This window comes from Mustela nivalis (assembly GCF_964662115.1).
Source record: "Mustela nivalis genome assembly, chromosome: 10".
NCBI classification, from domain to species: domain Eukaryota; kingdom Metazoa; phylum Chordata; class Mammalia; order Carnivora; family Mustelidae; genus Mustela; species Mustela nivalis.
In genome coordinates this window covers 7,199,845-7,316,766 of record NC_139029.1, presented here as the reverse complement: position 1 = coordinate 7,316,766, position 116,922 = coordinate 7,199,845, and the positions used below count along the sequence as shown (strand labels likewise).

The following is a 116,922-nucleotide window of genomic DNA, read 5'->3' as shown; positions in this document are numbered from 1 at the left end:
GTGAGAGAGAGAGAGAGAGAGAGAGAGAGAGAATGAACGCAGGAGAGAGAGCATGAGCAGGGGAGAATCGGGCTCTCTGGTGAGCAGGGAGCCCAATGTGGGACTCAGTCCCAGGACCCTGGGATCTGACCTGAGCAGAAGGCAAATGCTTAACCGACTGAGCCACCCAGGCACCCCCAGCTGTGTCTTTTTGACCTGTTCTTGAGTTTTTACTTTCAACTACATTTTTTTATTTTTTATTTTTACTTTCAAACACATTTTAAAAATCTTTTTTAAGATTATTTATTTGAGAGAGAGAGGAGAGAGATCACATACACAGAGGGAGAGGGGAGGGAGAAGCAGACTCTTCATTGAGCAGGGAGCCTTATGTGGGGCGCAATTCAGGACCCTGGGATTATGACCTGAGCCAAAGGCAGATGCTTAACCGACTGAGTCCCCCAGGCGCACTCCAGCTACATTTTTTTAGGTTCTTTCAAATATGCTGAGTATTTTTTTGGTGTTACCCTGTTCTTTACTCATTTTTTAAATTCTCATATTCATTTCTTTAAGCACTTTAAAACAATTTTATATTTTTTATCCAGTAATTCCAATATATGGAAAATCTGTGATGGGTCTGATCCTGCTGTTTATTGTTTCTGCTGAGTCACACTGCCAGGGGCTTATCTTTACCTGTCTTATAATTTTGGATATTGTACCTATGCAGCCCGGCGCTCCCTGGAGCAGTACCAGAAAACCTGCTCTCAAATTGCATCTGTCTAGAGAGGATTTGCTTTTCCTTCTGCCATGTGAACTTCAAGTTAATTTTCTGGCTTAGAGTTTCTCAGCACACACAGGGAGTCACCATAACCCCTAAACTCGTAGGATATTGACCTGAGAGTACAAGCTCTTGGGAGAGACTTTTTTCCTACCTGGACTCCACATCAAGACTGACAGATGCCTTTGTGTCCTTCTGCCAGTGGACAGATTCATTGAGGGGAGGCACCATTTCTCTTAATAGGTAGCCTCTGAAGGTCTGGCTCTCTGCCAAAGGTTTCAGTTCTGATGACACAGTAACAGTATTTATTATTGCTAATGCGGTATCTTTAGGCTTTTCACAGCAGGGGTACCTAACCCACCATATTTTCAAGACTAAAACTATGTTATTTTCATATGCTAGTGTTCCAGGAAAGAAAGAGAAGAAAACTTGTGGAGGAATCTAAGGGAGAAAAAATGGGGTTGGGGGGCTGCTGGGCTCCCTACTGTGAGGGAAGCACTTGCTGTCGGCATCCCTCCCTTGGCAGGTGAAGATGGCTGACCACTGCCGGGCCCCCCATTACACCTATGTGGAACAACAGCAGGGCTCGGGAGCTCTGTCCTTCTGGTCTTGTGGTTTTCCTGACCTCCCTGCCAACCCCAATGCCCTGCTTTTCCTCCAGCTTCAATTTTCTACCTTCTTTCAGGCTCACATAACAAAAATATAGCTTAAAAACTGTTATACTTGGGGCGCCTGGGTGGCTCGGTGGGTTAAGCCGCTGCCTTTGGCTCAGGTCATGATCTCAGGGTCCTGGGATCGAGTCCCGCATCGGGCTCTCTGCTCAGCAGGGAGCCTGCTTCCCTCTCTCTCTCTCTGCCTGCCTCTCCATCTACTTGTGATTTCTCTCTGTCAAATAAATAAATAAAATCTTTAAAAAAAAAAAAAAACCGTTATACTTGGAGTCTCACATCCCTTGATCTCTGGATCCTATTAAGAGATCATTTCACAGAAATGGTCAGCAGCGATTTGATGTGGGGTCTCCCGAGCAGTGGGTAGGGAAGGCTGTCCTGAGTTGAGTCAGACCTGTGCCTCGTGGTGGGCAGGTTCTAAGCACCTTAGAATCCATTGGCGTCCATGTCATTAGAGGCATCCACGCTCCCTTGAAGCCCAAGACTGGAAGTCCTGTGAGTCTCACCTCTGCAGGTAGTGAGTCTGTAAGTCCATTACGTGTGTTTGAAACAAGTTTTTATTTAATCCTAATTTGCCCAAGTTTCAGAACACAGATGAGAGTGAAAATATGTATATTCATTGCTAAATTGTCCTTATTAATGGGAGGGCGGAGGCATAGAGAGCTAGAAAAATCTTTCAGGGCGGGGGATTTAGAGTATGATTTGCTGTTGCATATGGACATGAGGCACTATCTGAAGATCATGATAAAATAAAAACTATACCCTAAAGACATCTTTAGCCAGGAAAGTAGCTGGATCATCTTTGCCCAAGCCTTTTTATTCCCAGCTGGTTTTAATGGATGGCGTCCCTTCTTACAGCTGCCCCGTATCAACCTGAACAGACTCTTCCTCACCCCATCCCTCCCCCAGTTTGCTTACTGTCTCGGTGCACAGTTTCTCAGAGAGAAACAGTTACGTAATGAATTACGATCTGATTAATTGAGTTAATTACTATAAATGAACCACCATACCCCTAATAGCTGTATTTATTTTAGAAAGTAAGTGGTAGTGGAATTAGAACTGAAGAGACAAAAGACACATTTATAATGATTAATAATTTATAATGATTAATAATGATCATTGATTAAGAATTTCATGTCATTTTGAAGTCTTCAGTCCGCAGATCCTTCAGCGATAGCTGGTGATCGTGGAGCACCCCCGGTATTCACATCTGGTGCTAGTGCTTTCCAGGTGTTTCCCCGTTTAACTTAGGGCCAGCCCTGGCGACAGGGACTTTTTTTTTCCCCCCTGAAGAGGGTGGGCGTGGAGAGGTTAAATGAAGGTCAAAGAGCCAAGAGGTAGCCTCGTGGCTCAGGACAGGCACCGTGGCCCCAAGGCCCTTGTCGTGCACTAGTCAGTGGCTCGCCTGGCTGGGGCGTAAAGCCACTGAGGGTCGTTTTTAGCCCCCACTACGGTCACCACTGAAGGTTTTTTTAGACTTACTCTCAGTAGATGGCCAGCGTGGGACCCGATTGCACAGGCGTGTTCGTTTGTTGCCGCGGACTTAGGGTGACCTTGGGAGTTCGCTGTTCTTCCTGATGCCAACTCACTGACCTCTTCTCCATTCCAGTTCCTGTTCCAGCAGCTGGGGATGCTGGTGTCCTTCGTGAAGAGCCACATCCGACCTTACATGGATGAAATAGTCACCCTCATGAGAGTGAGTAGAAATTAGTGCTTTGGCCGGTTCATCAGAACATCCAGAGGAAGGCCTGGAGAGCGAGGACATTGTGGTCGTGGGTCTTTGTAGAGCTGTTACAACAGCAGTATTAAATGTGGGGCGGGGTTCCCCGGAGGGTGGTGACGCGGCGGGTGGGGGGGACCTGCTGCAGGCCTGGCCCCTGAGTGCGAGCTATGAGGTTGGAGGAAGAATCCTGAAGTCATTGTTCTGCCAGAAACAGACCCCAGTTCTTTGCCTCACACACAACAGAGCAATTTCACTTTACTGCTTTACTGCTCCCACGAAAGCTCTCCTTCTTACAGCCCATACAACCACGGCCTTAAGAGGTTTGGGGACTGGGTTTCAGTAGCGCTGTTACATACGCTGAACTCCTGTCAGGCACCGAGGAAGGAGGTGAGGCTTTACCCCACCGCCTTTAAGAGCATAAATGCCACCTTCTGACTGCGGCAGCACCTGTCCCAGATTGTGTAACGCGCGCAAGCAGGTGCGGAGGGCTCCCCATTGGGGGCAGTGTTGTTTTATGTCTGTTGGAGGGGCAGGCCTGCCTCCTGCTGTGCTGTGTCATTTCAAGGTCTCTGTTGGGAAGCTCGCTTTGCAGAGATGGCCGTGCCCTCAAAGAATTGGAAGACAATTCTTCACTGATCCCTTCTCTCCTCTGCCAGCCCTTTGTACTTAGCTTGGAGGAGGCAGCAGGACTAAAATCAAAGCGGCGAACTTCAAAACTGGAACTTCCCTGAAACCGGGTCTCAGAACTGAAAAACTCCCATCTGTACAAATAATGAAAACCACTCGCTCCCTGACTCCTGCCACGGGGGCCTCTGTACCACGAAGCTGAGCAGAGTGCCAGCGAGCCGGCGGCCCTCCGGGGGCGGGGGCCTGGCAGGCAGCAGTGTGCTTGCGGTTGGAAGCAGAACTAATCAGAGACTTAGTCCCCAAAAAAGATTTAGGACCAAAACACAGAAGTTTGAGGCAGCGAGCTTCACACCTGCAAAATGCAGCTTTCATTTCCTCCAAGATGGATAAGGTGCCCCAGGGGCTCTGCCTTTGACTGCTGCCCCTGGGCATTTTAATGAGCCCCCCTGAGCCTGGGATGAGAACAGCCTCTGTTCACAGAGATCCCTGGGCAGGCTGCCTGGCTCCTTGGAGAGAGAGAAGCCCTTGTACGGAGCCCGCAGTAATAACGGTGGGGAGGTAGGTGTGCTTTCTCTAAAGAAGGCAGAGGACAGGCCAAGTAACACACATCAGACAGACCATGGAGGGTATAAAATCGGAGGTGTTTCTCTGGCAGAGGTTTTTATCTAGAGAAAATAGCTTTTTCTCTCTGCGAGGAGAAAGAAAATTTTACAAGCATCTTTTAGTATGGCTTTTACTTTCTAAGCTATTACGATTTTTAAGACTTTTTTTAAATAAAAATACTTGATGCTTCAGTAAAGCCTTTCTTCTGAGGAGTTCTCTTTTTCTTTTTATTGACTTTATTCTGAGTTAGTTGAGGGCTCCAAAGTATGAATATGTATGTGTTGCCGTCTTTAGTAGGGCTAATCCGGCATCATCAAGTCTCCTCTGGAGATTTCAAACAAGGCAGTAGACAGCTTTCTTTTTTACTTGATTTGAAATGCCAGCTTTTCCTGGGATCAAAAACTCAGACCTATTTGGGGTACCGAGGCAGATTCTGTGGCAGATTGGCCAAGTTTTTACTTTAGTAACTTACATGGAAGATGACTATACAGGTGGAGAAAAAGTGCTCCTTTTGTGGCTTTATCCAGGCCTGAAAATGATTTGGAGCAAACATGAGCTGCTACCTATATCTAGCAATATTTAGACTACCAAAGTCTAAGTCCAGAATGGGCAAGAAACTGTTCACATTGGGATCACCCTTTGGTAGAGAGCGGCTGGTACCCAAAGTGGAGAACCTGCTGTGGGTGGGCTCAGAGCCCCTGAGTGAAATACACCTAGTCATTCATTCACTCTGTGAACGTGTTCGGGTGGCTGGACTACGCCAGGTGCTGTGCTTGGTTCTGGAGAGACAGAGATGGCTCAAAGGGGCTCCTTGCCTTTAACAGGTTTACAGTCTAGTAGAAAGAACGTGCCAGAGAAAATGAAGTTACGATGGGTGCTAGAAAAGAAGGGGCTAGAGGGACATAGAGCGTGTAATGGAAGGAGAACAGGAAAGCCTTCATGGAAGTGAGGCTTGAGGCGGGTCTAGAAAAGCAGATGGCACTTAGCTGAGCAAGAGGTGAGGTTCCAGACAGAGCACAGCACAAGCAAAGCCCAGGAGCAAAGGAGGCTGGTACATTCCGAGAAGTGCCCTTTAATCCACTCGCTGTGCCTGTGACGGAGGATACAAAGAGGGCTGGGGAAAGAGTCTCTCTTGGGGCAGACTGTGCCCACTACAGTTTTGCTTCTTTAGGGCCCTCTCAGTTCCTTGATTCCTAGTTCAGTAGAAGAGCATGTGACTTTACTTCTGTCTGTCTTCCCTCCCTATAGGAATTCTGGGTCATGAATACCTCAATCCAGAGCACGATCATCCTTCTTATTGAGCAAATTGTGGTAGCTCTTGGGGGTGAATTTAAGCTCTACCTGCCCCAGCTGATCCCACACATGCTACGCGTCTTCATGCACGACAACAGCCCAGGCCGCATCGTCTCCATCAAGGTGAGTCCCTTAGGGGTGTCCTCTAGAGGGATTCCCAGCATCCATCAGAGTCCAGGGATGATCGGCTACGAGGCAAGCCCCTGTAGCTTGTAGCTACGAGCCACAAGACTGAATCTAACGAATGCTAATACCAGATGTGTGCAATTGACAGGATGTTTACAACCCTCTCTTGACTGGCCTTGTGTTTCCTCTCCTTTATTGGATTATTCTTGGTAAATGTTTTATCCCCGACCTGTTCTCACTGTTACCTAGCAACTGATTCCTTGTCCATTGAAATAAGCTCAGAGAAAGCAAAATAATACACAAGCAAAATAAAATAGTGGGGAGGGAGGAGTGCTCTCAAAAGAAGGTAGCTCAAGGCCACTTACTGAAGGCTTTTCAGAGTCCCCGCAGAATCTGGAGCTGCCCATGTGCTCCGTGCGCACGTGTACGCACGTGTCCTCCATCCGCTCCCGCTTGCCGCCCTCCGTGCACTCCGTGTATGTGGTACTTGCCAGTATTTGCCCGTCACCGGGCTTGTGCTCCCTTTTGCAGCTGTTGGCTGCCATCCAGCTGTTCGGCGCCAACCTGGACGACTATCTGCACTTGTTGCTTCCTCCTATCGTGAAGCTCTTTGACGCCCCGGAGGTTCCGCTGCCATCTCGGAAGTAAGCACCTGCGCCGGGGGACGAAGCAGCCATCGAGCTTTTCACATCTTGTTAAAAAAGTCCTTTTCTTAAGTTCCCAGGCCATCCTTCCATTTTGTTGTTGTTGTTGTTACCTCAGCTCTCTTCATTTTAGTCCAGAAACGCCCCAGGCTTCTGGAAATCTTAGCCGTCCCTACCCCACGGGGACCTGTGTTGGAGCCAGGTCCCCCGAGCTGCCTCCGAGGCCGTGCCTTCCCATTTGGTGCTGATTAAGATAACCCTCAGCCACCTCTGGTACTCCGGGACCACGTGTCAACAATTCCCCTGTGTCGTGGTTATCGTAGGGCAGCGTTAGAGACAGTGGACCGCCTGACGGAGTCCCTGGACTTCACGGACTACGCGTCCCGGATCATCCATCCGATTGTTCGAACGCTGGACCAGAGTCCGGAACTGCGTCCCACGGCCATGGACACGTTGTCTTCGCTGGTCTTCCAGCTGGGGAAGAAGGTGAGACAAGAAAACAGACATGCTCTTCCTCCTGGCTTGGGGAAGATGACTTTTGTCTGTGAACGTCTCTGTTTGCCAGTCTGTAGCTCTCAACGGCCTTCAAAGAACTAGGAATTACTTGCTTTTTTTGTCCTGTCCTTTATTTACCAAACACTTCTCGAGCCATCTGTGTGGCCTAAGTGCTGTTCTGGGATAACACAGTAAACAGAAGGATGTCCCGGTTCTCATGGAGCTTCCGTTCCACCCAGGCAAAGCTAGTAAACACAGTCTGTCTCAGAAGAGCTTAGAGGGAGCGGGGAGAGTTGCTGTTTGTTTTCAGGTGGACAGTGAAGCCTCTGATAAGCAGCCATCTGACCAGGTCTGAGCAGGTCTGAGCCCAGAGAGTCGGATGCCGGCAGAGGGACTAGCAAATCCAAAGGGGTGCGGAGGCAGCGCGTTCGGAGGGTCCAGGGAACAGCGTGCGGCTTCAGCGCGTTCGGAGGGTCCAGGGAACAGCGTGCGGAGGCAGCGCGTTCGGAGGGTCCAGGGAACAGCGTGCGGCTTCAGCATGTTCGGAGGGTCCAGGGAACAGCGTGCGGCTTCAGCGCGTTCGGAGGGTCCAGGGAACAGCGTGCGGAGGCAGCGCGTTCGGAGGGTCCAGGGAACAGCGTGCGGCTTCAGCATGTTCGGAGGGTCCAGGGAACAGCGTGCGGCTTCAGCGCGTTTGGAGGGTCCAGGGAACAGCGTGCGGAGGCAGCGCGTTCGGAGCGTCCAGGGAACAGCATGCAGCTTCAGCGTGTTCCGAGGGTCCAGGGAACAGCGTGCGGCTTCAGCGTGTTCGGAGGGTCCAGGGAACAGCGTGCGGCTTCAGGGGAGGGGGCTGGGCAGCGAGGAGGGCTTGCAGTTCCCATCATAGAGATAAGACAGGGCTGGGATGGGGCGTAGAGACAAGGTGCTGTAGGCTAGTTGTTCTCAGATGTCCCTGGACAGTATCTACATAGCCAGGAACCTGTTAGAAATGTAGATTCTCCGGCCTGTGCCCAGACCCGCACCAAAAACTGGAGCCCAGCAAGCTCTGGTTTCATAAACCTTCCAGGTGATTCTGATGCCCACAAAAATTTGCACATCACTCCTATGGGCCATTATAAGTACTTGGGCCTTTACTCTGGGCAAGACTAGAAGTTTTGGAGGATCTGGACCTCAGGAAGACTGTGGTCTGACCTAATGACTCACAGTGCTGTGTGGAAGAACGGACCAGGCCAAGGGTGGGAGCAGAGAGAGCACTCAGAGGCCATCGCAGTAATTCAGATGGATGGGGGTGGGGACTAGGACTGTAGCGGTTTGGGGAGGGTGGTGTGAGAGAGATAGAGAGAGACAGAAACAGGCAGGTGACTCTTCCGAGTAACAGAGAGCCACCCCAAACCCAGCAGAACTAGCTATAGCTCGCGGGGGTGATATCGCGTTGCCTCCCGCGCTGCAGAGTGACCTTCCTGATCTCTTCCCTCTCCTCCGACAGTACCAGATTTTCATTCCAATGGTGAACAAAGTCCTGGTGCGACACCGAATCAACCATCAGCGCTACGACGTCCTCATCTGCAGAATCGTGAAGGTGAACTGCGCTGGGTTTCTGTCCCAGAGTCCTCCGCTGTCTCTCCGCATGGGTCTGGGAACACATCTGGCTTTTTAGCTCTAAAATAGCGACGGGCAGGCAGCTTCTGTAGAGACAGCAGGCTCTTTCCAGATCTGTAGATGGCGTGGGCTCCGCAGCAGTGATGGGCCCCTGCTGCCTGCGTGCAGAAGAGCAGGAGCCTGGCCGCCTCCCTGTGCACTTCTGCTGAGGGACCCCAGGAATGCTTCTCGAATTTGCACATGCTACAAAATAGTCCCCTTCCTTTGATTCCCCCCGCCCTTGGCTCCCTGGCCATACAAAACCAGGCAGCGGGCTATTCGCGCCCCCCCCCGCCCCCCCGGCTCATAGCACTTGGTCCCTGGGATCCTGGCCCATAGCACTAGCTTTGCCAGCTGCGTGCTCATCCTGCCGAGTCCGTGCTGTCCCTGACCAAGAGTGACCGGCAGACATGGGTCTGCAGTGGGGAATGTAGCCCACCTGTGGTTCATTTGGTCTGTGCATGTAACCTTTTCCTTCCTGCTGATGTCCTGATGCTTTCAGAAGGTGCAACCCTCCCAAGGCTTAAGGTTGTTTTCTTACCTGGGAGAACCTAGCAGAGTTGCAGGGTTTGTCTGTGGCTCTCTGGTTGCAGGGATACACCCTTGCTGACGAAGAAGAGGACCCCTTGATTTACCAGCACCGAATGCTGAGGAGTGGCCAAGGGGATGCGCTGGCTAGCGGGCCGGTCGAAACGGGACCCATGAAGAAACTGCACGTCAGCACCATCAACCTCCAAAAGGTCCATGAGTTCCCGAGGGGGTTGGGGGGGTGCTCGGAAGGGAGAGCACAGCTCTTCTCTCTTGTTCCAAACTCTTCGCTCTTGCTGCCACCAGTTCAAAACAGCCAAAGACCAGCCCAAGCATTTTTCCGAAACTCTAGATACCATGAACTTAGGTCATTTTGTCTTTTTCCGGGTGTCCAAATGATATGTTTTTTAAAATTAAGGATCAATGTAGAACAAAATTCTAAGCTTCCTTGGAGCTCTGATAGTAGAATCCTTTGTTGCAAATACCATTCTCATTTTTTACGTGAATGGAACAAAACCAGTGAGACCCTTCCTTAGCCCTGAGACCGGCCAGCTCTGTAGAGCAGTGCGTCTCAGACTCCTGAAACTCCCAGGACTGCGAGGGACTGAGGAAAATGCGTGTTCTGAATGGGGCAGTCCGAGGTCAGGCCTACATTCCGCATTTTTACCAAAGTCCTAAGTCATGCCAGTGCTATCGGGCCAAGGACCGTACTTTGAAGAATAGACTTTTTGATCTTTGCAGATAAATACTGAGTTCTTTCTGCTGACGCAAGCCCGGGATGTAGCTGGCTTCTCACCACATATGCCTCCAGCCATCCATTTAAAAACAGGCCGTTTCAAAGCATCGCTGGTCGATCTGAGCAGGGTCATTGTAGTTATGTCACTGAGTTAAATAATTTCCCATGTTTCGCATCAGCTTCAGTGCTTCTGGTGACTATGAGCAGCGCCTGTCTGGAGTCCCACTTGGTGGCATTCTTCCTTTCTTAGTGGTTAGTCCACAGCAGCTGCACTTGCACGATGGCAGGGGACCGAGGTAGAGAACTGGGCAGGACTGCGTCCCTGATAACTTGTTCTCTTCTTTTGGCCAAGCCCGTAAAGATTTGAACACACACCTGTGTGTGAGTGCGTGTGTGTGTGCGTGTGTGTTCGCACACAGCTGGGGGGGGTGCTGGGGCCACTGACTGGGGCCACTGGGGCCACTGGGGCGCTAGGGCCACAGGTGGGGCCACTGACTGCCGAGCCAGCCTTCACCCAGACACGCAGCTATAAGGTGGCCATTGCCGAGAAGGGTTGGGTGATGTACGAGGGAAGTGGTGAAAGACCCCTGGGGCAGGGGCGATGCTGCTTTCCCTCCGTGGAGCATGTCACTGCTAGTCCAAGGCTACAGGAAAAGGAGGGGCCCCCAGGTCCTCAGGCGGTCGTTGAGGTGATCCTGCTGACACCTCACCCCTCAGGGCAGGGCCAGGCGGAGAAGCCAGATGCACATTGCCACCCAGATGTTTTCCGCCTGCCTGGGTTCAGAATGTCCTTCCAGCCAGGCAGCTGTCCACCCTCTTAGAGCCGTGTCCTGACTGTTTTAGGAAACTCCCCGGTAGGCGAGGCTGCTTCCAGGAAGGTTGGCTTTCTACGCAGGCCTTGCAAAAAGAAGCATGACCTTTGCCAAACAGGAAAAAGAGTTTTTAGTGTGTCTCACCTGAGAGCAGATCCAGTCCAGGAACCCTAAGCAGACTCTCTCACACTACTCTCAGCCAGGTTTGTGCCTTCACACACTCGTGCGTGGGCAGCCTGGGGTCGGTGCAGGGACCAGTGTGACCCACTTTCCAAGTAACAGCGCACCGCCTCCAGGGAGCCTGCCAGGATTTTCAGCAGCCTTCCCGTCTGAGGAGAAGCTATTCGGACTTACCCCCTAAGTGAATAGGCTGGCGGGAGGTCTGTTGGTGTCGCGGGCCTCACCAGAGGGGACAGTCAGCCTTGGCTGGTGGCGGAGGGCAGCTGACGGGCCTTGACGCAGTTACCACGGAACCCAGAGAAGCGAGAGTGGATGAGGTTTTAAATGAAAGAAGAGCAGGGAGGGGCCCACTTGGGGGCCTTAGCCTGTTTGATAGATCGTGCAGTTGTCCGTGAAGCTAAGGTTTCCAGAGACTTCTTTGTGACCATTTCTCAAACAGTGACAGGGACAGCACTGACAACTGCCAGCATCTGTGCAGGGCTTTCCGCGTGTCGGGCGCTGGTACAAGCTCGTTAGTGTATTGACTCACTTACCCTTCACCCTGAGAGTTAGGTGCTCTCGCTCCCGCCGGCATCTTGCAGAGAAGTCGATATTGAGGCCCTGAAAGGTTGAGTGATTTGCCCAAAGTCGCCCAGTAAATGGGGGAGCCGGGGTTTGACCAAGGGACCATGACTTCAGAGACCCGTCTCTTAACTACCACCCAAGCGCGGCTTCTGCCCCACCCAGGCTCGGCCTCACGTCACTAGAGGGAAAAGACTTTTGTGGTTCCCCCTTGTGTATGTTCAACTTTTGAAATGCCGTGCGCTACAGAGCAGCTATCCGGAGACCCTTTGTGTAGGAAGGAAGCCAGAGGCCTCTCCAGAGAACAGGACTTGCTATTCCCGTTTTGTTCAACAGAACAAAGTTCAGAAATCAAGTAACTAGTGTCGCCCTTCCTCCTGGTTCAGGGTGCTCATCGTATCATCAGAATTGTGCACGTAATTTTTCAGTTTGTCCCTTAACGTCTCTGTCTCAGTTTCTGACATAAAACTGAAATTTAATATGGTATTGCTCATTTGTAACTCATCAGAAGCCACAGCCCGTCTCCAGTTTATCCCAGGAAGGTGATGGGTTGAGTCGTTGATGGGCAGGTGGTGTAGCTCACGGGTATCTCTTCCACTCCCTGGACCACTTCCTTGGAGAACCTCTGCTCTGACTTACTCAGTTTGCCTAGCTTAGGGAGGACATGTGTCCATTCTGCTGGAAAAATCTTTGAAGAATATATTTTAAAAGTTCGGGCTAGGCCAGCTCAAAGAGATGTCGTTTTGATTATAAGAGCAATCATTTTTGCTCATCTGTTCCAGCTGGGCTCTTTAGACATTTTATCCCTTGATGCAGAAGACTGAGGCCCCGATGCAACATACAAGCGATTTTTCCAGAGTGTCCCAGCTGCCAGGTGGCGGAGCCAGGATGCCAGCTGGTGTCCCTGACTTAACAAGAATAGGCACTCACAGGAACACTAACTTTGTGCCAAGCACAGGTATAAATCCGTGACACATATTAATTATTCCTGGGAACACCCTAGGAGGTGAACTGTTATCCTCATTTTACAAGTGAGGAAACAGCCCCAAGAGAAGAGAAGTAACTTGCCCAAGGTCAGACAGCCAATGAGTTCGATAACAGCCTTTTGAACTCAGGCCACCGACCTCCAGAGTGCAGCCGGGGCCACGACGCGGTGCTGCCCGTCTCCAGAGCCAGGGTCTTCCCATCCACCTCCCTCAGCTTCCCCTGGCCGGAACTCGTGATGCCTGGAACGCTCAGTTTTGAGGAACATTGGAGGGGATAAATCAGAAAGTAAAAATTAAATCTATTCAACTCCTTTTGTCTCATTCCACCCTGGTGCCGTGTGCGCTGGGCTCTGACTCGTGTCTGAGTGTGATGTGATTCACGCTGTTGTGAACCTGACGATTCTGCCTCTCCCCATGTGACCCTTTGTTGTCGACTGAGCCAATGTCCTAGTGCAGAGCACCCGGGGCCCATCGCACACTGCAGGGGCCATTAGGCCTTGTCGAATGCGCCCTGCCTGTGACGGGCCCATCCATTGTGGGTCTGTAGAGCTTTCTGCTTTGCTGATAGAGTCCAGCCCAAATGACTTGTAAAACAGTATTTGTCAGTATCGTGCTCTATGCCAGAGGTTGCTGCTTTTGTTTTGTGGCCTCTGATTAAATATTACTCTCTTGTATTTGTGCTCTGGGGGACTTTTGTCACGAGAGGTATGGTTTTATTAAATCAAAGACAGAATCATCTTTAAATAGACGAGGGCTCTTTATAGTTGGCCCTGGAAGCTGACGGTTTTCCATTGTCGCCTGGGGGATCACAGGCCTGGGGAGCTGCCAGGAGGGTCTCCAAAGATGACTGGCTGGAGTGGCTGAGGCGGCTGAGTCTGGAGCTCCTGAAGGACTCCTCGTCGCCTTCCCTGCGCTCGTGCTGGGCCCTGGCTCAGGCCTACAACCCGATGGCCAGGTACGTCCGCTGCGTCGGGGTGGGATCAAGAGGATCGCACAGAAAAGACCATATGTAAGAATTCTTATGGGCGATGACTGTGGAAAGGCCTGGTATTTTGAATTTTGCCAATTTGTGGAGGAAAAAAAAGGGCAGATTGAACAAGCTTATATTCTAGGAAAATCATCCATCTTAACCTTGCTAGAAGACCTTTCCTTAGTAGATTTGGGTCCAAAATTTTAATTATAAAGTCATTTATAGTTCTGGAAAAAACTATGTAATGGTTTAGTATAACTGCTTTCCAATAATAATGAATTCTATTTACTGCTATATTTACAAACACCCCCAAACTTACTGGTCTTAAACAACAACGGTCATTTGTTTTACTCAGGGATCTGCAGTTTGGACGTTACCTGTGGGGACAGCTTGTCTCTGCAGCAGTGACAGTGGGGGTGTTGGTCCAGGGGCCAGGGGACCCACTTCCAGCATACGGCTCATTCTCGTGTCTGGCAGGTTGAGGCTTTCACATGGGAACTGCCGTGGCGAGGGGCTTTGGTTCTTCTCCCTGTGGGTCCTTCTGTGGGGTGCTTGGGCTTCCTCGCAGAATGCTGGCAGGTTTGCAAGAGTGAACGTGCCCAAGGGAACGAGGCAGAAGTATATGGAGTTTATAGGACGTGGCCTTGGAAGTCACACAGTTTGACTTCTGCCACACTCTGTTGTTCAGGGCAGTCACAGAAGCCCACTCAGATTCGAGGGAAGGAGCTCCGGATGCCATCTCCGGACAGGGAGATCGTAGAAGACCGTGTGCAACAGCAGATGCTGTTGTAGCCATCTTCGGGAAACAGAATTGGCCGTAAAATAATACTGTTTTAAATAACAAGTCTTAAGCCATTAAAGATTTGGTTTATAATCTTTGCATATAGAAGGTTTACAGTAAAACGTAAATAAACAAAATGGGATACAAAACTATGAAAATGTGTGACTTCACCTATTCAAAAACACATGTACGTGGAAAAAGACTAGAAAGTAATAGAATAGTGATTAAGTGGGAAGGTCTAAGGAGTAGTTATTGTCTCTGTGTTCCTTTCCCTGTTTTCCCAGTTTGTCTACAATGGATGGTTGTTATTTGTAATGAGGCATAAAGTGGTATTTTTCATGCACAAAAATAGTTCCTAAGATCCCCCTAACTCCACAGTGTGCAGATTTGTATGCTCAGCTGACGTCATGTACCTCTCCTGTTACAAGTCACTTCTGAGCACAGTGTCATCCCAGAGAGGCTTGGGGCAGACATACACCCACGTGTTTACCCCCACAGTGCCAAGGGTGCTCGTTTGGGATCCGGTGTGGCCTTGCATGTAGGTCAGAAAGTGTATTTTTTAATCTACACACGACTTCTTTTGGGCTTCCTGTTACCCTTTAGGTTTCAAATTTTGTTTTTCCCAGCAGATTCCAAAATTATATACATTGGTCTGACTTAACCTTTATATTGTGTAATAGAAAGTGCGTGTAGAGGCATCAAATGCTCAGCCCATATGTTATAAGCGTATCTTACAGTTTCCAGCTCGCTTCCCCCAGCATTCATCTAAAAAAGAGGGGATGAGATTAAAGTTCAGATATCAGGCAAATATGCCAGTCCATAAAATAGTTGTAGTAATCTTAGAAACGGCACCTCCTTTCCAGGTCTTGGTCAGTCTCCAGCAGTTGTCTTGGCTTGGAGGGCCTTTCGAGAATTTAGGGATTGGGATGCTGTCTTCTAACACTTCTGGTTTCTTAAGTTGTGGTGTCTTGTTTGAGGCCATTCAACTAAGGATTCTGGTTGTATTTTGAAAAGCAGTCACGGGGCTGCCTTTGCTTCTCCCATCTCACCTGAGAAGCATCCCAAGGATCCTTTGAAGATTATTCTGTTCTGAAGCTGTTAATGCCAGCTTCTATGTTGTAAGTCCCCTTTCTGTTCTCCCCTCCCATGAAGAAAGAAGATGGGAAAACTGCCAAGAGGCAGTGGAGACAGGCTGTTTAGCTCTGCCCTGCTTGCTCCCCCCACGCTCTCACACAGCTTCCCGTGTAGCCCAGTGTCTGTGCTTGAGCCATAAAACCAGTAGTCGCTAGCTACGCATGGTTGCATCGAGGTAACCACAATGAAATAAAACTTAAAATTCCATTCCTTGGTCACACTCAGCACAGTTCAAGTACTCAGTGGCTAATAGCTATCCTATTGGGCAGGAAAGATAGACCATTTCCAGCAAGTCCTGTTGGACATCATTGACCTGTACACGCAAAATCAGTGATGCCGGGAGTAAGATTAGTAAGTGACTTTGTGGCGCCAGGCAGAGGCACGAGAGACATTTCCAACATCTTTTTTCCACTCCTCTCTGCCTCCAGGGATCTTTTTAATGCTGCATTTGTGTCCTGCTGGTCTGAGCTGAATGAGGACCAGCAGGATGAACTCATCAGAAGCATCGAGTTGGCCCTCACCTCGCAGGACATCGCCGAAGTCACGCAGACCCTCTTAAACTTGGCTGAATTCATGGAACACAGTGACAAGGTGAGGCTTTGCCCCTTTGTCCAGGTGGAGCCCGACAGGAAGCTAGTGGGAGGGGAGAAGCCCTCCCGGCAGCCTCTCCCGTTCACGCCCAGCTTCTGTTTTCTTACGCTCTGGGTTCTGCTCTTCCCTAGGGCCCCCTGCCCTTGAGAGACGACAATGGCATTGTCCTGCTCGGGGAGAGAGCTGCCAAGTGCCGAGCCTACGCCAAAGCACTGCACTACAAAGAACTGGAGTTCCAGAAAGGGCCCACCCCCGCCATCCTCGAGTCTCTCATCAGGTAGGCTCTAACCCCTTTCTAATTGCTGCCTTCCTCTGAAATGACCTCTCTCCCCCCACGGCCTGCCACCAAAGCAGGGGAGTCACGTGGAGGCTCCTGCTCTGCGAATTCTGCCTTCGGGTCCTGGCCAGCACATTTAAATGAGATGCGGTCGCAGGTGGCTCTCCCCACTCTCGGAGCCGTGCCTGGCCTTTCTGTTGACCCTCAGCACACGGGTTTTTGTTGTTTTCCAACCTGTGCTGGCTTGTCCCGGTGACATCAGTCCTGAAGCCGTTCTGAGGCGGCAGCAGCCTAGGAGCAGTAGAGGTTAACGGGTCTGATCGCACTCTCGGTTCGGAGCAGGAAATACTGGTTGCAGTGCCTCGGGGGCCTCTGGGGTTTTATCACCCGAGTCGTCCTCCCTGGTGTTCTGCAAGTCGAACAGGAGAGCGACCTCTGAGATTCAGTGATCTTTTCCTGGCCTTGGCGACAGTCTCTCCTCTCCGAAGTTGGTTTTGCGTCTTCTGGGTATGGAAAAAATAGGTTGTTTAATCAGTTTTCTGCTGTTATGAAATTAGAAGCAGCCTCACATGTTAGCTCCAGCTCCCAGAGAACTGTTTGCTTCCCCTAATGATTATCAGAGAATATTAACTCTGGGATCTAATTATCTTCGTGTAAATGCTAACATGCTTGATTAGTTCACTATAGATAGTTGAGGGGAAAATCACCCAGCTAATAAGTACCCCTTCGAGGCTGAAACAGTCTGCTGTGTGTGGTGCTTCTTCAGTTTGAGAGACTCATCAAGTAGCCAGCTTCCGTGCCAGCTCTGCTCTTAAGTAAATGCTGAAAGTGTTCCTTTAAACACTTTAAAAAGTGACCAAAATGATAGAAATAGAATCAGGATTTTGTCCAAATAAAGTGAGCTTAGAGAGGCTGTTGATTTCTAAAATGCCACATATTAACAGTTATTAGACATGCTGTCCCTGTGGAGTAGGCTTTCATTCCTAATTAGGTACAGCAGATAGGAAAACCTGCATTTCTTCCTCCCGTCCCTGGTGTAGGTGACACCATCTTCCTTGATAATTGATGGAAAATCTGGCAGAGGAATATAATAACGTCAGTGTCCAATAACTAGTTTTGCATGTTAATTTCCTTGCTGGCCTTTTTCAGTTTGACACCGCTCTGAAAGCCCCCTCATCCCGCCCCAGGGCTTCTACCGTATTTGAGACAGTCACAAGAGAATTAATGTGTATACAGGTTTGCAATAGGAAGATACAGTGAGAGCCCTGGAAAGTGTTCAAGGCTGTTAACCATGTAAGCCAATATAACTGAAAATATATACTCAATTTCCTGCAGATTGATCTCGACTTTAAGCACAAACCAGTGGAAGCCTGTGCTCCCAGGCCATGCCAGGGCTCTGAGCCATGTGGTTTTGTCCCAGCCTAATGGAGCTCGGCTTGCAGTCCGGCCCCTTCGCTTGTCTTCCCGTCTTCCCGTCTTCCTCCATTTGCAGCTTTTCCCACTTGCTTTTGTGAAACTGCTTTTCCTAATAGCACCATGGCAATGCCCCGCCATCATTGTCACTGCAGACAGTTTTAAGAAACAGCCTTAGACAAGGCTGCTTTTAGAGAATGTGTGCTCAGCACTAGCCCAGTCCTCTGCATGGGCCTCCTGGAAACTCCTCCCCGAGGGGTGTCCATGGTGGGGGGTGGACATATGTCCCCGAGTTTTCACTTGGGTTCCATGTTGGAGGCATCACTCTTCAGTGAGAAATTAAGCTCACAGTGGCCACCAGGAAGCTCACAGCTCAGTCCTGGCCTACCTCTAATAGAATCTTCCCTACTCCTGCTTTCCCTTCACTGTCCACTCTTTTAAAGTTTATTCTAGTACATACATTTGAGTCAACTGCCTCATATTCTCTTTGAAATAATCAGGTTCACAAAAACATCTTTGCAAAGCTATTTCCTACTTTTGGTTTTTGTCTTAAAAAGCTGTGCTATGCTGACAGTTCTGTTCTCTTGCTACTGGATCAATTGTCTGACTGCCTGCCTATTGATGTTTTTGCCTGTCTGCTCCAGGACAAATTAAACCCCACATGTAATCCCCAAACCAGACTAACACTGAGACGGTATGAACTATTCACATCTCCTCAGAGCTTATATATGTCAGTAAGTGTAATCACTTCTTAAGGGAACAGAAGACTAAATGGGTATTGGATTCTCTGTAAGTATACACACGCATACACACACAGCTGGCTTTTACTTGGTTGGCCTGTAGCATTGGGATAAGCGCAGGTGGCCTGCTTACTTAGACCATTCAGGCCACTGTTAACAAATTACCATGACCCGGGGGGACTTATACAACAAACACTTCTCACAGTCCTGGGAAGCTGGGAAGTCCAAGGTCAAGGTGCCGGCATGGTTGAGCTGTGGTGAGCAGCCTCTTCCAGGTTGTCCGATGGATGACTGCTCTCTGTGTATTCAGGTGCCGGAAAGCAGAGAACAAGCTCTTTGGGCTCTCTTTAATGAGGGCTCTATCCTCGTGGCCTAATCGCCTCCCAAAGCCCCCCCACCCTCCAAATACCATCACGTGGGGATTAGGCTTCAACATAGGAGTTCTGGGGATATAAACATCCGGTCCACTGATTCCTCCCTGGCCCCCCAAAATGCATGTCCTTCTCAAATGCAAAATACATTCATTCCATCACAACCACCCTGAAGTCTTAACCCATCTGGGATCAGCTCGTGTAAATAAGTCTCATGTACATACCATCTAAATCAGGGATAGGGGTGAGGCCCTAGGTACAGTTCCTCCTGAGGCAGAATTTGTCTCCAGCTGCAAACCTCTGAAAACAAGTTACGTACTTCTAGAGTACACTGCTGGCATGGTAACAGGAGAGACATCCCCATTCCGAAAGAAATGGGGAAGAAGGAGAGGATGACAGATCTCAAGCAAGTCCAAAACCAAGCCAGGCAAACTTCATGAGATCTCCAGGCTTGGGAGTAATCCGTTTTGGCTGGATAGTCTGCCTCTGGGCACACTGGGGGAGTCTACCAGGCCTGTTAAAAGCAAGGCAGTGGTCATCTTTTTTAAAAATAAGCAGGCAGCCCTCATGATCCCTGGATCACTTCGGGATCATTCTTTTCTCCTCTTGAAGAACAGTACGTGTTCACAGCCAAGTAGCTCTGTAGTTGTGTCCTGTAAAATCCACGAAGTTTGAGAGCCTTCCTTCATTCCTTCCTGCCTCTATCCCCTTCTGTTCTGTCTCACGGTTTCCGTGCCGGAGTAGCTGATGCAGTCCACGGTTCACAGCGCACTGACCGCCTTAGCAGAGCCTCGCGTGGCCATATCCCCTGTGTTCTCTTCCAAACACACGTGCTCATTTCTTTTAGTACAGGTTGGCTGAAAATTTCCCAGCTCTTCACGTTCCGGCTCCTTGTTGCTTAATCTGCATTCACGTCGTTTCCCACCTCTCCTTTTACTCCAAGCCGCCCCTCTGCACTTTGCTGAGCAGTCTCCTCGGCGAACACCCAGTGGCACTGCTCACAAGCTCTGCCTTCCTCAGGGCACTGGGACACGAGCACCATCAGATCGTCTGCCAGTCCACAACAGGAGGTTCCGTGTCTCTTATCCGCTCACCATTCCTCATTTCTGTCTGAGAACTCATCGGAGTGGCCTTTACCAATACTTAACCCGTGCCCCTACTGCCCTTCTGTCCACGGTCACGTGGGTGCTCTCTCAAAAGACAGAAGCTCTCTCTCTAGCTCTCCTTGTCTTTCTGGGCTCTCCCCGCCTCTGCCCGTCACCTTGTGCCAGAGCCACTCCACACCGTTAGGCGTGTCCGGTGCAGCAGCGCCCCGGCTCTCAGCACCAGTTCCTGCGTCAGTCCGCTGGGGCCGCTCTTACAAAAAGCCGCAGACCGGGGGGCTTCGGCGTTCGTTTCTCGCAGTGCCAGGGGCTGGACGGTCCACGGTCAGGGTCCAGCACGTTGGGTGCTGGTGAGCACCCGCTTCCAGATTGCCACCCGCTTCCAGATTGCCACACGGCCACCCTCTCCTTGTGTCCTCACGTGATGGAAAGCAGAGCCCAGCTGTCTGTCGGGGGGGGGCCTTTCATCAGGGCCGCGGTTCCATCCGTGAGCCACTCCCCCCGCATGACCCAGTCACCTCCTGCAGGCCCTGCTTCCAAATACTGTCACATTGCGGATTGGCCTCGACAGAGGAATTTGAGGGGGATATACACATCCGGTCCATGGTACTTGCCTTTCTTTCTCTCTGTAAGAAGAAGAAAAGGTCTCATCAAAGCTGGTGCTTTCATTGCCCAGCCCCTGACGAGTAATCCCATTTTTTCTTTTAAAGATGTTATTTATTTATTTGACAGGGAGAGAGATAACAAGTAAGCAGAGAGGCAGGCAGAGAGAGAGGAGGAAACAGGCTCCCCTCGGAGCAGAGAGCCCAACGTGGGGCTCGATCCCAGAACCCCGAGATCATGACCCAAGCCGAAGGCAGAGGCTTTAACCCATTGAGCCACCCAGGCACCCAAGTAATCCCATTTTTAAAAAAAGTTCTGATTGAGACAGCAGAATGAAAATGAAGAACGGTGGCCAGTGCTTGCGAGGTCGACATTCTGCTCTCATACCGCCTTCTCTCTTACATCATAGAGGATGAAACAAAACGTTCTTTACTTCCAGGGATGACACGGAGCTCTCCTTTGTTGGTTCCTGGTAGTTCTGTCCTCCTTAAGGTCAGAGACTGTACCGACCTCGTCTCTGAACCCTCGGTGCTGACCTCAGCTGCTCCAGAAGGGTACTAGAGAAGCAGTGGTTCCGTTCCGAACGCGTGCTGTAGGTCGCATGGCTGGCACGTCCTGTTCTCTAACAACTACTCTCCCCTTCCCCTCGGCCGCACTCTCTACAGGTTTTCCCAGAGGGGTGAAGGGAGCCACAGATGCCGATGTCAAGCCTCAGTTTTTTGTAGGGCGGTTGTTTGTTTTATGCCAACATTTTTTCCCCCAACATTAACCTCGTCACGGGAAGTTCATCCTCTGTTTACTCAGTTGTGTGTATGTAAAAATGTGAGTAAGTTTCCGCAGCTATAGGTTTTGATTAGTAAAGTTTAGATGCCCCCACTTTTATTGAGGAATAATAAACACATATAATTGTATATATTTAGAGTGTACAACTTGCTGCCTCAATAGACATTATGGAATGACTGTCAAGCTCAAGATCATTAACACGTCCATCACCTCACATTGTTAACCCTCGTGTGTGTGCGATGAGAACACTTCAGACCTACTCTCAGCAGCTTTCAAATACACGACACTGTCCTCTGACGGGTCACTGTGCTGTATATTAGATCCTCAGAACCTACTCGTCTTACAGCTGGACGTCTGTGCCCTTCAACCTCTGTCTCCGCATCTCCCCATCTCTCTGCATCCGCTGGCAACCATGGTTCTGTTCTGTTTCTATGAAATCAGATGGTAGTTTGTTTTGTTTTGTTTTAATGATTTTACATGTAAGTGATACCATACAATATTTTTCTTATTATTATTTTACTTAGTGTAATGCCCTCAGATTTGTCCATGTCATCAACAACAGCAGCATTTCCTTTTTTTTTTTTTTATGGCTAAATAATGTTCCTTTTTGTTTGTGTGACATTTTCTTTATCCACTCATCTGTCAGTGGACACGTGGGTTGTTCCATGCCTTGGCTATCGTGAATAATGATGCAGTGAACATGGGAGTGCAGATAACTCTTCGAGATACTGGTATCTTTTCCTTTGGATGTATACCCAGAAGTGGAATTGCTGGATCATATGGGCGTTTTACCTCTAATTTCTTGAAGAACCACCAGACTTTTCCATAGTGGCTGTACCCATCTGCATTTCCACCACCAACGACAACAGTTCTCTGTTCTCCACATCCTCACCAACACTTGCTGTCTCTTGCCTTTTTGACAACAGCCATTTTACAAGGTGTGAGAAGATAGTCTCATTGGGTGGTTTTGATTTGCCCGTCCCTGAAGATGAGTGATGTTGATGACGTTTTCATGTGTCTAGTGGCCATTCCAAGAATGTCTTTTTTGGGAAAGTGTCTATTCAGGTCCTTTGCCCATTTTTTAATAGGACTATTTACTTTTTTGCTATTGAGTTGTATGAATCCTTTATATATTTTGAATGTTTGCTCCTTACGAGGGGTCATAGATAGCAAATCTTTTCTCCCATTCTGTAAGTCACCTTTTCTGGATACTGTTTGCTGTGCAGAAACTTTCTAGTTTGAGGCGGTCCCACTTGTTTATTGTAGGCTTTGGTGCCTGGAGTTTCAGGTGCTTTTTAGTTGTGGGGTTAGAGGAGATGAGAGCGGGAGAGAGAAAGAGAATTTAGCTACTTCTGCCAGAGGCGTTTGTGCCTTTTTTTCCTGTTTCTCTTAACCCCCTGATCTTTTCATCCCCTCTTTCTAGGCAGTATTATGCTGGCCTCCGGGCATCTAAGACTCCCCTCCTGCTTCAGGAAGTTTCTGTGTGAATGCCTGTCCTGTGGGATGCCCTGCTTCAGTGCACTTCTTTTCTGCTCACTCTTTTCCTTTGAAAATCCCCGAGTTCTTGTTTTTAAGGTTAAATAGGTTCCCAGCAATCCAGGGACTGTAAGTACAATAGGAAACACTGAGTAAGAATAATGGCTCGCCTCACACTGACTGGGTCAAGGGGAATGGGCTTTTTGTCGAGGAAAAAATGACTTCCTAACAGTCAAAATTATTTGGCATCTATTATGGCTAAAGATATGCTGCCTTTCTATGTGTTAGTTTGCTCAACTAGAGAAAAAGAGTGTGGGTTTGCGGAGTGTTTTGAAGCCGAGTGGTGGCACTGGGCTCCGTTGGGCTTAGGCGGGTAGGCTAGGTCTGACCTCTCCCAGGGGCTGCTGCTCCCCCCCTTTTCAGTCTTTGGCTTCTGCCTCCTCTCTTGGTTTCCCTGAAGATTGCAACCAAATCCAAGTCTCTTTCTCACTGCTCACCCTCTGTTTTTCCACAAAGCTTTTACATTGCTCTAAATGATAATGGCAATAATTTAAAAACCAACAGGTTTCAAAAGAATTTATTGTAGAAGAAAAAAGAAACTTCAGATGTTTATAATATACTACAGTATTTTATTTTTTCAAAGCAAAATACATATATACAGCATGAATTATTAACCATAGTGTCATCCACCTTCATTTTGCAGCCACTTTTTATAGACAAGTTAGAAGAGAAAGCTCTTTGAGCCCTTTTCTTATAAAGTAAAAAATAAAAATAGATATATCTGCATTGACTGAACATTTTAAGGCAGTTTGTACAAGTGTCCACAAGGGACTTCTCCCCACCTCTTGCTGAAACTCCCCAGCTGCGACTAGACCCGCTTCTGCCTTTCAACACCGCACCCCGATAGTGGCAGAGTAGGGAGGGCCAGAGCCCCCCCCCGACCAGGCCCAGGCCCCAGAGATCCCTCTGAACAGGTCCAGCCTGGCTCAGCCCACCACCCGCAGAAAAAAAGTTTTTGTCTTTAAAAAAATGTGTGGACTGAGGGTAATTTCATTGAATTTGAAAAATCAGAACTCTCCACCATTCTCTTTCATACCTTTCTCTAACACCCAAGACCTCTCCTTGAGGATCGAAATCACAGGGTTCTTCTCAGGTGAGGGATCTGTTTTCTGCCCTCACATAACCTAGGCCTTCAACTGAATGGGTGAAGTGATGTCATCATTGCTTTTCTTTCACAGAAGAATCAAGTGGAAAGGAAAAGTTTTTAGTGAATCTGTCAGGGATCCCAGGCAGAGAAAGCCCCCTCGGGCCAGTGCCCTGAGAAGTATGTGTGATAACCGACTGTGTTAAAATAATTCATCCCATTCGGTAACCCCCTTGTACTTAAATGTGATTGTGCCCCTCAGATCCTGACCCTCCCATCGGTGATTGTAGGCCAGTTTCCATCCCTACCTTTCTCTCCCCGCTTCCTGCCTTTCCCCGCCCTCACCCCGCCTCCATGCGTCCCCATTTTCCCAGGCCTGCCCCACCGCAGGCCTCCACTTAGGGCTGGAAGTCTTCTGGGCGGATCTTCATCTCCACCCGTCTGAGGGAGTAGCTAGACCCGTGCCAGCCGTACCAGGTGATGCCGTCCAGGTGCTTTTTGTGCTCCCCGAGGCGGTAGTACACTCCGTTGAGGTTGGAGTCCGTGCAGCAGTTGTACCAGTAGCCACCTGGCAGGAGAAGCAGACCAGGGCTGTGATGCCGAGTGCACCCTGCTTGCAAATCGCTCACAGACCAGACAGCAGGAGTTGGGAAGCTGCTTTTGGAACAGTGGCTAAGCAGTTCGAGCCAGTGTCCCCAACACAGCCAGAATGCCAGCGCTGGGGCTCTAAATCTATTCTTCTCACTTGGGAGTGCCGCCCCCCCCCATCTCACCTTTGCGGAGCTGTGCGCACTTATCTAAGCAGTTGTCATTGTCCTTGTCCTTGGTGCTGAAGGCCGTGTTGTTGTGGTAGATGAGCGCGTCGTTCCCTGAGTTGCCGCTGTAGTTTCCCAGGAAGAGGCGGTAGCTGTTGAGCTCATTGCCCAGGGCGAAGCGGCTGTACTCCGCGTAGCGCATGCTGCCCTCCCAGTCCTGTCAGGGGGCACGCAGAGCCTTCATGGGAGCTGCAGCGGGCTCTCGTTTTGTCCCCTCCTGCCATGCTGTCCTCTCTCCGCTCGCAGCCATGCACCCGGTTCCTGCTGCGGGCCTAGCACGGCTTTCCCACGTTTGCCTTGAGTTGACCCCACTAAGGTAGGAGTCGGAGAACAAGGGTCCTGGACCACGCATCTCCCTGAGTCCCCAGCTGGCCTTGATTGGCCCCTCAGTGGCCCTTCCCGCCCCAGCCTGGAAGGTGTGGGTGTGTGTGTGGCCGCATCCCCCTCGGAGGTGTGGTAGAGGGGCTCGAGAAGGGAGCAGTGCTCCGAGGCCTCTCACGGCCCTCGGAGTTTGCACGCAGGGGAGCTCGTGCCCCAGGCCGGAGCGGGGGCCCGCTACTCAGCCCCCCCGACTGTGGATCCCTCTGCTCTGACCCGAGTCTAGCCTCTTCTTAAACAATCTACAGCCTTGCTTTTGTGGAAAACAAACAAAAAGAAAAAAGAAAGAAAGAAAAAAACCTCTTTTCTCTCAACTGTACGGCAACCTGCAGGAAAACCATCATAATAAATACAGGAGCCTCTAGCGAGCCAGAGTGGGAAGGGGGCATCCCCAGAGTTGTGCATGGTTGTGTGTGGCAGCCTGCTCTGGTCCGAGGCCTTGTGCTCACCTCCATCTCCACGCGTAGCCGGGTCGGCCGTCGGGACAGCCGGTGGATGTGGTCGTTCCCCAGCCAGAAGTCCCCACGGATGTTGCCAAAGCCCTGCTTGTACTGCCGCCAGTCCCGGTAGAAGGAGACGAGGCCGCTCTTCCGTCTCTGAATGGTGGTCCAGCCACCGCCGGACGTCTCCATGTCACAGTACACCTGTGGCAGAGAGGATGCTCTGGTTGGGGACCCACGGAGGCTGGTGGAGGGGTGTGAGGGCGGCAGGCCGCACCCCCTTCCTCCCATTTCCACAGAGCCTGTGCATGTGCACACATCCGTAATCATGCTGGCTCACTACAGCCGCCGTCCAGCCGTGTTGACCAGCAGGAGCGGGATGGTGGGGAACAATTGTCACAACTGAGGATGGGGGCAAGTGCACATGTTGTTGGAGGAGAAGAAAATCCACGGATGCTCGCCATGTCCTCTCTTTTCTCCTTCCCCAAAGAATAACTGCTCTGGGTGGTGGCAAGAAAGGTCAGCTGCTTGGGTGGAAGTTATAGAATTATCTAATCTGTGTTAGAAGATTGGGTGTTTGGTTGATAATGACTTGAAGGGGCAAAACAGATGCCTAGGGGTTCCCAGGCACAAATTGAACGTGTGGCTAGCTCTCTGCTATTTGGTATGTTTGATTCTCTGCCTTGAGTTTCCCTTTGCTTTGACGGTGATGAGCCCGTGGCCCCCAGCCCTTCTAGGGGGCAGAGGACAGATGGCAACAGCTGGGCAGTGGGCTCTGCTGACCTCACCTCCAGCTCGGGGCTGCCCAGAAAGTCGTCGGGAGGCAGCTTGTACACTCCGGAGATGCGGTAGTTCTTCTGGTAGAGGGACGAGCAGTCGTAGATGGCATCTACAACAGGAGCAAATCACAGAGCTGAGCATCCAAAGCCAGAGGCCCCACGGCAGGTGGGCGTTCAGGCTGCATCTCAATTGAAAGTTTCAAAACTGAGACTTCATTTCTACCATGACATTCACATGAGTGTGCATTACAAGGCCGTGTCTGGATTTTGGAGAGGTGTGGGAATTGGAAGACCAAAAGGGGGGTGTATTTTGGCTTTAGTGGTTGGGGGGCTGAGGAGTGGGGAAGCCCTTCACCAGAAGAGCATCAGTGGAACAATCAAACAGGTGCTTTTAGGTTAACTCTGAAATCGATTATCCTGCGGAAGTTCTAGCCCGTGAATTCTGGCAACATTCCACTGAGTGAGGGCTACATAACAGATGCTCCTGTTTAATAAATTCAGCTTCTGGGACAGCCAGCCTCTCTCCCCATATAAGTCATGAGTATCTCATCGGGTTGTTTTGTGTGATAGGGATGGTTTTTCAGAAGTAATGGCTGTTCTTACCTGTGAGAATTAGCTATTTTTATCTAGATTGCCTAACTAGGACCCTAATGAAGGGAGATAGATTTCACATCTTATTCCCCCCCCCCCCTTCATCTAACACTGCTCAGTTCTCAAATGGAAATGCAAACACCCTGAGGAACACTTGCAGGCCCTCTCCTAGCGGCATTATTAAAACAAGCGAACAAGAGCATTGAGCAGGCTGGTTTTCACTCGGGTTGATTGAAATGCTTCCTTGGCTGCCCAGGGGCTACTGCTTTATGCCTGCTTGTCTCCATGTTGCAAATCTCAAAGAGCACCATGGAAGAAACCACCTTTCCTGAGAGCACTCAAAGAGAGGAACTCTTGCTATCCGGGAGAGGTTTCCCACCCTCTGTGTCTGGGGTTCTTTCCTTGGCGGTCCCCTGCACTGGGCCTTCAAGAAGAGCACAGCAATGGCAGCAGTTCCGCCAAGAACCATCCCAAGCAGAGTGTGTTGCGGCGGGGGATGGGAAGGCGCATGTCTTTGCCACCAGTGCCTTCATTTTCTATAATAATGAAAGCATCAGCGTACTGCTTTCTCGCTGGCCTACCTGCTAACACAGAATGAAGGTGACCCAGCACCTGGTAATAGAGAAGACAAATGAGGAACGGTGTCCTGGGCAAGAAGAGGAAGAGGCACAGCGGGAGAGCTGCCTTTGTTTGACCCCCAAGAAACTCCCTGCTGGGAGGGAGTAGATGCCGACTGGAAGAGCTGGGGGTGGCCCCGGCAGGTTCCCGGCTGGCCTGCTCTCCCTCGGGTGTGGTTTCATCTCACAGGCCAGATCAGGACCCACCTGTCTGGAAAATGTGCTGAAGATACCTTTCTATTCTAGTACCACACTGAGGGGCAGGAAGTACATGCTTAGTTAGAAAGCGATTTACACATGGTGGTTTTTTAATTAATAATGGGATGTCGAAGCTTAATTTCATGTTGACCCCCTCCTTTTTTTTTTCATCTGAACTGAGAGCAATCAGTGACATTCAGTCTGTTGTCTCTTAACTGGTTTATGATGTGACCAAAAGTTCTTGTATCAGCAGTAAGTGACAGAGCTGTAGGATATCTCCTTACAAGTAATAATTTCCCGATGATTCCAGGAACCTAGGTCTCTTCTCTCTGAATAGTAAATTGACCTTGGCCAGTCTGAGCCAATCTGACTAGAAACTGAAAATTATTTTAGAAAACGTTAAATGTGTCTTATTTGGGGGGCCACTGAAAATCCAGATCTCAGCATTGCATTTTCTTATTTCCTATAATGGGAAAATTGTATTTGAGATCACAGGAAGAAGTAAAAATCTCAGAAGCAAGGAATCTCAAGGAGCCTGTTCTTTCCGGAACACAAAGGAATTCTTCATCTGGCTCTAGGCAGCATCTGTACCTCATTCTGAGCCAGTGGGAAGAGTCAGGTTTGCAAAGAAGACACAGAATCCATTAATGCCCGTAGCACTAAATCTTAGGGACATGACAGAATTGTGTTTGGCAAAACTTAGCTTCTAGATCAACAGATGTTAGAGTTTTGGTGTTCATTCCTGCTTCCTTGGGACTGTCAGCTCTGGCTAAGGAAGTAGACCTGTGAGGGAGACTTGAACCATGTTTCTAAGACCTGTGATGTGACTGGGCAAACCACGTTGTGTCTCTGCTCTCTGGGATGTTAATTCCTACCATTCATAGGCTGAAACATGTTGTGAATGAAGAGATGGTGCAGACACTGGGTAAATTTATAGAAATGTACAGAACATGAGAGCCGGTGGCACATACCCAGGAAAATATACCCCAAAGAACCCTCAGTCATCGATCTGATGGCCAGGATTGTAGAAACCATGCTACAGACAGAGACGCTCAGCCATTCGAGCAAGAAGGTGATGAGCAGCATGAGAACGTGTTCTCCTTACCTGCCGAGGTCTGGGTGAGAGTCTGGGCTGCCTGCAGCTGCATGATGTCGATCTGGTTGTTCATTTCCGAGTACTTGCTCTCGGCGTCCGTGAGCCGCGACTCCATGCGCTTGGTGCTGCTCTCCAGCTCCATCACCTGCATGACCACGCTGACCCAGTCCCTCTCCTGCTTCTGGCTCAGGTCACTCAGCAGGCTGCTTAGGTTGGCCATCTGGGCCCTGAGCTCCTTGGCCTCCTCACAGCAGGCAGCTACTTTGAGCTGCGCAGGGGTCTTGCGTTTCGGGGGCTTCTGCGGCCACGCTGGGTGGCTGACAAAGGCCGTGATGAAAATGCAGAGCCAGGTCACCGCCGAGAGAGTCTTTTTCAGCATCTTTCCTGGGCCTGGGTGAGGAAGGCTCTTCCTTCTGGGTATCTGGAAATGCCCAGCTGAGGTCTGCAAAAGCTGGAGCAAATGACGAGTTGGCACTTTCTCTCTGGATGGGCTCCCCGCGTTCTTGCTTTCTCTTCCTGGGCTCTTGCGGAGCCTTTCTCAAAGCTTGAGTTTGAAAGTTCAGGTTAATTGGACTCCCTATACCTTTCCTTCCTTTCCCTGAACGCCCTACAGACTCAGCATCTTAAATAATATCTGCTGCCTGCACCTCCGCCCCCACTGTGGCCTGCGTGGGGCTTTAGCCCCTCCCAGCTCATCTGGGAGGGTCAGGTGCCTGTTGGGTGAAGTCAGCGTAAACTTAGGCCAGAGGGGAGGAGGGAGACAGGGCCGCGGCTTTCTTTCCTTGCCTTCGTAGTCTCTGGGCTGAGACAAGAGGACTATGAATTTGTGTGTTTCCAATTTCGGCTATTAGATTATGCCCCTGCCAGCCACTGGCTCAGCTCTATCAGCAAGCCGGGCAGGGTCAGAAGAATTTCCAAATTCCATTCTGAAGGTTACATAACCGTGGGGTGAGTCTAAGGTAGGCAGAGAAGTTGGGACTAAGGCTCCCTGCTCGCCCAGGGAGGCCTGTAAATGTCATCCACGCCGTTTATACAAGCATCTGGTATACGTTGGCATCCTGCTGAGCGAGCTTTTAACAAGGCTGGTTATTCCTTTCTCTGATCATCATTCAGTGTTTTACAAAACCTTTATTCCACCCAAATCTAACATTTTGTCCCATTTGAAAATCTCTAACTTAGAAGAGCTCTAGAAATAGGATAATCGTCTCAGGAAGCAGAAAAAGACTTCGTAGTTTATATCCACAGGATTTGCTCAGTCGTCTTTCTTTGCACGTACTTTCTCCATCAGCAGTGGGCCAGCATTAGCTTCTCACTCTTGGCATTTGACAAGGAGATGCCAGAGAGGACAGCAGGGACAGAAACTCAGGAGTGACGGACATGGCTCTGGGATGGTGCTGCACGCTTGCATCTGTGGGCACAACAGAGAACAGGCCCATCCTTGGCCTTTTTCAAAACTTGGAACGGACATTAAATCATAGGGAAAGGAATCCCCATCGCATAATAAATCCATATCTCTAGTGTCATTTCCCCCGTCCTGTGTAATACAGTCTGCAGATCTGAAGCTGTTCTCTCTGTGTGATCTATATCCCTGAAAGTAGGGTTACTGTCATGTCTCATGTACTGTGTTTGAAGGGCAATACTCCTTTGAAAACAAATGGGAAGAACCTGGGATTTCAGGAAACCTTAAATACTTAACATGAGCTTTTCACGGAGAATGTCTACAGAGGTCCCTCCATCCTTAGACGGTAGCGAACTCTGTCTTTGGAACACACTCTTGCTGTTTCTGTGTTAACAGAGCCACTGAGGCAGTCCTCGTACTGTTGCCATCCGGTGTGGGGCCTTCACACACGAGCCTGGCACCTGACAACCAACCAGCCCTCCCTTCCCTGCTATGATTCCCCCAGAGTCCTTTTCCAGTTGGGACTTCTGGCTCCCCGGGAAGCTAGAGTTACCAAACAGTTTGTTCCTCTCTAAATGAAAAAGTGGGAGTGGCTCGGGTAGATCAGGGTTTGTTTTCCCCCCTCCCTAGTCTCCTTGCCCACTGAGGGGTGAGGATTTGGCTGGCCCCTCTAGCGACCTGTCATCCCCTGCCCAGCATCGGCAGCCAGTCCCCACTCTGTTTGCGCAAATACCCAGCCCAGCCCAGCCCAGCTGGGCACTATGCTGTGCCCCATAGCATTCACTAACATGAACCCGGCCCCAGCTGTCAGCATCCGACGGCCCGGGGAACCCCGTGAGGATCTTCGAGCCCACGCTAAGCTCGTGCCCCAGGACCCACAAAGCCACGTGGAGCGTCACGTGTGACCCTGCCATCTCAGCACTGCACAGCAACACACAGGACAGAGTACCAGGGCCTCATGGATCCCCAGCCAGCTTTTTGTTTGTCCTTCCCAGTGGCCGTTTACCCGGCCCAAACAGGAAACTGTTATGAATAAATTTTCATATTCGGGCAGAAAGTGAATCAGTCATTTGTGGAGCAATCCGTTCTAGAGGTTCATAAGTTTGGATCAGAAGCATCTAGCTGTTAGCATGAATGCCTGCTCTCTGACATGTATTTTCTGAAAACCAGTTTCTAACATGAGGTATAAGTTGGCACAGAGGCTTTCCTTATTTGAAGATTTTCTTACATCACCTAAGCTGCCCAAATGTCAGTAAACCCTGCCCAGATTTTTAAAAATTAGCAAATTAAGAGTGTTCCCCATGCCAGATTATTAGCTCTCCAAACATCCACAACCCTGTGATGTCCTAGATTCTGAATTTCTGAAAGAAGGAAAAAGTCAACCCTTGTTTTGAGTACAGCTAAGCCAGTAGAAAAAACCAGGAAGGATGTGGCAGACTAGACCGGTTTTCCTTCTCCAAAAGGTTTTTTTACTCCCTTCTGTGCCCTTCAGCGAATAAAGTGACCATAAAAATGGGAATTAACTGAGAAAAATCTGGAAAGCAAGGGGTTGGACACCTTGCAGTTTTTCCCTTTCTCTATTTTGTTGGTGATGAAAGAGGGTTAGCTTGGTGTTCCTGGGAAAGATGTTTATGAAAACAAACTTATATTCTAAATGAGAAAAGCCAGTGAGCTTTCACTCAGCCTGGAAGTTCTCAAAGACTTCACAGTCTGGGCTGTGCTGCTTTGGGCTGGCACCAAAGACCAGAGGCATTCGAGCAGCCTGAGGGTTTCAGAGCGGGGAAGGGCCTCGAGGTGGTCTCTTCTACCCAAATGGGAGTGTCAGGTCTCATTTTCTTAAAAATGTTCTGGTTGGAGAGACTCCTCCTATTCTAATTTGTTCCTGTCCTTGCCTGCTTTTAAGCCATCACTGGCAAAATTGGTGAGGGGGAGGAACAATGAGCCTGAGAACCAGACTCTTAGTTTATTGAATGAATTCCTGTCAGAAGAACCTGGCTTGTTCGTTTAGTTGTGTACTAAATGGGGATATTTTCCTTCTCCTAAAGTCTGTCAGTGAGCCACAGCTTTCTTTACTCTATGCAGCCATTTCATACCTGACCCTGTGTCATTCGGTCTTACTTCTGTCTCAGCTAAAAGCCCACATCCATCCCAGAAGGTACATCCGTCTCCTCCCTCAGCTTCTCGAAGAGTGCATGCATTCCAGACAGGTTAGAAATCATGCTCTCCGGCCTCCTGGAGTCTGTTATTCATTGTAGCACCCAGCAAAAGAGTCTGTCTCTGCTGCCCTTGGATTCGGTAGCAAACACTGGTCTATGAGCCAGCATGGGAGTTGCAGAGCAGTGACCGTGCTGGCCCAGCCTCGACTGCCTCACGGTTTAGTTGGAGAAACAGACAGCTGAGCTCTAGGACAGTGTGACACTCGAGGACGGGGGCACAGAGGAGGAGGAGTGCCTAACCCAGATGAATTTGGGAAGGCCTCCCCGGGGGAGGGATGCCCAGGTTTCAGAGAAAAAGGAGGAGGTAGCCAGGGGTGGGAGGGGGGGGCCTCACAGCAAGGTGCAGCTTTGTGAAAGACCTTGACTTAGTAGGAAGACACAAGTAATGGAGTGTAGGCTTAAGCGGGGGTGGGGGGGTGGGCAGTTAAAGCCGGAGAGGAGGAGGGAGCCAGGCCCTAGGGACCTAAGGAGTCCGAATGAGGGGCATGATTGCTACTCTGGAGACAGAAGGAGCTCTGGAAGGAATCTAAGCAGCTTTTACCTCTTGTTGCTGTGTTTTCCCAAGTCTCACCGTGAAAGTGGCTTTTTGTGGTTGGCAAACAAGATTTTTAACTGGAAATGGGTGACTTAGAACATTAGAATTTCTTGAAATTGCAATTCATTCATATTAAACGCCCTGAAGGGATCATCTGGCCTGGGGGCTAAGAAGGCAGCATGTGAAGGACTGGAGATAGTTGGGCCTAGAATCAGGCGAATCTGGGTTCGAATCCCTTGCCATCACTTGATAGTTATATGCCCCTGGGCAAATTATTTCTCTGGGTTTACACATCTGTTCAGTGGAGATGAAAATCATAACTACTTCATCTCACAGGATTTTTGGCTAACTAAAACAATGGATTAAAATAATTAAAATGGGGCACCTGGGTGGCTCACTGGGTTAAAGCCTCTGCCTTCGGCTCAGGTCATGATCTCAGGGTCCTGGGATCGAGCCCCACATCGGGGTCTCTGCTCAGCGGGGAGCCTGCTCCCCCCGCCCCTTCCCGCCTGCCTCTCTGCCTACTTTTGATCTCTGTCTGTCAAATAAATAAATAAAATTTTTAAAAATAAATAAATAATTAAGGCATTTTTAGAAAACTAAATTTGGGGACACCTGGGTGGCTTAGCTGGTTAAATGTCTGCATTTGGCTCAGGTCATGATCCAGTGTCCTGGGATCAAGTCCCACATAGAGCTCCTTGCTCAGTGGGGAGCCTCCTTCTCCCTTTGCTTGTGCTTTCTCTTTTTCTCTCTCTCTCTCAAATAAATAAATAAAATCTTTTTTAAAAAATGAAAAGAAAACTAAATTTGGAGGAGTTAAACTACTAGAAATCAAGATTTATCACAAAGCTACCGTAAGTAATTCGGGCAGTGTGGTGTTGGCACAAGGATAGACTCACATGCAGATAAGCGGAGCCGAATCAAATGTTCAGAAACACCCACACATAAGCAGACACTTGATTTTTGACAAGGGGGCACCACAGAACGGGGAAGAAAGGACAGTCATTTCAGTACGTTCTTCCAGGTCAGCTAGGTAGACTTACCTACCTCACACCCACACACAAAACTTCCAAGTTCAGAGAAGGTTTGAGTTCTACATGTGAAAGGTAAAAACTAAAGCTTCTAGTTTTTTTAAAAACTAAAGATGTAACAAAAGATCTTATCTTTAGCATCTGGGGATAAGCAAAGATTTCTTAAGCAAGATACAAAGTACACCAACCATCCAAGAAAACATCATCTAATGCAATAAAAGGAGTCCTCCTTGTTCATTAGAAGACACTGTGAAGAGAGTAAAAAGGCAGGAAGAGACATATCTCTATGTACACTGTCTGCAGAGGATATGTAGAGCTGTGACCCAACGATTTTTTTTTTTAAAGATTTTATTTATTTCTTTGACAGAGATCACAAGTAGGCAGAGAGAGAGGAGGAAGCAGGCTCCCTGCCGAGCAGAGAGTCTGATGCGGGGCTTGATCTCAGGACCCTGAGATCATGACCTGAGCTGAAGGCAGAGGCTTAACCCACTGAGCCACCCAGGTGCCCCAACCCAACAATTTTTTAAAAGGTAACCTACTTAAAGATCGGCAAGAGATGCCAATGGCACTTATTGCACAGAAGAGGATCTCCACAAGGCCAGTGAACGCATGAAAGGCTGTCCAAGCTCAATTCAAATTAAAACCATCTGCCACCACTAAACACCCAACTAAAGTGGCTACAGTGGAAACCACTGATAGTACTAAGTGCTGACAAATATGTGGAGCGGTGGGGATTTTTGTATATTTCCCGTGACATTTTCACATACTTTCACAGAAATGTGAATTGGGAAAACCCCTTTGGAGAGCGAGGTGTCACTGTCCTCAAAAGCTGAACCCACCCCGTAACCCAGCACTTCTACTCTAGGTATAGTCCCAGCAGAAATGCAAACACACTTGCACCAAAGACACATACAGGAACGTTTGTAGGAAAGCCGCGCTCGTACTGGCCAAGAGCTGCCAAGCAGCTAAATGCACATCCGCGGCCAGATGGGTAAGGTGTGGTATATTCATAGAGCGGAGTTGTCTTCGGCGGTCAAAGGGCAAACTCCCGTAGCACGCGACAGCATAGATGTATCTCGCAACCTCATGTTGAGTGTTTAGGTGATGTTCCAAAGCTGTGTGTCAGAAGTCAGACAGTTGTCGCCTCCAGAGAAGAGGAAGGGTGCCATGGTCGGGAGAAGGCTCCGTGCTTCTGGGCTGCTGGCTGTGTGTTGTGTTGTGTTTCTGGGTCTGGATGGCACTTACCAGGGTACTTTTACTTGGTGATGATTTCTCAAACTGTACCCTGTGTATACTTTGTATATAATTGTGGTTAAACTTCAGCTAGGAGGCTGACTCAAAAATAGGACACATGAAACAAGAGTGGCGGACGCATAGTCAGTGTCCAGCGATAGAAAGTATTAGTACTTAGGGGGGCCTGGGTGGCAGAGGCGGTTACATATCTGGCTCTTGGTTTCAGTTCAGGTTGTGCTCTCAGGGTTGGGAGATCGAGCCCCACATCTGGCTCCATGCTGAGCGTGGAATCGGAGATACCCTCTCCCTCTGCCCCTCCCGCTCCTCCTCTCTCTTTCTAAAATAATCTTTTTTTTCAAGGTATTATTATTTAGGAATACGGTCATCATCTCACCAGAAAAGCCCTCCCTGCCCTCCTGAATCTAAACCAAGCCCCCAGCATTAGTCTCCATCGGAGCACTGTGTTTTCTTCATGGTACTTCCCTGCACAGCGCTTACCTTGGGGTTTGTTTTTTTGTTTGCGTATCTGTTTAACTGACCTGTAAGGCCTGCGAAAGCGAAGACCGTATCTGTCGTGTTTACCACAGCAGCTCTAGCAGCCAGCTCTTAGCACAAGGCCTGAGCCCAAGGAGATCCTTCCCTGGAACTTGTCAAGTGAAAGAATGAATTCCCAGCAGAAGGTTGTCTTCGCCTACATAAACACCTGTCATGGAGACTTAGAGTCTCTCTCCATGGCCACTGGCAGTACTTTGTCATGGTGAGGCCTTCATCGTTGGCTACCACATTCTGTCCTGCTCTGAGTCCATTTTTCTTCTGTCGGTCTCAGTCACAGAACCAAAGGAAGTGGGACCTGGAAGCTCTGACCGCATTCCATCCCACCTTGTATCTTAATCAATACCCAGAGGCAGTGTCCTTACTGAATACTCACTTTGTCTCCCTGGAAACCATTGATTTGTGTCTTACTCCTCTTTCTTTACATTTGAAGATGACCAGCAGGAGGACCACAGAGCTTTTGGGGCAGGTTTTGTTTTGCGGTGCCTTGTGGCGGAACTGGCGTGTCTGGTTATTTCAACTGTGTTGGCCTGTTAGTGAGCCATCATCGTAGCCTGGGGCGGGGGGGGGAGGGTGGCGCAGGGTGGGCAGCAGGGTGGGCCACGTGCAGCAGTTCATGTTGAAGACAGAACAAAGTAACGTGTCCCCATAAAAACAGCTGCATCTCTGGGCAGCTGTACTTCCTATAATTTATCCAGGGACCTGACACATCCTGCTGTCCCCGAAAGGGATGAAATGCCCATGACGCTGCAGTAACAGAAACTCACTCTTAGCTGGAGACAAGGCCCTGTCCAAGGTGCAGGATAAGACCACACATTTGTACCCAGCTGCCCTGGGAATGCAGAGCTTCCCTTCAGGCCAGACCTCTGCCACCCTCACGTAGGCTGCACTAACGGGAAAACGGGACTGTAATTCTTTGAGAATGTTCGAGAAGTTGAGCCAGTTGGGGCAGAGCAACCAGTTAATAGCAAATGTGCCTGGACTTTGCAGTCTGGGCAAGGGGCTTGAAGGGCGGATAAAATGCACTCCATGTCCTAATTCTAAACACATGTTCCCAAGGTATCACCACGGTGTGGCTTGGATGTATGAGTCTTGCTTTTCCCGTTGTTCCCTGGCTTCCAGAAAAGGCACACAGTCTTGTTCTTTTCCTCTACCTCTGCTGGAAGCAAAAGCACTCTGGCCAGAGGGGTGAGGATTTGCTCAAAGCTCCTCACTTTTCGACAAAAACACATTCCAAGCCTCTGGGCTCATGTAGACTTCAGAAGTGCCGTGTGCTTCCTAGGAATCTCTCCCCCTCCGGGGCAGCCACACGTAGCAGAAGGTGCACGGACCAGGCAAGCCCCTGTGTGGCCAGAGCACAAGCACAGACCGGATCTTCTGAGCCTGTCTTTTTCTGTAATGCCCTCTTACATCAGGCCAGACCCAAGAGGTCAGATCTCTCACTAGTCACCAGTAGAGCATACATTTCTTTCTGGCCATTCTGAAGACCTCCTACAGCTTCATTGTACAACAGCTTGTCTTTATAGAGACAAGATGGGCAAGAAAACTGACCATCAACGAGGAGCAGGACCAAGGGAGGAGTCCTGGGGTTTCTCCTAAAGCTGACCAGAAGGACAGAGGGTCTTTCATTGCAGGCCAGGGCCAAAGGGGGAAGCTTGCAGTAGTTCAGTAGTAAACATCTGCCCCTCCTCTCTATCTGGCTCACCTTCCAGGATGCCTTGGAATTTAATGGGACCTCTCTGACTGTGAGTTAGAGAAGCTGCTTCTGAGTGTTATGTACCCCTGGGCCAGGGCGAGCAATTAAACCATGTCCCAGTGCTCCAAAACCTTGAAAGACCTCCCATATCACGATTCAGAGATGTCAAAGTGTGCGTCTCACAACTGACGGAATACAGTAGGTGCTGAGTTCTGCCTTTACCCGCCTCTGACACAGCCTGTCTGGCGATGGCCACCTGTGCTGGTGGTGACACCGCTGGTCTCTCCAGAACTTTTTGGTCATCTCGAGACTATGAATCTTGGCAGCTCAGTGATAGCGTGTCACGGTCATCTTTTGTCAGCCTGTCTCGACCCAGAAGTAGCTTATTTTTTCTCTCTTTCCTGATTCCAGTATGGGCCTCGGCACGTCCACAATGTGGCATCTCTCTCCTTAATGGAGCAGAAGGCCGTCTCACCTCTGCTTGCCCAGTTGCCAGGCGAGAGCTCAGCGCTGCCAGATCCCTAGATGCCAGCTCATGTCCCTTTTGTGTCCTAGCACCATCCCCATAAGAGACTGAATCAGCTCATGGACACCGGGAAGCCAGGAGACCAGGATGGTAGTCAATTACCGACTCTGCCGGGGAGTCTAGGTAGTTGAAAATGAGCCTTGGGTTCACCCGAGCACCCAGCCCGCTGCTGCTCCCCTCCGGACAGCTGCTCTCTCTGCTCCTCTCCCCGGAGCTCCTCATTGCACTCTGGATACCAAGAAGCGGAAAGGAGGAGAAAAACCTCCAGGCATCACCAGAAAAGGAGCAGTGCTCATTGTTGTAGAATAAAAAGATAATGGCCAATTTGTCAAGAAGTGTTGACAAGAAAGATAAAGTTGGAAGTAATTAACTGGCTGACATGCTGGGAGTGATGTGTCTGCCAATGGCTCCCTAAATCAGCCGGAGCCTTGGAAATGTGACAGCCATTCGTCATTTTTACAGCTCGCCTCGACGGGCCCCAGGGTTGGAAACCTGGCCGGCACAAATCGTGCGCCTTGATGCTCCGGGCCTCGAGGCCTTACAGGGACTTACACCTTGTGCTCGGACCCCCAGCCCCTACGTCCAGCCACAGGGGTGCCTAGAGGTGAGGGGTTGAATGGGGCAGCTTGCCTGGCTTCTCGCTGCCGCCTTCTGGGTCCGTTCTTAGAGGATGGGCGCTCTGCTCCCCAGAGCCGGCCTCGCAGACAGACTGCTCCTGGGCAGGTCACTCACTGTACATGGGAGAGTACTCCCGAGCTCCCGAGCAGCGCCGGGGCCGCTGATGGAGTGCGAGTGCTGCCCACCCCCAGCCCCGGCCAAGAAGGTGTACCCGAGAGACCCATCACAGGCCTGGGAGCCATGGGCAGGACGAAATCGTGGAACTGTTCAAAGTAATTATCCAGACTGGATCGAGTGGGAAACGTCTCTGTCATGCGAAAAAGCAAAATACAAAATTAAATGGATGCTCTACTCACCATTTATGTATGTAGAATATGCACAGGTAAAAATAGTATGTTTTAAAAGGTGGTTAAGTTGTAGGGACATTGAACAAAAAGACATACGTCCCCTCTCCAGTCTTGGAAAGATAGGACTTTTTTTAGGTCTTCCCTGTCCCTGATCTCTGTCCCCACACAGCTGTTGGCATTCTGTCTTTTTTATTCTTGAGAATTCCCGCTTTCTCACATACAGTTTTAGCATGTCCTTTAGGTATTGTGACAGTCGTACATGACAGTCAGCTGTGACCGAGGGAAAGGGTGAAGACCAGGCAAAACCCTTTATCCTTAAGACACTCTGCACTGAGACGTCCGGAAACCATGTCATGTCCCAGGCAGGCCCCCTCTTCTGCATCACACCTTTTTTATCTTGATGCCTGAGGTGCCCTAGAGCCCCAGGGACACCTAATGTCCCAGCTTTGAAACCTCCTGACAAGGCTGGCCTTCTCTTTGTTAATATGTAGTAAAGGAGTAAAGTGACTTTTCCTGAATTCCTGAAGCAGAAAAGGGAAGTTTGACTCCAACAGCCAGTGGTACAGTTGTCATCTCCTGACTCTGGCTTCTGGTGGGTGACTGGGGCCAACCAGCCTGCCTTCACCTTACCCCTGCCTGCGCTTAAATTGTCCCTCGGGGCCTCTGTCTGTGTCACGCTTCAGATGCTCTCATGTTGCCTTCTGTTTTCACCACGGTCCTTTTGCTTTTCACTTACCCTCTTCAGGGAGAGGCTGTCACATCCTTGAGTTCCCCAGAGTCCCACGATAACTGCCTGATAAAGCCATCGGGGCCCAGCCAGCTTCAGCTCCTCCTGGCTCTGTGCAGGAATCAAGCCGTTCTGTTTTTAATCATGCTTGGGGCATAGAGCTAAGTCTCGGGGCTCAGAGAGGGGACAGGGAATGGTCTGAAGTGGTCCCCTTCTCTAGGAGAAGCAGGATAAACTGCTCGATGCAGTGGTGAGGACCCAAAGCAGTGTCCAGCTTGGCCGCATCTTGGCTGGTCAGGAGCTCCCCGGTCAGAGCTGCCAGGGTCCCCATCCACTGCTGTGCGTGTGTGTCACCAGCCCGGCGCTAAGGGAATCCAGAGAATTCTTAACTTGACAAGGAACCAAATAAAACACAGACTGTGGTCTGCACTAGAAATAGGCAGGAGAAAGAAGGCCCAGAGCCATTTGGGAAGCAAGTGCATAACGTTTTCATAAATTCCTGATGGGAGCACTAGGAAAGCCTAAGTGGTCTCCCAGATGTGACCGCAGCTGCTCCCTATTTGACTGACTTTCCAACAGGCTCGGGCTTCGCTCTTAATAGCCTGAAGGTCACTAAGGCTAAGGGAGGAGGTCGATAATCGGATGAGCCACACAAGAAGGAATTAGTTATCAGGCCAAATTACTTTGGATTTGACATCAGTCCAGAAGCCTGTGGAGCAATGACTTTGAAACGCCTTCAGGAAACAACAGAATTCCTCAGGGCATTTGGATGCCAAGTCAGAACCCCTTAGAGTGCTGCGCTGGGGGCCAGCACTAAGACCTCGAGCAGGTGGCCCCTGACCCTTCCAGTCGGTCCCACCCTGCCCGTGACAAGCGCTGAGGAAAAGCTCGAAGGGGCGAGTCCCGGAGAAGGGAGCAGACTTCCTCCCAGCCCTTGCTGGGGCGCCCGCGGAGGCCACGAGAGAAGCTCCCTCACGCCTGAGTCGCTTTGCCGCCCTCGCACTTCCCTGCTTCTGCGGAGGAATTTTCAGACAGTGGGGAAAAAAGGCGCGTGGTGTCACGTGTGTGCCAGGGAAGGCACTCGTCCTTATTCATTAATTCAGCTCAACTCTAGGAAACATTTCCCTCCATGGCCAGGAATTTTCCCAGATTCTAGTTCTTTTTTTTTTTTTTAGATTTTATTTATTTATTTGACAGAGAGAGATCACAAGTAGGCAGAGAGAGAGAGGAGGAAGCAGGCTCCCTGCTGAGCAGAGAGCCCGATGCAGGACTCGATCCCAGGACCCTGAGATCATGACCTGAGCCGAAGGCAGCGGCTTAACTCACTGAGCCACCCAGGCGCCCCCCAGATTCTAGTTCTTAACTCAGCTTCCCTTAATAAAAATTAAATCTTGGGGTAGAGAAGGGGAGGTGGGCAATGAGTGAAAAGGCTCTGATGGCCTCCTCCCCCCGGCTGTCCCTGCCCGGTGTTTGTCTGTCTCTTCACGGTCTCTTACGCCAGGTTCGGCGGTGGGTGCTGGCATTTACTACACGGATTGGCTATTTCTGGTGGCTCTGTAGATTTTGTGACCATTAAGTTTTCCCCCTGGAAGACGGAGCGGGATGCAGAGAGACCCCCACAGCGCATGGGGACGGCCGTGGGCTTCAGCAGCCACCAGCTCACAGAGCTCGCTTTTCCTTTGGGGCCTCAGCGCTCGTCAGGGGTAGACAGGAAATCTGTCGCCCTGTCATTCCAGGCAGTTCTCAAGGGCATGTTGCCACCTAACCTCCAGCTCCGTCAGCTTGTTGGTCGTGAGATCTTTTTACTGGACTGATGTCAGCAGGGTCTGCTGCTTGGCCCCGCTCGCCCTACTTAAGCCTGCAGCAGTAATCGGGGGAGACGGAGGGGTGCGCAAGGGAGCGTTTAGAGAATGGACTATAGAAGGCTCCCAGCGGCCCCATAAAACAAGAGCTCCTCGTTAAGGGGGCTTGAGCAAAGGTGATGTCTTCCCACGAGCCAGACATACAGTCTCTCTCTTCAGTCTCATAAAACCGCATCTGAGTCTAAAAGGGGACTATTTCAGAGGACAGCCACGTGTCACCCAAACAGGCAGGAGACTGGGCACTTAGCTACTGAGTTCCCGACAGATGCTTATTTTCCCCACGCTTTGCAGCCTGGGCTCTGTCCGTGAGCCTGGCAGCCTCCAACAGGTTGCCTTGGAAAAGCCCGCTGGGGCCACCCGGCTGGTCTTTTGGTTGGGAGCCTTCAAGGCCTATCAACAGTTTCTGAGAGGAAAGGAGAAATAGGAGTTGGGAGCTCAGGGGTAGAGGGGAGCATCAGCCATAGCATCCCTGGAGGGGTGAAGGGATAAAGCCTGGCACGGCTGCTTCCTCCTGCACGGCAAGTTATACGGAGAGAATCAGCTCACTGATAGGCACCGTCTGGTGCTCGCTTTCCTGCACCGCGCGGCCGTCCACACGGGCCTGCTGATTCAAGGGTAGAAGGCGCCGGCCCTCTACGCTGACAGCACACCTTTAGTTATTACCTAAGATCCTTTTGAATGGTATGGGAGCCTGTGACCCGGGCCACGGTTGGTTCATATGTAAAATGGGAATATTAATATTAGTGTCTAGCTTACTGAGTTGAGATTACACATCTAAGCGGTAACCCCAGTGCCTGGTACACGCAGTCAGCACTCAGTAAACTCAGGTGTCTTTCTGTTGTTACTATTATATGTTGCCTCCCTCAGTGGAATGCCAGAGGTCATGGAGCAAGGAGGAAAAGTTGAGGTCCCCAACGACCAGGAGTTTGATCAGCTAACCTCTGGAACTTCGCACAAGCCGCCGTGCCCTCCAGCAGCCTTGTAGCGCGCCTGGGAGGCTCCATGGGAGGCAAGAAGAGAGAAACGTAGCTTGGGGAGAAAATCCTATAGGAAAATAAAGGGGGAACAGGGAGGAAGAAAGAACAAACGGAGGCAGCAGCTGGGGAGCTTAAAATCCCTGCTCCGAAAGTCACCTGTAGGTGTGTACCTTCTCCTTCCCTTAAGGTCCTTGATTCAGAGGCCAGGGATTTCATATGTGAAAGGGACCCTCTCTCAGGCTGACCCCGCTCCTTTTTCATGGCTATGTCTCAGTGCATTTGGACCAAGTTGTAATGTTGCTGTGATTGTCCATACTCTTGGGCAGAGCTTATCAGGAGTCTCGTAGCACACCTCCAGGTTTCCCGGTACTTGCTGAAGTTCCCTCCAAGGAACCCAGCCCTTCTCTTTCCTTCCCACTGGGCTCCGTCTGCAGCCTCCACATTTAGGTGGGAAGCCTCGTGCAGGGGACTTACTCGAACTTTCCCTTAAAGGAGTGGGAGCCATATGATGAGATTGGGTTGTTTTTGTGTGTGTGTCTATTTTTAATTTGCAAACCTCTGTTGGTCTGTCCTTAGAGGAGGGATATCAAAGCTGTAGCAATATTAAGGTAAAACTTAAATTTTTCCTCTGAGGTTCTTAATCAGTACTTGCTGATTTGGGTCCGTTTGTTGTTGGGCGCTCTCCTTTATGCATGATGAGTGGGAGAGTGGAACCGGGAGCGCCTTTTGCTTGTCTCCAGTTTTGTGTTGCTTTGTCTGGGGTGAGGCAAGCTTCGGCAGTGTTTGTAATTTGTTCTTGAAAATAGCTCTTGCTCCAGAACACAAGATTGGAAGACATTTATTGGAACTCCTGGATTTTTATGTCTGATTCTTAGAGTTAACATCTTATGCTTTTGGCAAGGAACACATTGTCCTCCTCATCGGAGCAGTTAATATTTCTGCCATGGCCATCCCAGTAATCCACACTGGCACCAAAAACAATGTATGGACTCTATAATTGTATGTATTTACGTGTGGTATGTTGTTTATGGTCGCAGAGCCGGGCCTCCGGAAGTGTAAGCCCAGGCTTTCCGGCTCTGCAGCCAAAGCTGCTCCAACCCGTACTCACCTTACCAAAGGAGAGTCACGAGGCTGCTTCAGATCATCTGGGGACGTCCCTCCCCATGCATGGTGGGCCTTGGGGAAAATTGCTGCTCTTTCGGGCCTGAGTCTCCCCAGGAGTGAAATGAGACTGCTAATACCTTTCCTGCCCACCCTCTCGGACATGCGTGAGGTCAACGGAATGATAGATCGGAAAGATTATTTAAAATGTGCTTTGTAAACATGAGGCATTAGATTATTACTTTCACAAATGTGAACTTCTCTGGTTTGACAGATTATGGGCAGTTCCTTTGTGGTTTTATTGGAATAAATGTGGTGGAACTTGAATTTTAAAAAATAATATTTATCCCAGCAATCTCTTGCCATATTACCACATTAAACTCAAATCCTGGAATTTCCCAAAACCACTTAAAAATTAATTCTCGTCAAGTAGACAGTTTGTACTTAGGGCAGTAAACCAGATCCCTTGCTCAATAGAACAGTCTAGACTCCCAAGCTGGACTGTCAGAGTTTGCTCCCCACTTAGGAGCAGATAACATCACTGTTGGCCCGTGACTTTCTCAGGCCCGTTTATCCCTCATTTCCTTCCTGAACATAAGCGTTGGCTTCGTTGCCATTTCCCCTTATACATGCTGTTGGAGCAAGGGTCTGAGCTTGTGCAGCTTCCGGGACCTCTCCGCACCCTCTCTGGTTAACCAGCTCTAGGCTCAGCCCGTCGCTGCTGCTGCCTAGTTGTCCCAATAGGTGACATTCCCCCAGTCGGCCTCAGGGGCCACGCGCTGCCCACCGATTACAGCAGAGTAGTGTGTTGTTGGTGAAAAACATCGTCCCATGGGACTCTGGGTGGGGTCCCTTTGCTGCCCACTGCAGAGGCCAGGGGTGCTCCTCGAAGATGATCTAAGGAAGAATCTGACTTTGACGGAAATGGGCTCTCGCAGGGGAGCAGTCGAGATGGTTGCACGGCCACGGTCCCTGGGGTTCGCTATCACTAACGGGTGACCCAGCCTCAGCGCCACTTCTGTGTCTCATTCCTGAAGGCAGCTGATGAGAGGAAGTGAGAGGTACAAGTTCAGAGGGACCTCATCTGGTTGTGTTCTGTTGGGGCCCCAGGGATTCTAGTTCTTAGAAACCAGACACATGCTGCCTGATTGACAGTATCCGAGAGGACACCAGTCTGTGCCGATCAGACAAAAGGGCCCGGGAGCCAACCAGCCTTCCTGTCTGCCAGACACTGCCCCTCAAAAACAAGAGTGTGGGATCAAGATGCCAGCGTCCTGCCAGTAAAGTCATTCGGGCTGGGCTTGCTGGGAGCTCAGACACAGTCAGTGCCGCCTGTGCACCTGCAAGGCGCTTTCTCCGGCGTGCTGGTGTGCCGCCCGCCCACCATGACCCCTGCGCCTCCCACCCCCCGACACGTTGAGAATAACCAGCTCTCCTTTTGTTTCCCCAGCATTAACAATAAGCTACAGCAGCCAGAGGCAGCCGCCGGGGTGCTAGAGTACGCCATGAAACACTTCGGAGAGCTGGTAAGTGCCTCGTGCCTTTTAGGAAAGCAAGAAGTAAAGCCGTGCCAAGGGAGGCACTCGGCCACAACCCTGAGAAAGTTCCTTCCTTTTGCTGTTTTGTTTTTTTTTCTCCCAATCGATGATGTCCGTTGCTGACTTTCGTGTATCGAAGGAGACCATGGCTCTGTGGACTGTATTCAAACCAAATACAGATCACGAGGACAGAATCTGACGAATAGGGAGTAGTTGATATATTTCAGACTCCTGGTGTGCCCCTGGCCCCTGGCTGCGCACTCTCGGTACTCCGTCTCCTTTGGTCCTCACGCCGGCCCTGCGACTAGAGGTCTGGCGGTTAGCCCATTCCTCGGGCAAGGGGCCTGTGGTCCCAGTGGAGTCACAGGCTTGCCTGAGCCAATAGTGAATCAGTGGCTGAGCCAGGACTTGAACCCAGGCAGTCTGGCCTCGTCCATATAACCCCGGCCTGAGTTATTTCGTGTCGTCCGTGGCCCCGAGCCTCGCCACCAGCCCACAGTTAATGCTCCGTACCCGCCTTGGAAGAAACCATAGCCAGTTCTCCATAATACAACATACTATCACTTACCCGTACTGTTGGAATTGGTCCGTTTCATTATTGCTCACACAGCTTCTCTCCTGCCGTCTTGGCCTCACCAGTATTCAAATGTTCCCGTTCCCCTCTGTGGTCCTGGGAGGTTGCTTTGGTACCTTCCTAACCACGTATGAAGCATGGACTTCCCAGAAGATGAAGAAGTTCTGGATCTGTGTATTTGATGAGGAAACCTTTTGTTAGTCGTATAGGCTGCTTACTCCGATTTGCCAGAATCCAGAGCCCAGTGTATTAGAGTGTAGAAATTCGGGGCTGCTTCACAGGTTTTTGCCTCACACAGGGGCTAGGAAATTGGACTGAAATTTTTCAGGGAGTATGTTGCCATCTCAGGGACAGATTTGTCACTAGACCAAGACGACAGCTCTCCTGACGACAGAGCAGAAGGGACATCTCACCCACCTTTGTCACTACCCTCATTCATAGAGGGAAGATTGGCTAAGGGGGCACTTAACATAGCCCCCCAGACAAAGATGCCCCCTCCTTCAATGTCCTTAGAGCTTGGGCCGCAGTCAGTGCCCAGAGAAGCAAGGATTCACGACCGTCTGGCTTTCAGGTGATCTGCCAGCAGATAGCTTCTACCCAGCGGCTCAGAGGACCAACCATTAGGGGAAGTTCCTCCGTCTCTAGATTCTAAAGGGGACCCTCCGCTCCAGGATTATTGCTAAACCTAGGGTGGATTTTCTGTTATCTTTAGGTAGCTGAAGCAAATTAAGCTTGACAACGGTTTGCCTTTTCTTGGCAGAGCCTGTGCTTTCTCAGCACAATTTATGTAACAGCAATCTCATTAGACTCTCGTGTGATTCATTGCTTAAACCTTATAGTTTCTGCAATCTATGCCCCCTGCCTGACCTGCCATAGCCGCTCCCTCTGCTTTCCACTCGTTCATGGCGAGCCTGTGCCATCCGCCAGTCACGAGCCCCTTTCTCTTGCCCGCGCAGGGTAGAAATCCCAAATGGGTAGACTGGTGTTCGTTTTCAGTCTAAGCGTTTTTCATGGGACACTGTCTTCATGGTGACTCTTCTAAAAGACAGCGACTCCACTACATTTTCTCTTTCATGTTCTTCTCAACAGGCTTGGAAGAGGCAGTTTAGGTAGTTCGACCTTACAGAGAGCCAGACATGCCCCCATTGGTGGGGGCCGTGGGGTAGTGAGCTCTACCATTCACTGACACTGGGGAGAGGGCCGCTGGGCTGTAGTGGGGATGGGCTGTGCCAAAAACAGACGAGGGGACTTGGGCACGAGTTCACAACCAAAAATAGAAGTGACCTCCTTGCAGAGGTTCAGGAAGAAAAGGTCCTTTCAGAGAGCTCAGCTCAGTAGCTGTCAGCACAAGTACCTATTCAAATATCAGTTCCATTTAGAAAGTAGCGGGCGGTAATAGGGGAAACTCACGTGGGCCCTGCATTGTATCATACAGATTCCACTGCGGAACCATCTTGCTGTTAGAGAAACCCCTGGAGAGCCACTACGCTGGCCTGGTAGAGAAATGGCCTCTTACTAAGCTGGTGATGGAGAAGCCCAGAAGACAGACGGAGGTGGGGGGTCAGTGGGCGGCAGGCAGAGAGTCCATCCCCAGACCACTTAGAGAGCCGGAGTCTGCAGCCCGTCTCCCTCACGTGGCCGGCACTGCGTTTCAGCGTGGCACACCATCTGCCCGGGGAATGGAAACCAGCCCTTGGCCCCTGACGCTGGTAAAGCTGCCAAGCGCTGAGCAGGAGGGAACATTGGATGGAAGGAGGAAAAGTTTTCCAAAGAATTTTAAGTGGTCGTGTTATATTGTGCTTTAAACCATTATTTCCTGAAAGTTTAAAAACCAGAGAATCAGGAGCTTTTAAAAAGCGGGTTATTTTCCTCCAGCAGCTATGCAGATACGCCTGGTCTTTCAGGCCCCTTCAGGAAAGCAGCTGCCATCCCGGTCCTGTGGCCACTGTCCACAGTGCAGTGGATCAAGGCCTTGGCATCCACATCAGGAGTGCTGGTCGGGGCTTCCCGCTGTCCCAGATGATGTCCCCTGTCATTGCGTCCCCACGTGCTGGAGCTGTGGGGACACGGCCTGCCATCTGCGCTCAGATGATCATCCCAGGGTTGTTCTGTCCACGTGCCAAGTCCCCAGCATTCCCAGCACCACCAGGCACACCTCCTGATAGTCGGACGTTCTTTTCAACCAAAGCCGGGACACACGGGGATAGGTGAAGCATCCAGCGCCTTAGGAAAGGCGGTTTGTGGATTGCAAAACACACCTCCTTGTTCTCCGTGCCCACAACAGTCCTCTGTCTTTTCCACTTGGCAGGAGATCCAGGCTACCTGGTACGAGAAACTGCACGAGTGGGAGGACGCGCTCGTGGCCTACGATAAGAAGATGGACACCAACAAGGACGACCCCGAGCTGATGCTGGGCCGCATGCGCTGCCTCGAGGCCCTGGGGGAGTGGTGAGCGCGGCCTCGCTGGGCCTTCGGGGTTTGCAGGGCTTCCCCCAGGAACGGTTCTCACCTAAGACACTCATTTTTGTTTTACCTGGTGTTTTCCCGATAATCCTCTACCACTTGGGTGTTTGGGGTTTTCGGGGTTTTTTTGTTTTTTTTTTTAAACTTCGACTTGTAATGCTCTAGGACAAGACAGGCTCAGGTGAGGCACTAGGGTCTGCACCTGCTCCTTCTGTCTGCCTCTTGCCCAACGACTGTGAGGACCTCAGGTTCTTACTCTCTAGCCTGTTTTCTTTTCTCTATTAGCTTTTGCTAATGGTTTTGGAAAACAAGAACAAATCTCTGCCCTCTTCAGATGCTTCGTCTTTATGGGGTGCTGACTACATGCCCAGCACTCTACGAAGCTCCAGAGATTAAAGACAGAAAATAAAGGCTTCCTCCATCGTGAGGTTCATGAGACAAGCACACTGCAGACAGTTATCAAAGCTGGAGAGTACAGTGACAGCGGTCTGAGCAGACGACTCTGAAAGGCCACCGAGGGAGCAGGATGGCCTTGCCGTTCCTCCCCGGAGGAAGGGCTAAGGCTGGGGGACAGCTGAAGGAGATGGGGAGGGGGTGCCCCAGGTAGAAGCAACAGTAATGCTTAGCTGAGAACACCTGCCGCCGTCTTGGTCTGGGGAGTTTTGGGGGGACCTTGAAGGAAAAATGGCCCCTATTCTGTTTGCTAGCATCTAGTGCAGTTTTTTAAACTAGTTGAAACAAAGTACCATAGTATGGGGGTGAAATATTTTATAGTTTTAAGTAGTTCAAATGCCACACCGTCTCCCCATGTGTAGATTATCCAGACTTTCTCTGAGACATGAGACTGAAGGTCCCCCTCTTTATCCATCCAGCCAGTAATTACTGAGCACTTATTCATGGCCCATTTCCACACCAGGCCCCAAGGACACTGAGGGAACAAGGCAGACACCGCCCCTGCCTTCCCAAAGCTCAGTGGCCAGACAGCTGAGCTGCTGTGGTGCAGAGTGAATACAGTCGTAAACAGGAAGCGCAGGGGACTGTGGGAAATAGGAAGGGGCCCTCATCCAGGTTTGGAAGGTTTTGGAAGGCTTCCAGGAGGAAGTGATCCCTAACTTGAACGGGTACAGTGAGAAGGAGCGAGCACAGTGTGTTCAGGGTTCGGAAGGGTCAGTATGGCTCGGCGGGTCAGGTGTGATGTGGGAAGGTAGAAGGTGAGGCAGGAGGGGAGCCAGGGCCCAGACGGTGTGGGGCTTATAAGCCAGGTGAGGAGCTGGGGTACTGACAGGCCATCGAAGGACTCGACTGGTCCGTGGCTGGCTGGTTTGCGTGACACACACAACCCCTCTGGGAGCAAAGTCGGAGAGTGGATTGGAGGGAGACGGGGGAGGCAGAATTGCATAGACCTGTGCCCTCCCAGTTGTATCTGCGTTCGGGATCTCCGTCCCTGAAGGTTTTTTTTTTTAGTCTACCTTTTTATATTCACTTTTTATTTTTAAAGCGTTATTTTTTAGAAAAGGTAATGTGCACATGGCACAAAATTCAGTAGTACAAAAACAGTGTCAGAACTGTGCAAGTCAAGTCTTCTCCTTGTCCCCTAGCCCCCCAGCCACTGAGACGACCGGGTCCCCATGTGGACTTCCGGCGACGGTCCGCATCTGCGCACCCGTATACGTTATGATGGTAAACTCCACTCACCGTTTGCAGCTTGCTGTCTCACTGAACACGTGTGAGCCACCTTTACATCACAGCCTACAGGTGCTGCCTCTCTGAAGGGCGATGTTATGCTCCATTGGATTAGTCAACCTCAGGCTATTTAAATAGGCAACTTTAGATTTGTTTTGAAATTTGATACCTTGGACAGTTTAAAGAATATTATTGAAAAAAATCAAAGGAAGTCTTCTAAAAAGAATGCTCTCCCACTCCACATTCTTTCTGTACCTAATTATAGATATTCTTTGGTAAACAATTGCTATTTTTATTTCTTAATATAAAGTTGTTACTGTATTCCTAAGATAGAAGATGTAATTGTACTGCATGAAAATTTAATGTCAACGATTTTAGCCTTAGGCATTGGATCACATATATACAGATAATAGTCTAAAATTACTTGAAATTGGCTTGTCTGGCTTAACCATGATGAGGGGGATTCAAGAGCTATTACTTATTTCTGTAATTAGCATTCCACACGCCTTCACCTCCACGAGGAAGCATAGCCTATCCAGTCTGCCTCATTAGTTTGTACAACCAAGGTTTCTGAGTTTGGGTTTTGTTTTTTGACATCCAGCAGGTACCTAAAACTGCACTGTAGCCACTAGCCAAGGGTAGCTATTTAAAATTAAATAAAATTAGTAATTCAAGTCACACTAGCCACATTTCGAGTACTCAGTAGCCACGTGTGGCTAGCGGTTACCACGGCGGACAGTGCAGATACAGAACATTCCCCTCACCAGTACCGTCTAAAGAGTAGTATGTGGAGAATTAACCACATTATTTCAAAAACAATTTTTTTTCCATTTTCAAATTGGTTATCGTACAACCATGTTATTAGGAGAAGGATGAAAGAACAAGGCATAACCATTCCTAAAATTCAACTCTAATCAATTCCTAAAATGTTTTTGTGTCTCCCTGCTGCCCTTGGGTTTACGGGTAAATGTCATAGTCTGACATCCGAGTCTTTCTGTGTTGTGACTCCAGCCCATACGTATCTCAGCGAACTTGACCTCACAATCCGAATTCTGGCCCAACTTCTCTTGTCCAAACCCCACAGAATTTTTGTCTGCATTTGTTCATTCACTTTCCTGAAGAGCCCACCTCCTCCTCTGCGCCTCTTTCTACCTTTAGACACTGTCCCCACCTTTCAGAGCCCATCTGTACTGTTGCTTCCTCCTTGAGACCTCTCCCAGCCCCTCCCTCACTTTAGGAGTTAGAGACAAGCACTTCCTTCCATGGGTTAAGTAGGGATAGCTTGGGTGTGTTGAAGAGACTTTTCGATGTATCTCTGTCTAATCCCCTGTGACACTCAGGGGAGTTGACTCTGAAGTCTCACGGCCTGCCTGAGGGGTCCCGAGTGCCAGTGATCCGGGTCTTCTGCCGTGGCAGGACTCGGCCCCTCTACCTCTGCTCTCCTGGATTCATTCCAGTTTCATAATTACCTGTAAAGCGTAAGCGGCTGCTGATGCTGACCAGGGGATTTACAAATGCAGCAGACTGCAAGAGATTATAAAAAGAGATAAAAGAGGCAGAATTCTTTTCCTGATGGTCCGCAGGGTCCTAACCTGGTTGGTTCGGTCAGCTCTCTTGAGTGTGCAATCTGTAAATGGCTTTCACTTCGGGTATATATTGTGAACGTGACTGAGGCCAGCGCTCAGCAGAGACGGGACCTGCAGTGATCAGGGCTTACCAAGTGAGCTGAGAACGTACCCCATTCCCCGGGAAGCTAACTACAAGAGCTAGCCGCCCACCGCCAGGCCAGCCCCGTGGTGCGCACAGCCACACCTGCTGTCACAGCGAATGTAAGTCCCCTCCCCGCACTCACTGCTCCGGAACATGGCCTCTGGGCCCCGGAGAACAGATTGCTCAGGGGCAAAACCATAGGCAGCCAACCACGGAGGTGTTCCACACAAAAGAATGCTCTCTGAGCTTTTTGCCACTGGCCTAGGTGGGGGAGTCAAAGCCTTGGAGGGTGGGCCTTCTGCCCAGCATGCCCTGGTGTGCGGTGAGAGGTGTCAGAAAACAGAGCCTGGTGTCGGCCCCACAAATAGTCTCATATTTTTTATTGATTTGATTTTGTTTTCTCCCTGCCTCTGAGTGTTAGGATTTAGTATATTCTGCGCTCCTGTTCTGCGTAAGGAGTGCTAATGGGACAGGAACCCGCCTCTTTGTGGCCTGGCGGCTCTCACCACAGCCGTGGCCTGAAGGCGGTGCCTGTGTCTCCTTTGGGGGGGGGGGATGCTGCTCTCCGTTTTGTCTTTTGAGGTCACAGTTAGTGGTGTTTCACACTGAACTCTCTCCCTGCCACTAGATGAAAAGCAAAGCTAAATCCCCAGACCCGTGGCCTAGAACTGGGTGGTCCTGACAGAAGACTAGGGGATGCTGCGTTACCTGTAGCCACCAGCTAACCACATTTGAAATCTAGGGTTGGAAGGACCATTCGGTGATTAGGTGGCTTTCTCCCCTCCATTGAGGAGGGACCCCAGCAAAAACCTGCTGCTGAGCCAGTGGTTCTCAAACTGTGGCCCCCATGCCACAGTAGCAGCATCACCTAGAAACTTGTTAGACACGTACGTTCTTAACCCCACTATAGACCTCCTGAGTCAGAAACTCGGGGTGACCCCCAGCGGTCCATTGGAAGGAGCCTCTAGGGGATTGTGACGCATGGGCAGCGTGAGAACTGCTGCGCCTGGGTGAGCCCTCACGGGGCCAGTGGTGGAAGGTTTCTGGGTGTGGATGGCTTCCAGCCCGCTCCCATCACTGAGCTGCAGTCGTGCACAGGCCGTGAAGGCTGCCCACTTCCTCTTTTTGATCTGAGCTGTGTATTGCACTAGAATGTTGTGTCCCCGACTCTCATGAGCATGCGCCGGAGAGACGGTGAAGTTAGTGACTGACTGCCCTTGCCACGATGCCGGATCACAGCCCTGAGCAGTCATCCTAGATGCGGTCTCCAGGCTGCCTCTCCGTGAGCTCCGCCTGGAGCCCTTCAGTACCAGCGGACTTCGGCATCTTTGTCACGTGCGGTGCAGCTCCCGTGCCCCACGGCTTCTGAGCTGGGCCACTTGGAACTTGTACCTTTTCTCTGGACTCCACTGCCAAGACCAAGTTAAAACATCCTATAAAAATAAAAAAGTCCTGCAGCATCTCCTTTGGAAAGCAGGAAAGATTATACCGCCCTAGCTGAGTCTCCAAGCTCACAGGAACACAGGCGCCCGTTCTCCCACTGGCCAGGGCTTGTTTCCTTGCATTGAGAAGGGGAACGTGGGAAGGCAACCGCGCCGCAGTCAGCAGGCCATCTTCCCTGAGAGGCCGTCCGCGCTCTCTGTGTATCGAAGTCTGTGGAGCACCATTCCCATCTCCGTATTTCCTTGTTCTGACCCACACTCACTGTAGTTTTGCAGAATCCAAGCGTGAGCATCCGGACCTCTGGGTGTGACCATGGCTGAGCCTTCTTCCTTCCGTGCTGGCCGATTTCATCTGAGTCTCATCTCAGACTGCAGCCATTCATATCACACTTTTTTTTTTAAGATTTTATTTATTTATTTGACAGAGATTACAAGTAGAGAGGCAGGCAGAGAGAGGAAGTGAAGCAGGCTCCCTGCTGAGCAGAGAGCCCGATGCCGGGCTCGATCCCAGGACCCTGGGATCATGACCTGAGCTGAACGCAGAGGGTTTAACCTGCTGAGCCACCCAGGTGCCCCTCGTATCACACTTTCAAGAGCGCGTTCTCCCTCCAGCGTTGAACCCAAAATGAATATGTCCAGATGTGTGTCTTCAGATTGCTTTCTCTGTAGGCCTGCTGGGAGAAAGAGGCCGCAGTTCCTTGGCATAGGACAGAAGCTATTTAATATTTATGAAGGGGGCCAGATGCTCAGGACATTTCAGATCACATAGAACTAGGCACAGTCCCTGTCTCTGGTAAAGTCCCATAGAAACAACAAATCACCAACCACTTCTCCTGTATCTTAGGACCCAGTCAAAAGTGTTTTTTTATTTAAAGGTTCCCAGTTCCAGGCGGGCCCCTGTCATCCAGTCCTTGTGTAGCGCCAGCGTAAGCCCAGGGGCTGGAGAGGAAGACGAGCAGGTTATGGCGGTGGCTTCTCTTTACCCAGCTGTATGATTCTCCTCCTTCAGGGGGCAGCTGCACCAGCAGTGCTGTGAAAAGTGGACCCTGGTTAATGATGAGACCCAAGCCAAGATGGCCCGCATGGCTGCCGCAGCTGCCTGGGGCTTAGGTGAGGCCTCCCCCTAGGGCACCCCGGTCAAGGGAGGGAGAGGGAGGCTGGGGGCTCGCATTCGAGAAAGAAGGCACTGTGGCTCCAGGTAGAGACGTCAGGTCCACAAAAGCATCCAGAAATCTGTATCCACCTGTCCCCATTCTACCTGTCCCTTCTACCTGATGACCGTGACTGACTTATTAGATGCAGGTAAAAATGACCCATCCTGGGGAATCCAAGGAAACCAGTGAGCAAGCATCAAAATTGAGATTATTTAATGAGGTTTGTTTGGTATTTGTGATATAAATTACTGGTTCATTTTTCTCTCTTTATTTAAATAAAATCTAGAACTAGAAATTTCCAAGCTAGTGTCCTGATTCCACTGTCATTAGCCTCTCTCCATATTTTCTGCTTTGCTTGAGGCCTCCTCCGTTTTTGAGTCTATGTCGTGATCCCATATGGCTGTGGGAGCGCCACCCATCATGTCTGTATCCCTAGCAGGAATTAAGAGAGAGGACAACTTTCTGTCCCCTTTTATTTCTTAACTGTTATTCTAGAACTTTCCTAAAACACAAAAGTGAAGGGAATAAGATAGCAAATCCCCATATGCCCTCACCTTCTCCAACAGTTATAAATATTTTAACAGTATTGGATTTTCCGCTCTCCTCCTTCCTACTCAACACTCCCCCACCTTACTCCGACTCCCTGAGTATTTTAAGGCAGAGACTTCCTTTTTAGCCCCCACAGACACGTGTAGGCTTCTGACACCGGGCCCCAGTTGTGAGAGGATTATTGTCCATCCCGGAGATGTTCTCAGGAGGAGGGGAAAGCGCGCACAGGCTGTCCCAAGTGAAAGCTTCACCTGTGGAGTCCAGAAGAAGGTTACGTAACCTTCTACCTCCATTCCATCCCTCCTGACTCACAGAGCTTCTATCCTTCCCGTTCATGAGCTCTGGGCTGGATCCAGAACATTTTTCAAAAACAAACTGCTTCCTGAGGAGTCATCGTTTGCCGTTCGCTTTTGCCCAGAGGCATCGAGAATGAATGAGCCGATGGTCGGGAGTGAAAGGCAGGAAAATGCCTTGTACAGTCAGCGGCCCCGCAGTTTGCGGCTAATGAGGCTGCTGTCTTTTCTGCAGATGGCCTTGGAAATGTTGGCATGTGATACATGCTTGCCCCATCAGGGGAAGTGAATATCTCTTCCCGGATGCAGCCATTTCCCCGGTCTGCCCCGACACAGAGACCACCGTGCAGGACCGAGCCCATCTTCCTCTTATGACACAGCCTCTTAAAATCCCTCCTCCCCCCTGAGGCACAGGTACTGCCGGAGTGAGACGGGCAGACTGTTTGTCTAATCCTGCCCCCTGTCTGGGTAACGGCCACTTTCAGTTGTTTAGGGAAAATGTAATTTCCAGCGTACCATTGAACTGTGAGCTGCTTTGCTAATAGGGAAGAAAGCCATTCCATCTCACCTCAGGAAACCTGAGAGTTCTCTGGGTTAATGAGGTGCTACATTAAAGCCTCTTGACTCGGAGGCTTTCTGTCACTCGGTTTCTCCCATCGTTCACAGAACTCCCTGGAGCAGCATTGGAGTCCTGTGTTTGGAAGACAGACGTGGCTTTGTTTGTTAAATTGGCTCGCGCAACCCTGTAGAGTGTAGAGAGTCTCTGTAGGGTTTTGCTACATCAGGCACGAGTTTGTCTTGTTTGAACCCCAAGCTAAATGCAAGTAACAATGACAAGGCCTGTTTGAGATGCTGCCTTAGCCCAGCAAGCTGATGATTTTCTCTGTGTGTGTGTGTGTGTGTGTGTTCACGTGCGTGTGCAGGTCAGTGGGACAGCATGGAGGAGTACACCTGCATGATCCCTCGGGACACCCACGATGGCGCGTTCTACAGAGCCGTGCTGGCACTGCATCAGGACCTCTTCTCCTTGGCACAACAGGTAAAAACTTAGGTGTGCTCAGACCGTCTGGCAAAGAAAAGAGAATTACATGCGCACTGTCAGTTCCTAGGCACGCCGTGCCTGCGAGAGGGGCTGATGTGCGTCCGCTCTGCTGTTCCACCCTGTGAGCTCACGGGAGCCTAGGCTGTAGAGCAGAGTACTCAGAAGTCTGCCAGCACAGCCGTCAGGGCCACTCTCTGCTCTGAGAGAGCGCCGGGGAGTTCGGGAAGTTAACATTTACATTGTTCTGGAGTGAGCTTCTCGGGTCAACATTGCATGCTTTGATCACTTTCCTAGCATTCTTCGTAGTAAAGAGAAACCATGTGTCTCACCCCAGGAGGGTGGAGACAGCAGCAGCCCCCACACCCCCCAGCAGCAGGGGTCAGTCACGGCTTCTTCTAGCTCTGCAGCAGTGCCACACAGGGATGAGCTTCTGGGAGAGCTGGCACTGGGTTTGAGACTCCCGTGCTGGCCTCCAGAATAAAAGAGTGACGTAGTCACATCCTGACAAGCCCTGGACTGTCTGGGATGGGGTGCTGGGGTCAGTGACCTGAGCACCTGAGGGCGGGGGACACGGTCCCCAATCTCAAACATTCAAGAAAGAAAAGCTCCACGTGCAGGGTGTTTAGTGGATAAAACAGAAGACCTATGCCACAGTCCCGCAGGCCTGAGCAGAACTGAGGCCAGGGCCGTCCACGTCGCAGGCACAGAAGCCCCCATGGCATGGCAGGTTTGGGGGTTCCTATGCCAGGAGTGGAGGCGTTCCCTCATGAGGACAAGGCACTCAGAAGCCAGTGACGACCACGTGGGGCTAGTGAGAGTGTGCCCAGTTTAGGTTCACAAATGTGCGCGAGGAAAAGACGAAAGAGAGCAGGTCCGCAGCTGTCCTCTGGAGACCAGGACCGCAGTGCTTCTGCCTCTAAGCCCGCGTGTTCCCACCCTAGTTACCCGGGATTTGGGGTGGTAAGCTTGAGGTTCCTAGACATTCTGTGTCTTCCGAGAAATCGGATTAACATTCTTATTTAGCCTTAGAGTTTGGGAAAAGTTTTGTTCCCTTCTTCGGGGAGCCTTCCTCTTACTGCCTAGAATTTAAGTAAAATGAATGACCTCCAGCTAGCTGGCAAGCCTGAAAAAAAACAGCCCGGCCCCGGCCCAAGCCCCAAGCCCACAGCTCAGTTCTGTGGTTTTCTCTTTCTCTTCTAGTGCATTGACAAAGCCAGAGACCTGCTAGATGCCGAGTTAACCGCTATGGCGGGAGAGAGCTACAGTCGGGCATATGGGGTGAGTGTCGAACGTTCTGCACGGGGTCGTTTTAGAGGCTCATTCCAGTTCTTTTTTCAGCGTGGCCGAGTGAGGACTCCCTGGCTGCTGGGAACATGCCTATGTATTCTGAGCAGATACCCTGTCACCAGAAGGAATGACTGAAATGAATCCCGGCTTTTGGATTGTTCGTGCGGTATTAAGTGGGAATGTGATTTGCTTCCATCAGGCCATGGTCTCTTGCCACATGCTCTCCGAGCTGGAGGAGGTCATCCAGTACAAGCTTGTCCCCGAGCGACGGGAGATCATCCGCCAGATCTGGTGGGAGAGACTGCAGGTAAGGCTGCTAGAAAGCCGGGGGTAGCCCGCCCGCCCTCCGCCCCCCGCCCCCACTCTCGCTCAGCACATGCTCCCTGCCTCCCCGCAGAGGCTGGGGTGGCGTTCGCCGCAAAGCACTCAGAGGCTGTGCGCCTCAGCCCTTCGCTGTGAGCCGGTGACCGGTTCTGTGGCCTCCTCTTACCCTTCTCTAGTAACACAAGAAAATGTCTGCAGTAAATGACGCTTACAGACAGCCTGTTGAGAACCGTAACCTCAGAATCAGTGGTTCTCAGCTTCAGCTGCCCGATAGGATGACCTGCCTGGATTTTTAAAATCTGGATCCACAGGCCACTTCCCAGACCAAATAAAACAGAATTTCTGGGGATAGACCCAGGTTCTATCTCTTCAGCTGCCCCATATACTTCCAGTATGTGGCCGACACAGAACCACTGTTCCAAATGCACTTGTTGGCCGCCTGCATCGGCTTCTCAAACGGGGTTGCCTAATGTTTCAGCCGACTAACCCCTGCCGTTTACAGTCCCTCCCGTCACAGACATGCACAGCCTCTCTTCAGCCGAAGTTTCCCTCACGGAGAAACTTCTCCAAGTCCTCCATCAGTGTTTTCCTTGTACATTCTGATCATTTGAGCATGAGGCGCAGTCAGTTCCAGGTCTGGGAGTCCGCAGTCTTAAGTGTTCTTGGAAAGGACAGTTCTCTCATTCCTTGAGTCGCTAGGAGGGCAAGTTCATTTGCAAAGGAGTAGAAAGCCCTCGCTGCTCCGGAAGCCGCTTGTCGCCTGTGCATCATAATCAGTGTCCTTGGTTTTACACTGTTCCTCTTGGCCCATCCACACCTACTTCCAAATTCTGTCTCCGGGCCAGTCAGGGTCTGTGGTTCCAGGCCCCTCAGTAGGCTGTGACAAGACCTTTTCACTGCAGGCTGCGTTCCTGTCTGGGAAGCTCAGGGCACATTCCACTGGCAAGGAAAGATCAGCGGGCAAAGGGCGTGTGTGAATGTAGTCGTTTGTGCTCTGAAGTAAGCACATGTGGTTCTTTCATATGTTTTATTAGCAATTATGAAATGCCCAGTGAATGTTTTGATGGAAAATTGTCAGTTGGACACCAGAAGAGAATTACACAAAGCAAGCATTTCCCACCTGACTTGTACACACACACACACACACACACACCACCTTTTTTTTTAAGTGCCCGTAATCGGTTGAAGAGTTTCCAAATCAGAGATCTGATGAGTCTTCTGCCATTCTAACAAGGGAGGCTTTATCCAAATAGAGGCCCAGAGGGGAGTGGAATAAACACGTCTTGGGGAAGGGAAACACGTGTTTAACTTCACCATCTCCAAGACACTGTCGGCATCTCAGGCCTTTGTGACTTTCCCACCTTGAGACAACAAGATGCTTTTTGGCTTACAAGGAGCCAGATTATTTCAGCATCTGGAAGAAACTAGCAGATGGTGAGAAGATCCCAAAACAGTCACTCAATGTACTTTTTCCTGTTTTCATAACTTTCCTAATCGCTGTTGTCACACTTAATGGGATGGAAAGATATGGTCCAAGACCTGAAAATAAAGCATTAAGTTTGTGGTACAAACTTGGCTCTCGTGGGTAGCTTACTGTCCCAAGTGCTCCATGAGCCACCTCTATTGGAGAATGGCCATTTTGTGGTCAAGTCACTGAAGCTGAAATCCCCTGCCAGAGTCTCCCCTGGGGCAATTTGAGGGGTCAGCCTGACTTGCCTTAGGTTCTTAGTTCAGGCTCCCACTGGATCCTGTCATATTTAAAAGCCTGCAACCATTGTTGCTAGACGGTCAGACTCACCTCCGTGAAGGATGGCTCCTTTAGTTCCATTTGTCTCTCAAAGGGACAGATTTGCCCACAGAGGGACAAGCCCTGCTCCCCGGGTGGTTTGTCTCTGAGTCTGACTTCTTAGAGCGAAGGTGGAGGAGAGGTCCACTTACCGCCAGAAGTCTTCGATAGAAAATTACTTACCCCTTCTAATAACATCGAATTCCCTCTATTTTTTAATTAAAAAGAATTTATATGTATGAGTGAATGAGGCACTTTTCCTTCTATATGCAGTTTTTGATCAGAGACCAGTGAAAATGAAGCAGAAGGAATCTCGGCTAGTCTTCGTGCAGGTTTAGGCGTTAATAACTTCAAGACTGACGATGCCACTGCTCACAGGCAGCGTCGTTTAAGAATTTACTTAAACTTCTCTTATGCTTAATTCATCTTCCAAATTTTGAATGATCCATTTTTTCTAGATATTTTTAAGTAATCTCTATAGCCAACATGGGGCTCGAACTCAACTCTGAGATCAGAAGTCCATGTCCCATCGACTGAGCCCCAGAGAAGCTGAAGCAAAAAAAAATACAAAGTTAAAAATGCATTATTGGGGCACCTGGTGACTCAGTTAAGTGTCTGCCTTTGGTGCAAGTCCTGATCACGGTGTGTCAGGGTCAAACCCCACATCAGGCTCCCTGCTCAGCCAGGAGTCTGTTCTCCCTCTGCCTCTCAGCCCACTTGTGCTCACTCTCTCACTCCCTCAAATAAATAAAAGCTGTATCAAAAAAAGAAGACTGGCTTTTTTTTTTTTAAAAATGCATTATTTATACTCCAGAAAAGAAATTTAAAAGGTTTAATTCATGTCGTCCTCATCACAGCCCTATAAAGTTGGTACTATCTTTACCTCATTTTAGCGGTTAAGTAACGTGTGCCGCGTCCCACATATGGAAGGTGGCAGGGCCAGGACTCGAGCACCAGACCTGTTACTCTCCTGACCCTTGGATTTGAGAGTTTCCTAAGAAGTGTTTTTCTTCACAGCACCTGTCTCTTGAGAAAGCTGAGGTTGTAAAAATGAATTTCTTTGTTGGTTCGAGGCAAGTCTTTCTGTTGCTTGTTGGGGGTTAAAGCTATAGCAGAGGACATGCCTGATTCTCCCTCCCGAATGTTCCAGGGCTGCCAGCGCATCGTGGAGGACTGGCAGAAGATCCTGATGGTGCGGTCACTTGTGGTCAGCCCTCATGAGGACATGAGGACCTGGCTCAAGTATGCCAGCCTGTGTGGGAAGAGCGGCAGGCTGGTGAGTGACCCCCGCACAGGGTGTGGTGGGAGGCTGGGGACGGAACGGCGCTCCTGGCCCCGTCCTGTTTATAACCCGGCCTGTCTTGTTTTTAAGGCCCTTGCTCATAAAACCTTAGTGTTGCTCCTGGGAGTGGATCCATCTCGGCAACTGGACCATCCTCTGCCAACAGTTCACCCTCAGGTGACCTACGCCTACATGAAAAACATGTGGAAGAGCGCTCGCAAGGTCTGTATCCAAACCCACGCGGCGGCAGACCGCGCGTCCCGAGCGCCCACTACCCGGCCTCTCGCCACCTCGGGGCCCAAAAGGGAGCAGCACCCAAAGCGCCATGTTGGGTTTTGCTCCTGTTAGGAAGCTGTTTGGCCCGATTTTCAGAGTGAATTGTATCCGAGGGCCTCCTGGATGCCATTGATGGAACTGCTGCGTGAGGTCACGGTTGTATTTCTTAGCAGAGTATGCAGGGAACATAGAAAGGGCACGATATCTGCCCCCTTCTCCCCCCCGCCTCCCAAGAAAAGGTGGGCTGTTCAGTACCCAAAAGGCAGCATATTTGTGAAAACACAGACTGGACATTTCACAAGACCACTTTGGTTTTTCCAACTTCTCGTCTCCTTCCCAGTCATCAGCTGAGATCCAGAAGCAGCAACACCCAGAGTGTCGGGCTGCATCCAGTAGGGAGCGTCTACTTGGAGCCGGCATAGAATTCCTCTTCCTTTGTTTACAGACAGGTCCTCCCCGACAAGGAAATAGCTGTGGCTCCCAGGGGGCGGGGGTGGAGGGGGGGAGATGTTGGTTTTATTTTTTGAAATGATCTCCCTGGATGGTGGTGATGATTAACAAAACGCTGGCCCTGGAGGCAAAATCAGCACCTGCTCTGGCTCCTTGTGCCGCTGACCAAACAGAGGGAGTGTCCTAGCCCTCCTCTCCCCACTGTGGCCCGAGGCAAGGCCTGCCAGGAGAAAGGAGCGCGGAGCCACCCGTGCAGCCGAGGCTGTAGAAGGCACGCCAAAGGAAACCCGGGACAGTGTCTCCAGATTGACTTCTTTCTGGGTGGCTGACTCTGGGACTGCAAAAGCGTCCCACAGTGGGATCGGGAACCCTGCACCCCAGCGCTGGGTTTTCAACAGGGGTTCACTTTAGTAGGAATGGCCAAACTCCGTTGCCCACGTGCATCGTTTGGGGTCTTGTTTTCTTTTTGTTGTTTTTGGGAGTTTGGTTTGGTCTGGTTGTAAGTCTCTGCAAACTTCCCGGGTCAGAGCACTTCTCATGCAAAGTCCAACCTTCCTCCAGGCAAATGAGAAAAACAGAAGGTGCTGGATCTGAGCTTGGTCTGGTTTCCTTCCTGGGTACAGAGTCCAAGTGTTTGAAAGTCCTGCTGAAGGCAGGCAGCAAGGGCCTCTTGGCTAATGTCTCAACCAGGGAGTGGCTCCTTTCAACAAATGACCACAGCCCAACCTCTCTACACATTACCGCCTCTTCTCAGAGCCCAGCCTCCGATGGGAAGCCAGGAAACGACAGGCGTTAGAAATCCAGAAACCTCTTTGAAGTCAGGTGCTTGGACTTCAAGCCCAGACCAAGGGCTGTCCCATCTTCACAGGTGCTCAGAGAACCATCTACGTAATAATCGCACTACTGAGCAAGCCCCTTTTCCTCTCTGAACTTGACTTTCCTCCACTACAGACAATTCGGTAAGCCTTGTATCCTGCCTTGAGTAAGGCAGGTAAGAGAGTTTGAGAAAAGCAGAGCCTGCAGGAAGGCGTCAGGCCCAAGGGGTATGTCCCATGTTTTCCTAGACAAGCCACTTCCCACAATCTAGAGACAGGCTAGTCTTTCCGTGAAACCTCACCAAGCTGAGGACATGGGTCTTGCTCGCCAACCGGGCGTACGACGCGCAGCTGAAACTCTGTGCCCAAGAGAAACCCTTCCTCTGATCGCCCAGTCCTTCATCTATAAGAGAGAAACAATCCATTTTTCCCTCCTCACTTCCCAGAGGTGGAGAAAAGAGCGTATTTTAGAAGAACACTTTGAATTCCTTCAAAATAAGTGGTCTCCACCCCATGCAGTAGAAGGATATCAATTCTCCGGTGCTGGATAGATTTACTTAATACTGAGCTTCAAATCCGAACTACTATGCAGCCCTCCCTGGTTTGGGCAGTTTATTTTTTGTTCAGCGCTTGGCTGAGTCTCCTGAAAGGAAAGTAAGCTGTGTGCCTGGACTGCCCGCGACGCGGAGCGTGTGGGCTCCGAGCAGCCTTGGCATCCCAGCTCCTGCTTCACTCGGTCCTCACAAGCTTGACGGGCACCCGCTCCGCACAGCGGCTTACCAGTCGCCCTTCTCGGGCTGGATCTTTCCAGTGCTGTCTCTCCCTTCTTCCTTTCCTTCTTAATCAGCTGTAAGTCTGCTCAGTGCAGTTCTCGTAGAGGAAAAAACTACAGAAACATCTATCACTTCTCAGGGGCGGGCTGCTAATGTAGTTCATTTTTCAAAGCCAGGGTGAGTAATGGAACCCCGTGAAGGCAGCTGTCTGGGTGGGGGGTTGGGGGGACAGGTGTCTTGTTAACTGTCAGAACATCTGCCTGTCGCCCTGTCCCCGTGTGCGGATTAGCTGCCTGACGAATTGTTAGTCTCATCATGCTGGCTCTGGGGTGAGCCATGTCTGTTGATGCTAATTAATTCCTTATGTTGAAACGTGTCTGAGGTTGGTTCTGGCCTCCAAGCCATGAGTTGTACTTTCCTTGAAGACGGTCGCGACTGACAGGTTTCCGTGGAAGGGGACCACTCTGACCTTATTTATTTGAAATGTTGATCCCCCCCCATTTCCTTCTGCAGCAAAGAACACATCGCCTCTTTCTCACTCTCTCGCATACCGTCCCCCTCCCACCGTCGTGGTGGACTTTCATTCCACCATTTTTTCCACTGGAGCTTTTCATGTCTGTATGCTCTGTCTCACCTGTGAAGCCCTTTAAAAATAGTGGGGACCCCACTTACCAGGATGCTGGCGTGAGTGGACCTGGGGCTTCTAGAGATGGCTGGAACCTTAGCCCCAGATCTCTGACTCTGTGTCTCTGCCCTTCCCTCTTTCAGCTCCCTGTTCCTAACCCACGTGGTTCTGCTCACTTTGTGTCAGGTCCCATAGTGTAGACAGATGGAAAGGCTTGAGGATGCTGTGAAGGTTTCGCTCCTAAGCCACCCCGTTCACCTAGACGTCTGTCTGCTCAGCCAGCGTCCTCCCCCCTGCCCCTGCTTCGCTCGGACGGACGGATGAGGGCCTTCACCCCGTGTCTGTGCTCTTATTTGGGTACTGAGGGTTCTGTCGGACCTTTAAAACTATAGTTTGGGCTCTGCTGGAGTGTCCAAGGTACTTAGAGTTCTAAACAAGTACGCAAGTTTTATAGGCCCAAAAACAATCCCCCAAGGAGCCTGGTTTCCCCCCTGTGTGTTGCTAGGAAGTAAGCAGTCGTTTCACATTTCTTCCTATAGATTGTTATTTCGGGGTAATCAGGCAAGGAGCTTATCAAAATAGCAGTACAGCTAGCCAAGGAGAGCTGCAGCTTGAGTTGGGAAAGTATGAGTCTTCTTGAAAAGCCCAACCATCTCCCAGTGCCATGCCCTGGGGCACCTGTTCTAGGGCACCCTTGCCCTGTGCTCCAGGGTGCTCCCCTGGGAGTGAGGGCCGGCTCACGGGCTCTTCAGATGATCGGGGGTTCTCTCTCGTGAGGCCAGGCCGAATGCTGAGCGGCTCCCGTGCTCTTGTCTTGTGCAGATCGACGCCTTCCAGCACATGCAGCACTTCGTGCAGACCATGCAGCAGCAGGCCCAGCACGCCATCGCCACCGAGGACCAGCAGCACAAGCAGGAGCTGCACAAGCTCATGGCCCGGTGAGGGGTCCCCGCTGGCCCGAGCCGGTCGCGCTCCCATCTCCCTCCGCCCCAGCAGCCTCTGCAGCGTGCCAGGAACGCTCAAGGCTCCCTGGGCAGCGAGCTCCCAACTCTGCTTTCGCCTTTTGCAGTAGGAACCCCGGGCAGCCATCAGATCGTGCTGAGCTAGGGCCTCTGCTGCTCTCTGCCCAGGACTGAGCTCCAGGGCATCCAGGTGCTGCTGCCTTCCTGGTGTCTGGCCTGAGAGTCAGACCCCTTGGTGGCCAATGCCAGCTCTGCTGCTGCTCTGATGTGTGACTCTGGATGGGTCACTTAACCACTCTGTGCCTCACTTTCCTCATCCTATGAAAAGGGGATGCTGAGGGCTCCTGTTGCTTGGGGTGGTAGAAGGTAGTATGAGGGTTAATAGAATAAACACGTGAGAAGGTAGTATGAGGGTTAATAGAATAAACACGTGAACCGTTCAGAGCAGTACCTGGGAGAGAGTAGCGATCAGTAAACGTGGGCTGTTATTGTTCTCATGGTAAATACGATCTGTTATAAATGATACAAATCATTATAACATATAACATGGTGCGTGACACAATATAATATGTTGAAACGTAGAAGGTAGTATGAGGGTTAATAGAATAAACACGTGAACCGTTTAGAGCAGTACCTGGGAGAGAGTAGCGATCAGTAAACGTGGGCTGTTATTGTTCTCATGGTAAATATGATCTGTTATAAATGATACAAATCATTATAACATATAACATGGTGCGTGATACAATATAATATGTTGATACGTAGTTTGTCATTTATTATAAACTGAGGAGAAGGCAGAAATGAGGGAGGGGAAGCCGGTAGCATGCAAGAGGAAGAGCTACTCAGCAGCCAACACCCCCACCAAAAACTAAAATCGGGGCAGGCAGGTCCGTATAGACCTACCCTGTAGCAGGTACTGGTCAACGCTGGCATTGAAACATGGGTCAAGGAGAAGAGCTGATACATTCAAAATGCACCCCTCAAGCCGGTTTCTTCCCTCCTGTGTGGTCGAGAGCCCTGTGTTTCCATCCCGTTGCTTCCCGGCCGCAAGTGTAGATGTGCTCCGCCGATGAAATGGGCCGTTCTCCTTACTGGGAGGCGGGGGGAGCTAGCATGTGCGCGTAGCGGCATGGGGTCGTTTCTCTGTCCCCAGGTGTTTCCTCAAGCTCGGGGAGTGGCAGCTGAACCTGCAGGGCATCAACGAGAGCACCATCCCCAAGGTGCTGCAGTACTACAGCGCAGCCACGGAGCACGACCGCAGCTGGTACAAGGTAGCCCCACCCCACCCCCCGGGGGGACCCCGCCCCTCCCAGCCTTGCTGGTTCCCATCTGGGCTGGGGATTCACCTGTTCGAACACCAGGAGCCAGTTTGTCAGAGCCCCCATACGGGCTTCACTGTACAAGAAGATAGATAGAGTCTTATTGGAGAAACACTTTATCACGCTGTTATTCTGCGTGCGGCATGGGGGAATGCTGTTGTCTTCTAGACGCTAAGCTGAATGTTTGCCCACGAGCATCTGGACGCACGGTTAATCTCTGGAACTTTATCTTCCCTTGGGTCATCTGTTCCTACCCGGCTTCTTCCTGATTTCCATCCCTGCCTGCTCCGCCTCTAAGAAATTCACTTTCTCTGTTTTTATTGGAAAGCTCTGGGTAACATCCTGTTATGGCATAGGGAACTTTTCAGGAAGATAAACAGAATTAGGAAATGTATCAAAGATGTGGTTGAGTGGGAGAGGAGGGGTTTGGGGGAGAGCACGTAGCCTTAGTTTTTAGGTCTTCCCTGAGGGACCTACCTCCCGGTAATAGCTGCTTGGTACACCAGACGCTATTGATTTCTTTCCAGCATTTCCTTAACTTGCTAATACTTTGTGCATTAACCCCTCTGAGATCAAAACATATATCTGAAGACACAGAACAGTACAGTAAAAATTGTACCCTGATTGAAGCATGCTTCATTCTGATCGGAAAAATCCCTGTTTCGTGGCGGCAGCAATAATTACTCTATCTAGGTCAGCCCCAGTTCTAGGCTGGAAAAATAGACCGGATAAACTCTGGATTAGCTAGAACCTTACCAGCTGGAAGTGTCTCCTAACCAGGTTACTTTCCTTCCCTCACATTCTAGAAAATAAACAAATCACAAGGGGAAAAAAATTGGTTCCAGGAATTTCAGGCTTTCCTTTATATGGGTCCTTTTGGGTTTATGCTGTCTTACTATAATGGTGCGGTCTTGTGTGTGTGCAGAGACTGTTTCCGTCTTGCTCACTCTGTCTCCTGGTTCCACGCCTGGCACAGAGTGGGTAAAACAGAGCTACTGAATAAATGAAAGTGTGAGGACACAGGCTGGGTCAGTGCAGAATCGTGACTCATCAAATAAAGGTCGGTTATGATCGACCTACTCTGCGTAGGTAAAAAAATGGACTCATTTATGTTAAAGAAAGATTTTAGCAAAGGATGCAAAGGAATTTCCCGATTATCCAGAAAGTATATCCCTTGCAGGATTTAGTTCTCCCATCACTGCAAACTCGCGAGGCCCCAGATCAGGGTGTGCCTCGTGCAGACACGAGGCGGTGCTGCACCACAGGTCACCGCAGCTCTAAACCACAGAGCGTGGGTGGTTCCTCCTTTACCAAAATAAGCACCAAAGACTTCTCCCAGCAAACAGTCGGTGGACATTGGTTTTCTGACAGGCCACACACGAGCCAGGTGGGAGAGCTGGGCAGATGAGCGGCATTTCCCCCATGGCGTGTTCCTCTTGATGTGCTCCCTTTCCCACTGACCTGGGACCTGGTTAAGACTTTCACCATCACGCCCCTACACGTGTGCTCTCGTAAATGATGGAATCTTTAAAACCTAGAATGAAACGGGACCTCCTTGGCCTGATACGTTAGCCCGTCCACAATCTGACCCCGCCCTTTGCTAACGTTCCGCCTACTGCTGTCCGTCACCGACTAGGCGCCGGTCGGATCTGTTTGTTTCTTATGAACTGCCCTGTGCTGGCCACCCTGCATCCTCGTCCCTGAGCTCCCCAGGCTGGGAGGTCCCTGTTGTTGTCCTCTTGTCCCTGCTTTGCCCATCGAGGGCTGCTCTTCAGCCCCTAGCCCAGAAACCTGCCTCCACGAAGCCTTCCCCGACCCTGGCCGGCCTGTTGTCTGCCTCTCATCGCTCCCTCACGTTTGCCTGTCCTCGGGTTGCTGGGCGCCCACCAGACCAGGAGGCCCCTGAGACAAGGACCTGGCTCGCTGCTCTTCGGACTCTCCTCCCCTCCCCCCCAACCCCCCGCGGCCCTCACCACGGTCCTGCCACAGTAATGAAGGAATCAGGCTGAATCTGGTAAAAGGCCCACTCCTGAGTGTTTTTGGTGAAGTTTTATTCTGCTGGCCACTGAAAAGGAAGGGCAGGCCCAGCGCCCTGCCTCAGCTTTGGCCTCACACTCCGCTAAGGCCTTGGCGCTCAGGCCTCCTCCTCCTTGGCTCTCACCCCACGCAGGCCTGGCACGCGTGGGCAGTGATGAACTTTGAAGCCGTGCTGCACTACAAGCATCAGAACCAAGCCCGTGACGAGAAGAAGAAGCTGCGGCATGCCAGCGGGGCCAACATCACCAGCACGACCACCGCCGCCACCACCGCGGCCACGGCCACCGCCACCGCCACCAGCACCGAGGGCAGCAACAGTGAGAGCGAGGCCGAGAGCACCGAGAACAGCCCCACCCCGTCTCCTCTGCAGAAGAAGGTCACTGAGGTACTGTCTCTTCCTCCCCCAGCGAGGGCTGAGCCTGGCACCGGGTGCTCCGAGGAGTGGGGGTTGGCGGCACACGGAGGGTCCCGGGTTTTGCTCTGAAGGGAGAGGAAGCTGGGTGGTGTGGCTTATTTGCCAGCCGGCAGTGTTCGAGCCCGTGTTTGTGTTGGAGGCCCTGCCTTAGCCCCCAAGCCGGAGACTGAGTTTCTAGTCATCCTTCCCACGAGAATGAGCTCATCCCCTTAAAGCCTGCACCTGGCCGTGTGGGTGGCCGCGCGGGTGGCCGTGCACATCTGCAGGTCCGCTTGAGGACAGGCCGGCGGGATCCATCCTCTGCTTTTTCCTCTCCGCCCACCGCCCCGTCCCACCTCCTCCCGTCTGGCTGTCCTTTCAGAGTGCATGGGGGCAGCTGGCAGGCCCAGAGAGCGGCGTGTTCCTTCTCAGCCCGCTCTCCCTGCCACCCCTGTTTAAGAACCCACCATTAGTCCGAGGTGATAGCGACTGTGACACAGTCGGCATTTCCTGAGTGCTTGCTGTGAGCCAGTACTCATCGAGAGGCTTCTCCTGCACTAACTAATTTAACCTCATAACCTCTTTGAGTCAGGTACTGTTCGTGTGCTGTGAGGCCCCTTTTACGGAAGAGAAACTAAACCAAGAGCGTCCATTAACATGCGTGTGTTCCAACAGGATTTGTCCAAAACCCTCCTGATGTACACCGTCCCTGCCGTCCAGGGCTTCTTCCGTTCCATCTCCTTGTCACGAGGCAACAACCTCCAGGACACACTGAGGTATCAGAGCGGGCAGGGCCCCTGATGGGCCGTGTGCACAGCAGGACACGGAATTACTCGGAACGTCCTCCTTCCCCACCCTGATGAGCATGTCCAAGAAGAAGGCTGACCGGCCTCCACCTGCCCACGCCGGGGAGGAGGCGTGGCCTGAGAAGGCTGCGCGCGCACTCCGGCAGGGAGGGAGACGCAGAGCTGTTTGTGGCCGCAGTGCTGAAAGCCCCCCAGCTTTTTTTTTTTTTTTTTTTTTAAGATTTTATTTGTTTAAAAAAAAAAGATTTTATTTGTTTGAGAGATAGAGAGAAGGCATGGGGGAGAGGCAGAGGGAGAAGCAGGCTCCCCACTGAGCAGGGAGCCCAACATGGGGTTGATGTCAGGATCCTGAGATCATGACCTGAGCCAAAGCCAGATGCTTAACTGACTGAGCGACCCAGGTGCCTCGCCTCAGCTTCGAGACGCCACTTAGAGTGGCCGAGACAAATGGCCCAGACCGGCCAGTCCAGAGGCTGTGGGTGACAGGGGCACCTGAGTCCTGCATTTACGCTGTTGCCGCTGGGCTCCAGGTGACTTTCTGTGTGTGCGAAGATAATCCATAGGTTGTCCTGGGCTCCTCCGTTAGATCTCTGAGCTTAGATGATGCTGAGCCCTCTACATTATCTGGAATAAAATAAGCATTTACTTGGGATGCCCCTCCTGGTGTTGACCCAAGTATTCCACTTGATATTAGCCAAAAGGGCAAGAAGAGATTGACCCAAGTATTAATAACCATCACCAACCACACACCCTTCCCGGGTGGTCCCCGAGACCAGACACTGTAGAACCACTGATTTGAGGCCCTGCCAATTATTCTTTTTTTTTTTTTAAAGAGTTACTTATTTTAGAGAGAGAAAGTATGAATGAGGGGAGAGAGGGAATGCTCAAGCAGACCCCCACTGAGCGCAGAGCCCGATGTGGGGCCTGATCCCAGGACCCTGAGATCATGACCTGAGCCGAAATCAAGAGTCGGGCACAACTGACTGAGCCACCCAGGCGCCCCTTTGCCCATTATTCTTTTCTCAAGAGTCTTAAAGATTACAAAAATAAAAAAACAAAAACTGGGAAACTCGATTTTCTGTGATTTTCTTATTTGTCTTTTCCAGAGTCCTCACCTTATGGTTTGACTATGGTCACTGGCCAGATGTAAATGAAGCCTTAGTGGAGGGGGTGAAAGCAATCCAGATCGACACTTGGTTACAGGTAAGGCGGGCTCAGGTCTCCCTCCTGCTCTGTCTCCTCCTGGGATCATGCGGTGATCAGTGACAGCAGTAAAGGATGGGGGATGGGTCCCAAGGTCGACACTCCATATTGTCTTTAGTTTCTCCCAGAGAACTGAAGGGAGTGAACTCTTTCAGAGTTCCACAGCATCTGCCACAGCAGGTTTCGAGAGCTGGTCACTGCCCAGAATAACAAGTAGTTGTTTCTGCCCCTCACGCGCTGTGCACCGTGTCTCTCTGAATCCAGGTCATACCGCAGCTCATCGCGAGAATCGATACGCCCAGGCCCTTGGTGGGCCGCCTCATTCACCAGCTTCTCACAGACATTGGCCGGTACCACCCCCAGGTACGTGGGCCCCCGGGCAGTTCCTCCTTGAACCGTGGACCTTTCGATCTGGATCCCGGCCTTTCCTAAAGCTGCTGTAGGGGCATAAGGCAGGAACTGGGAGCCAGGCATCCCCTCTGTCCGGCTGGCAGGCCCAGGCCCAGGGGCCTTCCTGAAGGGCCTTCTTCCCCTCATCTGAGTGATGGACTCGAATCAGTGTCAGCAGCGTCCTCTCCGTCTCTCACATCTTCCGGAAAGTCCGAGTTTGTGAGTGTTCCCTCCGTGTCTGCCGCAGGCCCTCATCTACCCCCTGACCGTGGCCTCTAAGTCCACCACGACGGCCCGCCACAACGCAGCCAACAAGATCCTGAAGAACATGTGCGAGCACAGTAACACCCTGGTCCAGCAGGCCATGATGGTGAGTCCGGCCCGCGCCGGTGCTGCCGGCAGGACGACCTGCGGTCTCTCCCTTTCAGTCAGCCTTTCAGTCAGTCAGCTCATCCTCGCTGCCTCTCGCTTGCCCCCTTTGGTCCAGGTGAGCGAGGAGCTCATCCGCGTGGCCATCCTCTGGCACGAGATGTGGCACGAAGGCCTGGAAGAGGCCTCCCGTTTGTACTTCGGGGAGAGGAACGTGAAGGGCATGTTCGAGGTGCTGGAGCCCCTGCACGCCATGATGGAGCGAGGCCCCCAGACTCTGAAGGAGACATCTTTTAATCAGGTACGGCGTGACATGACCCAAAGCCTTTACCCAGACCCCTTTCCCTCTGGCCTTCCTCCTGACGTGACTAGAACATATTCTGACGGAGGCCACGGGATATAGAAATACCAGCAATTTGATTGTCATGAACTTCTAAGAACTCAGGAGAACTGGAAACCATGAGATCCTTGCTGAGCTCATCTTGCCTCGCCTGCCTTTGCCCAGAAGCCGTCCCAGGACGGGGCCTCCCCACTGCCCTGCTGAGCCCTGTGAAGGGCCACAGCCGTCCAGCCGTCACGTGCGGCTGAGCAGTTGTGCCATCTGCTTGGGGCTTCAGCACGGGGCATAGTCCACACCTGACGGCTCACAGACGTGCCCTGCTTCCCCGTCCAGGCATATGGTCGAGACCTAATGGAGGCGCAAGAGTGGTGCAGGAAGTACATGAAATCCGGGAACGTCAAGGACCTCACCCAAGCCTGGGATCTCTATTATCACGTGTTCAGACGGATCTCTAAGCAGCTGCCCCAGGTAGGATCTTTGGGCTCTAGCGGCGTTCACCATCATCATCCCTTAGGTTTTCCTTTTTGTGAACGTTCTGACGCTAACTCTAAAGCCTCTGGTTTTACTTTTATTTGCAAATTCTAGGACAAGTCATTGCCGTTAGCAATCTATTAAAAAAATACCCAAATTACATGTAAGCCCTTCCCCGGCGGCAGCCAGCTGACCCCTGTGGCACTTGTTCACAGCTCACCTCTCTAGAGCTGCAGTATGTGTCCCCCAAACTTCTGATGTGCCGGGACCTCGAACTGGCCGTGCCCGGAACGTACGACCCCAACCAGCCGATCATTCGCATTCAGTCCATCGCGCCGTCCCTGCAGGTCATCACCTCCAAGCAGAGGCCCCGGAAGCTGACGCTCATGGGTAAGGACGCCTGCGCTCCTGCCTCCTGCGGCCCCCCCAATCCTGGCCGAACCCCTCCCCTTTTCTGAGGTCTCCGCTCCCCGTTCACACCACTCCTCTTCCCATGCGGCCTCTCTCCCTGGCTCATGGAGAGAGAAACAGAGCACAAGCAGGTTCCCCGTCACATCGCCCCCAGGACTCCTCGTCTGTTCACACTGTTGCGGTGCTCGCAGGAGGCCTGAGCGCCCTGCAGAGCAGGCGGAGGGAGCCACAGAGGTGTGCGGCGTGGGCATGGGGGGAGGCAGGTGGCTGCAGGGGACTGACAGGGCCAACAGAGGGGCATCTGGGGGCGGGTGTGGTAGGTGACCAGCAGGGCCGAAGAAAGGGCTCCTGAGCTCTCGAATGTTCTCCTTCACCATCATGGTCTCTCTCCGTGGGAAATGACTATGTAAAAGGAACAAACTGACGTGGAAATGAGTTCTCACAGTGAGCTCTGTGGCCTACCTGGGGTGGCTACGGGAGGCCCGGATGCTCTGACGGCCCCCTAAGGGTTCTCACTTTCAGTACAGCTCATGCTTTTTAATGCAGTAGTTACTCACCAGCCCAGTTCGTCGTGGTTCCCAGGAGATCATCTCTCCGTGGGCTGGCGTCTCCTGATACTCAAACCATGGGTCAGTCAGGCTCTCCACAGTATTTCATGAGAGACTTGAATGAAGGACCTGTTTCCTTCTGTGAGCAGAGTCAAGAGAGCCAACAGTGAGAAGCTATGACTCACCCCACCCTCCAGACCCGAGAGGGCAAGGAGCCCATTGAGAACACATAACCTAGAAAGAGAGGCCATCCACCACTGGAGCTGTAGCCCAGGGGGAGGAACACTGGAAACTTCTAGAACTGGAGCCTGGACCATTGTCAGGAGCAAACCCTTTGGCCTCTCCCTCTTCCCACCCTCTGATTTCCCTCCTGCCAGTGCCCCCATTGGCCAAGCCCAACTGGGAGCTGAGGTGATACAGTTCCCAGGAGTCAGGCTTCATGGGCCCAATCCAGACAGCAGGGCGGAGAGTGGTTGTGGGGGAGCACGCAGAACGACCATCCCTGCGGAATCGGTCCTGATCTCCAAAGACAGCTGTTTTTAATTTTATTTATTTTTAATTTGACCAGCATTTCATTGGGGGACGATCAAAAGCGGTGCCATTCTTTTCAGGAGTTCTAGGGTACTCTATGTTTGTGTGCAAGTGGGGCTGGGTAGGGTACACGTAGGAGCTTGGGGATACAGGGCTGGTCTGTGCTAACAGCTCCCACCATTCCCACAGGCAGCAACGGGCATGAGTTTGTTTTCCTCCTGAAGGGCCACGAAGACCTGCGGCAGGACGAACGAGTGATGCAGCTCTTCGGCCTGGTCAACACCCTTCTGGCCAACGACCCGACGTCTCTTCGCAAGAACCTCAGGTAGTCAGGACGCGGTGGTGGGGGCTGGGGGGAGTAGTGGCACGGCGGCGACATGACGGGTCATCTGGGCTTTCCTTACATCCCTCCCATGTGGTCGTGTCCCTCCACGAAAGCAGTTCTAGACATAGCATACCTGGCAGGAAGTCGTCAGTATCCAAGGCGTTGAACACAGCAAAGAGCTGTCTCTACGCTTGCATGCTTTGAAGGGAAACACCTGTAACAACCACCAGAGGGTCCAGAATGGAACAGCCCGTGGCCATTAGACTAGAGACGCTGCACGGCCTGTGTGTTTACCATGCCCGGCCGCCCCGCTCTCTTCCCCATTCCATTAAGAACGTGGATATTAAGTTGGAGGGGTGGGCGTGGGGGGCGTTCAGCCTGCTCCCCTGTGTTGTGCGGGGGTCGGAGGCTGACTCTGCTTACGTCCGATAACCAACCCTGCCTTCCGGGGGCGCCAGCATCCAGAGATACGCCGTCATCCCCTTATCCACCAACTCGGGCCTCATCGGCTGGGTCCCGCACTGCGACACGCTGCACGCCCTCATCCGGGACTACAGAGAGAAGAAGAAGATCCTCCTCAACATCGAGCATCGCATCATGTTGCGGGTACGTGGTGAGGCCTTCACGGCCTTGACGTCACTCGCCAGTCAGGAACTCTGCAGAGCTGCTCTTCTCGTCCTTCTGTGTGTGTGCGGAAAGTCCGTGTCACCGGAAAATCTGGTTGGGAGACAAAGCGAGTCCTAACGCAGATTACCTCTAAGGAACAGGACCGTAGAGCCCAGAAATCAGGTGTCCAGCCTTCTAGGTGAGACAGGATGGTATTGTTGATCAGGGGATCAGCTGATGGGGACGGGACACGGGCCACCCAGGGAGATGATGGCAGTAGAGGCGCAAGTAGTAAGAGATCCGGCACCCAAAACTGCGATGCCTCCCGCGCTCTCCTTTGCGCCAGCAGACTTAAGCTCAGGTGGGACCTGACATCTCACCCTTGAGCCCTGGCGTTCCCAAGGTCACCCGGTTCTATTGGCCACACCCTCCCCACCCCCACCCCGCACTGTTCTTATCTCCTTTGGGCTGGTGTGGTGAGATCAGAACCCAGCTCTGCCCGGGCCCAGAGCCTGATGTCCCCCTGGATTGAAGCTACCAGTCCAGGGCCGCTCGCAGAGCGCTTGTGTCCCCATGCAGATGGCTCCGGACTACGATCACCTGACACTGATGCAGAAGGTGGAGGTGTTCGAGCACGCCGTCAACAACACCGCCGGCGACGACCTGGCCAAGCTGCTGTGGCTCAAAAGCCCCAGCTCCGAGGTACGAGCCGGGCTCCTCGCACCGGCGCTGCTTTCTGGTCTGTTCACCTGCACCCGGTGGACTCGTCTTCGGGGCGACCAGCTGTGCACTGTGCACCGTCTTTTGTTACTGAGATTACCTGGGCGAGCCGTGCCGTTCAGCGGATACGGATTTAGTAATTTTGTGTTTCTCCCATTTCTTGCGATAGCATTTGAGCTGTGTTTATAAGAAGGATATTAACCCTATTTCGTATGTCAGAAATTTCCTGCTTATTTGGTTTTTTAATTTTTGTTCTGGTATGTTCCTTGGTTTGGGATTTTTGTTTTGTTTTTGATGTGTAGACACTTTTAAAAGTTGGAAGTTACCGGATTTTTATCCTTTTTTTTGAAGTTTCTACCTTCAGCTTTATATTGGAAAGGCCCTCTCTGCCTCAAGATTGTGTATCTTTTCTACATTCATTTACTTGTACTGATTATAAAACTTGTTTTTCCATTTAAATCCTCAACCCAATTCGGAATTTAAGATTAAAGATTCAGATTTTACTTTTTTGAGATGATTAGCCAACACCACAGTATTTACTAAATGATCCTTCCTTTTCCTACTGTTTGAGAAAGTCCATTTTTATTATACAAAAAGCTATTCTCTGCCATTGGATTTCTTTCTGGGGCTTCTGTTTTATTTCATTGATCTCTCTAAAACCTATTTCTCTTCAAGTACCATACTATTAATACAACTGTGGTTTTTTGTTTTGTTTTGTTTAAGATTTTATTTATTTATTTGACAGACAGAGATCACAAGTAGGCAGAGAGGCAGGCAGAGAGAGAGAGGGAGGCAGGCTCTTTGCTGAGCAGAGAGCCCGATGCGGGGCTCAATCAGGACCCTGGGATCATGACCTGAGCTGAAGGCAGAAGCTTTAACCCACTGAGTCACCCAGGCACCCCTGTTAATACAACTGTTAATGAAAAGTCTCTCCTCATTGACTATTTAAATTTTTTCTTCTTCCAGATAAATTTTGGGGTTGTTTTGTCACAGTCCCCACCAAAAAGAGCTACTGAATTTTCAGCAGAATTACATTAAATGTTTCAGATAATTTAGGGAGTTATTACATTTTTACCGTCTTAAATGGACATTTTTATTTATCCGGTTCTTCACGTTCCTACACAAAGGTTAACTTTTTTTTACTCATCTGTGTTCTGTACCTCTCTAAGGTTATTACAAGCATAGTTGACTGCCATTACAATTATGATTGAGATCTTTATTCCATTTCACGTTATTAACTGGTTACTGATGGGCCATAAGGAAACAGCTGATTGCAGTGCAATTCTGTTGAAGCTAGTTAGCTCCTAGAGCCGCGGGTCATGTGCGCTCCTGTGTTCCAGGTGTGGTTTGACCGGAGAACCAACTACACCCGCTCCTTAGCGGTCATGTCCATGGTCGGGTATATTTTGGGCCTGGGAGATAGGTGAGTAAGTTGATTTTGGTTTTGTAGTGTTTTTCTACAAGGTACCTTTCTTAAATAGTTTCCTTTTGTTTTCCAGTCAGATTTATGACCATTTGGTAAATAATTGTATTTTGTAACTTTGGATCTTCTTTGCGGTATCAACCTTAGTCCCTTTTTATTATCCATGCAGCAGAACAGCCCAGCAAACTAAAGAGAGGAAAAACCTCAGTTCTAGGGCACCACCTTCTTTACAGGCTGGCTTAATATGTTAAAAACCATACACAGGGGGGCGCCTGGGTGGCTCAGTGGGTTAAAGCCTCTGCCTTTGGCTCGGGTCATGATCCCAGGGTCCTGGGTTTGAGCCCCACATCGGGCTCTTTGCTCAGCGGTGAGCCTGCTTCCCACCCCACCCTACCCCCGCCTGCTCTCTGCCTACTCGTGATCTCTGTCAAATAAATAAATAAAATCTTAAAAAAAAAAAAAACATACACAGGGACACCTGGTTGGTTCGGTCACTAGAGCGTGTGATTCTTGATCTCTCGGGTTTGTGAGTTCAAGCCCCGCATTGGGTGTAGAACTTACTAAAAAAAAATTTTTTTTGATAGATTTTACTGATCCCGTAAACACTTATAAGTCACCACTGTGCTGAGATAAATATTTCTGTAATTGAAACCAACCAGAGTAGGTCCCTCTGATATTTCTTTTTTTTTTTTTAAGATTTTATTTATTTATTTGACAGAGAGAGATCACAAGTAGGCAGAGAGAGAGAGGAGGAAGCAGGCTCCCTGCTGAGCAGAGAGCCCGATGTGGGACTCGATCCCAGGATCCTGAGATCATGACCTGAGCCAAAGGCAGCGGCTTAACCCACTGAGCCACCCAGGCGCCCCCCGTCTGATATTTCTGAATAATAAATTTTATCCACGTGCACTGACTGAAAAAGTAGTTAAGGAATATTCAGAAATTGACTCTCTAGAAGTCTTTGAAAAACTAGTTCCTTGTGGTCTACTCTCTCCTGGAATCACATCTCATGCAAATATTTGAGAATAAAAATAATTTTCTCCCACGGAAATAATAAATTCTTGTTTTTAAAAAAGAGCCAGGAGAATTCCTAGTGACAAAAGCCAGACAACCCTTCCTAGATGGGCATGGGGGCCCAGGAGATGGGACCACGTGCTGGGTGCTGAGGGGTGAAGATAGAGCCTCGTCACTCTGAGACACCAGCGCTGCCACACAGGATCCATCTTGTGACCACAGATGTCAGGAACGCAACTGTGATGCACACTGATCTCTCCCTGTTGCAGACCTAGAACAGGGATCAGCAAGCTTTCTCTGTAAAGGGCCAGATAAGAAATAATTTAGCCAATCAGAAAAAGACAGTTATCATATGATCTCATGATATATGGAATTTGAAAAACAAGGCAGAGGATCATGAGGGAAGAGTGGAAAAAATGAAACTGGATTAAACCAGAGAGGGAGACAAACCATAAGAGACTCTTAATCTTAGGAAACAAAGCGAGGGTTGCAGGAGGAGGGCTGATGGGTGCTGTGAATTGTGTAAGACTGATGATTCACAGACCTGTACCCCTGGGAGAAACAATATATCATATGTTAATTAAAAAAATTAACGAAAGGTTAATAAGCTTTGGCTCCATCCCCAAAAAGAAATAACTTGGGCTTTGCTGGCCATACGATACCTCACAGCTACTCGTGTCTGCCTGTGACACAAAAGTGGCCTGCGACATTACATGACAAATCGGCGGGGCCATGTCCAGAAACACTGTGTTTCCAGAGGCAGGTGGGGGCTGGCTCTGGCCTGTGGGCGGGGCCTGGACTGTCCCATCCTTGTTGATTGATCGGCCAGTGCCGCTCTAGTGACCCTTGGTGCTCCCCTGTTTCTCAGACACCCGTCCAACCTGATGCTGGACCGGCTGAGTGGGAAGATCCTGCACATCGACTTCGGGGACTGCTTTGAGGTGACTGCGTGTTCCAGAACACCTGGTCAGGCTTACCTTGCCAGATGACCCCCTCTCACCCTCTGACCCAGGCAAATTTAAGTGCAAAATGCATCACCCTGGATCCCTGCCTCTCCTAGCAAAGCCGCAGAAAGTCAAACTAAGACGTGAAGTCCGTGCTGGTTGGTACTTGCCGTAGTCAGACTCTAACCCTTTTCGAGGCAAGGGCCACTGCGCACGCGCCTCTGAGTGGTGGAATCTTCGTCCCTGAATTGGCCTGCCGGGCAGGGGCCTGTTGTAATGCACACTTGTCCTTTTTCTTTGTTCCCTCTATCCCTGTGTGTGTGTGTGTATGTGTGTGTTTAGTTATCTTTTAAATCCCTGTGACAAGTCCCCTCACTAAACTAAAACTCCTTCATTTCTCTGTCCTCATTGAAATCAATGCAAAGAAAAGCTACCTGCCTTTGCCTGGCTTTATCTAAAGAACATGATCTAGCCTGGAAAAATATTAATTAATTAAATAAAATATAAAACTAAAGGAAAACAAAAACAATCTAGCCACTGAACCTGGTTTTTCTCTTCTATGTCCCCATAGGTTGCTATGACCAGGGAGAAATTCCCAGAGAAGATTCCGTTTAGACTAACGAGAATGCTGACCAATGCTATGGAGGTGAGTGGGTCTTGGGAACAAGCTGCTTTGGAATGGGGCCAACACAGGCCCAGCACTGCACATGGGCTGGCTTGTTCGGTCTTATCAGTTCCCCAGAACACCTGCCTTGGTTCTGTGGATGTTTTCTGGTTATTTTCCATCGTGTTACAAATGATCGACCTTTGAGAGTCTCACCATGCTTCACGTCAGACCCTGTGTCGTATGAATCACAGGCCTGACCTGATCCCTTGCTCTGAACACGTTCCCAGTGTGATACACCAGTAGCAACTTGTGTCTGCTTCCTCATTGTGGGTGATAGACCCTCTCAACTAGCTTCGGGTCCTGAAGCCATCGGGGCAGGGCCGGGGCCGTTGACTTCCGTGACAAGTGGCTCTGGTGCTGCAGGTCACCGGTCTGGATGGCAACTACAGGATCACGTGTCACACGGTGATGGAAGTGCTTCGGGAACACAAGGACAGTGTCATGGCCGTGCTGGAGGCCTTTGTCTATGACCCCTTGCTCAACTGGAGGCTGATGGACAGTGAGTATCAGCAAGTGCCACGGAGCGGGAGCCCGTCCCCTCGGATCTGGGAGTAGGTGACATGTTACATGTCACCAGCCTTGCCCCCTGCGGGCATGGAGCCTGAGCTGGGCTACTGGGCTGTTGCATTGTGTTTTCACAGAGCTGATCCAGTGGCTGGAAATGAATTTCAAGTATGATTTCTTATTAACTAGAACAGAAAACGCCAACCACTAATTTAAATATTAATTATAATACTTTCAGGATAAGCGCTGGTGATTTTTGTTTGTTTGGACTTCATGCAGAGTAGCAAGCTGGACTCTTGTGATCTGGGGCAGCAGCATCTCCGTCTCCCCTTTGCTGCTCCTCCTCAGAAGAGGTGACCGGCCCAGGGGTCTCACCCGCCGCCCATGTCCCGCTGTCACCTTCTGTTATCTGGTCCACAGTGTCTAAATTCAGACACAGCGACACAGAATCCTCAGTCCCACAGGATTGCACACCCATGCTAACACCCGCTGAGTCCCGAGTCATCCATCCTGGGCCCTCTCCTGGGGGCTTTAGCTTTTAGTAAAATTGCATCTTGATGGTGGTAAGAAAATATCATGTCAACCAAGTTTCTCTCAAGTCAAAGTTTGAAACCCTTTTTATCCTCTCTCTGTTTCTTTCCCTAGCAAATACCAAAGGCAACAAGCGGTCCCGAACGAGGACGGATTCCTACTCTGCTGGCCAGTCAGTAGGTGAGTCCCTCCCCCGGGAGACTGCAGCTTCTGTCCGCTTTTGTCCAGAGTGTGTCTTGAACAGGGCGAGCTTTGTGATTGCTGTGAGGAAGCATGGCAGAGGTGGTGACACGCCAGGAAGCGGGTTTTCTAGAGGCTCTGACCAGGGGCACAGTCCTGCAGTGATTCCCTCCCTGCTAAAATAGCATCAAAACAGTTAACTTCAGAAAGTTGGTCTAGAAGTATTTACTGAGCATAATTTTTTTTTCAGTTCCATGCCTCTCACGACAGAGTGGGTACCTAAGGCCCAGAAATTTTGATCAAACTATCTGAGCTTAATCTATAAAAACAATTAGGGATGCCTGAGTGGCTCAGTCAGTTAAACATCTACCTTTAGCTCAGGTCACGATCCTGGGGTCCTGGGATTGAGTCCCGCATCAGGCTCCTTGCTTAGTGGGGAGCCTGCTTCACCCTCTGCCTGCTGCTCCCCCGCTTGTGCTCTCTCTCTGACAAAGAAATAAATAAAATCTTTAAAACAAAAATTTAAAAACCACAATTAAAAGCATATCTGAATATTAACCAGTATTTAGTATGCCCTATAGTGGTTTCTGGACTGGGATAATTATTAACTGTATCACATGGTCCTAGAGCATTGTTAATAGCTCAGAAATAGGAGGACGGGGCACCTGAGTGGCTCAGTCGGTTAAGCATCTGCCTTCGGTTCAGGTCATGATCCCAGGGTCCTGGGATCAAGCCCCACATCGGGCTCCCTTCTCAGTGGAGAGCCTGCTTCTCCCTCTCCCTCTGCCTGCTGCACTGCCTACTTGTGCTCTCCATCTCTCTGTCAAATAAATAAATAAAATCTTAAAAAAAAAAAAAAAAAAAAAAAGGACAGAAGCAGAATTCACACTGCTGGCGGAGGGGCAGGGAAGCCACAGGAAACACTGTCCAAGAGTGGGTCCACAGAACAGGGTCCCAGGAAGATAATGCCCCTCCAAGAGCCAGAACACAGTTTGTGAATGGAACCTCTCAAAGGTCTTAGAGTAAAGCTGTTTAACTTTATTTCACACACTCCCCTCACCCCCCTCCCTGGCCCTCTCCTTTTTCCCTCATAACATCGAACAACACCCAACGTAGTTCACACTTTGAAAATAAAAAAGTAAATATTCTCTGCAGACATTTATGGAACATGTGCAACTAGCTGCTTAGCTGAGCCAAGTAATGTTTAAGGATAAACATTATAACAAATAATGTTAAAAGAATGTGACCTACAGAGATTACCGTGGAGAAGCATCAGAATGACATTATAGAATCAACCAAACTGTATGGCCTAGGAACTAATACGAGAACAGTCAAGTCCACTGTGTGATCCAGCAGGTGCGTTCAGAGGAGAGCCCGTGAAGCTGAGAGAAAGGAGGTACCGCTCTGAACAGCGGTCGTTTAGGGAGCTCCTGGGTCAGGGGGACTTAAGCTGGCCTTACTGGGTACGTGGATGGGAAGGAAGAGGGTGTTCTGGGCAGGCAGTTGAGGTCCTGTCTGGGAACAGGTATGGACTCTGGCATGGACATCATGACAACATTTACGAACGATGCCTGAATTCCTCATGGTGTCTGGGGTGCCTTCTGTGGGTGACCGGTCTCACCCAAAGTATATGAGACTTAACGGGTTTCATTCCCAGGGTCCACCTCAGTAGTACGCTATGGAGCGGACTCTTGTCTGCTGTCTGGGGCATGCCGAGAGGAACGGGGACAGCTGGTTCTGGTGACCCCAGATGGTGGTAGACCTGGCTAGTCTTCTGTGGCTTAAATGTTAAGTTCCAAGTGATCATTCATAAAAGTATTACCAGCCCTGGCTTCATTTTGAAGGCCCGGGGTGTACAAGGACAATGTGTAGATAACTTCATACTTCTGCTTCTAGACTCTTCTCTCCTGAAGGCCACAGCCAGTGGAGGGTGACTATAAGCCCGAGGTCTTTCTCTGCCCAGAAAGGATGTATAAATTCCTCTGAAGAATAGCACTTTGGGGGACGCCTGGGTGGCTCAGTTGGTTAAGCAGCTGCCTTCGGCTCAGGTCATGATCCCGGCATCCTGGGATCGAGTCCCACATCGGGCTCCTTGCTCCACGGGGAGCCTGCCTCTCCCTCTGCCTCTGCCTGCCACTCTGTCTGCCTGTGCTCGCTCTCGCTCTCTCTCTCTCTGACTAAATAAATTAAAAAAAAAAAAAATCTTAAAAGAATAGCACTTCGGTCATAAGTGTGGCCTCCTGGAAGGTGGTGCTCTCTATGTTATCATCAGTCGTTGTTCCAGCAAGTTCTGCCAGGGATTCCGTCGCACTCCTGTGCTCTGTGTCAGAACGTTTTATAAATGTCGTTTAAAAGGTCACACTTTGGAGATGCAAAGCCTTTTAAACACACAGTGACCATCCTTCCTATCCTTTCCCCTGAGAGGTCGCAGGGTGCACGTCCAGGGACTATGGCTTGTGAGCGAGTAGAGCTAATGCTTGCGACAGTGGCTTCTTGGTGCTGGAATTTTCTGCCAATCAATTTTTTTTCTTCCTAGAAATTTTGGACGGTGTGGAACTTGGGGAGCCCGCCCATAAGAAAACGGGGACCACAGTGCCAGAATCTATCCATTCTTTCAGTAAGTCCGATCTCTGAGGAATCACAGCCATGACTAGCTCATTAAGAACACAGCAGCCGCGCTGCACCGAGAGGGGTCGGTAAGATAAAGCAGCAAACCCACCTTTGAGCAGACAAGGGTCTGTGAATTTCTCATTCTCTTCTGAAGACATAGGCGCAGAGGAAGAGCTACTCAGCACTTACAGAAGCGCGTATTTGCGAACAGCGGGAGCATCTGTTCAATCTGTTGTGACCATCCAGTCTCACTGTTCTTTCTCCCTTTGTGTATTTCAGTCGGAGACGGTTTGGTGAAACCCGAGGCCCTAAATAAGAAAGCTATACAGATTATAAACAGGGTTCGAGACAAGCTCACTGGTGAGTGAGTACATGTGTTTACTTAAAAGGAACATAACATCTTGATTTTTCTCCCCTAGAGTGGGAAGTCAGCCCCTTCCCAGCTGCGCCTAAACTTTGACTCTGCAGCTAACTGGAGGGTCTCTGAGTCTGTCGGCTGGAGATGCTCTCTGATTCTCTAATGACCATTAAACTCATTTCAAGTGATGTTAATCTCCTTATGCCAGACAGGGCTGATAAAGTTCATTGGGGTCCTAAGTCAGCCAAATTCAGGCAGGTTTTTCTCATCATCATGGCTTGATACTGGAGCAAACCTGACCACTGTGATTCTCTGCCTTCCTGCACTCCCGGGCTATTCCCGGAGAGTGTAGAAGGAGAGAACTGCATACTTCTGAAAACGAGACACGTCCTGTAGACCAGATGGTATGACGGGAGGTGGCAGCCAAGGGGGCCGAAGACCCTGTGTGCCACCTGGGCCTCTCTATCTGTTCATCTGGAAGAAGGTCTTTCTCAGAATGTGGTGAGACGTGGGATGCCAGTCCTCAGCATTTGGGCCTGGCACAGAAGTATTGAAGTCAAATTGTATTTATTTGTTGAACACCTAGATGCGCTAGATGCTGAAGAAACTGCTGGTAAGAGCCGACAGACTGCCTGCCCCCTTGGGGCAGGGTCGGCATCGACAGGGGCAGTATTAGGTGCAAGAAAGGGCTTGGGCTGTGATGCCAGTCACAAGGGAATTTAAGTGCCGGAGTTCCAGGAAAGCTTCCCTGGGAAACGAAGGAGAACATAATTAGAGGCAGAGTGTTCCAGGTAAAGGAATCAGCACACGCAAGGGCCCTGTGGTGGGAGCGAATCTGGCAAGAAAGACGGTCTGAATGCAGAGGAGTCTGCCTGCCTCAGAGAGCGAGATGGGAGAAGCACAGAAGCAGAGTGCCCACGCTCGGAGTGGGCTGGTGGGATCGTACAGGGCCTTTTACTTCCATCCTCCGTCCTAAGGGCAATGGGAAGACCCTGAGGTCTTGAAGTGGGGGACGGGGAGGCGGGAGGGGCCCAGTGGGTTTGCACTGGGGAATCCTCCCTGCACTGGCCAGGGCGGCTGTGTGGAGGGAGGGAGCTGCTGCCACATTTGTGGCTGGACAGTTGACTAGACGAGGAAGGTGGCGTCCAGGTCTTCTGAAGGTAAAATCCAAAGGATGGCTGAGGAGGCGCGAGGGACGGCAGGCGCCGAGGACGGCTCCGAGTCACTGGCAGCCTCCTGAGCGCCTGGCAGCCAGACCCGAGGGGTTGAAGAGAGTGAGAAGGGAGCGAGGCAGAGGAGCTGAGTTCCACACTTGTGCGTGGGGAAGGGGGTGGGGGCTGGCTCCAGCAGGGGTAGCACGTGAGAGCCTTTTATTACTTCCTGGGCGAGGAGAACGAATTTACAAACGTTTGAAGACAGGCCCGGCAGGGGTGGGGGGCTGGGGGGGTGGGTAGGTGACTGTGCGAAGAGGCTGGGATCAGAGCGCAGGTGAACTTAGCCTTCAGGGGAGGAGGGACAGCTCCCAGGTCGCAGCAGCACCGGAGAGGGAGCTCCTGTGGAACAGATCCAGTGCATCGAGCACTGCCTGACACATCGGGGTCCAGAGCGATGAGCTCGGTGAATGATGAGCTTGGAAAGTAGGAGACGAGCGGTGTGCTGACAGCGAGAAGCCAGCAGGACGGCTTGGACATGTGGGGCCAAGGGAAGAGGGGAAATGGCCCTTGTGCCAAAGAGGCTTCATCAGCCGGCCGCGAGTGCCCGTTCTGGGCTGAGCTGATGGGTTTGTGGCGGAAGCGGGCTTCCTGTGGGAGGAAAGGCCCAACAATGGAGGTTCTAGGACTGAAACTGAGCCCGGTTTCTCATCTACTTGCCTGATGATGGCAGTAGATGAAGGAATCTGTACCAACCAGCCGCTGGATCTTCGCCACTGCGGGACTCGGCCGACTGCAGGCCTTTCCCCTCTTTGAACCAAGTCACTGTTAGGAGGAGGCTCGTGTGTGTGCACGTCACGTGTCAGCCTTCATCCTTGGGGACAATTAAAACTGAGCAGTGCTGTGCAGTCAGGCCAGCCGACCCGGGGGCAAGGACGGAGTGGAAAACCAGATGCAGAAGGACTGTGTGTGTTTCTCCTGTCCTAGGTCGAGACTTCTCTCATGACGAAACCCTGGATGTCCCAACACAGGTGGAACTGCTCATCAAACAGGCAACGTCCCACGAAAACCTCTGTCAGTGCTACATCGGCTGGTGAGTGCCTGTGCGCGAGGCGTGGATACACACGCAGGGCCCTGTCCCGTGCCCCAGTCCTGGCATGGCAGGAAGGACCTGGGGAGTTATCCAGAAAAGGGGATCATAGTGTCAGATCTCGTAAAATGTTTGTATCCACTGTGTGCACTCACCGTTCTATAAAGGCAGGAACTTGAGAAACTTGGGCTCCTATTTAGGAAATAGCACCAAATTAAATTAAAATTACTTTAAGAATGGTAGGTGAGTCCCTCTTTTTTGAGGGGAGGAGTGGGGTTCTTTTTGGACTTTGGCTGTCAATTCCAAGATAAAGGGAAGGACCAAGGAGAAGAAGCCAGAGCACCGACAGAGAGAGGAGAGGCAAAGACAAATTTAGGATCTGGGATTGTCACCTCAAGGACCACTCCGGGGTCTGCTTTGATTAATTGCCTGAGGCACACTTGAAGGTAGAAACTTGAGAAGGAGGGTGATGGGGAAGTGTCCTTCTGGGGCCTCAGCAGGCATCAGCCCTTGACTGGAAATGATGAGTGTGTCTGACACAATTAGTTGTGGGAGATCTCAGGAATGCCCTGGGGGTTGTCAGACCTCCATTTTCAGTATGTCCGTGTAAAGCTTTTGAAAAAGGCCAAATTATTAAAATATTCCTTTTCTCTCTGTCATCTTAGGTGTCCTTTCTGGTAACACGAGGCCTAGACATGCCCACAGCGTTTCTCTTGAGGCTTTTGTACTTGGGTATATGCTTCCACTTAACTGAAACCACGGTCAGAGAGCTTGACTTCATTAAATACTTTGAAATGTAACTGAAATGTACTACTGTATATTAAACGTTGGTTTGAACCAACTGTCTAGCTGCTGTTGAAGAACACGTTGTCAGAAACATAAGGCTTGGTTTGGTTACCAGGACAGTCAACACGGTAAAAATACACAAATCAAGCCATTGACTGGGGGAACAGAAAACCCATGACTTAGAAATACGGGTTTTGACTTAACTCACAAGAGAACTCATCATAAGCGTTGCTGATAGAAGAATGGCGCAGTGGTTCCTCTCAACAAGGATACAGCCAACTCTGCACAGTCAAGAAGCCTCAGGCCGTGGAGGACACGTGTTAGGAACCAGAAGAAACTGACTCGGCCACTTCCACCCATCCATTACCTCACTGGTCCGCAGACAGCATCATTTGTAAGATGGACCAAAATGGGTGGAAAGTGTCTGTCTGCTGCCTCACCCATGATGCTGTGACTTACACACTGCAATCCAAGACCCGAATGCTGGGAGGGCAGTTGCTTCTGATGGCTGGGTGGCCTTCGCGGAGCAGGTGCACAGAGACCACGGTGCAGCAGGGCAGGGTGCAGCAGGGCAGGCCGCAGCAGCCTTCCCCGGTGCGGTCCTGAGATGTTTTCAGTGAAGTCCGAACGCTCTGTGTTTAGAGCAAGGGCTTGGAAACAAATGCGGTCCTGTAGGTGCCGACCACAGAGAGGGAAGGTCTGGGACCTGTGGGAGTTCTGAGCAAAAGAAATATTAAACTAAATGCACAAAGTATCCAGTGTAGCCATTCTAGACACCATGTTGTATCTGAATAATTTTTGTGCCAATAAATGACATCAGAATTTTAAAAAACATGTATGGCTGTTTTTTATTCATGAGTACGAACTTCTAAAGGAAGCGGGTGTCCTTCAGCAGCCATCATTCACTAAGCAGGTGGTTCGAGGGACCACGCAAGACACAGAAGCTACCTGACGTGGTCCCCTTCCCCGTGTTCACAGACCGGACACAGCGGGGCCGCCATCGCGTGGGAGTGGGCTGGTAACTCCCCCAAGCCAAGTGGGGAGAAGAGCTACATGGAGGGTGTGAGCCTCAGCGGGAGGCAGGAATTCCACTGGCCGAGCCAGGAAATCCTCGGGGAAAGGGGACATTTGCCATGGGTGTTAAAGGACGAGCGGGACTTTATCAGATGAGGCACATGAAGACATTCAGCAGGAAGTCGGTCTGAAAGCACAATATCCTGCAGGAATGGCAAGTATGAGCTTGAACTCTATTCGATTGCAAGTCTTAGACCATTTCTGATATGTAAAACGAAGCTACACACAGTTGGACCTCAGAGTTCAGTGTAGTTGGCCGAGTGGTCAATGGAGAGCAAAGGGAAAGACAGCTGCTACAAGAGGGCCTGATGGTAGAGTGCGGGGCCAGCCTGTGACCTGCCTCGGCTCAACAGCAAGGAGTTTGAGCCTGATGCATGGACAACGGAGAACCATGTAAAGTTCTAAAACAGAAGTAGAAGCCGAGTAGTATTTTTAAAACAGATAATCAGTGTCAAACAGGTAAAGAGGCGCTGTAAGACCTAGGACAGAGGCCGACAGTAATGGGGAGGAGAGGACGCCAGATGGAGCTGACAAGTGCCAAGCAGAGACCCCTCCACAGACAGCGTGCCGATGGAGTGCTTTCAAAGATCAACATTTTCGGGGCGCCTGGGTGGCTCAGTGGGTTACAGCCTCTGCCTTCGGCTGAGGTCATGATCCCAGCGTCCTGGGATTGAGCCCCGCATCGGGCGCTCTGCTCAGTGGGGAGCCTGCTTCCTCCTCTCTCTGTCTGCTTCTCTGCCTACTTGTGATCTTTGCCAAATAAATAAATAAAATCTTAAAAAAAAAAAAAAACCAGCATTTTCAGTTCAAGTAAATTTTCTATTTCTAAATTTCTGTGGGCCACAGCTACCCAGTGAGAGATACTGAATCATAAAAGCTATTTAAAAATTTGCATTAGGAAGAGCACGCACATCGGAAGGCCAGGAACCCTGTCTCGCATGACGCTGTACCCCCCAAATCTGCCAGAGACCCAGACCACAGTGCTGCCCCATAGACATTTATTGGAGGACTCCTCTATTAAAACCAAAGATGAGTTTAAATGTCAATAGTAATACTGGGAAGTTTGAACCCTCATAGTTAGTCTCATACCTTTCTACAATCCTAAACCATGCATCAACTCTTTTGCTCTGGAAAATATGCTCACCATAACTTTTTTGGTTCTATATGAAATAACTGTCAACAACCAGTGATGTTACCATTCACGAAAAGATGAAGTGTATGGGAATGAATGGGCTCCGGAAAATGGTGGCCATCCATGAGAAAGACACACTCCTTAGGAGTCTTTGGTATTAAGATCTTTAGTCAATCCAACGGATTTCAAGTTACAGCTAGACAAAACCTGCCAACTTTGTTGAGGTGAATTACCAAAGGTAGATGAGCTAATGGAAGCTTTAAGGACAATCTCATTAACCATCAATCCAGGGTGGTTTCATGTAACCCTGTGAGAAGGGAGGGATGTGGCAAAGAATGACTTTTGGGGTCTTTGTACACATTGGTACAGTTCCTTTTTTTAATTTTATTCAAATTCAATTAACATATAGTCTCTTGTTAGTTACAGGGTAGAGTCCAGTGTTTCATCAGTTGTATATAACATGAGCAGTGCCCATTACATCTCGTGCCCTCCTTAATGCCCATCACCCAGTTACGCCATCTCCCACCCTCCACTACTCCAGCAACCCTCAGTTTGTTTCCTATGGTCTCGTGGTTTGTCTCCCTCTCTAATTTGTCTTGTTTTATTTATTCTCCCTTCCCCTATGCTCCTCTGTTTTGTTTCTTAAATTCCATGCAGATGTTGGCAAGGATGTGGAGAAAAGGGAACCCTCTTACTCTGCTGATGGGGATGCCAGATTGTACAACCACTCTGGAAAACAGTATGGAGGCTCCTCAAAAGTTAAAAAGTAGAGCTACCCTATGGCCCAGCAATTGTACTACTAGGTATTTACCCCAAAGACACAAATGTAGTGATCCAAAGGGGCACGTGCACCCCAATGTTTACAGCAGCAGTGTCTGCAATAGCCAAACTATGGAAAGAGCCATTCAATCAACAGATGAATGGACAAAGAAGATGTGGTGTATATATACAATGGAATATTACTCAGCCATCAAAAAATGATATCTTGGGGTGCCTGGGTGGCTCAGTGGGTTAAAGCCTCTGCCTTTGGCTCAGGTCATGATCCGAGGGTCCTGGGATCGAGCCCCACATCCAGCAGGGAGCCTGCTTCCCCCTCTCTCTCTGCCTGCCTCTCTCCCTACTTGTGATCTCTCTCTCTGTCAAATAAATAAAATCTTAAAAGTAAAATTTTTTTAAAAAATGAAATCTTGTCATTTACAATGAGGTGGATGGAACTAGAGGGTATTATGCTAAGGGGTATAAATCAATCAGAGAAAGATAATTATATGGTATTGTTCTATAGGTTAGGCCTTAAAATTCTTGGAGGCATGTAAAGTAGTTTGAAAGAAATAAGGCTGTGGTGTCCAATTACCTAATTTCAAATCTCAACTCCATCTCATACTCTCCGGGTGACTTTGAACAAATTACTTAATCTGTGTTTGCTTCCTCCTCTGAAAGCATGGATTATAGTTATGATCTAGCCCGAAAGGTTGTTTTGAGGTTAAGGTAATTCACGTAAAGCAAACAGCATAGCCTGATATGTGGTATCAGATCGATGCATATAGAATAAGGCTCAGAAATATTCATTGTTGTTGTTGTTGTTTTTAAAGATTTTATTTATTTATTTGACAGAGATCACAGGTAGGCAGAGAGGCAGGCAGAGAGAGAGGAAGGGAAGCAGGCTCCCAGCTGAGCAGAGAGCCCAATGCAGGGCTCCATCCCATCACGACCTGAGCCAAAGGCAGAGGCTTTAACCCACTGAGCCACCCAGGCGCCCCAGAAATATTTGTTGTTAAAATGAACTAGGCTGGGTCTTCGTTCTGCCAGTGCCGGTGGGGAGGTGCGGAGGGTGGGGAGAGTGCAAACAAGTTACCTGTTAATAGGGTATTCCTACTCCTGTTAACAGGATGATCTAACGGGAACCGCTACCATTTATTGCACACTTACTAAGCCAAATGAATTACGGGTGGGCCACTCCTGATTTTAGGAGGAAGGCCACACCCCACTAGACTTCCCAACCTTCGCCTGAGCTGCCAAAACTGCCTTCCTCAGAACAGCTCTTCCCGAATTCATTTCACCAATGTGTGAGTTCCCAATAGGTGCCTCAGCAAGAGTGTTTCCAGTGGTGTAGACGCGCAGGAACGTCTGGTTGGAGGGGTTGGAGAGAGCTCGCGAGCTTGCGGGGCGCGTAGAGCCTTCTCTAACAGTTTGCCTGCAAGGGGCTGGAAGGCGCAGCGTGATGTTTCATGTCTCTGGAGCTGACGGCGACGCCAGCATACGTGTAGGCTGGCAGGAATGAACCAGCGCCGAGGGCGAAGACAGCCTGTGTCCGAGAGAGGGATCGGTTAATCGCAGGAGCCCAGATCAAGCGCGTGAGGCGGGCACCAGAAGAGCTTGGGAGAGGCTGGCCTTAAAAATGAGATTAACTGGGTCCCCCCGGGTCCCACCCTAAATCACAAGGTTATCCAGATGATAAGATATGAGGTTAAAGAGAAAATGTAAACTTCCCCCGGCCGAGGAGCTCCGGGACGGTAACTAACCCCCACCCCACCGCCAGCTCGGCCGCAGAACGACCAACTTTGCACATGCGCGGTGGGCACACGTCGCGTCGGCCTGAGGCACTCTCGCGAGAAGAGCCGTGCAGGCCGGGAAAAATGGCGCCTCCCAGCCCCCGAGAGCCGAAGGCCCCGACTGCCACGAGCGCCGCCAACCCCGACGGGGAAATGGTGCTGCCGGGCTTCCCGGACGCGGACAGCTTCGTGAAGGTGAGTTCGCAGGGCCTCCGGAGGCACCGGGAGCAGCCCGCGTTCGGCCGGAGGCGGGCCCGGGCCCTCTCGGCGGCCGCCCAGCGGGTCGCGCGCGCCCCGCTGCGGAGCCCGGGGCGGGGGTCGAGGGGCCGCTCCCCCCGCCGGGCACGGTCTCTCACTTCCCCTCCGCGGCGGAGATCGCACGCGGACACTGAGGGCCGCCCCGCTTCCCAGGGCCTTCGTTCCCACATTTGAGTCCATGCAACTGCGTGGAGTGTGGAGAGCCGTGTCCGCGTCGTGGGAAGGGCTTCCTTGTCACCCTGATGCCCCAGCCCTCGCGACCTCGTCCCGGCCCAGGTCTGAGCCACCTAATCACCTCTCCGAAGGGCCTCGGCTGCTGTAGGCCACACCAGTCGGCGTCCTCCGCTCCCGCGGCCAAGATGATCCCCTTTTCCTCGTCTGTGGTGCAGTCCTGCATAATCCCAGACCCTGGGTTTAATGTCACCTGTTACAGCTGCCACCGAGCTGGCCTCCTCTAGGGCCGTTTATCAGTGCCTCCTCGAAGGAACACTGAGGGGACTGTGTAATGTTCTTTATATGAACAAACAAAACTAGGTTTAAACAGCTGATGCATAGCTCTTACAAAACCAGAAAACTAACATAAATTATAAGTTTGCATTGTGTCTTCCCCCAAACTCCACTCAGTTAAGTGGATCATCATTAGTCCCTGTCATTATTCATTTGTTTGGCTCTGGCCCGGGTAGTTCCCGGACCACTAGCCATGGTCCTGATTTGGTCATGGACCTGCTCACGGGCTACCATGTGTCCCCCACCATGACGCAAGTTCCCACCTCCTTTCTCTCTGGTCTCCCCCTGGAAAACACTCATTACACAGCTCTCAGTGATGTCATTTGGCCTTCACATGACCGACCATCATTTCTTTAGGACAGCCACTTGAGACTTTTTTTCTCATTACCACACAACAGTTAAAATAGAGAACTACTTGGCACTAACGGAAACAGACACAAGTCCAGCAAAGGATCTAGAGTGTTCTTCTGTTTTAGATGTTGCCCACATGAAAACACAGAAGTGAATTCTTGAAGAAGCTCATGGACCCGAATTTGAACAGTAATAATAATAGCACTAATGTGCTCACCAGGCACCACCCAGTGTGATTTTATTGGTTCATTTAATCCTCACAACTCTATGGGGTGGTCACTTTTATTATGCCTGTTTTTTGGAGAAGGAAACTAAGATCTAGATAAATAACTTAACCCAGGATCACAGTTAATAGGTAGCAGAGCCAACATTCAAACCCAGGCGGTTTTGAATATTTATCATATATGCGTTTGTTCTCTCTCTCCCCACTCACACAAGAAGGTAGGCTTCAAAACTTGGTCTGTGTTCACTGTTGTATCCTCAGAGCCTGGGGTAAAATCAGCATTAAATGAATGTTTGTTGAATATATGAAATACACCATCTAGCACAATGTATTATATATAGCAGATTTTTTTTTTAAGATTTTATTTATTTATTTGACAGACAGAGATCACAAGTAGGCAGAGAGAGAGAGGAAGGAAGCAGGCTCCCTGCTGAGCAGAGAGCCCGATGTAGGGCTCCATCCTAGGACCCCGGGACCATGACCCAAGCCAAAGGCAGAGGCTTAACCCACCAAGCCACAAGCCACCCAGGTGCCTTGTGGCTTGAGAAAAGTGAGTTGCTGAGTGAATGGGGATCCATATTTGAAACATGCTTGTTTTTTCTGGTTTTGGACAGTTTGCTCTCGGGTCAGTAGTGGCAGTCACCAAGGCATCTGGGGGCCTACCACAGTTTGGCGATGAGTATGATTTCTACCGAAGTTTTCCTGGCTTCCAGGCATTTTGTGAAACACAGGGAGACAGGTTGCTTCAGTGGTAAGTACTATATAGGATTTTCTCATGTTGAGAGAAATAAATAAAGAGAAATAGGTAGTTTTTCCTAAAATTAGTTTTTTCTTAACTATTTTTCTGTGCTATAAAGAGCTCTAGGGGCTCCTAGGTGGCTCAGTTGATTAAGCATCTGATTATTAATTCAGTTCAGGTCATGATCTCAGGGTTGTGAGATTGAACCCTTAGGCTCCACGTACTGCTTCTCTTTTTCTCTCTCTGTCTCTGTCTCTCTCAAATAAATAAGTAAATTTTTTTTTAAGATTTTATTTATTTATTTGACAGAGAGAAATTACTGAGAGGCAGGCAGAGAGAGAGAGAAGGAAGCAGGCTCCCTACTGAGCAGAGAGCCCGATGCGGGACTCAATCCCAGGACCCTGAGATCATGACCTGAGCCGAAGGCAGCGGCTTAACCCACTGAGCCACCCAGGCGCCCCTTAATAAGTAAATTTTTTTTAAAAAAAGGAAAAGCTATAAAATATAAAAATGAGAGTCTGGCTGGGTCAATAGGTAGAGCATGTGACTCTTGATCTAGGGGTTGTGTGTTTGAGCCCCATTTTGAGTGTAAATTACTTTTTTAAAAAATCTCTAAAAGAGACAATGGATTTTGTTCAGGGAAATGTTATTTGGTAAATTTTGAGTTTAACTTTTAAAAAATATATTGACTTATGCACCTATACGTAGACAGTGAATCTTTCTGAATTAAGGTGGGACTTAAAAGCCTAGATCCAAGATTCTATCACACAGTTTGCAGTGCTGTGGTTATTACCTTTTTAATAAGTGTATGAACATAGTACACAGTGATTTTGTTTAACTGTTGCATGACAGAGTTAGAGCATCTGTTTTAGATTTCATGATAAAGCTATGAAGGCAAAGTATATTGTTTACATAGTATGATACATTTTTTAGAATTTAAAGAAAGCTTTGAGGTCATTTCTTCCAACCCTTCAACTAACAGATGAGGAGAGGGAGTCTTAGTGAGATTTAGGAAATTGCCCCAAACCGCACAAATAGCAGTGTTTCTGCTATAAGGGTGCAGGTTTTACTACTGTTGGGTCCATGGTCAAAGGAGCGAGACTGATGCAAAATGAAGGTCAAGCAAAGCTTTATTTCACGCCAAGCATCGAGAATCAAACTGATCGGCCAGGGCCGTCTCTTGCAAAGAGGTGACCTCTCTCTTCTTTACAGACTAGCTTTTAAGGGCAAAGGCCATGTGGTTGGGCCTGGCCACGCACAGGTGGCCAATGAGATTGTAAAACACACAGAGAAAGCTGCACAGTCCTGCTAGGTCACACATAAGTGACCGATTGAATTACAATTTACCCTATAGTAGATACTTGAACTAACCTATCACCTTGGTCAGAATTGGCGCCCAAAGGGCGAGGCCCATACTCCTTGGTAGCTAGGAGACAGTATGCATCCCCACGGATTGGATACCTCCACCTGGCCTGACCCACCCTTGTATTTAGGCTTTGTTACCTGGGACTGGTTTCGGGACTTGTTTTTAAGTAAGTTCCCTGAAGGGGGCAGGGCAGGGTCAGAATGCTGCTCTGGCTAAATAGGCCCTTACACTAGTTTACTCAAAAAAGTATTGGGGAGGGGTTGCACCTGGATGTCTCAATCACTTAAGCCTCCGATTCTTGGTTTCAGCTCAGGTCATGATCTCTGGGTCATGAGCTCAAGCCCTGTGTCGTGCAGCAAGGAATCTGCCTCAGATTCTCTCTCTCTCCCTCCTCTTCTAACCTTCACCCTCAATTATTGTGCGCATACAGTCTCTCTCTCTTTCTCTGTGTCTCTAAAACAAATAAAATCTTTTTTAAAAAACCCATATATATATATGAATATATATATTCATATATATATATCAACACTCTGAGCCAAGCCTTTCAAGCTTTCTCCCAGATTGGGAACAAATGAATACAAGCTTACAAAGTAACCTTGGTTTTCCTGTCCTTCCTAGTATGAGTAGGGTAATGCAGTACCATGGGTGTCGAAGCAACATTAAGGACCGAAGTAAAGTGACGGAGTTGGAGGACAAGTTTGATTTACTAGTTGATACCAATGATGTCATTCTGGAAAGAGTGGTGAGTGTTACTTACTCTTTTTTTTTTTTTTTTTTTTTTTTTAATTTGACAGAGCGAGAGAGCACAGCAGGGGGAACAGCAAACTCCCCGCTGAGCAGGGAGCCCATTGCAGGGCTCAATCCCAGGACCCTGGGATCATGACCTGAGCTGAAGGCAGGTTCTTAACCGACTGAGCTACCCAGGTGCCCCATCACATTACTCTTAAGATAATTAACAAATGGGGCTTCTTGGCCAGCTCTGTTGGAAGAGCAGGCGACATTTATTCTTGGGGTTGTGAGTTTGAGCCCCACATCGGGCATAGAGATTACTTAAAAATAAAAATCTTGGGACGCCTGGGTGGCTCAGTTGGTTAAGCAGCTGCCTTTGGCTCAGGTCATGATCCCGGCGTCCTGGGATCAAGTCCCACATTGCTCTGCGGGGAGCCTGCTTCTCCCTCTGACTCTGCCTTCCACTCTGTCTTCTTATGCTCGCTCTCGCTCGCTCTCTCTCTGACAAATAAATAAATAAAATAAAATAAAATAAAAATCTTAAAAAAAAAAAAGATAGTTAACAAATGAAGAACTTTTTGTATTATTAAAATGTAAAAAGAATGTAAAAGAATGTAAAAAGAAACTCCAGCATCTGAGGAAATGAAAAGCTTAGCATTTCTTATTCCAACAACATTCCCTTTCTGACAGTTGGCTTTTTTTCCCAAAGATAACACAGTTGTCTTCAAATATATGACTTCAACCTATCACCACTCAGTGGAGGCCTATTACAAATCTGCGTTCCAGATTTGCAAATCCCTATTTGTATTGCAAAAGAAGAGGCTTCTGGGTGCAGAGCCCAACCAAAATTTAGCCCCCCCCCCTTTTTTAAACTGTTATCTACAATCTGCTAAACAGCCTGACTCGCATGATTGGAAGGAGATGTGTATCGTATAATCTAGCTGACTGTCTACTTAGATCTAATACTACAGCAGAGCATTACTTACAGAAAAACAGAGATGATCCAAAACAAAACTAACCGTCAACCATGTGACAGTCCTGCAGATGTTTCAGTCTCGGTCTCCTGTCCTTGAAGTCATCTCTCCATAGTCTAAATGCCCACAGGTCTTTCAGCAGTTTCTCGTATTTTATGATTTCAAGTCCTACCATGCTACTCTTTGTCACCTGGATTCCCAAACTGACACCGCACCCCTGCTTCGATTGAAGAGTAGATTACCATCGTTCTGTGTTTAATAGGTGCAATCTAGGGTCTTTTATATTCTTTCTGTGGGCCACATCCCACTGTTGAATCATTTTTTTAATTTTCAGTCCAAGTGAGAGCAGTAAAGGGATTTGATCGAGCGTGGGGAGTGGCCAGTTACTGCTCTGTCTTTGAGCAAATAATGCTTTAATTACTTGGGATGGCTCCCTCGTATATATATGTTCTCACACGTAATTCTCTGAATCTGTTTCTTAAGAATTTTAGGTAATTAACCTATTAATCCTTAGAGGAAGATGCTAACCTATGACATCCTCTGCCCTTAGGGTATTTTACTGGATGAAGCATCAGGTGTGAATAAGAATCAACAGCCGGTCCTCCCGGCAGGATTGCAGGTTCCCAAAACGATAGTGTCCAGCTGGAACCGGAAGGTGAGGGCTTCTCTGCCAATCAGCTAGAGCTTCAAGGATCTGCTTTATAATAGGGCCTTTGCCCATCCTGTTCTGCATTTCTCTTCTGATTTATTGGATGCAGCACTGGCCAGTGCCTAACTTGTTCTCACAACCTGATGACCTCTTGTCTCCTTTGCCCCCCACAACCTCTCGCACGCACACGCACATTCTTCCGTGAACGCGCTCAGAAGGGCATTCCCATCGACAAATGGGAATTTACTTTTCTTTTTTTTTCTTTTCTTTCTTTTTTTTCTTTTTTTGGAATTTACTTCTCTAATTCATCCAGTGGCTGTGTTTAAAAGTCTTTGTATTTGTTACCACAGGCCGGAGAGTATAGCAAAAAAACAAAATCTGAAACTTTCCGGTTGCTTCACGCAAAAAACATCGTCCGGCCTCAGCTTAAATTCCGAGAGAAGGTCGACAACTCCAACACTCCGTTTCTTCCCAAGATCTTCATCAAGCCCAATGCTCAGAAACCCCTGCCTCAGGGTAAGGCATGCGAAAGGAAAGGGGAACATGTCTGCCTCAGGAGGGGGGAAGATGTCTCCCGCCCGCCTTCTTTTCTTCAAAAGGAGCCACCGACCTGCTCCGTAACTAGGCAAGCTGTGAGTGTGTTCATCTCTTTGTGATGGCGGCGTTGTCTCTGCTTGGGTCTCCAGCACTCTCTAAAGAAAGGAGGGAGCGCCCGCAGGACCGGCCGGAAGACCTGGACGTCCCCCCTGCGCTGGCGGATTTCATCCATCAGCAGAGAACCCAGCAGGTGGAGCAGGACATGTAAGCATTTGTTGAACTTTCTACCTTCTCCCTCAGTTTCATGTTTGTTAAATAATCAGTGTAAACAAAGAATGTGAGGAATGGGTGATTGCTATCCTTATCCTAACAGCCGATCGGTAAAACCTCCTGTTTGTGTTCACAGAGGACCTGCCTGGGCAGCATCCCGGGTAACCCTCACTCATGGCAGCCCTGAGAGGGAGCGGTCGCTCTGGCCCCCCCAGTCCAGATGTAAAGAAAAAACAAGGGGTGCCGTGTTGTCCCACACAGCCAGAGCCTGAAACCCCAGGTGTCCTTAAACGGTCCTTCTTCCCTGCTATTCTGCCTTTCTTAGCAGGTGGGGACCCCGAACCATGAGGTAGGAACCCCTAGTCAATTCAGCAAAGAAAAGGCGTTTTTCACTGGCAGCATAAGCATCTGTAAAAAAAAAAAAACCTGCTTAAAATGGACAAATACAAATAGACCTTGCATGAAGGAAGCAGGTGGTAAGAACTCGGCTAGCATTGGTCTTTTTCTCACATGTAGCCACAGTCTGGCTGGACAGCATTCCTTCAGGCCTAGCTCTGCACTGCGAGGCCACAGGCCAAGTGCTAAAGAAACAGAGGTGATGAGAGGCAGTCCTGCCCTCAATGAACTCACAGACTTGGGATTTTTATGCAAGTAGATGATAGAGGGAAAAAAACAGAGAGCATTTGGCATCTGACCAACTGTGATATGGGCCCCATCCTCTCTGACCTCACAGGTCTGTTTGCCAGACCACAGGGAACTGCACGTTATACTTTTTTTTTTTTTTTTAAGATTTTTATTTATTTGACAGAGAGAGAAAGATCACAAGTAGGCAGAGTAGCAGGCGGGGTGGCGAGGGGGAAGCAGGCTCCCCGATGAGCAGAGAGCCCGATGCAGGGCTTGATCCCAGGATCATGACCTGAGCTGAAGGCAGAGGCTTAACCGACTGAGCCACCCAGACGCCCCTGTTGTACGTTTTTGTATCCTCCGCAGTGGCAGCTGTGCAGCGTTTGGAAATAAGAGCTCACATCCTTACAGAAGGGTAGATCTCTAGTGATCATGTTGTTAAGGGTGAACCAGTTGGACCTGATTTTTTTTTCTTTTTTTGGATGCCCTTGAATTATTAAAATCATGGTACTTTTTATGGCGATAAATTATTTTCACAATGGCTTCTGCTCATTTGTTTTCACACATTGGATTAAAGCAGTTGTTTTTCCTTGAACCATGGAATTCAGCAAAAGGATTTTTCTTTTTGTTTTCACTTTTTCAGGTTTGCACATCCTTATCAGTATGAGCTGGATCACTTCACTCCACCGGATTCAGTCCTGCAAAAGCCACAGCCTCAGGTTAGCACCTAGACCTCGTTCACAGACGCTCTCTGAGGAACCCAGGAAAAACCAAATCAACGCAATTCGGGCTTTTCTTAAGTGACTTTACAGTAAAAGGTTGCAATGTCAGGTCATCTCTTGAGCTCCTGATGCATTTTATGCTCTAGTGAAGGGTGATTCTGAACACTCCTCTCTTTTTCTGCCTGTGCTTCTGTGCCCCAGTTATACAGGCCTGTGGCAGAGACGCCCTGCCATTTCGTGTCCTCCCTGGATGAGCTGGTGGAACTCAATGAAAAGCTCTTGACTTGCCAAGAATTCGCGGTAGACTTAGAGGTAAGTTGTGAATGATGTGGAGTGAAATTCTACATTTTCTAGGAGTTACTCCCTACCTGAGGAGTATAAAATTAAGAGTAATAGATCTGGAGGCGCCTGGGTGATTCAGTGGGTTAAAGCCTCCGCCTTCAGCTCAGGTCATGATCCCAGGGTCCTCGGGCTTTCTGCTTGGCAAGGAGCCTGCTTCCTTCCCCCTCTCTCTCTGCCTGTCTTTCTGCCTACTTGTGAGCTCTCTCTCTGTGTCAAATAAAAAAATAAAAATCTTGAAAAAAAATTAAAATAAAAAAATAAAAAGATGAACAGATCTGGGTTTGGTTTTTTGCTGCTGTTGCTGTTGTTTGGCAAAAACCGATCAGTCGTAGAGCTGCTTTTATAGCTGCCCTCCCAAAATCAGTCAAGGAAAGCCTGGTGTGATCCGTTTTCCCTGTTCTCTCCTCTCTCCGGGAGTTAGCACCACTCGTACAGGAGCTTCTTGGGGCTGACCTGCCTAATGCAGATCTCCACCCGAACAGAAGACTTCATCGTGGACACGCTGGAGCTTCGCAGCGACATGTACATTCTCAACGAGAGCCTCACAGACCCTGCCATCGTCAAGGTCAGCCCCTCCTGTAGCTCTTGCCTGTGAGCCCAGGATTTAAGTGCTGTTCGGTTTACTGTTCCATTATGTCAACAGAGACCTGGTGAAGTTGGGAGAAATCGTTGTGATCTACATCCCGGCCCCACGCACTAAACCGCTTTTGTTTCTAAGCCCCAATTAGAGCAGCTTAAACTGTGGCTCGTTGCCACCCCGAGGGACGTTCCGTCATGTTCCTGACGACTGCAGCGAGCCTGCGCCATCAGGATCCTTTGCACTTAATGACCACCCTTGAAGCTAAGAGAGCGGCTTTCTCAGAATCACTGGCTGGAAGCCATTTCAGACTTTAAGAGTGTGCAGTTAGGAGCCTGTGAGGCCGTTGGTCCAAAGAAAAAGAAGCTTTTAAAACTGAACTCATCTTAACCTTCCTTCTGGCTTCTGATTCCAGCGTCATACTAACCTAGAGGCTAGGCTCATTCCAGAGCACAAGTGGCCTTGAACGCATGGTGGCTCACGACCGCTTGTGTTTCCAGGTCTTCCACGGTGCTGACTCAGACATTGAATGGCTCCAGAAAGACTTCGGCTTGTACGTAGTGAATATGTTTGATACCCATCAGGCGGCACGCCTCCTGAACCTGGGCCGGCACTCCCTGGACCACCTCCTGAAACTCTACTGCGGTGTGGAGTCGAACAAGCAGTACCAGCTGGCCGACTGGAGAATACGGTGTGTGCCTGACAAGCACGGGCGGGTGGCTGCTCTGAGCCTCTTGGCCACACAGACCCACATGCGGGTGGTGACCATGGTGGCACCTTGGCTTGCCTGGCGCTGGTCTGTCCTGCAGCTGTGGGCAGCAGCAGAAGCCCGACTAGAAGGTTTAGGGCAACCACGTGGAGCGCGTGTTGGGCTCCCACGCTTCACAGAGATAGTGGTTGGAAGAGGCGTGCCATGTCAGTATCTGTGTCCCTGCCAGTGTCTCGTTTGAAACTTCCTGGTAGGGAAGGGGGTGTGTGTGTGGGGGGGGTGATGATCTCCCAGAGCTTCAAGGGAATTCTGAGGGACGTAAGTGATTGCACCTTATAGCGCATGGGAACTGTGGTGTGAGAGCGTGGTGGCGGGGTCCTGCCGCACTTTCTGGAGTCTGGGCTCTGCTGGATTGCTGTCAGGCTTCCTCCCTGAGGTTGTAGCTGTTGTCTGAAGAAGGCACTCGGCTTCCCTTCAGTTCAGCATTTCCGAATTTCTAAAGAGAATCTGGTAAAGCCCAGACTGAAGATGAAAACTGACAAAGTCTGAAAGCCACTCCCTGTCATTTAGCCATTGTCCTGTGCCGAGCACTGCACGAGAGCTCCCAGGGTGCTGTGCACGGTGGTCCCCACAGCAGCCTGTGAGGTCTTTCACTTCACTAGGGAGGAAAGTGAGCTTACGTGACTGGTCCAAGGACAGGTGTGCGGAGCTAAGATTCAAACTCGGGATGGCAGGGCCCCTCTTTTCAACTGCATTGTGACCCTGCTGCCCTTTCTCCCCAGCTGTGAAGACAAAGGCTTGTCCCATTAAGATTTCAGGACTAGGGATATAATTATAGTATTGGCTGTGACAATCAGAGGCACCCAGAGTCCTCGGCCGCACAGAGCGGGCAGGTGACGTGGCCGCTTCTAGGGCCGAGCCGCAAAATCATTTCCTTCCTTCCATTCCCAGACCTCTGCCCGAGGAAATGCTCCACTACGCCCGGGACGACACCCATTACCTGCTTTACATCTATGATAAAATGCGGCTGGAGCTGTGGGAGCGGGGCAACGAGCAGCCCGTGCAGCTGCAGGTCGTGTGGCAGCGCAGCAGGGACATCTGCCTTAAGGTGCGGCCTCTGTCTCCACCCAGGCCCCGGCGCTTCGCTTTGTCCCTCGTGTGTCTGAGAAGAGCCGCACGTTCAGAGCCCAGGGCACCCTTCGGATCCCCACTGATCTTGACTATTCTGTAATATTTGGCAGAAATTCGTCAAGCCCATCTTCACGGACGAGTCCTATCTTGAACTGTACAGGAAGCAGAAGAAGCATCTCAACACCCAGCAGCTGACAGCCTTTCAGCTGCTGTTTGCCTGGAGGGATAAAACGGCTCGTAGGGAGGATGAAAGTTATGGGTAAGGGGATCAGACGTTCTTTTAATATCCGCTTTCTAGAGCAAGCAGCTTGGGTCGTGAGGAAATAATGGCTTTTTTCTCTCCACCATGGAAGATGGTTATGTTTTCCCCCAGGCTGTAGCCTTTACCGGGGCTGGCTGGCTGACTCTAAGGCCATTGCACTGTGTGTTTTGTTCCAGATACGTCCTGCCTAACCACATGATGCTGAAGATCGCTGAAGAACTGCCCAAGTGAGTTCCAAGAACTGATAACGAGGTCCTGACTTTCTCAGTAGAGACATTTTATCCCTCAGATCAGCTTCTCTGATCGTTAATACCTCAAGGCTGTTGACTCAGTAGATTGTGTTCTAAGGAAGTTCACAAGTCCAGAATCTGTGCCCTCCGGCTGCCCTGCAGGAACTAGACCTGAGCTGCAGCCGTTTCAGCGGTCTTGCCTCAGATGAGATCCAGTGCAAGTCTGAGCCCCCAGCATCCGCCGGGAGGGGAGGAAAGCGTCTCAGAGTCTCCCAGCTGTCATTGCTTCCAAACCGAGACTCCGGACGGCTCTGAGCCCTCTCTGATGTTAACTGGAGGATAAGCAAAGAACCCAGGTGCATTGTCTTCCCTTGAGCCTGGTGCAGTGCTGTGGCTCCGCAGAGCTGTGGGGCTCCTCCCAGCTCTCCCAGTTAGCCCGAGGCGAGCTGCCAGAGGCGCCAGCAGCAAGCTTGGGGCCACAGAGAACACATGTGGAGGCCGCAGGCCCAGACTGCCCCGCTGGGCAAGAGGTTCCCAGGTCGTCACCCTAGCCGTAGCGCTCTGTTCTCATTTGGAAGCCTGTGGGGGAGCTGTGTCCCTACATAATGAGTTGAGTGTGTGCTTTCTTGTCTTCAGGGAACCTCAAGGCATCATAGCTTGCTGTAACCCTGTCCCACCTCTCGTGCGGCAGCAGCTCAATGAGATACATCTTTTAATCCAGCAGGCCCGGGAGATGCCCTTGCTCAAGGTAGGAAGCTTTGCTGCTGAAGGTTCCAGCCCAGCGGACCTGTTGTGTCTGCTGGCCCCCATAGGCTCCCCCATACATGATCTGGTCTCCATTCTAGAAAATCCCAAGAAAATAATGGGGCTTGGGAAAGCCACTAGACAGGTCTTTCCTTTTTTTTTTTTTTTAATTTGACAGATATCACAAGTAGGCAGAGAGGCAGGCAGAGAGATGAAGGGAAGCAGGCTCCCTGCTGAGCAGAGAGCCCGATGCAGAGCTTGATGCTAGGACCCTAGGATCATGACCTGAGCCAAAGGCAGAGGCTCAACCCATTCAGCCACCCAGGCGCCCCCCTCCCTTTTTTTAAGATTTTATTTATTTGAGAGAAAGAGAGCTGGGGCGGGGTGGCAAAAAGAGAGGAAGAGAGAAGCAGGCTCCCCGCTCAGTGGGGAAGCAGGGAGCCCAAACCAGGGCTTGATCCCGGGACCCTGAGTTCATGACCTGAGCCAAAGGCAGACGCTTCATTAACTGAGCCACGTAGGCGTCCCGACGTGTCTGCTTTATGATTATCAAAAGCTAAAGCTCCTCATTTTTGTTTTTGTTTTTAAGATTTCATTTATTTATATTCAGGAGAGAGCACACGTGTGTGCACCATCAGGGGAGAGGGCAGAGGAAGAGGGAAAAGAATCTCAAGCAGACTTTGCACTGAGCACGGAGTCCAACATGGGGCTCGATCTCACGACCCCGAGACCATGACCTGAGCTGGAATCAAGAGTCGGATGTTTGACTGAGCCACCCCATTCAATTTTAATTTGGGAGACAGTTTTTCATTGTGTTGCCTCAGTAGTAATATTGGTAAATTGTATTTGGGATTTTCTTAGAAAGACTGTGGATCCAGGAAGACTTAAAATCAGTTCCTTTAGAATGATAAGGAAGAAACTGAGGATAAATACGTTTCAGTCTTCACGTTAAAATTTCTTTAAAAAGAATCTTGTGTTAGCTCTACAGTGGGGCCAAGTAAAGAGAGAAACCCTTCTCCTAGAGGAGAAGCCCTTTCAGGCTCTTGGAAATCTTCTGCGTTGTGCCTGGTCATGATCAAGGGTTTCATTCTTTCATTCAACAACTATGACTGAGCACAAAGTGATAATAGTGCCAGGCACTGTATGGGCTGAAGGACGAAAGAACATCGCTGGGCTCTCGTAAAACCCATCCGGTGAAGGGCCGCAGTCCGCGCTGGGGGAGGCACGTGCGGCCGCAGAGCTGGGGCGCTGTTCCTCAGGTGCTCTTTATTTTTCCTCCTCAGTCTGAAGTTGCAGCTGGCGTGCGGAAGAGCGGCCCGCTGCCTGGTCCCGAGGTAGAGTGCTGTGTCTGTCGTCTCTCTTCTGGGGGAGGGCACCAGTCGGGAGCCCGCAGCACCGCGGCAGAAAGCTTCCGCACACTTGCAAGTCCTTCATGAGGGCTATTGCTTGCTTTCTGCTGCAGAGATTGGAGAATGTTCTCTTCGGACCTCACGACTGCTCCCACGCCTCTTCAGATGGCTACCCTGTCATCCCCAGCAACGGTAATGTAGAGGTCTCTGAACGTTCTGGAAACTGCCTTCCGCACTCTCCATGAGGCTTTGACCTTACTGATTTCATCCCTTTAGGGCCTGCGCCAGCACAGAAACAGGCAAGCCTTTTCCCCGACCAAAGAGAGGAGACCCTGCCAGATACCAGATGCCTTATTGCTACTGCCGTCATCACGCTGTTTAACGTGAGTGCTAGGAAACATGGGCTGGGAGGGGGTTGGGGTGTAGACCCGTCAGGAGTTTCTGCCACGAGTGCTGTGTCGACCATACCAGAGGTAACACCCAGCAGCCGTGGGGACAGGCGTGGAGACAGATCTGCGGTCCTTCCGCTGGAGGTGGGTGGAGCTCCGTGTGGAGAAACGCCCAAGGAAGGGTTGACATCTGGACGCTTGCTAATGCCTAGCAGGGAAGATGGCGTGGGCCTCAGTGCTTCCGAAGCGGGACCTTCACCTGCAGCCACAGGGGAGGCACGGGCTGAGCGCTCTGCTCAACTGCAGGGACCACGCGTCCCTCTGCAGCACCCGCCAGCACCACCGGCACGGGCTTGGGCTGGGAAAGAGGCAGCTTAGAAAGCATTTCTCCGCACAGTGGTTGATGAGAGCAAGGTAGGAGAGCACTGGGTGGGAACTTCCCCACAGAGGGGCTGAGCCATGCTAGGCAGTGACTCTGTCCAGTCCCGGACCACATACTGCTAGACTACGCACCCAGTTGTGACAGAGCTTACCCGGTCTGTCCTGCCCAGCAGGTGTCTTGTTCCTGCCAGGGCTTCAACTACAGGCTCTTCGGGAAAGCAGGACCCGGGTGCGGTTGTTGGTCCAGAGGGGTGGGCGCTGCAGAGACCAGCGTGAAAGGAAAGCCCGCAGAGAAAACTCTGAATGGTGCACACAACAGACGTGCGAAAGGAAAAAATCATAATTTCTGCGAAGAAAGAGAAGCAGGCATACGATTCGTTTGGATAAAGATGAGTCTCCAGTATAGCAGGTGTTCACGGGGGAACTGGGCGGGTCCATAGCTTCCAGGATCACGGGCCACAGCCGGTCCTTCACACCAGAGCGCAGGCCCAGCACCGGGAAGGCGCCGTGTCGCCCACAAAATGTACTACCTCAGAGCTGACTTTCTTTTTCACGTCATCCCAGACATTTAGATTGGGTCTTGCTTCAGTAATTCGTGAGCAGAGAAGTCCAGGAGCTTTAAACGAGCAAGGTGAATGGGCAGCTGAAAAAAGGAGTGTGAACTTCAGGCCATGGGAGCCCAGAAGCGCGCACTCCGGCTGACAGAGGCAGTGGTGTCCCCGTGCTGTGTGTGGCGGGACGGTCCCCAGGAGGAAGCAGAAGGATAGCACACATTCTGAATCCACTTGTACAACATGCAGTCGCATCATTGCCCTGATGCCCCCACAACAGTTTATAATTCTTAATTTGTGAATGTTTCCTTATAACCTCAACTTCTAGAGCCCGACAGACCTGGGTGGGAGTCCTCATTCTGCCCTGTTTGCTGTTAGGCTCTGGAAGACTTAAGCATTCTGTGCCTCAGTTTCCTCATCTATAAGATGGTGAGAATAACACTACCTACCTTATAAGTTGTAAAGACACAGTTCAGTTCACTGGTTCCATAAATTGTGTTTAAAAGCCCTCCTGGGTACCGTCACAGGGTGTGACAGTGCTTCGTACATGTGAGAGACCTAAAGAGTTAGCTGGTATTCTACTGGTTTTTGTTTTTTGTTTTAAGATTTTGTGTATGTGTCAGGGAGAGAGAGAGCAGGAGCAGGGGGAGCCGCAGGCACAGGGAGAAGCAGGCTCCCCGCCGAGCAAAGAGCTGGAAGCGAGACTCGATCCAAGGACCCCGGGATCATGACCAGAGCTGAAGGCAGACACCTAACCGACTGAGCCACCCGGGCGCCCCTTCTTACTGCTGTTAGGATCATTCCGTTGCTCACAATGCCGCAGAACGATGATGGGATAAGCTGCTCACTTTCATCCCTGCAGGAGCCGAGTGTCGAAGAAGCTAGAAAGAGCCCAGTAACGGTTGCCCAGAAGAAAGCCCAGAACATAATGGCGTCCTTTGAAAATCCATTTAAGATGGTAAGTAGGCGTCGCGAGTGTTCAGGGCAGACAGAAGAGGCAGAGTTTTCTGCCTCTCACCCGGAAAAGCTGCTGATGGTCTTTGAGGAGAGGGAGCCCCTGAGTCCAGCATGTGTCAGCTGTCCCTGGTGTCCGGGTGGGGGTAGAGTCGGGGTGTTCTCAGATGAACCCAGCAAGGACACCTCGCTCGCGTGCCGGTGAGCGGTGGCCAGGCGGATGCTCCGAATCAGACCTCCCGTGATGAACCCCCCCCCAGAACACCCCTGTGCAGGGCCTGAGCGCATTTGAATGACAGTTTCCTTCCATTCCTCCAGTTCCTGCCTTCCCTTGAACACCGCGCTCACGTTTCTCAGGCAGCAAAGTTCGATCCGTCGTCAAAAATCTACGAAGTAAGTGTATTGGTCACCCTTTGCACGAGTGACTTTCTCAGGAAAGGGGACTTCTGAATTATCTGAACTAGGTTTCTGTCTTAAACCCTTCTTGAGGCTCCTGAAAATGAACACAAAAAAACGCTTTATATATAAATACAAATAAGTATTTCTGGAGAGAGGGACCAGGACTTATTTCTGATTTTCAGAAGCCTTTGGGAACCTTTTAAGAAACAGGTCTTTGGTTTTCGTGTTTGGTTTTTAGTTGAAGTTCAATTTGTACGTAGCAAAGGGTCCGGATGTTAGGTGTTCAGCCTGACGCATTTTCACATGTGAATATATTACTTTAAGGCTCTCACAGGTGACAGGTTAAATTGTAAAACACTCTGTCTTCTATTGTTTGGCTTGTTTTTAGCAGTATTATGGATAAGAATAAAGAAGCACTTTCCCTGGAGCCCCATGAGATGTTCCCGGGGGTCAGTGTGTTCATTGTTAAAAGCCTTCTTCCTTCCTGCAGGGAGGACCTGCTCTGATCAGACAGGCTGGGGGGACCCTGGCTCCCTCTGCCCCCCCCTCACCCCCACCCCCACCCCGCTCTTCCATTAGGCAGCGAGGGTCAGGCCAGAACCATGACGGGCTTGCACCCTGTCGCTCGTGGTCGGCCTGCTGTCTTCTGAAATGTGGAGTCAGATGGATGGCTTTGCCTTCTCTTCTCACGGGTTGTGGCCCTTCAGCCACATGTCCCTTACGTGCTTCTGCCCAATACCAGCGAGACGTGTTCTCGCGCCACAGGCCGACGTGGTATCAGACAGCAGCTCGCCAGACTCCAGGAGTCCTGCCTTGAAACCCGGCTCCACCATTTGCTAACCGTGTCCCCCCAGACAGATCATTTAGCTTCTCTGAGCCCATTGCCCATTTCCAAGCGGGGGTGACGAGGATGCCTCTGTCCCAGGATTACGGGAGGGATTGAACGAGAGGATGGGCAGGAAGGCGTCCGGCTCCGGGCCCAGAACCCAGTTGTGCTTTGTCTTTCTCGATGAGGATTTTATACACAAAGCCAGCATGAGATTTCTGTTTTGTGTGTCATGAGATTTGGAATTTATGACTAAGAAATGTGCGTCGTCACCAGGTTAGTATGCCCGGCATCCCCTCGTTAAAAAAATGAAGCATTCCTCGGTGGCTGAGTTTTGGAGTGTTTTCTTTTGGTTTGTTTTCGTTGTAGATCAGCAACCGCTGGAAGCTGGCAAGCCAGGTGCAGACGCACAAAGGGCCTAAAGAAACGGCCAAGGAGAAGGCGGCAGAGCAAACAGGTAGCCCTCGGCAACTTGTGTCTCAGCCCGTCGGGGCGTCTGCCAAAGAGAAGGCCTCGCACATGCTTCTGTTTGTTCCACAGAATGCCAGTATGGCCGTGAACAAAGCCCAGCCCCTGCCCCGTGGAGCCTGCCTTTCCCGGGGGGTCGCGGGCAGTGCACCCATAAGCGTCCGTCCTTTCTGACGGCAGTTGGCCCTCCCGCGGGGAGGGGGCGCTGCTTCCCCACCATGTGTAGAGAAGGCGGTTGGATGAGTGTGACATTGAGCAGAAACGGGCTGCTTCTAGGGGAAGAGTGGTCCATACTGGTGGCCCAGTGAGTCCCAGGCCCCGGGGGCGGTTGCTGTCTGGGCATGCTCAGGGAATGGCCAGGAGGCCAGTGTGCCTGACTGGGGGAGAGCAGGACGGTTGTAAGGACGTGGCTTGTACTCTGAGTGGCCCGGGGAGCTGCGGAGGGTCTGAGCAGAGCAGTGGCCTGCACCAACCAGAAAAGCTCGCTCCAAGACCGTGGAGGGCCCAGCAAAGAGGGCGAGGGTGGGAGGCCAGGTGAGGGCCACCGGCTCGGCCAGCACGGGAGCAGAGGGGGCAAGAAGTGGCCCGAAGCCAGCGTACCCCGTAGTGACCCCGATGGTACTTGATGACGAGTGGTGTGTGGCACAAGAGAGGAGCAGGGGAGCCGGAGGGGCCAGAAGGGCTGGTCCTGAACAACTAAAAGAGGGCGGCCAGCGACCGAGTGAGAGCACACAAGGAGCTGGTTGGGGAAGTGGCTTTGTTCTGGTCTTTGACATGTTTGGGTTGTGGCCCCTCAGAGCGGCGGCCCACGGGCTGCCGGGGCTCGGGCTCGGGCTCGGGGTGTCGGGGGAGGGGCAGGTGGGCTGTCAGCCTGCGTGTGAGCAGAACCTCCGAGCCTGAGCTGCAAGGGCTGGGGCGGGGTGCGCGGGCAGCGTGGGAGACTGGGACCGTGGCCGTGGCCGTGGCCGCCAAGTGAGGAGGGAGGCTTGGCTGCTGGGGCCGCAGCTCCACAGGCCGTGCTCTCTTGCAGCCGCGCGGGACCAGGCCAAGGAGGAGTACCAGGCGACCGCGGAGCAGGCCGTGTCTGTCCGACAGCAGGCTGCCGTACGTGCCGGCCCTTCTGCTTTCCCATCTGAGAAAAGAGAAGCCCTGGTCATGGCAGGCGGACTTGTCCTGCGCTTCAGATTAAATACTTCCGCGTCTGTCCTGTCCACCTTGGCTTGTCAGTCAGTGCCTGCCTCCTTTCCCCTCAAAGAAGTTTATATTGTAATTCCTCTTAGATGATTCTTTGTGATAAATCTATGGTAAATAGATCCCCCCCGCCCGACTCCAGTGGTAGACAAGGCCCTGAGGCCCACTAATAGCCAAGCCTCTTGTGCTTTTTAGTAAAAGTCCTGATGTCATCATTCTCCACCGAGGAACTTGTCATCATTCTCCACCGAGGAACTTGTCTCACCTGGCGCTAGCCCCGCCCAGGCTCCCAGCCGCCTGCACTCCTCTCCCTGTCCCCGCGCCCACGGATGCGGCAGGCCTAGGGGCCGCCGGCCTGGCTGACACGTCCGCTCCCGTGCATCCTTCCCACCGTGTGTTCACTCTACAGCTGGAGAGTGCGGCCAAGAAGAGAGAGCGAACCACAAGTGACCCGAGGACCGCAGAGCAGAAACAAGAGAAGAAACGACTCAAAACTTCCAAGAAGCCAAAAGACCCGGATCCACCAGAAAAAGATTTCACCCCTTATGACTACAGCAAGTCAGATTTCAAGGCTTTTGCTGGTGAGGCCGGGACTGGTGCCCTTTAAGGAACATCTGGCCCTGTTAGGAGGGAGGAAGCTGTGGAGGAAAGAAAGTGTGAGCTAGGCACAGACGAAGCCCGAGAAAGACACAACTGTCACCCAAGCCCTCTGAGAGCCATGCAGGGAGACGGCAGTGCGGGGCCGGCAGGTGCCACCCGTCTACCCCACCCCCACCCTGAGCGCAGCTGCCTCGCCGGGGCCACACTGGTCCTTGTGCAAGGCGGCGTTCCCTCTAACAGCGGCTTCATCTTTCCTCACAGTAGCTCGGGCCCAGACACACATTTTCTCAGACAGACATACAAACACGGCAAGGAGTTTGGGAAGAAACCTGAAGCCCGGGCGGGGGGCTCTCTGGTCTCAGCCGGGGAGAGTTCATCTGCCTTGGCGGGGCTGTGGATGGCCCTCCTGACGGCAGAGCGGCCTCCTTGGCAACATGTCCCTTTGAAGAGAGGAAAGGCAGGGCACGGTTGTCACTCCAGGGCCCAAGAGACTGCCGGTGGCACTTCCTGATGGGCACACAGAGACCAGACTCGATGGCCTTGGTGTAAGAGGAGCTAGTGCTCTAGCCACCTGCCCGTGAGCTGGGACTAGATCTGTGAGAGAGGAGCCTGGTGTTGGGGCCGCCCTTTCCCACTGGGGACACGACACATGAGTTGATGTCAGCCCGAGTCTCTGAGCCTCCTACAGGGGCGGCGAGCTGACCGCCCACCCTTCCTGAACATTGTGCGCCGGCCCTGCGGGCAGCCCTGTGGGTACATCGACTCACATACATGCTCACGGGTCTCTCTGCTCTCACCTTCCAGGAAACAGCAAAACAAAACCTTCCCAGTTCGATCCAAATAAGCAGACCCAGCCCGGCAAGGTAAGAAACACACTTGACATGTGAAACTAACAGGATTGTGTATGTCAGCTAGGCTTTGGTTCCAAATTCAAATGCAAAATACAAGATACCGTTAAAAAGACAGTAAAATCTGGAGAATTCTCGCCTGCTCATGGGGCTTTTTCTCCCTCTGCCTTTGCTGGGAAGACGGCCCGGCTGGGAGTCGCCTCCCTCGGCCTCTGCTTTCCCTCAGCTCATCTCTCCTCGAGTACAGACAATACCCATCAGCTAGTCCAGCAATAAAAAAGGAGCTTGTAAAGAGGCTGAAGGGCTGGCATGTGGTTTGAAGGGGTGTTTGCTCTTGGCTGCCATGGGGATGAGCTGTAGGCCAGAGACACTCCCTCGGGGGCCCGCACAGGCCTGCCTCTGCCCCGTGGGTGTTGCTGCCAGCCAGAGCCAAGCGTGGCTGCAAGTTCAGCATCCGGAGGGTGGGACCTGTGTGGAGCCCTCCTCTTCTGTTGGTAGCCCCTGCGGACAGCCTTGCCTTCAGAAGCCCCCAGAAAGGCCCAGTTCTCAGAAAACCAGGCACACCAGTGGTACTGGAGTCTTGGACGGGCCGGCTGGGCTCCTGTGGGGTTTCCTGCATGTGTCCTGTGGTCAGGTTGTCCCTCGACTGAAATGGCTGTTTATCTTTTCAGAAATGCGTTGCACCCAAAAAACTTAAGCAGTCGGTGGGAAACAAAAGCATGTCCTTTCCAACCGGAAAGTCAGACAGGTACGTGGGGGAGGCCAGCGTATGGGCTCAGAGGGCCCAGCTGGAAAGCCTCAGAGAGCCTCTCGACCAGATCCCTCTCTGTCCGTCGGGCAGCGGAGATGGGAGGAGGGGAGGGCCTTGCCAAGGGCCGTCCCCCGCAGCAACTGTGTCTGCGTCCCTCACCGCCTGCTACTGTACAGCTTCCCGGGGTCCCCTCTGAGCCGACGGACTCGGAGTTTTCCCAGATCTTCCCATTTCTGAGGAATGAGGGAGGAAAAAAATCAGTGAGGAAATGTGGCTTGTCATTTAAGAATATTTTTTTGTTAAAAACATGAAACCTTCATGCTCAGGCCAGAGCCTAAAACCAGAGGACTCACCCCTAGGGTGTGGCCTGGTTGACGAGGCAAGCTGCCTTTCGGTCTTGGCGAGCACAGCCACCCTGGGGCCGCAGAGTGCTTCCCAGAGTGTGGGGGACACGCTGCTGCCCCGCTCAGTTCTCCAGGGGCCCCGAATGAACCATGCCGCCCCAGCTGCCCCTCCCTGAGGTCTGCAGTGTTTTGCGAAGCGGCCGAGAGCAAACCTCCAGCCAGACCGGGAGAAGTGGCTCTTCTGCTTTCATGCCGTCTGTCTCTGCAGGGGTTTCAGGCACAGCTGGCCAAAGAGATAGAGGCGGAGGAGACCCTTGGAACTCCCCAGAGGACTGGAAGCACCGAGTGGTGCTGCTGCTTTTTGTACGGACCCCTTTTTAAACCATTAAAAATAATTCTTGTTGGAAGAAAGCGGATTCCAGACTTTTTCTTTGCTGCCACCTCAGGGCTGGCAGGGAGAGGACAGAAGCTCGCTCGGAGCCCGGGCTTCAGCCATCTGGGGGTAAGTGTGCCTTTGAGGACACTGAGAGTTCTGGGGGAACCCAGAACCACCCCCGAGAGGGTGTGAGTCACAGGAGACTCAGAAAAGGGTGGCTTCCACGAGGCTTCCATGGGGCACTGACTCTCCCTTTCCAGGGGTCCTCAGGTCACGCCACTGAGGCCGCATGGCGTGGACCTTCTCCGGAAGATTCACTGCTGGAGCTTTAAGAGCCAGCCGTGACCTCCGGAGGGCCGGGGTTCTCTGCCGTTCCTGTCTCACTCCTTTGTTTCTTTTTAACGTTTTCCCCGATTAGAAAAGTATTTTAATGTCGTTTTCCCCAGTTGGAAAAGTCATAGCACATTCATTGGTGGAATGAGGGAACAAGAAAACCACGTGATCGGTAATCCCGCCACAGAGAGGGAAACTTCCACGCCTTGGTATCAAGGCTTTGTACCACGTATCGATTCATTTCCAAACTTGGATTTATGTTTCTACAGTTTTTCACACTTTAAAAGTTTTTTTTGTCGTTCCTCCTTCTAAACTTCCTTCTAGCTCGCTGCCGGTTTTGAACATTTAGATTTCCATTTTTGTATTAATAATGTTCCATGGAATTTCTTCAGAATTCTATTTGACTTTAATCCTGGAATGGGCTATTAAATTCAGAAAGCACAAAATACCATTATTTTTGTTTTCACAAATATTTATTTGTTTTTAAGATTTCATTTATTTATAGGACAGAAAGAGCGATCACAAGTAGGCAGAGAGGCAGGTGGGGGGCGGGGCGCGGGGGGGGGGAAGCAGGCTCCCCGCTGAGCAGAGAGCCGGATGGGGCTCGATCCCGGGACCCTGAGATCATGACCCGAGGCGAAGGCAGAGGCTTAACCCACTGAGCCACCCAGGTGCCCCTGTTTTCACAAATACTCAAACGAGGAGCCTGTTTTCTTAGACGTTCTTCTCGCAGACTACTGAGAGGGCTGGCTGTGTGCGGTTCCCCGAGGGGCTGTGAACCCAGACATCACTCTGCTGCCAGGGCAGTCACGCAGGACAGCAGAGCACTGCCCAGGCCCCAGTGGACTGAAGTTTGGACTAGTCGAGGCTAGAATGGTTGCATCTGTCAGAAAAGCCAGGCTGTTGGTGACTTAGCAAAACAGAAGGTTTTTTTCTCTCTCTCTCCAGTCCTAGTTAGTCCAGAGCTAGCGCGGCGACTGGCAGTTCTCACTCTGACCCTTACTTGTGGCGCTACCAGCCTCCACTGGAACCCAGGGCTTCCACCTCATGGGCTCGGTAACTGGCCTAGCTCCGTCCATCACGTCCGCATTCCATTCAGCTGGAAGGAAGGAAAGAGAGGCACACGCAGTCTCCCTTTAAAGGGATACGGCCCGTGTCCGCTTCCCATCAGCCAGCACATAGTCACGTGCCACAGCAAAGGCTACTGGGAAAGTCATTTCAGTGTCCACAGGCCCCTAAACGTGCAGGATTCTGGTACAGAGCTGGGAGAGAACAGACATGGAGACACAATAAGCCGTCTGCCCAGACATGGCAGAGTCTCTGCTGTTGAAAAAAAAAAGAAAAAAATAGTGGAATAGATGGGAATTTTGAAAAGCGAGAAATGATTTTCTACTGAGGATGGCCTAAGGAGGCTTCCCGAAAGGTACATTTGGGTTCGACCTTGAAGAGTAAGGGAGAAAGTCCAGAGAACCTTGTAATGAGTGCTCATTGTGGGCTTTTGCCAGAGACCTGCTGAGAGCAGAACCCCGGGCTCCACCCACACCTGCCAACCAGGAGGGAGCTGCCGGGGAAGCCCGCTGCAGCGAGCTCTCCAGATGATTCCCCTGGTGGCTCAAGCCTGAGAACCACTGGGTAAGCAGGGCTATGCACCCCAGGCCTTTGCTGAGTGGCCCGCAGAGGGCTCACTACTGACCGGAGCTGACCTAAGAACAAAGACCGTATGTTAAGTTTCTTAGCGAGGTAAGGTGATTCCTTGTCCTTGACTTGGAAATGTGTGTCAGTGTTTTCTGTTTGTTTTATGAAAAGATGGGGAGACCACAGACAGTACTAGCTGAGACCTTTTTAAATGTCCTTCCTTGCCAAAGAAAGAGTTGGCCACCGGATGTCAGCCCCCAAACGTGTTTTTGAAATTTTACTGGTCCCCAAAACCACAAGTCCAGAACTATGGAGCCACGGGATGGAGACCAGAGCCTTGGGGATGTCTGGAGAACAGCTGTAGTTGCGTCCACTGGAGTCTGACGCTGTGGGGAGAGCGCTTGGATCCCCAGGGCCCTGGGAGGATGCGTGAGTGTCCCAAGGGCCTTGTGTCGGTCCAAAAGGCTCGGGGATTCTGAGCCAGGAAGGACTGCTGCTGTGCCCCGGGAGAGGGTGTGGCAGGGTCAGCGGGGTGGGGGGTAGAGAGAGAACTGAGGAGGAGGGCTTTTTGCTCCAGGGCCACACTGCTGCAGGTGGCGCCTTAGCTTGCCAAAAACATTTTCAACCAAGTAATCCCATGCCGTGGCCAAATTCATTCCCACTCACGCCTGCCTGGCTGACCACAGTGCCTCAAACACAGGACTTGGGTGTTAACTGCAGAGTCTCTCCCGTGACAGACACACCCTGCAGCGGTCCAACTGCCATCTCTGCCTCCACAGCAGCCCTGCACCCCCCTCTCCCCTCACCTGCGCGTTAGCGCGTTAACAGGCTGAGATAGTTGACCCACTTGACAGTAATGCTTTGCAACTGAATCTTAAATCGTGGGTCTGAATTCAGGGAAACATTTCATTCTGTACCTTGGGTTTCCCACCCTGATGTCCCGTATCCGTTGTGAGCGGAACTGGGCTATGTCACGCTAGCCAGCTACTTCTGAGACAACCACCGCCTTTGTTCCTTGTGATCCGAAGCTGAGTGACATACATGGGATCATGGCCCTGGACATCTAGGGACTTTCCTGCCTGCCCTTTATTCGGGGCCTTTGTTTTCTTTGGGCCGGGAAGCTTCGGGCTACTGCTGCTCCTCACCATCCCACAGATCGTATTCGCTGCTGCTGTGGAGGCCAAAACTGTGGTGTCACCTCCTCTACAGGAGGGGAAAAAGTGTCATTGATGGTCCTTCTCCTCTGAGGATATATGTGCTGGAGCAGCGTCGTTCAGCCTGCGGGAGGAATGGGACTTGATCTTCTGCTGCCCCCACCCCCGCCTTGCAGTGCCCCTGGAATGCCAGGGCCCCAGGCTGGTCTCGGCTGTGCAATCCCTGGAAGAAGGCCAAGACAGCTGACTACGAAGTGCCTGGACCAGCGCCCGGGGCCTCCAGCGCCAACTCAGCCTGTTCTCCAGTGCTGCTGGCTAGGGACACCGTCCCTAGTCTCCTCGAGCTCACAGTCTGGCTCAGGGGACACACACGTGAACAGGCAATCACAGCTCAGAGGTGTAAATGTCCTGATGGAGTTAGTACTGGACTGAACCCAGGCAAGCCTGCAGTAACTGGACAGAGGGGTTGACTGTATCTTACCCAAATGACCTCGGTCGGGAAACAGCTCCCTATGAGACATCTAGCTACTCTTCTATCGTCTTGGTTATCCTGCCCTGGAAAAGGAGCCTGGAAAAGTCAACCGAGACAAGTTGTTGCTGTAAGCCTTGAGGCTTGGGCTACATGATAAACACTAGTGTGTTATTCACCTGATTTTACAGAACATGCTTCCCACCTCCAAGCGGAGGCTGCAGAATGTCAGTCAAAAACATCCCTGTCATGTCCCCAGTAGCTTCTCCCAGTCTCCTCTCCCTTCCCTGGCATGCGAAGAACTATGCATATAGAGCAATTAGCATTTAATATTTGGTAATTAGCATGCTTAATTTGATTCAGAGAAGTTCCTTGACATTTTTCTAAAAACAGCACGTTGCCGCCCACCCTTCAAAGAGCAAAGCCATTTGTGTAAAAAAAAAAAAAAGTGTGCCAGTCTTATTTGTTGCTGAATATGCATGTGTTGGCCTCTTCCGGGACACGGCTGGTAAATTTAGAAACTCGTTTAGAAAAGAACTCCTCCTTTTCCAGCAGCCGAAGGGCTCACGGGTGGGAGAATCCAGAGAAAATGGCTAGATCTCCCTAAGGTCAGGGTGCTGTGTTGGTCCTCAAGTACATAAAAACCCTCAGTGCGCCCTGGTCGAGCCACAGGCTCCGTTCAAGTCCAGCAAGGAGCCACGTTTAGGGACGGGGCGAGAGATCCATCCTACCCACCGCCCCGGCGCAACAACGTAACTCTGCGCCGACAGTGCAGCCGCCCGCGCCGGGTTCTGCAGCCCGAAGGCTCAAGTCGGCGGCCCTCTCGTCCCAGCGCTCGGAAAAGTCCGCGCCGGGCACCTCTGCGGCCCTCGGCGCCTCCCGGACCCCAGAAACGGGGCAGGGCCCCGGGGGCTGTACAGGCCTCCCGGCCAGCGCCGTACCCCAAAACGCACCCGGA

The 116,922-nt window shown here is 50.8% G+C and overlaps 3 protein-coding genes across 3 annotated transcripts; 2 read left to right on the top strand and 1 right to left on the bottom strand.

Moving 5' to 3' along the window:
• Positions 1 to 2,977: 2,977 nt before the first annotated feature.
• MTOR (mechanistic target of rapamycin kinase) lies at positions 2,978 to 87,079 on the top strand (the record flags this gene model as incomplete). The annotated part of the gene is made up of 39 exons (XM_082686706.1): positions 2,978 to 3,118; positions 5,624 to 5,791; positions 6,326 to 6,438; positions 6,762 to 6,924; positions 8,420 to 8,512; positions 9,165 to 9,311; positions 13,187 to 13,329; positions 15,688 to 15,850; positions 15,982 to 16,127; positions 44,945 to 45,020; positions 47,915 to 48,054; positions 53,914 to 54,014; positions 55,824 to 55,939; positions 57,143 to 57,220; positions 57,429 to 57,536; positions 60,490 to 60,615; positions 60,712 to 60,843; positions 64,383 to 64,498; positions 65,676 to 65,793; positions 68,012 to 68,263; positions 68,948 to 69,048; positions 70,185 to 70,281; positions 70,546 to 70,644; positions 70,919 to 71,041; positions 71,159 to 71,341; positions 71,714 to 71,848; positions 72,067 to 72,241; positions 73,531 to 73,666; positions 74,125 to 74,272; positions 74,852 to 74,974; positions 76,333 to 76,415; positions 78,295 to 78,367; positions 78,942 to 79,016; positions 79,401 to 79,536; positions 80,187 to 80,252; positions 82,789 to 82,869; positions 83,142 to 83,222; positions 85,359 to 85,464; positions 86,127 to 87,079. Coding segments are annotated over 39 exons (4,677 nt in total), but the record flags the coding sequence as incomplete, so codon positions are not given.
• On the bottom strand, positions 23,225 to 29,279 carry ANGPTL7 (angiopoietin like 7). Its single transcript, XM_082685386.1, has 5 exons — positions 28,684 to 29,279; positions 26,182 to 26,282; positions 25,403 to 25,597; positions 24,534 to 24,732; positions 23,225 to 24,328 (listed from the first exon to the last, which is right to left on the bottom strand). Exons 1-5 carry the CDS (start codon positions 29,051 to 29,053, stop codon positions 24,159 to 24,161), a joined length of 1,035 nt encoding a protein of 344 aa, XP_082541512.1. The 5' UTR covers positions 29,054 to 29,279; the 3' UTR covers positions 23,225 to 24,158.
• A 3,178-nt stretch (positions 87,080 to 90,257) lies between the features above and the next one.
• Positions 90,258 to 112,408, top strand: EXOSC10 (exosome component 10). Its single transcript, XM_082687939.1, has 25 exons — positions 90,258 to 91,197; positions 92,956 to 93,092; positions 95,065 to 95,188; positions 96,700 to 96,804; positions 97,149 to 97,314; positions 97,485 to 97,599; positions 98,873 to 98,948; positions 99,153 to 99,263; positions 99,715 to 99,858; positions 100,371 to 100,561; positions 101,531 to 101,687; positions 101,821 to 101,969; positions 102,149 to 102,199; positions 102,839 to 102,950; positions 104,230 to 104,280; positions 104,409 to 104,487; positions 104,572 to 104,678; positions 106,479 to 106,574; positions 106,889 to 106,963; positions 108,165 to 108,252; positions 109,294 to 109,367; positions 109,864 to 110,035; positions 110,859 to 110,917; positions 111,574 to 111,650; positions 112,266 to 112,408. The coding sequence occupies exons 1-25, from the start codon at positions 91,018 to 91,020 to the stop codon at positions 112,294 to 112,296; spliced, it is 2,727 nt and encodes a 908-aa protein (XP_082544065.1). The 5' UTR covers positions 90,258 to 91,017; the 3' UTR covers positions 112,297 to 112,408.
• Positions 112,409 to 116,922: the final 4,514 nt, after the last annotated feature.

Excerpts from the sequence above, each read along its gene's own strand:
- EXOSC10 (XM_082687939.1), top strand. The coding sequence starts at position 91,018 with ATGCGCGGTGGGCACACGTCGCGTCGGCCTGAGGCACTCTCGCGAGAA. Across the intron at positions 99,264-99,714 it reads AATTCGCGGTAGACTTAGAG|CACCACTCGTACAGGAGCTT; the intron begins GTAAGTTGTGAA and ends TCCGGGAGTTAG. Across the intron at positions 104,281-104,408 it reads GCCCGCTGCCTGGTCCCGAG|AGATTGGAGAATGTTCTCTT; the intron begins GTAGAGTGCTGT and ends TTTCTGCTGCAG.
- ANGPTL7 (XM_082685386.1), bottom strand. The coding sequence starts at position 29,053 with ATGCTGAAAAAGACTCTCTCGGCGGTGACCTGGCTCTGCATTTTCATC. Across the intron at positions 26,283-28,683 it reads TCTCACCCAGACCTCGGCAG|ATGCCATCTACGACTGCTCG; the intron begins GTAAGGAGAACA and ends CTCCTGTTGTAG. Across the intron at positions 24,329-24,533 it reads GTGCGCACAGCTCCGCAAAG|GTGGCTACTGGTACAACTGC; the intron begins GTGAGATGGGGG and ends TTCTCCTGCCAG.